The sequence below is a fragment of the Aedes aegypti genome, chromosome 3 (genome assembly GCF_002204515.2).
Source record: "Aedes aegypti strain LVP_AGWG chromosome 3, AaegL5.0 Primary Assembly, whole genome shotgun sequence".
NCBI classification, from domain to species: domain Eukaryota; kingdom Metazoa; phylum Arthropoda; class Insecta; order Diptera; family Culicidae; genus Aedes; species Aedes aegypti.
This window is the reverse complement of record NC_035109.1, coordinates 328,722,624-328,866,802: the sequence shown is the minus strand read 5'-3', so window position 1 is coordinate 328,866,802 and position 144,179 is coordinate 328,722,624. Positions and strand designations below refer to the sequence as shown.

Sequence of the window (144,179 nt, the reverse complement as noted above, 5' to 3'; positions counted from 1 at the left end):
AGAACAATTCGCTCCCAAAACGACAATTCGTTCGCTGGGGTGTGCTGCTGTTGTCATGATTATAGTTGACGAGAGCAATGTGAAACTCATTCATGATTTCAAAACATTCAGAACAAAATTTTATTTCCAGTCAAAAGTTCAGAAAGGTCTTAAACCAAAACCAACTTTTAGAAAATCTTTAAAAATTAAGAATTTTATGGTTGATATAGTCTAAGGATTACATTTAAGATTTAAAGTGATGAGGGGTCGTCCACGTGGTCGTTTACTGGAAAGGGGGGGTGCGGTGTCTGGCCAATGACCACGGCCCTTCTTCTTCTTCTTCGTCTTCTTCTTCTTCTTCTTCTTCTTCTTCTTCTTCTTCTTAGCATTGACGTCCTCACTGAGACAGAGCCTGCTTCTCAGCTTAAGCTAAGTATGCTGTTTCTGCTGAAGAAATAGTCAAGAAATTTTCTACAGTGAGCTCCATTTGAAATGACATTTCTTTTCATCTGCGTACTGCGATCAAAGAAAAATGCTTTTCTTGACCATTTCTTGCATGAAATTTTCCACGCATCGAAATAGGCGATTACTTTTCTGTTGAGGTGCATACTTCGCATTAGGCTGTGAACCGTTTCACCAGTTCGTTTAACTTTTAGTTAAAATTTGACAGCTCGATAGTATTTCCCCTCCGGTTAGAAATAACCCTGCTCTGGAGCATGGTTAAACTTGACAGTTCGAAAGTTATTTTTTGCTCTCGTGAATTTGAGAATAACTAACCATCTGTCAACTTTGTTCTGAAATAACTACTCGACTGTCAAAGCTCAAATGGGTCGACTGCGATGCTCAATTTAATTATGTGAGGGGAAAATAACTATTGAAATGTCAAATTTTAACTAATAGTTAAACGAACTGGTGAAACGGTTCACAGCCTTTTAAGGCCCAAACGCAATGATAGCGGAACGGCAACGGAATGCGGAACCGGTTCGCCAGCAAGAATCACACCATCTCGATTGAGCTGTCAATGGATGAAAGTGAGCCAACACTGAATCGACAAGCAAATTATAGTTCATGCTGGCGAACCGGTTCCGCTTTCCGTTGCCGTTCCGCTATCATTGCGTTTGGGCCTTTAGTGTTCTTATGAGCACTTCCACAGTTATTAACTGAGAGCTTTTTTTGCCAAAGTTGCCATTTTCGCATTCGTATATCGTGTGGCAGGTACGATTATACTCTATGCCCAGGGAAGTCAAGGAAATTTCCATTACAAAAAGATCCTGGACCGACCGGGAATCGAACCCAGACACCTTCAGCATGGCTTTGCTTTGTAGCCGCGGACTCTAACCACTCGGCTAAGGAAGGCCACGGCCCATACAAATTCTAAAATTTGTTTATGGACAAAAGACCACGAGGGGGAAGGGGGGGTCTGGAAATTAAAAAGATAACCACGTGGTTAATGGACAACTCCTTATAGCCTGAATCATTTTAGAAGACAAATTGGAGACGACAGAACTAATAATCGATTAGTTGATTCAATACTTGATTATTTGCATTTTTCAGATTTATTTCACGTTTGTCAAATGAACTGCCTATGTTCACTTGAACATTTCATTGACTACCACCCTTCCTTCGGTATTTTCAGAACATGACATGGTCTGCAAAGTGTAGGTACTGTTGTGATCTGGTTTCGGATTTTTCGCAATAGTTATTCATGCTGAACTTTACTCTTTTTACTACTTTTAAATCTACTATAATTTCCATATCTATATTTTTAAATATCATAATCATGATTTTAATTGATATTGAAATTCAAATTTTCGGAATGCAGTTTTTTCGTCCAAAATCAATAAAATTCACACGAAAATGTGTTCACTGTATTGTATTCTCCAACCGAAACACAGTAAACATATTTTCATCGAATTATTTATAGTTTTGTCAGAGTGGATTTAAATAAGAGTGGCGTCAATGGCAAAATTGGAACTGCTTTTGAAATTTCGATGATGACGATGGCGGATCCTTGAACGTTAGGTCTAAGTAGCCCGTCATTATTTTTGGCAGCCATGTTGAATTGTCGCTCGCAATTTCAAAGTAATAAAAGTCATTCTGTAGTCATTAGATCCGGAAAAGTATCACTATATACGCTGACATGCAGAAAGTATGCTGATACTTTTTCAGAGATAAACAGGCTTTCATGATGAGGTGCAGGTCATGATTGTCACAGAGAGCGATAAGTGAGAGATATTCTCAATTTTCTCGGAGTTCAATCCCTGAACTATAGAGAAAATTATGAGGTATGCAAATGCATCACCAAATGAATTTAGGACTCCGGATCAAATCATGATACTAACAAAGTGCAAGCACTAAATCAATCCACCAATAATCATGTAAGACAGCGTTCTTCCACTCTTCTCATCAGGCATGCACTAGGTAACTTGCAAAGAATCCATCTTTTACCTCGAAGCCCTCGGGACTAGGGGAACCTGTAAAGGATCTTGTCAAAAGTAACTTGGAATATATTCCATCTAGAATAATGTCTGCTAACGATCCATATCCGTCAACGATAATTGACGCATAATCAACCAAGAAACCCATTGGTAATCAGTCAAGGTAATCGCAAGGAACGCTAAACACTGAAATACGCTAAAAAATTGAAAAATAGAACAGTAATAGAAACTATTCAAATACTCAGTTGATAATCTATGTCATTAAGGATCCGGAAAAAAATTGTCAAACATGTTGTTATGTAAGCTTTACAAAAGTTACATGCGATTGAGTACTCGACTTTTAGCAGTTATTGTTAAAATTCAAATAAATGATCCGATGCCTAATTTACCAAGGAACCCACGAGTAAGTCGCTAAGATCCGCCAATGATCTTGCAAATGTTTTGTCTAGCATCGAATAAGAACCAGATAAACGATACTTACCGGATCCTAACACGGAACACGCCTGAAATCCACCAAGGATTTAGTAACAATTTGTAAAGATGTTACTTAAAATCTCAAAAATCTCTGTAGACGCATGCTTCCAAGTTTCTTGAAATGGATCTGAAGAATTATCGAAAATATTTTTCTAAGATTCCATCAGAACACATTACAATTTATCTATGCAAAGTATGTATCAATCTTAAATTCTTGAAAAAAAAAACATCTTTTAAAGGATTTACTGAATAACCCACTTTGAAAAAAAAAAAAAATAACAAAAACTTCGCCACAAATTCACAAATGATCTTGGAAAGAGAGCCATTGGTTTTCTTTAATCTAAAATTGTGACATAATTTAGCAACAATCATCAACGAAGCGTACAAATTTCAATGACGGTATACTCAAAAATATATCTTTCAATCATCAGCAACCATTAAAAAATAAAAACCAGATTTTCGCTTAAATCAAAATAATTGCTCATGAGAACCATGTACTTGTGTTTGTATTTTATTAGTAAAACGCAAACCTGGTGGATTAACCTTTTGTCAGATCAAGGAAAAAGTCACCCCAAGTAACATTGGTAGCCGACTAATAGTTTATTCAGCTGAAATGAGTTGTATAAGGGGCCCAGATAGCCGTAGCGGTAAACGCGCCATGCTGAGGGTCGTGGGTTCGAATCCCGCTGGTTGAGGTTCTTTTCGTAAAGAAAATTTTCTCGATTCCCAGGGCATAGAGTATCTTCCTACCTGCCACACGATATACACATGGAAAAATGGTCAATTGGCAAAGAAAGCTCTCAGTTAATAACTGTGGAAGTGCTCATAAGATTATTAATCTGAGAAGCAGGCTTTGTCCCAGTTGAGACGTAACGCCAGAAAGAAGAAGTAGAAGAGTTGTATAAAAAGCATTTTAATTGAATAGCATTCCAGAAAGTACAGTCAACGGCAAAATAAAGTGCCCACTGGCTTGTAATCACGTAAATTGACAAACATCGTTTAATAATACGGGAAATTATTTCAGCAGAATATTTTTACATCATATTTAACATATGATTCCTGTGATGCACAACAAAACAAAGTTTTTTTATTTGACTAAAAAGTCTCATATGTAATTCAATTTTCCAAAAAAATATGCTTCTCTGAACCAGTAGCTGCCGCCGTGTTCCAGTTGTGGTTCGAATAATGGAAGCAATAAATACTTTAATTAGGTGTATTGAAATAACGACAAAACCTTAGCTTAGGGATGATATTATGAATCATTGAAAAGATCATGGCTACGATGGCTACAATCTCAGGCTACTGGAATATGGGTATCAATGGCTCAAGCTATTTCATGTACCAATAATTAATTTTTGTTATCAAGGTCCAAACGCAATGATAGCGGAACGGCAACAGAAACATGAACCGGTTCGCCAGCATGCACTACAACATGCTTATGGACTTGGTGTTGGTCCACTCTCATTCGTTGATGGGTCAGTCGAGATGGTTTGATTGAATTCTTTCTATATTTTGCTTTTAGGAGATGTTGAGTTCTTTCGATTGAAGAAAATAATTCAGACATTCAGTTATTTAATGATAATTTTTTTCTACTTTCGGTACCGGCCCCCTACATCAGGGATAAGCCAAATTGCAACAAACATATGGATAAAATTGTAATTGTACTGTTTGGAAAATCCGATAAATTAAAAAGGATCTTGTGAACCCTACCGAAAGCTCCTTTCTGGGTTCACGTTGCACAATATGTTCATCCATCGTGAACGCAACCATTCATTTGCAAGCTACACAAACAACAGGGAAAACAACTCGCCACGCACAAAAAGCTTCCTCCCACCGTACGACGGATGAACACGAACGACGAGACCGGTTTGCTTGTGTACGTTGATGTCTGAATGCATGAAAAGCACACAACACGAGACTCGCACTAACACAGCCAAAGCCCGCCCAGTACCCAGTAGGCCAATACGATTCGGTTGCCTTGTTCGAGCTTCTCTTCTGTCCATAGTAGCCAAGGCAAGCAGTTCGGTGTTCGAAGTGTTCCTCCATAAGAAAAAAGTGATCATAAATTAGTGCTATTTGAGCGGTGAAATTCTCCGGGAAATTACTCCGGTAAGTCGTTTTTCACCTTCTAGGCCCTATGGCCACATATTTCAAAGGGTTTTTTTCGCGCTGGTCGCAGAAATCTGGGTCGCCTTTGGCGGTGAAAATGGCCAATTTCCGAGCCGTGACTGGCGTGGGTTTGCGAACAAATTTGTTCTATGGCCGCCATAGTGAAATTGTTCGGTGGCAGGTCTCGGTCGGAAAATGGTTTTTTCACCGGGAATTACGACCCGACTGGGTGGATTCCGGGGTCCAGGGGTTTTTCACACTTCCCAGCTAGGGCCTGGGCCTCCACTTGGGTCCCACTTCCATTTTCGGTCGAAGAAAAAAATTCGCCGAAAAGCAAGATGGCTCAAGCCGTCGAACAAATGGCTTCCACTCTAGTACCAGTCGTCGAACAAAATGTAAGGGGCAAAATTTAAAAAATAAATTTCTTCAACCGATTGGTCCGGATCGGAAATCCGTGTTCCACGATCGTCCTGGTTTTTCCGGCCGCGTCGATTGGTACCACTGTTCCAGGGTCTCCGGAGTAAATTTTCCGAGTTTGACCCATTTCGCGCCAAAACAATTTCCCTTCCATTGGAGAAGAGATGAAGTTCGGCCATAGGAGCCGTAGAAAATTTTGTTCGAAGATGACGACGGTCGACTAGTGGCCCGTCGTCCAAGTAGGCTTTGATGGTGTGCGGTCGGTGGAGGCGCACGATTTTCATTCACCAGCGCAAGTTTTGGCCGGGTGTTAGTGCGTTTCGCTGATAGTGCCGACACCAACAAGAGGCGGCAAACTTTTTTGAATGAATCGTTGAGAGCTTGTGCGCTTTTTTGGCTTTTTGGGTGGAACCGCGCGTAATTCAATCAAAAGGCAAGTTCGATGAACTACTGAACAAACTGGTTCGCCAATGAATGAAATGAACTCCAAACGGTTGTGGGGGTGAACTTTTTTACGTTGCAACGAACAAGGATTTACAACTCGTAGAAAGAAAACATTTTTCGAAACACGAGTGTTTACAATCAAAACAAGTTTGTTTGTAACCATTCTTATACAAGTGTGGGTAATAATCGCTGTTACATTTTCAATTGCTATTACAATGATAATTTTATTTTATCTTAATTATATAATGCATTCTTATAGATAATTGACTTTGATTATTCATTACTTAGGCTAATCATCACGATATCTCATTCACACTTCTGTTTGTCAAACATTATAAAATGTTTTCTAATAATGATATACCTACTCGATTGTTTCTTAGTTCCGATGAAAAATGCTGTCCTTTCAATTTAACAAACTTTGAATCATTACTAAATCAAACCTATAATTATTTTTATCATCCCACTTTCTAAGCTTTTTGGGTTCGAAACGGATTTCTATTTCCCACACAAATATAATTTTAAAGTGTTAAGGCTGGTTTGCTACTGACAAGAAAAGGAATCGCCTATCTCGATGCGTGGAAAATTTCTTCCAAGAAATGGTCAAGAAAATCACATTTTTCTGATCGCAGTACGCAGTTGAGAAGAAATGTCACTTCATAGGGGGCTCTCTGTAGGAAATTTCTTGACCCATTCAGTCAAGGAATTTCTTTACTTTTCTTGAGCGAAACAGCATACTTAGCTTTAGATCTGATTTTACCCTCTCTTCCCCATGGTAGCACAGGTGATCCACCGATTTTTGACGAACGCTATACCGAATTGGTATGATTAGCTCAATTATGATGGGAATAAATTTAATCGCTTATTTGTCTCAAACATTTTTATAGTATTTATTTCTTTCAAACTTAACGTAAGCCTGTCGGTTATACCATTTTTCATTAAGGTCAAGGAAACAGTAATAATTTTGAATAATCTAGCTTATTAGCAACAACTTTTGTTCAAGCACAGTTTCTTGCCGAACAGAGCTGTGGAAGACAAAGGGTTAATGACTGATTTGAATAAAATTTTTACAGCACTTCAGCAAGAAATTGAATCATATACAGGTCGGACTCGATTATCCGGAATTTGATTTTTGATTTTCTTGTTTTTCAATTTTTATGCATAAATCTGAGATAATTTATTATTGCAATATACAATATGAATGGTTTTGCAGTTTAGAACGTATTTAAGAAGAGGGGGGGTAGGGGGGCGGGGGGAAGTGTTTTTTTGTGTATGCTGGTCATTTTTTTTTTCTTGTAAAGACCCCTACTGTTCCTAGGAAAAAATTCTGGCTACGCCTCGGCATCATATAAATAAAATAAAAAAAAAAGGTATTATGGATCCGACAGAAATAAGGACAAACATTTTGTTTTTAAATATATTTTTTCTCAATCTCCAAGCGTCGCGACTAATATTTGAATAGTGCACTGTGTTCACGAACATCGTAGGAATGCAGCGCCACACATGTCATTATGACAGTTATGTCGGGAACGAGTCACACGTCGCGTGTCCCACACGCGCGTTCCGATTTGGTGGGCGCGCGACAATAATATTTAAGCTCCTTTGTCAAAGATTTCATTTTTTTTTTCTTAGTGATTCGATTATCCGAAGTGAAAAAAAAATCGATAATCCGGATAATCGAGTCCGACCTGTATGTATACAGTATTGGACATTCTTAAAATGCAAACTTTAGTAGTAATTTAGGAACCGATTTGAATTAAATTTTCCCAACATGTTATAAATAACTTGAATTTCAACATATTTTGAGTAATTTTTCCAAGTTAAAAAGTTATAACAATTTAACTGAAGTAAAATTTTTGACAAAACTTTGTAAACGAGCTGTCTGATAGTAAGAAAGCCCTGTAAAAATCTGTTTGGCAAGTTTATTCATCTTGTCTATATCTACAAATTTGCGTTTTTAGTCTTCACCCACTTCAAAAAGGTCGGCCCAAGCTTTGTATTTTTGAGGAGCAGCCCGAAAAATGTTTATCAAAATTCGAAGGTTTTCAAAAATTTCCTTAACAAATCCTATGAGTTTTATAATTTTTTTTGAATTAAATATTTGTTTTTTATTATTATATTACAAAAGTGCCAATAATAGGATCCGGCTCCCTATCGATAGTCCCTTCGATATCGAGCTATGAAGAGTTGACTGTAACTTAGATTAAATCCTCTTAAGTTGGCTATTTTGTATGGAAAGTCAAAAAAAGTATTTTGTCCAAAACTGCCCAAGTAACCATGGAGCATTATATAATTGCATATTTCTTTCACCACTGGACTATCGCAGAAGTTTTTACAAGTGCGGAAACGCTAATAAGTGCGCAATTGCATTAAATCGGGTAGGTGTCTTCGGGGGACTTATTCTTTGTAAATCAAAGAATAAGTGCTCTGAAGACACCAACATGATTGAAAGCAATCCCGCACTTTTATTCTCACTTTCGCACTTATGAGACCGCACTTCGCAGTCCAGTAGTGAAAGAAATACACAATGTATAATGCAGCTGCATTGCCGTAAGCCTACCATTAAAGTAGTTTAAAGGTGGAAAAGGGCACTTTTACAGTTAAATTAATGCAAAAAGGACGATAAAGCAATGAAGCAACTTATAAAGTAATATTAATGCAGCAGTACAATTTATAAAGTGATATTAGTGCATTGATACATTTGCAATGTAGGGTTAATGCTTTATTGCTTGACAGCTCTTGAAATTTGTTGAATAAAAGCAATGTTGCATCAATGGTGTTGATATGCAGTAGAATACGTGCAATGTTATGATGCTTGTGGTTACTTGGGAATTCTTCATGGTAGAATATGTTCATGACAAAGGATTTTCGCGTCAAAACCCCCAAAATGTTAAGATTCTGTCAAAATCATACAGAGGGTTATATTGTAATCTTGCCCAGGATTTCATAAAATTACATATTGAATTCATTTATAATTGTGGCTATTCAGAATTCTTCAAAAATCCTGTTTTTGTGAAAAGCCTGTCTTTTTCATAATCCTGCTGAGGATTCTGCGTGAATCTGTGCTTCTGTGAGACTATTGGCTCATGATTCAGTGAAATTTTTTGTGAAAATTTAGCCTTTTGTCAATGAATTTTGTCCAAGCTTCGCTTATTCAACGTTGAAGTAAGTCTTGGTAGTAACATTGTTGAGAAACCCAGTTTTTTGAGGTTAAGAATTTGGTCTATTCATCAAAACAAGTATCTAAGAAGTTAAAAAAAATCGAATTAAATTATTACCGAAAAAGGTACATTGAAAACTTAAAAAGTGTTTGATAAGAATAGTCAACGGTCAATTTGGATATAAGACGAATTTTCGAACCTTTCGCATTGTTTAAGTTTCCTACAACCATAAACTTATGCTTGTATATTGTATTCTTTTCCCCTTGTAAAAGAGTAAACCTGAAACGAATTTGACGAATAAATGTGAGGTTGAATTTTGCGAAATTTATTTAGATAACTCGAGATCGGCGTTTGCCAGTCATCCTGAAGAAAATATAGGAAAATGATTGTGTTGTTAGAATTTTGTGAAATTTTACATCATTTAGCAAGTTAGAACCAGCTTATTCAATTTCCAAATTTTCCGAAAAATCATCCAACTTTTTTCGTCAATAGGTTTTTGTCATAGTTTATAGTTTTTTTTTTCTCCGTGTACAACTCAAGTAAGATTTTTTTAGATAACGAGAAAAATTTGTTTACTTTGAATGTCTTCCTATGTAGTATGGATATGGACTTGATAAAATATTTTCTGAAAGCATTCGAATTTCGACAAGGACTTTCAAAAACCACTTTTCCAAATCTGAATATATCGATTCTGAAATTTCCGAGTAGGGACGTGTATAAAATGTCAAAACCAAATTTGTATTATCGTTTTACACGATATTTTATTTTCTTAATGATCGCTCAATGATGGAGTGATTGTTGAGTACTAGGAAGCCGGATCCTATTCTTGGCACTTTTGATTTGCTTCGTCAGTGTTTTTTAAGGCCCAAGTAAAAATGGATCAAATGTCAAAGCTGAAAAGCAGTTTTTTTTAACCAACAAATCGAAGAAAATAGAAACACTCAGCTCTTTTATTTGACAAATTACTTGGTCCTTAAAGCTATTAAGCTTATATTTGACTATAATATTCGTGTGCTTTTTTGCAATGTTTTTGACATTAACGGTTGCCTATGCCAAATGAAGTGTTTAAGTAATTCTTTACCCTACAAATAAACTTTTAGATGTATTTAAAGCGAAGTAGGTTGTGTTTGTACGCGTCATCGATGGTTGTTGATAAATTACCTCACGATTTGCATGTAAAATGAAAATCAGTTGTTTTTTCCTTGACAAAATTGAAAAAGTATCAGCTCGGCATGTAAGCGCATATTGTGATACTTTCCTGAATCAATATACAGTGACCCCACGCAGTTGAATCACCCACAATTTATGAATCAGCAGACTCCAAAAGACAAAATTATTATCAAACTTGTCACAAAACATCACAGAATTATTTTTACTGATAAGAAACTAAGTGTAAAAGTAATTCTGTGATGTTTTGTGACAAGTTTGACAATAATTTTGTCTTTTGAAATCAGCTGATTCATAAATTGTGGGTGATTCAACTGCGTGGGGTCACTGTATATCGTTCCGAACTGGGTTTTATTACTTTGAAATTGTGAGCTGCGAAGCCGACATGGATGTCAATACGAATGACGTGCTGGCTTAGCCAAAAAGTAAATGTCAAAAAAAAAAAAACTTCAATACAAAGTTTGTGTTTACTCATTTTGTTTTGTTGTGTTTTGTCCGGCTCGGTTGATCAAGATGCGAGATAGCGTTCGTTTTACAACGACACTACCGATTATGTATGTACTAGTGTGTTTACCAAACAGTCCCAACAGCTTTCAAATCAGCTGATTTATAGTCTAATAAAAATAATATAACAATGTAGGATCTGCTGGAAGCAAGCATTGGTGGAACAACTTTTGATTGCGTATTTTCGATGTTTTTCAGAACCTTATTTGGGGGCGCGGGTGAAATCACAAACCAAGCGAAATTTAACTATCAAAAGGCTGAGGAAGTTGTAAATTTCCTTCAAAAAGCACTTCAAAGTGTCTCACGTAGCGGAATCTATTTCCAACTGAATGTTTTTCACAAAAGTGTGACAATTTTGAAACCTTAGATAATTATTTCCAGCATAAGTACCTAGTATTCATGTCAGTGATTTTTTTTGTGTTCTTTATTAAGGTGATTTTTAGCGCATACGGCTAGTTCATCACCAGCATACATACAGTGAATGCTCATAATAATCGTTTCTACAACTTTCAAAAATCGATTTTTTACAATTTAACAATTCAACAAATTTAACTTTATATCCCGAATTGTTTCATTTCGGCTATTATACTCCTCTTAGATAGATGACGTATGATGAGATAGGCTGTAAAAATATGCCAAAATATGAAGTTTTTAACACGTACAACTTGAAAAATTTTCTTCAACAATCACCAAAACCGTTTCGTTTTACCGGTTACGCGCCAAACAAACGCCTCCAGCAGCCAAAATGAACCCGCGTTGGTTCATCATTTTCATTCATAATTTACTCAGCATTTCCTACTACTGGGGATGTTCATCCCTACTAGAAGGCGCAAAGCGCGCAACCGTACCCCGAACGGTATTTTATTTATCTCTTCACCGATACGACGATACCTCATCTCGGGCCATCAGGTAAACCACACAGCAGAAGCGCTCTTCAACGGGCATCCAACCGACCAAACCAACCAAAGCAAGCGCTTCTATGTAGGAAACGAACCAACGAAGACCGAAGTTGGCTGTTTCGAAAGCGTTGAATGGCGCAGCAACTTTTTGAAATGAGTACTCGACTAGCAAGCAAGCATATTGGGAAGGGAAAGCAAGCACCGTATGACGGTTACAACATTACTGGGAGATGCCATTTTGTATGAGGGGAATTGATTTTTCGATAAATTTCGCTATTTCGAGCGTTGATCGATGGGTGGAGGTGTTTGAACAAGGTTTTATAAGACTAATTCTAGCTATTATTGGGGGTTTCAACGCTTCTTAGCGTTTATTATCAGAGAAATTTGCGTTTTTCGGTTCAAACCGGAAAACACGAATATTGCGTCGCAGAAGGGCATTTGAGCCGCGAGACGCCATTGGTAGTTAATTAGCACCGCACGGTATCGATCTGCATCGCAGCCGGCCCAATTCGGTGGAATTTTGATTGATAATTTAGCGAAAAACGATTCGCCCCTTGAATCTGCTCGAAGTTGGCATTCAAGGCAAACGAGCGCGCGCTTGAGAGCATGGAATCGCGCTCAAAAATGGCTACTGACGCCACCGAACGGGCAGGAAACAGCCCGGAAATTCATTCACACCACTGTGGGAAATGACCGCGTTCATTCATCGGCACATGGCTTCGGGTGGTGGTGTGCGTGTGGCACCGGCGAGCTTTCAATACATGCAAACGAAACGACGTTTCTATGTAGTGGTGTTGTGGGTAGGGATGTTGCTTCGCACCGTTCGTTTCGAGCTCAGAGGCCGTTTCTTCGCTGGGCATCGATTCAGTTGTAGCCTCATTCGTCGATCCAGTCGGTTGTGTTTTGAAAGTTGCTCCTGCAATTGTTGGTGTGAATTCCAAAAAGGTGATTGTGGAAAATAAGTACAAGTCCCGATTTTGGACTGGTGTTAGTGCAATTTTTGATCCCTCAAGAAAAGGTGTTAGCTGAAATTGTATGAGTGGTGTTTACGTTTTTATTGCCGGCAAATGTTTTTCCAACTAGTTGAGCCGATTTTGATTAGAATAGTGCAGCGCCTACTATTTGAACAACCAAGCGGTTTACTAGGACGATTGTAACGCACGAACATAGTGGCATTTTTCTGAGCGCGCGGGAAAGCGGCCTCCTTTGTCAAGCGCTTGGGGACGCTTGTGAAAAATCGATATTCCAACAAAACGCCGCCTACTGAGAGGTGAAAGTTCGTTGGGAAAAAGAGCCGTTGCGGCGGTGGCTAGATTGAAGAGATTTGAACAGTTATTTTTTCGGTTTTGCGGAAGGTGACCCCCGCGCGCTTTTGTTGGCTTGATTATCGTTGGTGGAAGAAGAGAAAAACTGCGACCGTTGAAGAGGAGGAGGAAGAGTTGTACTGTTTGCGGGATCATGGGACCGACGCCGAGAGCGCGCTCGTGTAAACGCGCGCTTGCTTCATACAAATTTGGTCGTCCATTTTGTATGGAAGAAGGAAACACGCAAGCAAGTCAGCTATAGCAGTAGTGCCGGCTGTGTTCAGTTCAAATAGCAAGCGAGCGAACCGGCTCTCTAGTAGCATAGTAGTAGGCCGGTGCTGCCTGTTTGTGGAAGAGGCGATGCGGATATCGAAACTGGACTGCTGAGATGAAGCCCCAAGCGGCGGCGGTTGGAGAGCACATTTTCGAAGGAAATTTCAAGAGTGGTTTGATTATGAGGTTTTATTCAATTTGGCTAACAAGCTAATATGACGCCCGGAATCGCGCATTCAAAGCGTGAACTTGCGGCGTGGCTTGCATTGGTTAATGATTGAAATTCAAATGCCACGCTAGAAAATTAGAATTCAAAATTGCAAGTAATGCTTCTGGTCGTCCTTGATGCGACCCGGAAGTTCTCTGCATTTTTGGCGCCAAGCCTACCTTGTTGGGTTCACGGCTTTAGGGGCGATCCATCAATTACGTAAGACAATTTTCGGGGTTTTCAAGAAAATCAAATACCTAGTTTTAAGAATTTCACCGAAAAACAAAATTTCATGGTTACTATGATCAATCAGCTTTCCAAAGCATTTCTGTTGCATGCTTATATTTCCATGAATGATGATCCCCTCAGAAACCGACTCATGGAAGTTTGACTGTACTGTAAGTTTTTCAATAATTCACGAAAAACTATGATTTCATTAAATGCTGACCAAGTACCAAAATCATAAAAGAAACTTCAATTCAACAATATTCATTGTTTTGTCAAATTATACTTATTTTTTTAAGAAATTATTAAGTATTCTTGCCTCAGTGTACGAAGCGCATTTTGCAATTATAGGGTGAAAGATCCTTTAGTGGAAATTGCTCCCAATAGGGTCAGGCGGGTCAAGATGAGCACCCTAAGGATAAGCGCGATTTAAGCCTACTTAAACGTTATTATTTTGGTAAAATTGGTAACCACCCTTATCTTTTACATTATTACTTTGACCTCCAACCATTAAAAGTTTTTAAAAGTGATAAATAGTTTTTCAAATAACACTTTAAAAAATAGCTTTTTTTTATCATCGGTCAAAAAAACTGCGGGGCAAGATGGGCACCCCCATAAAAAAATGCAATTTACTAAAGAAAACTATTATTTTTCAATGCTTGCAATGTCCCAAGATATCTTTAATATCTGATAATATTTATCTTCAACTAGCTTAGTTTTTAAAACTTTTATCAGAAAATAAATAACTTTTCATAAATTGCTAAGATTTTACTTAAAAAACGATTAAATTTGTTGTTTGTTTGTATATTTTTTAGAAAAATTGTTTTGTGCAAAGAAGATACCGTAAGTCAAGCTCACAGCTAAATGTGGTTCTATAACTTCACACTTTTACTTAATTTTGAACATGGTGCTCATCTTGCCCCAAGGGTGTAAATTTATTAATATAATCAAAACAATTGAAATATTTTTTAAATTTGATAAAAAGTTTTGCTCCTGATTATCTACAGAAGATTATTCTATAACTATACGGCCAATGTATTGAAAAAAAATCTGTAGGAACGACACAAACTAGGGGTGCCCATCTTGCCCCGGGTGCTCATCTTGCCCCACATTCCCCTATTGGGATTTTGAATTGCGTTTGGCCTGAAGAGCTGTGCCTCATAAACGCCATTCGCTGTAATAGTTTCAATATTGGAGGTAGTGTGTTTTGGCGTGTTTGACATTGATAAATGATTTTTCTGTTAATTTTCTATTCTGTTCAAAGCGAAAATAATACACATGGGGAAGTGTTCAATGCGAACGTGAAAGTTTTATTTGAACTGTGTTTGAATTAATTTATTCAGTCAACTTTCCTTTAGTCGATATTTCGTATCTCGATATCGAGTTGGAGAACCCTAGTAAATGTTGAGGTTTTCATGGCTACCTTGATGGTCCCTTGTCGTGGCACTGATTTTGTGTTCTGTAACTCAATACCTCCCTAACTCGATGGTCCCTTCAATATCGAGTTCTGTATGTCATTTTCGAAGTAAAAGTTATTTAGAATCACGAATCCATCAATACGGTTTCTTTTGACCGATTTGAATGTTATTTCGTGTATTTGGAACCGGCCTTCTGATACCATCGAAAAGAAAGATATCGAGCTATAAAAAACAAAATCAGTACAATTGTGTTCAAGGGGACCTTCGAGGTAGCCATGATAACTTACTTTTATGTTCTATAACACGACAAAGAGCTACGGAATATCTTGGTCAACAACGAAATAGTAGCTGATTTGACTTCAAAAAAATTAAGCAAATGTATACATTTGACGTCATGATTCGAAAGTTCGCCGAAGAGACTTTCATCTTAAACTTTAAGTTTTATCCGAAGTGAATTGAATTTTAATATTTATAGGTTCATAGTTGTCTGAGAACTAGCCTCCCAAAGTTGATTATTGTTTGCGGAAAGTAGATAAAGCTAGTATTGTCCGACATGTAACTACTATATGTCACAGTTGTGCTTCGTCTCCCTCAATTTCGATAAAAAGAAGATATACCCGACAATTTGTCATAAAATTGTTTTCATTCTCAGCAATAAGTTTTCCATGAATTTTGATTTGATTGATACCTTAGCTTATTAAAATTCATCTGAATAATCAAATGAAAGGAAACGTAATCAGAAAGTCAGTTCTGATAGTGATCAATGAAACTCCCAATATCTCAATTAAAGCTCATAAATTGGAATAGTTCTATAAAGGAATGATATAGAGCCCGCCTCAATTGCACTTTCAAATGTACCCGGCCGGCTTAGTTTAAATTCTGATACTAACCACGTGCTTTTCCCCGATTCACGTTTGTATTGTAAGATATTATTGTCTAAATATATGTTTTCAAAGTTTAAAACATCGTTACTAACACTTCGAGTGTGTGAACAGTAGAAGAACCGCTCATGTTCTTCAGTGCATCGATGTGTGAGTGTGCATTTGAGTTCATACACACTGCACTTTGAGGTTTTCCGCAAGGCAACGCAAGAACGTGGTGCATCCGCATCGGGTTTCTTGCTCCTAATGCGTACCTAGTAGAAATCTCACGGAATTCATAACTTAAATTCTGGTTTTTGGTGCATTTCAAGCCGACCATTCGAGTCTTGGTACCTTATTGCACATTTGATAGTCATGACTTGGAAGAACTTCGTCTCATTTATTCGATTGACATTCGTCGTTTGAAATCTATTCGTGAAGTCTTCATCCAATCTGAAACTGATTGAATGCTAACTATTCTGGTGATAATCAGTGTCAAATTTACATCAGATCAGATCTGTATCAGGTAGATCTCTGTATAATCATACCAGAAAATGACCGATTTTCAATTGAAATGAATCTTCTACATTTCGTAAGATTGTTTTATCCTTATTCAAATGCATTGAATTTCATTATGAGTTTAGAGCTTTCGATGATTCTTCAGTATCGAGCATTCATTTCTGATGATAATCAAAGAAGTCAACTGAATTACCTATTGTTGAAATCAATAGGTAATACGTGACTTTGACAATTGAATATGGTTAATATCATCCTTCCTCGTGGAAAAAGTAATCGGAAAATGTTTTTCCCTGTGGCATTTTTCGAATTACTATCGATTGGCAATATTTGCTGATGCGATATTTCGCATGGGAGGGTGCTATTAGCATTTGAAATTTTCAAACATTTTGACATTTATCAGCACTGGTTGAAATTATTACAACTTGCAGCATAGTTTAAGAGATAATTCTTTTCGTTGTTGCTGACTAATTTCAATCGCCTATCAACGAAAAAAATCAAACGCACCAATTCAAAAAATATCACGTGAAGCGTTTCATAACGAACGCTTCGCCTCTCATTTCCCTCATCGCCTCCCTTCGCTCTTGGCATATGCCATGCTAGGAGCGTTCACTCGCCAGCAACGAATCCAAGTAAGCGCGCGCATTTTTGAAATTTCCAACAGATGCCACATATCGTTAACCATCACCTTTCCGTTGCTTGGCTGACTACTACTGGTGCTACCGGTCGATTCTCTCTCGTGTGCTCCTTTTTCATGCACAAATTCCTCCAAACTGCTGCCGTTGCTGTTTTTTGAAACGTTTCTCTCTGGCGCGTGATCAAATATCATAAACGGCAGTTAATTTTGAGCACCAACGACCATCTTCTCGTCGTCTACTCTGTGTGGTGTGTTGTGACGTAGATCCTTTCTATATATAATAATGGAAGCTCTTTTTTGCCCTATTGAAAAAGCGCGCGTATGCGTGTCGCTTTTTTCAATCGACTCGACGACGTGGAAGGCGGCGATTTTGTCTTCTCCTTATTAAAATTGATTTTTTACTTCGACTTCTCTGGTCGTCCCTTCTTCTGACTTCAGTCGGTTATCTTCGTCGTCTCAGTTGGCTGCGATGAGTGTTCATTTCGCACCCAGATAGGTGAACGATGTACACTGAGCTAAAAGTTAATCTGCAAATTGCATATGAGAGAACGCTTGTGATTTGATTTCTTGGCTGGTTTTCTCTCTTTCATAAGATTCGAAACAACGTTCGATTTTTGCTAGAAATTCTCACTGAACTTTACTAAATGACCTATGCAACAATGAGAGCAATGCTAAAGCTATTGGAAAGGTTTTCACTATAGTTCGCAAGGCAATGGCTCAACAAATTCTAGTCGTTACCATTAGAGATCTTATAATATCGTTTTTTTCTCACTAGTGTTGTAAGCAATCACGGTAGTCGTCGACACGTTTTCCTTGACATTCGACAGACTTTGCCCTCAGCATTCACAACACGAGCAGTTAAACGAACGTACCAAAGAAAAATGTCATTCGACATAACAAGCACAATTAAACTATTCTTGTAGTTTATGATTGAACATATCTGAAAATCGTACAACCATTTATGACTTAGGGAAATGTCATCGTGTCAGATGACATTCGTTCGTTTGAAAGCACTGCTTCACTAATTCTAAGAGCGATTATTCAAATAGTGTTATCAATATTATTAGGACCCCAATATATTTTGGACCCTTTGGGCCATTTTCTAACAAATTTCCCAGTTTAAATCAAAATACCAACTCAGTTGGCATGTCATTTGGATAAAAATGACGGTTTTACACTTGCATCAACCGTTTGGACATGGAAAATGTCTTAATTTTTCTGTATATATTTTTCCATTTCATTTTATATATGTCCTTTGGCTTACAATTTTCACAAAGTATTCCAAAATCGTATGGATGGATCGAAAACTTGTGCTCTTCCCCTACTATTGATAAACAATTTTTTTTTTGATTTTGAGATATTTAGGCAACTGAACGTTGTTTTTCAAGCACTTCTCTTGGAAACCTTATTTTGATATAGAAATTCATAATTTAACTGATCCGTATGTCGTGATTAAGGGAAAACCTACGTATATTTTTCCTCAGTGTATAGTCGTCTCAGTTGGCTGTGATAATAGTGTTCGCTCGTTCCTGATAAACGATTTAGCACAGAGTAGCATCGAGGGAGCGAACGTCCAGGTGGTCAGTCGAGATTGAGTGAACACTTTTAGGGGAAGACAATTAAGCAGTGCAAAGTACAAACAAAGCAGCGCCGCATTTTCGAATAGGGTTCAACATTGCTCTTCATTTTCCATTCGCAAGCAAACAGCTACTAACGGTTTCTTTCTTCTTCTCCCTACTATTCTGCAGATCTCCGTTTCTTTGTTAACTGTAACAACACAAACCAAATTTCAAAATGGCCGAGAAACCAAAGCGTCCTCTATCCGCCTACATGCTGTGGCTCAACTCTGCCCGCGAACAGATCAAGAAGGAGAACCCCGGAATTAAGGTGACGGAGATCGCCAAGCGAGGTGGTGAGCTATGGAGAGCCATGAAGGACAAGAGCGTAAGTGTCGCATTATTGAACCTATTCCCCTATATCTCCTCTTTTCGAGTTATTTGATTTCTAACGATGACCCCCTTAATTTCCCCACCTCCCCCTACTAGGAATGGGAGAACAAGGCCGCCAAGATGAAGGACGAGTACAACAAAGCCGTCCAGGAATTCGAGCGAAATGGCGGTGGCAAGGACGCCGGCAAGGGCAAGAAGAGCAAGGGTGCCAAGAAGGTCGTGAAGAAGAGCAAAAAGAAGGACTCCGAAGATGACGATGATGAGTCCGGAGAGGAAAGCGACTGAACTACTAATTAGAGCAAACACCCCCACAACACAGTAAACAAAAATACAAAAAAAATATTATTTTTAATTTATTGTATAAATGTTCGGGGCCTTACTTCTCATGAGCAGTATAAAAAACACAAAAAAAACCGGTCAGTGACAGGATTTTAGATCAGAACGAAATTCAAAACTTGTAAACCTAGAGAGGCACGCGGAAACGACGAAAAAACATTTGGACCTGAGCTCGCGGAATCAGCTAAATTCAAAACCCAAGTAGGCGAATGAATGGCGGGACGCGCTGTGTGAAGTGACAGTTTGATATCTTTTTTCGTCTGACTACACTCTGTAATGTAAAACTGACAAACCACACATGCAAAATTACAAACCTGACGTATTTTCTCTTACCACACACCGGAACAATTTCATTTTACCTATTTCACACACATACATATGTGCATCCAACTTATTTTTTTTTAAGGAAGGCCATGTAATACTAAATGCAACAGTAACGTAAAAATATAAAACAAAAAAAAAAAACCCGAAAAAAATCTACAAAAGAGCATACCTAATTTTAAGTTAATTAAAATATGTATGGAGAAAACGACAAAAAAAACTGTATTCTTAGGTCAAGAAAAACAAAAACAAGAAAAAGTAAGACATTGTAGTAGGTGTACTCTCTCAGTTCAAAAAAGAAGCGTAAATATTATTACTTAGACAAACTTAAACCCGAGTGTGTGAGGGGCGCGCCCGGAGGAAAGTGTGTGTTATCCCTATTAGAGAGAGAGAGAGTAGCAAAAGTACCCCCAGTAATAAGTGTTTATTTTTGTTCACCTCCTCCGGGGTCCGTCCGCACTCGATCTCTGCTGTGTAATAGGATTTTTTTCTTTCTCCTGTGTAATTTGCGTACCTACCGTGTAAGAACAACAGCAAACAAACAAAACAATGGAAACCGTTTTCTCATTTTTGTTTTCTCTCTCAATCGTGTCGATTGATTGGAATGTGGAAAGATCGTATCTTGAATTTGAATAAAATACAAAAAAAAAATTAAACTTGAGTCTGATTGATTCTACGATATCACAAACCATTCAGTAAAATGCATAGACTTCGAAATGCTTCAGTACAGAAGCAGCAACCTTTCTACAATTAGGACTTGCAAAACTCGACGCGAGGATTTAGAAGGAATCTAATCAAATATCTTCTGAGGGCATCTCACTTGGCTGTTTGCACAAATTGCACAGCACATCAGGAACAAGGATCAACAGTCACTATTTTCCCATTGAGAATAATTGATCATCCCTGAATACTCTTTCAATCGAAAACCTTTTTGCATTCCCTGATTTCAGCAAAATCAAGTGGGCCATGGATTCGAATTTAGTATCATACAGTACATATCTCGCGTTCAGTAGGTATTGCTGTTTGCGTTTGAGGTGCCAATCCTCAAACGCAAACAGCAATACCTACTGAACGTGAGCTTCAAACGCGGTAACACATCATGGTTGCTAAGTATCCTTTGGTTACCTTTAGGTTAATTCTACGAGTGGCGTGAGGTGACAATGGATTACCTGCTTTGCTCTTGTTCACAGTTGATCAGCAGGAGTTTTCTCGTTCAATTTTGTATGGGGAAAGGCATCTAACTTCAAATATCTTGTTAATGGAAGCTTTAATCGAAAAAATATTTGGCAGGCGTGATAGCCATCGTCATTACGCACCATCGGGACCAAATATTTTTTTCGAAAATAGTTCCCAATTTTTAGAAATAACTCGTTAGATGCATTTCGCCATACACATATTTTTCGCTTACCTTTTAGCGATTTTTCGTGCATAGACACTAGCGCATGTGCGTTACGGTGTGGCGAGTAGCGAATCAGGGCATGCATGTAACCCATTGTCGGTGTCGTATACTGCCCATACTTGCATAACAGTCTCATATTCTATGGGATTCCCTATATAAATGGGACTGTTATGCGAGTATGGGCAGTATAGCGAGGTGACAATGGGTGATATGAATAAAAAACTTTGAACTTTACTACATGTAGCATCTACTCAAAAACAAAATCCACAAAGTTTACTACACTTTTGGAATGAATAAAAAACTTTTCGAACATGTAGTACTTACTACTTTCGAACATGAGCAGTAGAGTGATGCAAATTTTGAAATGTTTGCTCCCCTATGCTTAAACGATTTTAATTATGGTAAATAGCATCCTCCCAAAGTTTGAAGTGATTCGGAAGAAATTTGACTGTGCACACGCCATTTGAAGTTTATATGGAGATTTCTATGGAAAACGCCAATCTTTTGTGTTAAGCCTTCTATCTCTTCGTCATAATATTTTATGGAAAAGTGAACAAATTCTTCTAATGTGAAATCCTCCCAGCTACAACTTTGCCGAAGACCACTTTTTAATTGGACCTCAGGATAAATTGTTATTCATCATCATAAAGTTGGTTTGCATGTAGCATGCTTCTCCAACTGTTCGGCAGGCAACAGTGGTGCTCCTGGCGGGAAGAATAGATCAAAGTAATCCAGGCTACTATGTTCTACAGCAAAAAAGCAGTGTTGCTCTGAAAGTAATTGAATGATCATCGCAGCATGATTAAGACTTTGTTATCAATAATAACAAATTATCCTTATGTCCCATCGAAATGTGGTCTTCGGCAAAGTTGTAGCTGGGAAGTTTTCACATGAGATGAGTGTGTTCACTTTTCCATAAATTATTTTGACGAGCAGTTAGGGGACTGAACACAAAAGGTTTGCCTTTTCCATAGTAATTTCCATATAAACTTCAAATAGCGTGTGCACAACCAAATTTCTTCCGAATCACTTCAAATTTTGGGAGGATCATTTTCATCATAATTGACATCGTTTAAGCATAGGGGAGCAAAAACTTCAAAATTTGCATCAGTCTAATGAGCAGTGACTGAAGCTGCACGGTAAGAAATTTCCATTCAGAGTGCAGAGTGATTCTGCACGTAAAGAATAATCTGTTCAGAGTGACGCTTAAAATTAATACAATCATGCATATGAAGAAAATGCATGGAATCTAATCGATTACGCGACAATTTGCACAAATCATGAAGGTGCTGTTATTTGACAAGATTTGTAGTGTAATTTTGCGATTAGTCTGGTATTCTCTCTATGTCTATGATTTTATGATGATGGTACATCAAAGAATTTTCTGGGTGGTTTTCGGCCTTCGCCAACGCCGATGATTTTTTAAATACTAGCTTAACATTTATGAAGAGATCTTGAGATTACGGCTATCAAATTAGGAACCACATATTTTCTAGCACCAGTACTGAGATTCTGGTGAAATTGCGGTAGAATTTTGATGCTCCCCGTGTGTTTTCTTAACAGCATGTTGAATTCCGATGTTCTAAGTGTTTCTGTGATATTCTCGTTATTTTGGTGGGGTTTCTGATAGTATCCTTGGAATGTCTAGAACTTAGAATGTAGAGATTTTTATGAGAATTGTAGTGATTCCATTGGTAGTCGTTAGAATACAATGAGGATCTCCCCTAAAACACCAGGGTTCCCTTTGAAATTATTAAAATTCTTAACGATTCCACAAAAAATCCCATTAAAATCTATAAAATATTTACCGACATTCAAAACGTTTATATTAAAGCTTTACTTTGAAATTCCAACGGAACTGGAGATCAACGGAATCTTAAAGGTTTTTACAATAATTACAAAGATTGAATTTCGGAATTACAAATATTCACACGATAATTCGCAGGAATCCCACCGCAATCTCATAGATTCTTACAGAAATATCGTCTCAAAGATACCCACAGAATTCCAAGAGATTAATATTCGGAATCCCATTCCCACCCCAATTCTAGAGTTTTTACCAGATTCCTAATATTTCCGCAATATTCCTAGAATGGTATTTAAATTTTCAGAATTATCATAAAAAATCCGACATCCCTATCGGAATCTCAAAGTTCCTACAGGAATTCCGGAATTCAAAAGGAAATCTGAGATGTCAGAATTTACACGTAAAATTCAGAATTACTTTATCAATATCTGAATTCCTACCGACATCCTAAAATTCCTAGAAAATAACATAATTATCGTAATGCCAGAATTCACACGGATATTACAAATTGCTACTGCCGGTAATCTTACCGGAATCTCAGAATTGGCGGAGCGAAAGTTTTCGTAACCTCAGAATTCCTTTGCAAAACTTAAAATACCTTCCGATATATCAAAACTCATATCGTTTTCCCATGATTTTTACTCAAAAGTAAATTATTCCATTCAATTCCACAAACTCAAAGCATGTGTAGCAACCTCTGAAGCTAACTACCAGTAGCTTTGTAGTAAATGCTACCTTTATTCATAGCAATGCGTTGTTTGTAGTATGTTCGAAAGGTGTAGAAAGGAAAATGACACAAACATGTTCCACTCGTGTTCCACATATAGCGTTTACTACCGAGAATGTAGTAAACTCAACTTTACTACATTTTATTCATACGGCCCAATGAATTACATGCATGCCCTGCTTCGCTACTCGCCACATACTAACGCACATGCGCTAGTGTCTATGCACGAAAATCGCTAAAAGGTAACGTGAAAAATATTTGTGTGGCGAAATGAATCTAACGAATTATTTCTCAAAGTTTGGAACTATTTTCGAAAAAAATATTTAAAAACTATTTGGTACAGGTTGTACGCAATGCTGATAGCTATCAAGCCTAACAAATATTTTTTTCGTTTAATGCTTATATTTATAAGAAATTTGAAGTTAGATGCCTTTCCCCATACAAAATGAAACGAGAAAACTTATGCTGATCAACTGTGGACAAGAGCAAAGCAGGTAGTCCATTCTCGACTCGAGTGAAGTGACTCGCCATGTAAATCAAATGGATTGTCACCTCACTCACGCCACTCGTAGAATAGGGTCCTAAAATGTTTAATGAAATCTTGTTTTCATTTAATAACACGAAAGAGCATGTTACTGTAACTACTTTAGCATTTTTTTCCCGCTCAAATAACGTATATATCGTATTTAAACTTTAATTAAAAAATTGGATCCATAAATGAACCTTGACACTTGAGATCATGTTTGACGTTCGCTTAGTCGACAAAATTACCACAGGGGTTCAAATTTTTAACACCGGGGTTGTTCCTTTCTGACATTTCGGAAGGGACACGGAAAACAAAATATACCCAAAATTTGAGTTTAAACCAAGGGGTGTGACGAAATTAAAAAAAAAAAATGTTTTTTGGACTTAAACCATCGGAAAATATTAGAAAATTGAGTAAACATATGTTTTTGACCTAAACTCAAGCGTTTGGCACTAAAATTGGGATAGGGCTTTAGGACCCTATTAACCCACATATCACCGCCAACCAAGCAATGAAAACCAATCGTTGACTTTGCCTTCCTTGTTGAAAAATCTTAGCGTTTGGTGTTCCCGCATTGGATATTAGCATTTCAAACGCACGCAGCAATATCATACAGGCCCGGCTATACTGCCCATAAACGCATGTCAGTCTCATGTTTGCTGGATTTCCTATTCACATGGGACAATTATGCGTTTATGGGCAGTATAGTGATCGATTCCTCTTTATTGGTTTTTATTTCCATTAGTGCATGGAATACGATCGATAAACCACATTTAAAAAGCTATAACAGATTTGCTTTGGTTTCCCATAGTAATTCCTACAGACAAACTTGGAAAGGCTTGTCTGCCCATAAAATCATAACCGTCCCATATGGATTAAAACAACATCATCCCAAAGCTCTGATATTTTTTACGCGGTATATATATATGAAATAACGCGGTTTTTCACGTCGTTTTTTTTTAATAACGCAGTTTTTTTCGCGGGACATTGACCGACGTAAAAAAAACGTTAGTGTACTTTACTATTGGCCATTGGGCTTACTCTACGTGCGGCATGAAGTGTTAATTGTCGGTCTCGAATAGCGAGCTGGTAATTCTCGACTCAAATGACCCTATCTGAATTGGTTTCTAATTAAATTCATGGGAAACATGCAAGGGATACGAGCAGTAGGGACCGGAGGTTCGGAAACATTCTTATGAAAACTTTGATTTCTTGATCCCTGCATGGATTAGATTTACTTTCTTGGTCTTTACTTTTTGGTCTTCGATCGGTTATTTTTGGTCTCTTGTTTTAAGATAATAATAATTTAAGCATAAGGTCTCAGAAGCCATTATTTTGAAGGCATTCAGTCGCTACCAGCCCTGTGAATGGTAGAATTTTAAAAGAAATACAATGTAATTTAGGCTTGTGTTGTAGGTCTAAGATCTAAATATTTTATCTTAAAATTCTAAAACCCTAAAATTCAGGAGGCTTTATATGTAAAAACTAAAATAAAATTTGTACACAGAAAAGATGTGCAGGAGCTTTTTTATAACTGTTTTCTATTCAAATTGTGTGCAGTTTTCGTGAATTCATAAATTGAATAAATGTACCATACAATAAATTGAGTTTTGTGTACAAATTCAAACCAAATAAAAAATAATAATAAATTGCAGGCATTACAATCTTATCTGATCACTTAGATCATCTTTGGATGGTAGAGAGATATTATCTTCAATGTCTGGTTTGATCCATTTGTAGTTGTATTGTTAATTAGACATGCAAATTAAATGACAGCAAAACTGTGAACATTGAAATCCTTCTACGTATAATAAGATAGTGGTGGATTCGTAAAAAAAAAACATCGAACCGTGTAAAGTCGTAGATGTCACAACATTTTTTTTTTCAATGTTGTATTGTCCCAATTTTCTAAAGTTTTTAGATTGATAAGATAATAAAACCATGTTACTATTTGTTTCTGTAAAGCAAACCTAAAACCTTGTTCAAACTGAAGATTTTTTTAGACATGACTATAACTCTTCTAGAAGCGCTTATAATATGACTTTAGTTTTTATTTATTTTAATTACGCAACATTTTTTTTGCGTGATATGGGATTCGATCCCAAGTTCTCGGCGTGTGTTCTAATCACTATACCAGGTCTGTCCCCAAATCAATTCTGTTCAGATGTATTTTTCATGTAAAATGTATGTAATGGATTACCTGCTTTGCTCTTGCCCACAGTTGATCAGCATAAGTTTTCTCGTTTCATTTTGTATGACGAAAGGCATCTAACTTCAAATTTCTCGTAAATGAAAGCATTAATCGAAAAAATATTTGGTACAACCGGTACCAAATATTTTTTCGCAAATAGTTCCCAATTTTGAGAAAAAATTCGTTAGATGCATTTCGCCATACAAATATTTTTCGCTTTACCTTTTAGCGATTTTTCGTGCATAGACACTAGCGCAAGTGCGTTACTATGTGGCGAGTAGCGAATCAGGGTATGCATGTAACCCATTGGAAGACGTTGAACGTAAGAAAAATAGATATTATTTGCTTCAAGATTGATGACGAGATAGTGATGAGTAATGCTTTTTTATGTTTTTATTGCAATTTTGAACCAATCTAACTGCAAACAATTTTCTGTATGTAACACTAACATTAGAATTTTATACATGTATAATCACAAAATTCCTTAATCGCGCTTTACTGTTCGTTAGGCGACCTTTTCTTACATCTATGTCAGTCTCCTGTATAAAAACTGATTGAATGAGCTCATGTATTTTTCGGTAAATATGTATTTCTCAGTCGTACATTTATATTTTGAAACCGGTACGATTTCTTTTTCGTTTTTTAGAAGCCCAAAATTGAACAGTACAGTAAAGTGGGGCAAAAGTTTGAGTAAGACAGGAGTTTCTTATTAAGATTTCTAGCTCAATTCAAATCAAAGCATATAAATACCATAGAGATTTTAATGCTATTCAAGTAAGACAAATATCATAAAAATCGTTTAAAAGTTGGAAAAATTATAACTATTTGTTGCTTTCTTATGTGAAAATTTATATTTTTGGTCAACCAAATAAGGATAACATCTTTTCCCATTTCCTTTGTAAGGGCGTTCTAAGGCCTATTAATTATTTCATGAAAGTTTGGAATCAATTTTCAGCCCAAAGGGGGGCAAAAATTCGGATCAGCGTGACAAAAGTTCGACCAATACATAAACTCGCGGAAAAAAATACAAATAGCCAAAATCAATTTTGTGAAAAAAATCTTTGGGTATATTACAATTAACCCTGATTTGGGAAATTTTATGATAGACAACTTTTCTGTAAACATAAGTTCATGCCTGATAGGAGTCATGCACAAATGATGTCATGCTTAAAGGGGGAGGGGGAGGTGTCAAGCCAAGCGTGACAACCCTTACAAAATTTTCGGAGGACTCATACAAAAAGCGTGACAAAGGGGGGGGGGGAGGAGGTCGAAAAAGTTGAAATTAAGCGTGACATAATTTGTGTACTATCCCATATAAAGTATAACTGTCGCAAAAGTGTCGATATTTTGTGTATCGGCCAGCGAACTTTTACCCCATACTAGATTCGAACTCTTCCCGGTGGGGCAAAAATTCGTTTAAGACAATCAATTTTGAAACTGTAATAAGGCTGATACAAATATTAATTTTCTTTTATGTCACCCCCCCCCCCCCTTCAAAAATCCGAAAATTTTGAAGGGGAGAAAAAAAAAGATTCATCATTTTTTTGACATCAGTTAGGTTTTTTAAATTTTTAAAATAAAAAACAGGTAAAATAATGATCCAGATGGCGATTGAAAAAAAGTTTAAAAAGTATCGTTAAAAATAAAAATTCGAAAAAATAACTTTTTTTTCATTTTTATTTTTTTGTTCCTTATTTATTTTTATCCCCCCCTCGTACCTTCCAAGTGGTCTCGGACATAAAAGAAAATTAATATTTGTATCAGCCTAACTAAAAATGGGTAAATATGTTGATACAAGTTTGTTCGGCAAAATTGTAGCAGATATTATGAAGGCTCACTGTGTGATATTTATTTATTTTCAACTGCAATAATTATTATGAAAATATTGATTAAACCTCTAAGGTCGAGCTTTTGTCCTACCTTACTCTAGTTGGATATTATTAAATCCTTGATCAAAATTCCTTCCATCTTGCTTTCTTCATACAAATTTGATTACGACAGCTTTTTTCAGAAAACTTTCAATCCTTTAATATGGTGATAGCCAAGAAGTTTTAGGGTGTGAAGTCTTCAACTCTAACAAAAAAGGTATAATTTAATCCTATGTTCAAATTTTGGTTTCAAGAGGTTTAGAGAAAAGAATCGCTCGCTACAGAGCAACAACAAGCTCTGTATTAAAATTAGCAAGCGTTTTTTTCTTCAAAGGCTTGTTTTTTTTGCCTTTTTGGATTTAAGAGGTTAGATTTTCATATTGATTTTGAAACTCAATTGAACAGATACATTTAAAACTTTATCTTGCTTTAAAACTCTGCTCAAATTCGAGTTCAAATCGAATTGGAAAGGTAAATTTGTTTCGTGATTAGAGTCTGCTTTTGAATCTTTGTATTTCATTCCAAATATATGTGATTGGGTTGAATACGTCATCTTGGCAATATAAAAAAAAAAATAGATTTTTAAATACGTTTACTATTTTTCCATAAAAGTGACATTTGGTATCAAAGAAAGTTGATCAATCGATTTTGGGTGATTTTTAGGTTTAGGCTCTGTATGAAAGTGCGCCACTATCCAGCTTTTTACGAGCGCTAATGGCTGCCGCAAACAGGCTCGCTTTCTAGTATGGATTAAACGATTTGACGTTTAGCTTGGGTCCGTTCAATCCAGCTTTTTACGAGCGCCAATGGCTGCCGCAAATGGCCTCGCTTTCTGGTAGGGATCAAACGATAAGCCATTAGCGGTTTTAAAAACCTGGATAATCGATTCAAACATTGTAAAGTTATCTAAATCTTTCACAATTTTTATCTCTCATGAGAAAGGGCCGTGGCCCCCCTCAAGTCTGATGGCTATTTACGCCCATGGTTGTACGGTGGGTGTCACGGATTGAAATTCAATGCTTTGTAGTGGATGCTACTATGGACATAGTCAAATTTACTGCACTGCTCAATGATTTACACCAGATTATAGTAAACTTAACAGATTTTTGTAGTCGGTTGAACATCGTTGGTGCAGTTCTTAATTCTTCCATGGATTCGGTCGATTATACAAGAAAATTTGTTTGAGTGTATGTGTTTAGTTTTCATTCAAATCACAAAAAAATCACCTAAAACGTCGCTGCGGTAATGCAGGGCTGGTAGTTTTTCGACCTGGTCATTAAAAAGTCACTACTTGCAACAAAAAGTCACTTTTTTTCAGAAAAAAAGGTCATTTAAGACATTATTTTTTTATCGTGATGATTAAAAAAACTAAAGACTGGGTCGACTTTTCAAAGACAAACAGCAAGGAACAGATTTTGGCTAATTTAAGGACAAATATAGTGTGATTTGGAAATCAAATTGTCATGAATGATTCGAACGGAAAATGTTAAATTTTATTTGAGAAATATTTTTGAAAAATATTTAGACTTTTTTTTAATTTCATAAAGATTATTGAATTTCTGGACAGATAGTCGAATAAATTTGAATGAAAACCAAAAACAATATCTGATAGACCTGATGAATGAACTGCTAGTGAACATTCTGCAGTAATCTTCGGCTAAAGAAGGAATCATTAATCTAATTTCTTAAAGAACCTCAACATAACTCATCTTTAAGGTAAGCCAGAATTGCAGAATGCAGAAAAAAAGGTTTAGTTTTAAACAAATCCTGATACTAATTTATCCTGAGAGGCCTGTTTTTTAATTTAGGATTTTGCCAGGAATTCCTTCAGATCCCTTGATTTTTTTAGAATCCGTCATAATGTTAACTGGTACCGAGAATGTTCTCTCGAATTATTTCACAGTTCAGTAATGTTTCAAATGATTCGTTTTGTACCTCTAAGATATTTGAATTAGCTTCAACGAATTTTGGCCAGTATCTGCTTTATGAACAGGAATGCCGATAAAAATTGTATCATAAGTTTGTCACGATAAACATGAAAGTCTACAAGAATTCTATCACGACTTTGTTTGCTTTGACTTTGTTCATGAATTCGTTATACTACGAGATGCCTACCGGCTGAAACCAGAGATTCAAAATAGAAGCCTTTCGCCTCGTAAAAAATGTTTCACTCCTCACATCTTCGATGCGCCATCATTTTGACCATTTATTTCATCTTATCCCAGACAAATAAGTGTTAATCCAAAATTACTGCAGACTGCAGTTTACTGCCCATATTCGCATAACAGGCCCAAGTTGTATGGGATTTCATATAAACATGGGACTGTTATGTGAATATGGGCAGTTTACTACATTCTAATTTTCACCCAATAAATATGTAGATTGATTAATCCCTCTACCGACAGCATGATATTTTTGCCACAAAAAACAACTTTTGGAACATGATATTTTTTTATTGTTCATCGATATTTTTGCTCCATTTATTTCACCAGTTTTCAAAAACCTCTTCTATTTTTGGAATCTGTGTCTATATTTGTCGTTGGTTTTGAAGAAATTCCGAAATTCCTTGGAGGACCGACATTCCCCATAAAAAACTGATTTGGCCGTCAGTTTGTTTTTAGTCAAAACGTAGTCTAATGGCTATTACTTCAGCTTTCCAAGTAGGAGGTCGGGGGTTCAATCCCAGGTCCTTTCTGATATTTGTAGCATTCTTAATAATAGCTGTCTTTCTCTATCTCTCTGCGTCATCCTTGATAATGGCATCAAGATTTAAGATGATTATAGGACGAAACCAAACCTTGCATTTTCAAGAGCGAAAATCTTGAGAACCAAACAGCGCTTCGCGTTGAAAAGCAATTCGATCGATTTTCAACGCGAGTGGTTGTCAGATTCTTCAGACTTGTACACTTGAAAATTCAAAGTTTGGCTTCGTTTTATGATCACCTTAAGTGAACCACACGATTATACGACCGATTAGTTTTTGAAAGCATTTTCGATGATCCGTTATACTGTGCATTGTGCGATGATTTATCGCAACGGCAATCTTTCAAAACTTCTTAAAATGCTTGTAGATCGTCGAAGCTACTTTGAATCGTTTGTGTCGATTATTCCTGATAGTCGCGCAGAAGACACCAAAACGATGTGAAGTAACTGCGACGATCAACAAGCGTATTTCAAGATCGTCGGCGCGAGAATTTTTCGCGCCACGCATGATAAATGTAACTGACATGAAAAAAAAAACTCGAAAGGTCTCCTATCATGCTTAAGCCAATTGTTAAGATAAGTTGTTATCGAATTTTCTTCTTCTTCTTCTTGGCGTTACATCCTCACTGGAACAAAGCTTGCTTATCAGCGAAGTGTTGAATGAGCACTTCCACAGTTATTAACTGAGAGATTTATTTGTCAAAGTTGCCATTTTCGTATTCGTATTGAATGGCCAACAGTGATACTCTATGCCTAGGGAAATTAAGGAAATTTCTATCATGAAAAGATCCTGGACCGACCGGGAAGCATATTATCGTTCATTATTTGACCATAGCAATTATTCTAGACAGATGATACAAATATGTGCATAAAAAGAGTAAAAGGATTTTAGTTTGTAAAACAAAAGTAAATGTAATTTATACTTTTAATTTCCCTATACTCAATACTTTACAATCAGTAAAATCGAATTGTTCGATGTTATTCAATTAAGTTGGTACACCTTTATTAGTTTCTAACAGTTTTTAAAAGTTTAATTATAAATATTTTTAGTTTAGCGATTTATGGGGAGCCCCAAAATGAGTCATTGAAGAAATTTCTAGAAGAATCTCTAGAGGAACATATAATACATTTCCTGGTGGGGTTTTTGAAGAAATTTTCTCTGAAAAACCCTTGTAAATTGGAGAATTTAAATATTTGTATGTACCTAGAAGCATAAAATTTAGGTTGAAGAGGGTCTCAATCTGTTCTGGGATGGTACACACATTATGTAACGCTAAATTTCAATTTTTTCGACCTCCTTCGGCACGTTTTATGAATGATTTCTTCGAAAATTGTTTAGGGCGTGCGTCACATAATTTGTTCTTGACCCCTGAGCTCTGAAACAGATAGGGTAGTTTTTTGGAATCACACAGTAGGCTACACACATAGATTCGCACAATTTTCAAATTAGTTGTACAACTCGGGTCATCAAATTCTATGTGTTTAAAATGGTCGTTCACCAGGAGAAACGAAGGTCTTCGGTTGATGCACATTCTGTTAGAAGCGTAAATTTGACGGTAAATTACTGTTTCCGGACGACAGTCATATAATAATTTACCACAAGGGTCCTTTTCCGCAGAAGGTGCCAAAGTCAAGAAATAGGTCTTCAATAACCTCTCAAGATGAGATTTTCGACGCGAAGTATAAGGCTGCCATCAAGGCATACCAGAACTACATGGAGGGATTTCAGTTGATGTTGGCTGAAAACGGTAAGAAATTTTCGCACCAATTTGAGTTCTATTCATTAACGGTAATGTATCTACTTAAAAAGAGCGCAAAATGAACAAAATCCTTGACGAACGAGCGATTCCACTCTGGTTTCAAGAACTTTCGGACAGTCAAGTTGAAGCCTTGAATCGACTACTGGAGGCCATAAGGGACGATATCGACGAGGATACTGTTCTGCGCTGTCGAGGGCTTATCAGATGCTTGGGCGTATATCCGTTATGCCCGGCAAGGATCTTTCGGGAAGCACTCATCATGTCTCACGGAAATGATCTATCATTCCTCTGGTTCTTACTGGAACTTCACTATTCTAAGAATCGTCGACAGGGGTACTCCAACAATGAGCGCTTGCTAATGTCCGCTATATGCCATTTGGATATGATGACCACGTTGAGGGGTCTAGAAGGCATCCTTCCGCCATGTGCACCGAAGAAACCTAATCGAGCGAGACGAAGTTGCGAGTCACTTGGATGGCCCACTGATTCTCGTCATTATTGTTCACCGTATCTTGAACCTTTTCGAGTTCGGGAACCCCGAAAGAAATGTCTCAGGAAAAAGATCTTTCAAGCTCCATTCTGTTTGGATCGTTACAAGCGGTATTGCGATCCGGACTTTGTGATACCGAACGAAGCGTCCCGATGGTTTGCCAAACAGGTTCGAGGCAATCAAACGGCGCCAAAATCGGAGGACGATCAGAGGGAACATGTGCAGCGGAGGATCCCCCTGACTGCCAGTGCTTGTGGGAGTGCGGAACTGATTGTGCGAGAGTTGCTCAACGATCAGATTGCGTTGATGGTGGGACGGGAGGAGGAACGCCAGGAACTTTGCCGGAAGCATCACGATATGGCCCGGAGGAGGAAGAAGTTGATGGATTTGCTGACGAAGAGATCTGCTGTGAGGTGGGTGCTTTCAAATTTATTTTCTTCTTCTTTTTGTTTCAGCTGCTGTCTTCGGCTCTTATGGTATCATAGACTATGTGCTCTCCCTTCGATGACTAAAATTAAATTTTAAATTTGATCTTCTCAATGTTTATCGTAGATGGAATTTCTTTTCACAGAAGTCCGTTACTTGTTCTAGAATATGTATATTTTGATTTTCAACACATTTTCAAACATTTCAGTAAAGTTTCTCTATCACAGATTCTGTGTTTCTATATTGACTATCGAATTCGTATACACTTTACAGGTGTGTAACCTTCCTTGTGCATTGGGGTCATTTTTGGCCAATCGGCACGGTAAATAAGCTGTATCTTTGTAGAGAAAAGAGATTTAAATCTGAAATTGTCTGACTTTTCCTAACTTTTGAAAATGAACATTTTCGTGCTAAAAAAAGCTTTCAGCGACCTCTAGGAGCGGCGCTACAAAAAAAAGTGACACATTATGCATTAAGGGTCAAAAATGACCCAAAGCTTTAAAACGCTCTCAAAAATCCATTTTTGAACCGATTTTCGTTCTTTTAGCTTTATATGAAAGATATGAAACTCTAGAATGGAACCCTGGAAAATGTTTGTCAGTATGGCCATTCTGGGAACAAGGGCACAAGGGAACCTGGAACCTGTTTCAGAAGGAACTGGCGTATATCATATTCAGCAGTATATACATGTGTATGATTATATAACGACGGTTCAAATTTCATGGTTTTTCATTCAGATTTATAAGAGAACCAAGAGGACCAACATTTAGATTTGGCCGATATTTCGGAGTATTCCGGAACCAGTTCCGCTAGGGTGTGATGTGTGTAGTGAATGAGCTGTATATTTGATTGAATCATATTGAGAGTGCTTGTGAGCTGCGCATAGGATTGTTGAAACAGCGCCAAAATGGAATCAATGATGATGATGATAATGAATGACGATAGTTGTATGTGTGAGTCTGTTCTGCACAACCTACCGATTCTCGTGAACGAGATGAGGTTGCCGGCAGATACATGACAGAGAAACGAACTGGAAGGAGTGCGAAAGAGAAAACGGAATAGATTCGAACGTTGGCATTCGTCTACTCTTGGAGATGTAGTGAATGAGCTGTATATTTGATTGAATCATATTGAGAGTGCTTGTGAGCTGCGCATAGGATTGTTGAAACAGCGCCAAAATGGAATCAATGATGATGATGATAATGAATGACGATAGTTGTATGTGTGAGTCTGTTCTGCACAACCTACCGATTCTCGTGAACGAGATGAGGTTGCCGGCAGATACATGACAGAGAAACGAACTGGAAGGAGTGCGAAAGAGAAAACGGAATAGATTCGAACGTTGGCATTCGTCTACTCTTGCGGTGCGGCCATAGTAAGGGCGATGACATATTGAAAGAGAAGAGAAGTGAAGTGAAGTGTTGGCGAAAAGAGAAGAGAAGAGGTAAAAATGGTATGGGCGATGACATATTGCAGGAGTAGAGAAGGGATAAAAGGAGAGAAGAGAAAAGAGTCAAAGCTCTCTCAATGCAAACTATATGGAAAACGCGCTTACCTGGTATACTGGAGGCGAAGCAAAGAGGTTCAAAGAGATCTGTGGAAATCATTTGCTGCTTCGACGCGCAAGAACGCTAGTGAACGCTAGAGAAATATGATATGACTGCGCTCGTTTTTGGCGTAAATGGAGCACGGATCAGAACGTTTGCTAGTAAATTAAATCCACAAATAGGGAATTTTATAATTAAATGAATTAACTTTTGTAACTTATCATAATTACAACTGATTTATTGATAAACTGTTAGCGTGATATTTTATTTTTTATTTTTTATTTTTTTTTTTAAAGAACAACTGCGATTTTTTGAATGTCCGGAATTTGATGCACCGATGTCCGGATTTTGATTCATGTGTCCGGATTTATGGACACGACATGATGCAGAATTAACTCAATGTTCATTAAATTCATTGTAAATTTGGTGAAAATTATCAAGTTCTAACCTAAAAGCTTTCATCTCAAAGTAACACATAATAAAATAACGATTAACCAATCGTATGCAAGCATTTGAATATGTGTATCATCTTAGGTGTCCGGGTTTTGATGCATCACAGTAATCAGTATTTTTGTTTTCTATATTATTTTATTGCTTTCTCCAGTTGATAACTACTTCGAAACATCTTTTATCATTAAATGTGGTGGAAGAATCCCTACTTGATATTGTTGGCGAAAATGAAAAACTGTTTTTGATCGAAATGACATTTGAATATAAACAAGAACAGGGGTGAATAATATTTTGCTTGTTCAGCACTAATCTCTCTTTTAAATATCTAGATTTTTCAACAATTTTATTACAATCATGAATAATTATAATTCGTCAATCATCTATTCCTTATTTCTATTTGTCTTGTTTCCTGTATACATTTTCCTCATAAATCGAGATAAAAAGATGTCGAAGAATATGATCAGTTGATCATGTAAGCTCAGGCTTTGATTTAAAATTTCATCAGTTTGAACATTCACTCTTGTGTAATTTTCAGAGTACTCTTGGCTTTATGTGACTCCATTTTGCTGATTTGAAGAGCAGATTGTTCGCTGTTAGATGATTTGACAGCAAATCAACAGAAATACAGAATGATAATACTGACATCTAAATTTGAAAAAAAAAATATTCAGATGGACTTTCCATCGAAAATTGAAATTCAAGGTAAAAGCAATATTCTCCGTCCCAACCTCACCTCCCAAATAATCTATCCAGCCCAATGTGAAACAAAACAACGCCATCGTGGGTTCCAGGCAATTCGATCGGATAAGTAACTGTTTGTAAAACGCCTCAAAAAACAGGAAATCTTCGTAGAGTTCTTGATTACGATCCAATATCAAGCACCAGTTCAATAAAATTTTGTGAAATATCTAGATATTTTGTGCAACACTATGGCTTACGTAAAACAAACTTGCTCCTTGTGGATCACTTGTCAATGCGGTATATAAAAAATCGACAAGGCATGTTTGATAAAATCTCAAACTATATTACTTAGTACAGACAGAAAGCGAGGATGTGAAAGAGGAGCGTACGCGTTGAAGGTCTCTCCATGCATGTTGTATGAAAATCGCGCTTACCTGGCATACTGAAGCCAGTGTTGGGAAACTCGTGAGTACTCACTGAAAACTGCAAACTCACTCGCGAGTATGAGTTGTACAGCTTGAACTCTCGCGTGAGTATACTCAGTCGTGAGTTTCAGTTGTACAGCTCATACTCGTGAGTGAGTTTTCGACTAACATTTACTCACTCGTGAGTAATTTTACTCACTTGAAATATTGTAAATATTCTAAAAGCTTGCGAATGGCTCAAATAAATAATAAGTAATAAGTAAGGCTATTCTTGGGGTGTCCTTATTCAAATGATAACATGAAAATTTTATTCTGAAAACTATTTGTTGCACGCAAAACGTTATTATAATATGAATTCTTAACACAAGCTGTAATTTATGTTTGGTGTTTCGCTGCGCACGTTGCATCGTAAATGCTCTTTTCTTCAAACGTTACACCTCTACTGGGAAAGATTCTGCTTTTAGCTTTGTGTACTTATGATATGAGCATTTCCACATTTATCAACTATGAGCTTGATTTATTTGTTAATTGACTATTTTTTTTATTCTCTACTTTACGATATGCAGCACTACTGCAATAATAAAAACCTGAGACAGAGACTCGACAAAACGTATCTGAGTTTTGTGCCAAAACTAATAAGCCTCTGATTGGTATGCCAAACAGCGTTGCCAGCAATATTTTGTGCGACAACTTCAGCACCAGCTTTTCAATTTTCACTTTTTTTCGGTTTTCTGACAACACATAGCATTACGATAGATAAGAGATTCCTGCGATTTTTCAACCATTATTGCATAATAGAGTGAAAGATTGTCTACCTGTCAACTATTACTCCGTTACAAGTTGGTGGCGTGCAATCTTGTATTGATATCTTCAGTAGAAAAAAGTTGCAGAAGATAATTCTCTGTACCACATCTAAGTTGTACTCTCTGACAGTTTTAAACTGAAAATAAAAGTTTTGGGATTAATTCGACCTAGACATAAAAATAACTAAATTAAAACACCATCTACTTTCTAATCACGTGGGGCAAGTAAAAAGTTTCTCATTAGAGATTGATTTTGTGTTTTCTTTTTAGGTAGCTATTAGTAAACAAGGTTCGCAATTATCATAGAAAATCGGAACGTGCTTTAAATTCAAGAAACACAATACTCAAAACGATAAAAGATGCAAGATAAGAGAACGCACGGGAATCTCATGGAATGTAAATGTAAAGCTAGTCCAAAACATAAAAATGGGGTATGGGTCTATCCACACAAAAAATAATCCGAACACTATTGAAGGATTCCGTTCCAAAAAATAATTTCTCTTGAAGAGTTATCTTATGTCATATCCGACTTTCTTTGAAACAAATAACGACCGGTGAAAATTCTACAGAGCCGAAACTGAACAGGAGAAAATTGAATTGACAAGAATAAAATTTTCTTTGTTTACATGTTTCTTACCTAAGGAACAAGACGCCCTAACTAATGTTGAAGTTAATAGAAATCGTGAATATAACTAAATTTCAATTTATTGTTCAAAAACTTGTGAAGCAAGTGAAAAGTAACATTTTGCATGAGCTTTTTCTGTATTTTTTTCATTTTTACATAAAAATCAATTTTAGCATACTGTTTATATTTGGTGGGAGTTAAGTTAAAAAATAAAGACGACCTCATTTATTTCAATTTAAAGTCTTTAGAATTTGAAGAATCTCAACTATACGATTTCCATTACCCACTTGCCCCACGGTACCTTATTCCATTTTTACTAATATTTCAATTCAACTTTGAATATCAATAGCATAAACGCGTTCAGAAAAAGTTACAGTATTTATTTTATGCCACTAAACGAAATAAATTGGCCTGGAAAGTATTTGAACACAACCGGACTTTTGGCCATTATAACTTGTTTATCCATTTTGAAAAACTGGGTCTGAATTCGGTATAGTTTAAACAACCATACTATAAAACTGCATATCACAATACACACTGAAGTCGACAACAGCTGTAAACACATTAAATTATTTACATTTACAGTCTTCCACCTAGTATAGAACATACTTATGTACAATCTTATTTTGCTATGGAAATTGGTTACTCACCATACTCACAAAGAGTAACTTGCTCACTCACCGAGAGTAATGACGTCATACTCACTGCGAGTATTACTCTTTACGTGAGTAATACTCGCAGTGAGTTATGACGTCATACTCTCGCGTGAGTTAGAGTAAGGAATGAGTGACTCACAGCGTGAGTATTACTCGCAAACGAGTACGAGAGTGAGTATTTTTTTACTCGTGAGCACGAGTTTCCCAACACTGCTTTACAGGCCTCTGTTGATGCGAATGGGAAATGGGACATGGGAAAGGAGAAGAAACCGAATAGAGCAGCCATGCGCTCTCTCTCTGGTTGCAGGCAGCATGCTGTTGCTGAAGCACAGAATCAATGAAAACAAGGAGCGCATTGAAACTCTTTCGAAACCTCTCCCAGTATGCCATAGGCCGATGGCATACCGAAAGAGAAGAGAAGTGAAGTGAAGTGTTGGCGAAAAGAGAAGAGAAGAGGTAAAAATGGTATGGCATACTGGGAGAGGTTTCGAAAGAGTTTCAATGCGCTCCGTGTTTTCATTGATTTTGTGCTTCGGCAACAGCATGCTGCCTGCGACCAGAGAGAGAGAGTGCGCACGGCTGCTTTATTCGGTTTCTTCTCCTTTCCCATGTCCCATTCGCATCAACAGAGGCCTGTAAAGGCGACTCTGTAGAATGAAGCAAGTTTGTTAAAATCATTTCTCATCAAGCAGGAAGACTGCTTCTCGATGGCGTGCGAAGAAAACCATTTAAATCACTAAGCATGTTTATTTTTCGTCATCATCCGCACTCAAGTCCGCTAGAAATTACAATAAAGGGCCGATACAACTTGGATGAAATAAGCAGAAATAGCAATCATAGGCTATCATTCAGAGTATATACCATGACCCCACAGTTATGGATCAAATAGTGTGGAGTCCAACCTATAAAATTCAATAAAACTACATAGTAAACGTAATTTAAAGCACGAATTGAATCGTTTCAAATTGGATCTTCATATAGTAAACTGTTTTGAATGTAATATTTACATAGGATTGCATAAAAATTAAAAATTGTATCGGTTTCTGAAAACCATATTATGGATCAATTTTCATATTATGGATCAAATTGTGACACATTACGGATCAGTGCGCAAAATCAAGAGATTTTCAACTCAATGCATCTGTTTTGCTTGATTTGACGAAAGTTAACAATGTGTCACATATTACTGCAAAAAATAGCAGTATTAGTGCTGGAAACAACGGTAAAATGCCCTTTTTTGTGATACTGCATGAACTGTTTTCGCTCCATACCAAGTTTTCTACCCATTTTTGTCTGCTAAAAAACGAAATTGACAAACCTCGATGTTTTATTAGTTTTATCCTTAGTGCTTTTGTCAAGGGTGGAACTGGCGGCTCTTTACTGCTACCCCAACGTGTCGCTGGTTCTAAAAAGTAAACAACCATACAAAATTCCGACCAAACAATGGTGAAGGCGTAATCAATTTTCTAGAAAACATCCATTTTGGGAATTGAGTCGAATTTGCTGATTAAATTGCCAACAGCGCACTGTAGTGGCACGTAGCAAATAACTGCTTGCAAACAATATCTTTCAAGCACATTGATTACCTATAATTTTGCGAATAATATTTTTTACTTTTCCGCGTTAAGCCTTAAAACTGGTTCTGGACTTAGGATGGCGGCTTTTCAATTTTACTCCCATTTGACAGCCGCCCTCCACCCTTGGCTTTTGTCTAAAAATGTCGAATCCAATGCTTAAAATGGCAGAAATCTATACTCTTTGGATGTGATCCATAACCATGGTAAACAATCATTTCCTGGTCCATATTATGGATCACTAGTTAGAAGTGCTAATATTTGGTATTTAGAATCAACAATCAAGAAAAATGTTTTCCAATGATGAATTCATACTGAATCGAAGCGAACAAGCATGCTTTATGCTATAACATTTGAATTTTACCACCTGTGGGAGCTTATGAATGCTGACGGCACTTCTTACAGAAAACGACCATACAATGATAGCTGTGTGGTACCAACTAAACATTTGTCAAATACACCGTTATTTAGCGGTTGAATGTTGTGCTTGACATTAAAAATGGTAGAAGACAAATAGTATAACATGGGAAAAATATGTTTTACGTCAACGTTTATGTTTTAGGCAAGTTATTCGATGTTGAACGCCAAAGTGATCCGTCACTGTGGGTGATCCGTAACTGTGTGGGCATGGTACAACATAAAAATTGGAAAAAAATATAACAGAATAAATAAATTGTTGTTAATCTGATTGAATACACGATTGACTACATTAATTAAATAACCAATGAATAGATTTTCGTGACATAGTTTTTAAATATGAATCACTATCACATATTATCAAAACAACTACTAAAAAGTTAAATTAATTAATTCAAGAGAGCAAAAATAAATCAAAACATATATTATAATGGTTGTGTATAATGATGTTAGCTATCAAGCCGACTGGTATATATATGGAACATAAATTGACTCTAATCTGTTTACATTTCTTTCGAACAAAACTTGATATAAACAATGCTCTTGAAACTTTAACGAATTCCATTGTTGAAGCCAGGAGCATTGCAGTTCCGAAATGTGAAGTAAAATTTGAATACGTGATTATAGACTATGATGATAAACCGTCTTAAAAAAACGTGAGGAGAAGGCAATTTCACCGCACTCACGATACTGCTATGAAAATTATATGGCCGGATTTGCAGGAAGAAATCAAGAAACGTTTTTCTCAATTAAGAAACAAAAACTTTTGAAAATAAAATTTCTCAATTGTACCTTGGCTCTTTTGGAAATTATCTAAAATTTTGAAAAAAAAACCTCAGAAGCCAATACCGGCATTGGAAGAAGAAAACAAATTACTACTAACTAATTGCGAAAAAACTCAAAAACTTGCTATGCAGTTTGAAAGCGCGCACAATTTTAATTAAGGACTTACTAGTCCAATAGAAAATCAAGTTCTTCAAAATAGACTTCGAAAATATTCTCAATCAAGAGAACGTTTTCGAAAATTCCTGGGATACTGATTTGGAAGAAATGAGTACTATTATTTAAAAATTCAAAAATATGAAAGCTCCTGGCGATGATGGAATTTTTTACATCATCATCAAGAAAATTCCCGAAAGTAGCTTATCATTCTTAGTTGATATTTTCAACAAATGTTTTCAATTAGCATATTTTCCTGACAAATGAAAAAATGCTAGGGTTGTACCAATTTAAAAACAAGACACAAATCCTGCAGAAGCTTCCAGCTATCGTCCAATCAGTTTGCTTTCCTTCATCAGTAAACATTTTGAAAAAGTCATTTTGAACAGAATGATGGCACATCAACGAAAATTCATTTTTTGTCAATGAACAGTTTGGATTCCGCCATGGACATTCGACCACTCATCAACTTTTACGTGTAACAAATTTGATTCGTCCCAACAAATCTGAAGGCTATTCTACTGGTCTTGCTAAAAAAACTTTAATTTTCCAACATACATTGTTAGAATAATTCAAAGTTATCTGTCAAACCGTACACTTATGCTTAATTATCAGAACTCCAGGTCTGAAAGACTTCCTGTAAGAGCTGGTGTCCCCAGGGCAGCATTTTGGGACCAATATTATACAATATTTTCACATCTGACTTACCTGAGTTAACTCAGGGATGTCAAAAATCTTTGTTTGCGGATGACACAGGCCTCTCCGCCAAAAGACGAAGCCTGCATGTCATCAGTCGATTGCAAAAAAGTTTGGATATTTTTTCTTCATACTTGCAAAAATGGAAGATTTCTCCTAATGCTTCCAAAACTCAACTAATAATATTCCCACATAAACCAAAAGCTCTTTATTTGAAACCTTCAAGTAGACATGTTGTCACGATGAGAGGGGTTCCAATAAATTGGTCAGATGAAGTTAAGTATCTAGGGCTCATGCTAGATAAGAATTTAACTTTCAAAAATCACATTGAGGTCATTCAAGTCAAATGTAACAAATATGTAAAATGTCTCTATCCCATTATTAATAGAAAATCAAAACTTTGTCTTAAGAACAAGCTTTTGATATGCAAACAAATTTTCAGGCCAACCATGTTGTATGCTGTACCAATATGGACTAGCTGTTGTAATTGTAACCAGGAAGAAAGCTCTTCAGAGAATTCAAAATAAAACACAGAGAATTCAACACAGAACACACAGAAGAAATATATGTAATATTTGAAATGAAAGAAATAAAGAAATTTAAAAAATGATATCTATCAAGCTTACCGAATATTTTTTCAAAAAAGGTTATAATTTTCGAGAATTTTGAAATTGAATGCCTTTTTCCACACAAAATTAAATTATTAAACTTCTGCTGTTATGAACGAATAATTTCTTTAAATTCACTTAACACTTCAGTCGTCACGATGTTGTATTTTGTACAACACTTTTGAAAAAAAAAAACTCGCTTTTCGTCCTCAACAGCAGTGTGGTGGTTTTGACGGTGGTGAACCGCGCGACGACTGGAAGATTAAACAATACAATAGTTATAGATGTAATATCATGTTTGTATCTATGGAATGTAATAGTATGTTAATTGCATACCTTTTCTACGAGTATTGTAAATGTTTTATGGGAATCTTTTCTAAGCTTGAATCATCGATATTATAAACTAGATCACGAATGGTTCCAATTGCAGTTAATTTTTAAGTAAATATTGATTTTCCGAACGAGTAATAATCGATCAAATTTGAGAGCAATTACCCGTTTTATTAAAGTAAAAGCTATGGTTTTAATGATTGATAACAAATCGACTCTCTTATTTATAAGTCGTGGAACATTGTGGTTTTTTTTTCTACGGAATGGCAGAATGATAATTTTGAGTTGCGGAATTTTATTGTATAAGATCAGTTCAGTGGTACAAAGCACACATTTTTTTTTCAAATATAAAAAAGAACTTTTCTTTTGTGTTTGTTAATTTAGTTTACTCCCAACTGTTTTCATCAGTTCGAAATTCACGCGCAATATTAGTGCTGCCAATAATAGTTCAAATTATCTTCAAGCGTTTTCGCGCGTCGAAGCACCATACGAACTGCTTTCACGCTTGATCACACTTTCCATCCCTCTTCGCATCGCTTCAGTCAGTGTTGGGAAACTCGTGCTCACGAGTAAAAAAATACTCACTCTCGTACTCGTTTGCGAGTAATACTCACGCTGTGAGTCACTCATTCCTTACTCTAACTCACGCGAGAGTATGACGTCATAACTCACTGCGAGTATTACTCACGTAAAGAGTAATACTCGCAGTGAGTATGACGTCATTACTCTCGGTGAGTGAGCAAGTTACTCTTTGTGAGTATGGTGAGTAACCAATTTCCATAGCAAAATAAGATTGTACATAAGTATGTTCTATACTAGGTGGAAGACTGTAAATGTAAATAATTTAATGTGTTTACAGCTGTTGTCGACTTCAGTGTGTATTGTGATATGCAGTTTTATAGTATGGTTGTTTAAACTATACCGAATTCAGACCCAGTTTTTCAAAATGGATAAACAAGTTATAATGGCCAAAAGTCCGGTTGTGTTCAAATACTTTCCAGGCCAATTTATTTCGTTTAGTGGCATAAAATAAATACTGTAACTTTTTCTGAACGCGTTTATGCTATTGATATTCAAAGTTGAATTGAAATATTAGTAAAAATGGAATAAGGTACCGTGGGGCAAGTGGGTAATGGAAATCGTATAGTTGAGATTCTTCAAATTCTAAAGACTTTAAATTGAAATAAATGAGGTCGTCTTTATTTTTTAACTTAACTCCCACCAAATATAAACAGTATGCTAAAATTGATTTTTATGTAAAAATGAAAAAAATACAGAAAAAGCTCATGCAAAATGTTACTTTTCACTTGCTTCACAAGTTTTTGAACAATAAATTGAAATTTAGTTATATTCACGATTTCTATTAACTTCAACATTAGTTAGGGCGTCTTGTTCCTTAGGTAAGAAACATGTAAACAAAGAAAATTTTATTCTTGTCAATTCAATTTTCTCCTGTTCAGTTTCGGCTCTGTAGAATTTTCACCGGTCGTTATTTGTTTCAAAGAAAGTCGGATATGACATAAGATAACTCTTCAAGAGAAATTATTTTTTGGAACGGAATCCTTCAATAGTGTTCGGATTATTTTTTGTGTGGATAGACCCATACCCCATTTTTATGTTTTGGACTAGCTTTACATTTACATTCCATGAGATTCCCGTGCGTTCTCTTATCTTGCATCTTTTATCGTTTTGAGTATTGTGTTTCTTGAATTTAAAGCACGTTCCGATTTTCTATGATAATTGCGAACCTTGTTTACTAATAGCTACCTAAAAAGAAAACACAAAATCAATCTCTAATGAGAAACTTTTTACTTGCCCCACGTGATTAGAAAGTTGATGGTGTTTTAATTTAGTTATTTTTATGTCTAGGTCGAATTAATCCCAAAACTTTTATTTTCAGTTTAAAACTGTCAGAGAGTACAACTTAGATGTGGTACAGAGAATTATCTTCTGCAACTTTTTTCTACTGAAGATATCAATACAAGATTGCACGCCACCAACTTGTAACGGAGTAATAGTTGACAGGTAGACAATCTTTCACTCTATTATGCAATAATGGTTGAAAAATCGCAGGAATCTCTTATCTATCGTAATGCTATGTGTTGTCAGAAAACCGAAAAAAAGTGAAAATTGAAAAGCTGGTGCTGAAGTTGTCGCACAAAATATTGCTGGCAACGCTGTTTGGCATACCAATCAGAGGCTTATTAGTTTTGGCACAAAACTCAGATACGTTTTGTCGAGTCTCTGTCTCAGGTTTTTATTATTGCAGTAGTGCTGCATATCGTAAAGTAGAGAATAAAAAAAATAGTCAATTAACAAATAAATCAAGCTCATAGTTGATAAATGTGGAAATGCTCATATCATAAGTACACAAAGCTAAAAGCAGAATCTTTCCCAGTAGAGGTGTAACGTTTGAAGAAAAGAGCATTTACGATGCAACGTGCGCAGCGAAACACCAAACATAAATTACAGCTTGTGTTAAGAATTCATATTATAATAACGTTTTGCGTGCAACAAATAGTTTTCAGAATAAAATTTTCATGTTATCATTTGAATAAGGACACCCCAAGAATAGCCTTACTTATTACTTATTATTTATTTGAGCCATTCGCAAGCTTTTAGAATATTTACAATATTTCAAGTGAGTAAAATTACTCACGAGTGAGTAAATGTTAGTCGAAAACTCACTCACGAGTATGAGCTGTACAACTGAAACTCACGACTGAGTATACTCACGCGAGAGTTCAAGCTGTACAACTCATACTCGCGAGTGAGTTTGCAGTTTTCAGTGAGTACTCACGAGTTTCCCAACACTGCTGTAAAGGCGACTCTGTAGAATGTATCAAGTTTGTTAAAATCATTTCTCATCAAGCAGGAAGACTGCTTCTCGATGGCGTGCGAAGAAATCTACATTCTTTGGATGTGATCCATAACCGTAGTAAACAATCATTTCCTGGTCCATATTATGGATCACTATTTAGAAGTGCTAATATTTGGTATTTAGAATCAACAATCAAGAAAAATGTTTTCCAATGACGAATTCATACTGAATCGAAGCGAACGAGCATGTTTTATGCTATAACATTTGAATTTTACCACCTGTGGGAGCTTATGAATGCTGACGGCACTTCTTACAGAAAACGACCATATAATGATAGCTGTGTGGTACCAAATAAACATTTGTCAAATACACCGTTATTTAGCGGTTGAACATTACAAATGGTAGAAGACAATTAGTATAACATGGGAAAAATATGTTTTACGTAAACGTTTATGTTTTGGGCAAGTTATTCGATGTTGAACGCCAAAGTGATCCGTCACTGTGGGTGATCCGTAAATGCGTGGGCGGAACAACATAAAAATTGGAGAAAAATATAACAGAATAAATAAGAAACGTTTTTCTCAATTCAGAAACAAAAATTTTGAAAATAAAATTTCTCAATTGTATCTTGGCTCTAAGAATTTTTGGAAATTATCTAAAATTAAAAAAAAAACCTCAGAAGCCAATACCGGCATTGGAAGAAGAAAACTGCTATGCAGTTTGAAAGCGCGCACAATTTTAATTAAGGTCTTACTAGTCCAATAGAAAATCAAGTTACTCAGGACTTCGAAAATATTCTCAATCAAGAGAACGTTTTCGAAAATTCCTGGGATACTGATTTGGAAGAAATGAGAACTATTATTAAAAAATTCAAAAATATGAAAGCTCCTGGCGATGATGGAATTTTTTACATCCTCGTCAAGAAACTTCCCGAAAGTAGCTTATTATTCTTAGTTGATATTTTTAACAAATGTTTTCAATTAGCATATTTTCCTGACAAATGAAAAAATGCTAGGGTTGTACCAATTTTGAAACCAGACACAAATCCTGCAGAAGCTTCTAGCTATCGTCCAATCAGTTTGCTTTCCTCCATCAGTAAACTTTTTGAAAAAGTAATTTTGAACAGAATGATGGCCCACATCAACGAACATTCATTTTTTGCCAATAAACAGTTCTGATTCCGCCATGGACATTCGACCACTTATCAACTTTTACGTGCAACAAATTTGATTCGTTCCAACAAATCTGAAGGCTATTCTACTGGTCTTGCTTATCTAGATATAGAAAAAGCATTCGACAGTGTTTGGCACTGAAGGCTTGATCGTAAAATTAAAAAACTTTAATTTTCCAACATACATTGTTAGAATAATTCAAAGTTATCTGTCAAACCGTACATTTAAAGTTAATTATCAGAACTTCAGGTCTGAAAGACTTCCTGTAAGAGCTGGTGTTCCCCAAGGCAGCATTTTGGGACCAATATTATACAATATTTTTACATCTGACCAAGAATTTAACTTTCAAAAATCACATTGAGGTCGTTCAAATCAAATGTAACAAATATGTAAAATGTCTCTATCCCATTATTAATAGAAAATCAAAACTTTGTCTTAAGAACAAGCTTTTGATATGCAAACAAATTTTCAGGCCAACCATGTTGTATGCTGTACCAATATGGACTAGCTGTTGTGATTGTAACCAGGAAAAAAAGCTCTTCAGAGAATTCAAAATAAAATTTTGAAAATGATTCTAAGGCTTCCTCCCTTGTATAGTACTAATGTGTTACATAAAATATCCAATGTTGAAATATTGGAACAAATGTCAAATAAAATAATTGATAATTTCAGGCAAAAACGTTACAATCTTCTATTGTTTTTCTATCGATTAATGCGTTATATTTTTAGGTTAAGTTAAGTTAAGTAAATTGAAAACGTGTTTTTTCTCTTATAAGCAGGTGAAATCAACTCACCTGTAAAAAATCTGAACTGCTACAGCAAATGAAATGTAATATGTTGTTAATAAAATCTTAAATTTGTTTTACCGAATTAGGATGATAGTGTTGTCTAATAACACAGAACACACAGAAGAAATGAATGTAATGTTTGAAATGATACTAATAAAGAAATTAAAAAAATGATATCTATCAAGCCTACCGAATATTTTTTCAAAAAAAGTTATAATTTTCGAGAATTTTGAAATTGAATGCCTTTTTCCAATCAAAATTAAATTATTAAACTTCTACTGTTATGAACGAAAAATTCACTTAACACTTCAGTCGTCGCGCTGTTGTATTTTGTACAATACTTTTGAAAAAAAAAACTCGCTTTTCGTCCACAACAGCAGTGTGGTGGTTTTGACGGTGGTGAACCGCGCGACGACTGGAAGTTTAAACAATACACTAGTTATAGATATAATATCATGTTTGTATCTATGGAATGAAATAGTATGTTAATTGCATACCTTTTCTACGAGTACTTTAAATGGTTTATGGGAATCTTTTCTAAACTTGAATCATCGATATTATAAACAAGATCACGAATGGTTCCAATTGCAGTTAATTTTTAAGTAAATATTGATTTTCCGAACGGGTAATAATCGATCAAATTTGAGAGCAATTTCCCGCTTTATTAAAGTAAAAGCTATGGTTTTAATGATTGATAACAAATCGACTCTCTTATTTATAAGTCAAGGAACATTGTGCACAACCAGAAAACCATGGTTTTCTTTTTTTTTTTCTACGGAATGGCCGAGTGATAATTTTGAGTTGGCTAATTTTATTGTATAAGATCAGTTCAGTGGTACAAAGCACACATTTTTTTTTTTTTTTCAAATATAAAAAAGAACTTTTTTTTTGTGTTTGTTAATTTAGTTTACTCCCAACTGTTTTCATCAGTTCGAAATTCACGCGCAATATTAGTGCTGCCAATAATAGTTCAAATTATCTTCAAGCGTTTTCGCGCGTCGAAGCACCACATGAACTGCTTTCACGCTTGACCACACTTTCCATCCCTCTTCGCATCGCTTCAGTATGCCAGGTAAGCGCGATTTTCATACAACATGCATGGAGAGACCTTCAACGCGTACGCTCCTCTTTCACATCCTCGCTTTCTGTCTGTACTAAGTAGGGAAAGTGTACCAGTTATGGTCATAGTGGTTCCCTATTTGGCCATATGTGACATTTTGATAACTTTCACATTTTAAGTCTTTTTATATGCTTTAACATCAAGATATATCTTAAAACTAACTACTACAATACACAAAAAATTTCAAAATTTGAAGACATTAAAGTAATCACGTATGGCCAAATAGGGAACCACTATGGCCATAACTGGTACACTTACCCTAATATAGTTTGAGATTTTATCAAACATGCCTTGTCGATTTTTTATATACCGCATTGACAAGTGATCCACCAGGAGCAAGTTTGTTTTACGTAAGCCATAGTGTTGCACAAAATATCTAGATACAGTGAAACCTCCATGAGTCGATAATGAAGGGACCATCGACTCATGGAAATATCGAATCATGGAACAGCAATTCTTTGGATGATAGTGTTGCACACAATATTTCACAAAATTTTATTGAACTGGTGCTTGATATTGAATCGTAATCAAGAACTCTAGGAAGATTTCCTGTTTTTAGAGGCGTTTTACAAACAGTTACTTAAGGTTTATCCGATCGAATTGCCCGGAACCCATAATGGCGTTGTTTTGGTTTTGTTTCACATTGGGCTGGATAGATTATTTTAGATAGGTGAGGTTGGGACGGAGAATATTGCTTTTACCTTGAATTTCAATTTTCGATGGAAAATCCATCTGATTTTTTTTTCTAATTTAGATGTCAGTATTATCATTCTGTATTTCTGTTTATTTGCTGTCAAATCATCTAACAGCTCTTCAAATCAGCAAAATGGAGTCACATAAAGCCAAGAGTACTCTGAAAATTATACAAGAGTGAATATTCAAACTGATGAAAGTTTAAATCAAAGCCTGAGCTTACATGATCAACTGATCACATTCTTCGACATCTTTTTATCTCGATTCATGAGGAAAATGTATACAGGAAACAAGACAAATAGAAATAAGGAATGTATGATTGACGAATTATAATTATTCATGATTGTAATAAAAATGTTGAAAAATATAGATAGTTAAAAGAGAGATTAGTGCTGAACAAGCAAAATATTATTCACCCCTGTTCTTATTTATATTCAAATGCCATTTCGATCGAAAACAGTTTTTCATTTTCGCCAACAATACCAAGTAGGGATTCTTCCACCACAATTAATGATAAAAGATGTTCTGAAGTAGTTATCAACTGGAGAAAGCAATAAAATAATATAGAAAACAAAAATACTGATTACTGTGATGCATCAAAACCCGAACACCTAAGATGATACACATATTCAAATGCTTGCATACGATTGGTTAATCGTTATTTTATTATGCATTACTTTGGGATGATAGCTTTTAGGTTAGAACTTGATAATTTTCACTAAATTTACAATGAATTTAATGAAAATTGAGTTAATTCTGCATCATGTCGTGTCCATAAATCCGCACACATGAATCAAAATCCGGACATTCAAAAAATCGCAGTTGTTCTTAAAAAAAAAATAAAAACCATTAAACATACCTTGATGTCACGATACAAAGATTCATGGATTTGTAAAAATAATGTTGTTCCTCTGTTGGATTACACAAAAACATCATAAAACGTAGGTTTTGAAGTCTTCAAAAGATACTTGTGATATGTGCATCGTTCCCCCAATAATTACACATAATTTACAAACATTTTCAGTTAATACTATTTAAAATCACAACGGTACAACATTCAACGAGTTTTCCAGGTTTTCGAACAATTATGATGTTGTATTTCTTTTTGAACTTTGAAAAATTGTATGCTAACACACTGTGTCAGGATTCGAAACCACACATATAAGTATCCGGACAGTCTTTTTCTAGCACAGAATTACATGCATTTCATTAATTTCTTCGAAACTATTGACTTTACCGAGAACAAAATACAAACAAATCACTACAGAACATGAATCACATATGATAAGCACGTAACAAACGCGTGATGAATCGCCGAAACGCGATGGCGCATTGAGTAGAATTTCTTTGGTTATCGTTAATTTTGAAAGCAAACGCTCTTCTGAGCGGAACCGACTTTTGTTTTTGTCTTTGTTAATGATTTACAAGACTAACTTGATGTCGATTCATGTTACAATGGTCAACAATAGTTGACATTAATAGTAGGAATAATATTCTCACACTAGGAAGGATATTTAACATTGAAATGATTGAATTTCACCAGAGTGTCCGGATTTTGATTCATCACGGTAACAGTTTATCAATAAATCAGTTGTAATTATGATAAGTTACAAAAGTTAATTCATTTAATTATAAAATTCCCTATTTGTGGATTTAATTTACTAGCAAACGTTCTGATCCGTGCTCCATTTACGCCAAGAACGAGCGCAGTCATATCATATTCCTCTAGCGTTCACTTGCGTTCTTGCGCGTCGAAGCAGCAAATGATTTCCACAGATCTCTTTGAACCTCTTCACTTCGCCTTCAGTATACCAGGTAAGCGCGTTTTCCATATAGTTTGCATTGAGAGAGCTTTGACTCTTTTCTCTTCTCTCCTTTTATCCCTTCTCTACTCCTGCAATATGTCATCGCCCTAACGCGTCCGCGTCCGCGAACGCGATGCGATCAAAGGATTTCCTGTTGTTGATATTCTGCTTTGCGGGCTCGCACACGCGCACGCATCGCTCGACGCGTTTACTATGGCAGCGCCCTTGGAGATGTAGTGAATGAGCTGTATATTTGATTGAATCATATTGAGAGTGCTTGTGAGCTGCGCATAGGATTGTTGAAACAGCGCCAAAATGGAATCAATGATGATGATGATAATGAATGACGATAGTTGTATGTGTGAGTCTGTTCTGCACAACCTACCGATTCTCGTGAACGAGATGAGGTTGCCGGCAGATACATGACAGAGAAACGAACTGGAAGGAGTGCGAAAGAGAAAACGGAATAGATTCGAACGTTGGCATTCGTTTACTCTTGGAGATGGGGAAGTAGGTTTTTAGTCTAGATTGGAATTTTGCGACTGTTGGACCGTTGTTAATTTAGCGCGAGATGGATTGAGTAGTCCGTAAGCGAAAAGTTTAGATTCTGCATAAAAGTGAAAAATAGCTCCGTTTACTACAATGTGGACATTTTCAGACCATCATATAGTACCATCATGCGACGGCTCAAAATACATGATTTTTCATCCTGATGTAAATGGACACCATGCCATAAACCTGGCGTTACGCACCTAGTGGAACAGAGCCTGCTTCTCAGCTTCACATTTATTACCGGAGAGGTTTGCCATCTGACTATTTTTGCCTATGTATATCGCTTGGCAAGCACGATGATATTGTATGCCTGGGAAGTCGAAAAAATTTCCAACCCGGAAAGATGCTTGTCCGGTGGGATTCGAACCCATGCCCCTTAGTTTGGTCTAGCTGAGATGCTGCGTGTTTACCGCTGGGCTTCCCAAACATAAAAACATAAAAAAATGATTGTACAGTCAACTCTCCATAACTGGATTTTGAACGGACCAGAGAATTAGGGAGGTATACAGTAAAAGCTAGAGTAACCTGACCAGTGGATTACAACAGAGTTGAAACAGATTTTGTTATTCCGTTAGCGCGTTTTTTCTAACAAAGTATGTTATAATTTTGAATGGTTAGTAGTTAAAACAATAAAAATTATAACACAATTTACTCTAAACTAAACTAAACTGAAACAAAATATGTTATAACTTAAACAAAAGTGTAACTCATTATGTTTCGAATCAAACCCAAATATAACTCATTTTGTTAATTTTCATTACTGAATTATAGCAAAATTTGTTATAAGCAATTGCTCTCACAAATTTTATGAAAAATGTATTATAATTATGTTCTAACTAGTAACAAATTAGAAGCAGCTTTTGTTATTATAACTGGTTTTGTTTCAATCATGTTTAAATTTCTTCCATGAATTCAAAGTACTTCTAGCAAAACTGAAACAAAATTTGATATTTGAAATAAATCTTGAAATAATCGTGCTACAATATTGTTGTAACCCACTGGTCGGTAGTAGATAAAATAACAAAAAATACAATACAATTTCCTCTATACTAAACAAAATTGAAACAAAATATAATATAATTTAAACAAAAATGTAACTTATTATGTTTCAAATCAAACAAAAATATAACTCAGTTTGTCATTATCCATAACTTAATTATAACAATTTTTTTTGTGTTTTTTCATGAATAAAAGCGCACATGTATAAGTAACTTCCTTCAGATTTTTTATCACGATTTGTTTAATAATTATGTTATTGAATTAAACAAATTTGAAACAACCTTTGTTATTATAACTGATTTTGTTTTAATTATGTAAGGACATTATTACAGCTCAACGTGTATGAACAAAAATGAAAAAAACTGATATTTGTAACAAATCTTTATATAATTGTGATACAATTTTGTTGTAATCCACTGGTTGCATACTGTGCACGGTAATCTCTACTGTAATCCTTACAGCGATTTTTTCCATGGGCTCCACAAGCGGTTACCCTGAGATTTCTCCAAGAAGCAAATTTTGTTCGCTACCAGACCTTTTCCGATAGAACTCCACAAATACCAGCAATTCCATCAAGAATGTTGACAGAAGTTCCTCCAGGGATTTTTCCAAGGATTACTTACTTACTTATTTGGCTTTACATCAATTATCTTGATAAAGCCTCGCCAACAATTATTCGCCAATTCACTCGGATCATGGCCGCTTCTCTCCATCCTCGACTGTGACCCACGCTCTCCAGGTCCTGGTGCACCTGGTCAATCCACCTAGCTCGCTGCGCCCCACGCCTTCTTGTTCCGACCGGTTTCGTAGCGAACACCATCTTTACAGGGTTGTTGTCTGGCATTCTTGCAACATGCCCTGCCCAGCGTATCCTTCCAGCTTTAGCTACCTTCACGATACTGGGTTCGCCGTAGAGTTGAGCGAGCTCGTGGTTCATCCTTCGCCGCCACACGCCGTTCTCTTGTACGCCGCCGAAGATCGTCCTTAGCACTCGGCGTTCGCAAACCCCAATAGCTTGCAAGTCCTTCTCGAGCATAGTCCACGCCTCATGCCCATAGAGGACTACCGGTCTTATGAGCGTTTTGTACATCGTACATTTGGTGCGGGGGTGAATCTTTCTTGACCGCAGTTTCTTCTGGAGCCCATAGTAGGCACGACTTCCGCTGATGATGCGCCTTCGTATTTCCCGACTAACATTGTTGCCAGCCGTCAACAAGGATCCGAGGTAGACAAACTCGTTTCCAAGGATTATTCCAGGAATTTTTGCAGGGATATTTCTACAGGCATTTCGCCAAGACTTTCTGCGGGAATGTCTTCAGTAAAATTTTAACTAGAATTTCTCCAGGAATCTCTCGAACGATTCCTCAGGGAACTGTTTTCAGATATTACTTCTGGGCCACTCAGGCTTCTCAGACATCCGTCTAGAATCACATAACAAGATTATGACATATTGTAACAAAAGCTGTTATAATAACAGAAGTTCATATAACTTTGTCAATATGGCTTTGTTCTTAACTCGTCACATTTTTTGTATCAGATTAATTACATGACATTTGTTATATTTCTTACATTGCATGTGTAAGTTGGTTGTGAATAACATCTAAAGTTATGAACAATAACAAAATTTGCAATCATGTTGTTTTGTTGTGACAGGTCGGAACACGTTTTGTAATCATATTACAGTCGCCTCTCCACATCTCGATATCGAAGGGACCATCGAGATAGGGAGAGATCGAGACATAGAACAAATTTTTAACGAATATAGATTGAAAATCACTCCGTTGCCAGGAAAATCAAAAACAAACAGATGTCATTTTGTCTTCGCAAATTGTTTTGAATCTCTAAAATCTAGTCTAGTAGCCTTTGATAATGGGCATATCGACATACGGAGAGAAAATTGGGAAAGGAAAACAACATCGAGATAGGGAGATATCGAGATAAGGAGGATATCGAGATATGGAGAGTGAAAATGTATGCAGATTGAAGGTACCGAAAAAATCATCGACATAGGGAGAGATATCGAGATGTAGAACATCGAGATGTGGAGAGTCGACTGTAGTATAATATATTTGGTGTATATTTATTTGGTGTTAAATTTGTTATTCCAACTACTACCGGTATATGTTTTATAACAACTGGTCTTATAATAAAATCATATAAGAGCAAAACTGTTCATATCTTGTTTCTTCTATCTGGTCGGGGACTCTTCTTAGCATTCCTCCAGGAATATTTCTACAAGGATTTATGCAGTGATGTCTTTAAGGCTTCCTCCAAAATACAATACAACGATTTCTTGAAGCATTACTCCAGATATTTCTCCATTTGTTTCTTCAGAATATTCTCTGGTAGTCTTCTCGAGATTCTTCTACAAATTATTCCTGAGATTTCCTTCGGGATCGCTCCCGAAATTCTCCTGGAGGGATTCATCTAGGGATTCTACAATAAATAACTTCTTGAATTTCTATAGGGATTCCTCAAAAGTTTACTTTAGGAATTTCCTCAGGCATGCATCCAGGAAATCGCTACATGAATTCTTCTAAGGATTTTATTAGGTAATCTTCCAGGAATTCCCCTTCAAATTTCTTCAGAGACTCGTTCTGGGCCTCCAAAAACTCCTCCGGGCAATTCTTCGAGAATCCTCTATAAATTCCTACATAGATTTACCCATGAATTCCTCCAGAGATTTCATCAAAATGAATAATAATTCATCCTGAATTTCATCTGCGATTTTTAAAGATTCCTCTAGGAACTTATTTTCTCAAGAAGATGTTTGAAAGAATCCTAGATGAGCTTCTGAAAAGATTCCTAGAGCAATCCCTGGAGAAACCTTAAAAAACACCTTCACGTAAATGCTTCAAGTGGACCTTTTGTCCTTTTAAAGAAGCACCACACCAGACCACGGACCAGCATGCAACGCCCAATTTCATAATCGAAACACGTTCCCGACGAAAAGTTTTCCTAACTGAAGCGGGAATCGAACCCACACTCCTTGGTCGATGCGGATAAATGCGTTGTAATTCTAGAAAAAAATAAAGTAATCCCTTGAAGCCTCCCCGGTTGAATTCCTGGAAAAATGTCTGAAGTAATTCTTGCAAGAGCCAATCGAGGGATTCCTAGAAGAATTCTCTAGAGGAATTTATGAAAATATCCCTGGAACATAAAATATGCTTTTTGGCTCTCTTTTTTTTTTCAACGGCTTTTTTATAATAAAGACTGCGTACACGAAAAGCATATTTCATTAAAATTGCAGTTGATTTTCTACCAGCTCATACTTGGACAATTTCTAGAGGAAATCATTGGGAATTTTTTTTAAAGCAATCCTTTGTGATATTCCTGATGAAAAAGCTGAAGAAATCCCTGCAGGAATCGCTGTAGAGATTTTACTAGAAAAATCCCTGGATGAGCCTCTGGAGATAATCCTGTAGGAATTTCTAAAGGGCTTCTGGAGGATTTTTGGAGAATCCTTGGAGGTGTCCCACGACGAATGCTGGTAGAATTTGTAGAGAAATCCCTGGAAAAACCCCTGTAGCCCCTGTTTTGACTCTTCTGGAAAAATCCCTGGAATAATTCTTCAAGAAATCCCAGAAGAAATCTTTGGAGGTTTCCATGAAGAGATTTACCAAAAAAAAATCAATGTAGAGGATTAACTGGAGGAATATTTGTAGAGATTTTCGTAAAATAATCCCTGAAGTAGTTCTTAGCATAATGTATGACTAAATTCCTGCAGGAATTCATAGGAGAATCATTGAAGGAATTTCAAGAGAACTCTTAGAGGAATCCCCGTTGGAGGTTCAGAACAAGTCCAAGTCAGTCTAGAGAAATTATGAAAATAATTCATGTCGCGATTTTCCTTGTGGTAACTCTGGGAGAATTCCTCCAAGAAATTCTTGAGGAATATGTAAGTTGAGAAACACTTGCAAAAATTCCTGGTAGAATCCCTGGAGTAATCCAGGGAGGAATCCAAGAAGAAATTTTCGGAATAATTCCTGGAAGCATCTTGAGAGGACTTCTTGAGGATATCTTTGTATGTTTCCGTGGAGGAATCATCGGGGAAAATTCTGAAGAAATCACTAAATAAATATCTTGAGTAACCATTGAAACAAAATGTCCTAGTGTAACTCTTAGAGAAATTTCTGGGGGAAACCTTGAAGATATGAATATTACCATACTCTAATAATCCCTTCATAAAATAAAAAAAGTGTTGCCTTGAAAATTCTCTGCAAGAATCCTTGATTTTCTAGAGGAATCTCTGAAAGAATACCAGAAAAAATCGTTTAAAAAATATCTGGAGAAATTCCGCAGCTTTCCTTAAACAGATCTTGGAGGATTTCTGGGAGAATCTTCTGGAAGAATTCCAGTAAAAAATTTACTTTAGTATTCACTAGAGACATTCTTGCAGAAACTCCTTTCGAAATCTCTAAAGGAATCCCCGTAAATGTCTTGGATGTCTTGGTAGTATTATTCGAATAACACGCCAAGCCGTTCCCATAGGGGACGTTAGCCAGAAAGAAGGACGTTTCAAGTAATGCTGTTCCATATGGTATACCTTCTTCAACATCTAATCCAATTTCTCTCGCCGTTCCCTTACGGTACCTATCCATCTAGTATTCATTGCTTTCTTCTCCATGCTCCCTCTTACTTCGAGTAAAATAGACCGATAACCAAATTAAATGCCTGTAAATATTGTTTGCAGGAATCCGAGGATGAATTGCTTATCGAATCCCTGGAGAAACTCCAGGAGGAATTGCTAAGATATTCATGGAGCCCTATCAAAACTGGTCTAAAATGTATCATGGAAAACAATATATTTTCCTGGAGGAATCTTTGGCAAAAGCCCTAGTGAAGAAATTGCTGTAAGAATTACGGTAGGGATTTTTTCTGAAGGAATTTTCGAAATAATTCCTGGAGAATTCTCTGGAAGAACCTCTGGATATATGAAGAGAGTGATTCTTGAAGGAATATCTGAGGTTTTCCTAAAATGATGTCTGGTGCGCTATTTGAGCAGGTCTCAAAATTGCGATTGATGTCAAAAGTTATAATTTGCTAGCAATAAAATGTCGTTTTGCTTATCCAAAACATGAATTATGTCGAATGATTTCGATTCCTTATGGGGTCTATTTTATAAGTCGAGTCGATCAAAATGACTCGACTGGTGTCACTGTCGACCGAAAAATTCGCTCGACTTAGCTCTGTCACTCGAGTTTTTCGACAGTTGTCACTCTATGTGACTGGATTACTATGGGAGTCGACGGGTGACATCTAAAATATGCATGCTTGCTTTGATCGACAATGAATACAGACGAGTCACATGAATCTGCTCGATTTACATAATAGGCCCCTATATTACATTTTTTTTACTTATTTGGTAATAACGGAAATAAAATTCAAGTATGATAACTTCATGTTCAAGAGACCAATATAGCCTCAGCGGTAAACGCGCAGCTTTTCAGTAAGATAAAACGATTCCCACCGGTCGAGGATCCTTTCGGGTTGGAATTTTTTTCGACTTCCCAGGTATACAATATGGCAAACCTCTCCGATAATAAATGCTGAGACGCAGGCTCTGTTCCACTTGGTGCGTAACGCCAGGTATATGGCATGGTGTCCATTTACATCTGGATGAAAAATCATGTATTTTGAGCCGTCGCATGATGGTACTATATGATGGTCTGAAATTGTTCACATCACACCCTAGCGGAACCGGTTCCGGAATACTCCGAAATACCGGCCAAATCTAAATGTTGGTCCTCTTGGTTCTCTTGTAAATCTGAATGAAAAACCATGAAATTTGAACCGTCGTTATAGACATGTGTATGAACTGCTGAATATGATATACGCCAGTTCCTTCTGAAACAGGTTCCAGGTTCCCTTGTGCTCTTGCGTCCAGAATGGTCATACTGACAAACAATTTTCAGGGTTCCATTCTAGAGTTCCATATTTTTCATATAAAGCTAAAAGAACGGAAATCGGTTCAAAAATGGATTTTTGAGAGCGTTTTAAAATCATGGGTCATTTTTGACCCTTAAGGCGAAGTAGGCCGTCATTGAAATTTGTACGCGTCGTTGGTGATTGTTGCTAATTTATCTCACGATTTCGAATCAAAGAAAATCAGTTGGTTTTGCACTGACACAGCTGAAAAAGTATCAGCATACTTCATGCATGTTAGCGCGTACAGTGATACATTTTCATGTCAATATGAACTATCAAGACTGAGTTTTATCACTTTGAAATGCAAGCTGAAAAGTCATCATTGTTGCCAAAACGAATGACGGTCTACTTAGCCTTAATGCATAATGTGTAATGCATTAGGAAGGTTAAAAACGTTAATTTACATATTCAGTTAAATATACCAATTGTTTTCACTTACCCCATTTACCCACTTACCCCGCGGTACCTTAACCAATGATTTAAACGATGGAATAAGGCCGGAACAAATCTTAAAATCTTCTTTTGTCACCTTCCATCAAAATGTGTCGAGGGGGGGGGGGGACAAAAAATAATAAAATGGAAATTCAGGGAAATTCATCATTTTTTATTCTCATATGGCGAAAAAGCATGTTTGCCACATATATTGAGCTTCTCGAGAATTTTTAGCATTTCGATCACTTCCTCTTCACTTCGAGTGTTACGCGCCATGGTCTGGTACTAGTTGGGCACTTTGCGAATCTTTTCTCAAAACCGCAGTTGCGCGCCGATCGATTATGCGCCGACTTGTGGGTCGGTCAAAATCATTTCAATCGCTTGCAACTTAAACACAAGAAGGTACGAACAATTTTATTCCGTATGCTTTGTATCGATAAAACATTTATGATCGCTCTCCAGTTTAGGGCTCGAGCCCTAAAAGTGATTCACTTCCTGGGCGAGATATTTTGACATTTCTTTATTTACTTTTTGGCTGGCGCACAACTCGGCGCATGGGCCACGGGCGCACAACTTGTTGGACAGTCTGCGGATTTAAGTAAAGATTCGCAATATCCGTCAAATCAAAATGTTTGAATAATAAACACGGCACGGTTCATTGTTCGTAACATCGATCGCATAACATTTTCCATAAAACGGCTTTCAAATTGTACTCTATCTATTAACAATTTCAAGAAGACTGCGAAAATGTTGCACTTATATCCAACTTGAAATCATATTTAGATTGTATCAATTTGGTCCAACATGCATGTAACATAAGGGCTATTCAAATTTTAAAAATTTTTGAAAGTACAATCTCTCATATCTTCCTTATAATCTTCACCATAAAAACAGTGTTATGCGAAATTTTCAGCTTTCTATGTGATGATTTAAAGGTGGCCCAAAGACGATGTAGGTTTATATGAAAATTAATATTCAGAAATTCTAAAAAATGTTCCAATTACGTTAGTACTGTAAGTACAAATATATCATCCCATAGAGAAAACTTATTCTTCAAGTCTTAATGAAGGAAGTTGCTGAAAAAACAAATCCGTTTTGAGCAAATTTTGTTTTGGATTTTGTAGATGTGAAGCTAAATAATAGCTAACAAACTCATGAATATCTTTTCTCCTATCGGTCGGATTGAATTGCTCTCTTCAGCAAACTTCTTTGTTATGGTTCGAAGAATGAGTTTTTACTATGGGATGATAAATTTGTACATACATTCCGATACTAAAGTGCTTGGAACATTTTTCAACATTTCTCCATAGTAATTTCCATATAAACCAACATCGTCTTTGGGCCACCTTCAAATCACTACCTAGAAAGCTGAAAATTTCACCGAACTCTATTTTTATGGTAAGGATTGTAAGAAAGATATGGGAGATTGAATTTTCAATTTTTTTTTATTTTGAACAGCCCTAATGTAACACTCCCGGTCGGTCCAGGATCTTTTCGCTATTTTCTTAACTTCCCTGGGCATTAAGTGTCATCGTACCTGCCACATGATATACGAATGCGAAAATGGCAACTTAGGCAAAGAAAGCTCCCAGTTAATAATTGTGAAAGTGTTCATAAGGACACTAAGCTGAGAAGCAGGCTCTGTCCCGGTGGGCACGTAATGCCCAGAAGAGAAGAATTCATGTAAATCATAAAAAAAAATCTATTTCTATAGACCACACTGTTACCAAAAACGAACAGATTGAGGACTTGTAATCCATTAACACCTGTTATCTCATATAATACAGTAAAGACGAATTACAAAGCTAGCTAAAAAACACGGAAAATAATGAAAATCTACACTGAAAATAAGATATTTTATTTGTTTCCCCCTTCTGACTTTTTGGAAATTTTGGAGGGGGGGGAGACAAAAGTAGAATTTCAAATTTGTTCCGGCCTAATAAGTGATAAAATTTAATTCATGGGTAGGTATACGTTTTGATCGGGATTTTACGAATAACAAGCCCCTTTCACACTTTCAGTAGCAGTACTGCCACCACCTAGCGGTCACTAGATCAATTTCCTGTTCATTGATTCGTCGCCTTCACACATACCCGTGCACCCATTCATAACTACACTGAACGAAATCACCCGCCATAGATTGAATGATTTTTGCCTCATCCGAGCCCCATACCTATTTTCAGACACATTCAAGATGATTTTCATCTCCAGTGAAATCATCTGTTTACAAATCGCACTGTATGGAAATCATCCTATCTTGAAAGTATTTTCATCCTTTCAAAAGATGCTTGAGTTTGAATGATTTTCATACGTCAATGTAAACAACCGTCATTACATGCCTGGTAATAACGAAAATTATACAAATCGACTTCAAACAATAACCAAACGATTAAAGTTTTATACACATTATATTTTATTGTAAATTAACAATATCACAAATTCACTATTACAATTATTGATCTCATGGCCGCACGACACCTGCATGAAGCGGCTGCTGATGTGACTCCAGAATTCTAACTAAAGTCCTTGGGATGCACGATTTGTGGTTTTTGTACACTTGAATGCGAGCTTGAAAGTAATAAACATAATTTCTATAGAAATAATTCTGGAAAATCCTTTATAAAATGAAATTACCTGTGAAATCCAAAAGGCAAAACTAGGAACACCACGCTGCTTCAACCATTTTTAGGTAAACATTCCAAGAACAATTTGACGTTTAGGATCGTTAGTTATCCGTATGATGTTTCACACGATAGTTGAATGATTTTTGATTAGGAGCATGGTAGAAAATAACATCCGTCAGTTATTGCATGGTATTCATTTGTGTTGTCTTAATTCAACTGTCTACTTATTGTTATACGGAAATATAATAGAAGTCATTTCAGAATTGGATGATTTTTGTTCAGATGCATGAGGATGCATCATATTCCTTGATAATCATTCAAAATAAGGAATATGAATATTTTCAGCCTTGTGTATTACAAATCATTCAATGTAAGGCTGGAGCTTTCGTTCAGTGTACGTTGGCATACTACCGTTACAACTGATTGCGCATGAATGAGCTGGTGGTGGGTGGTGTTTATTTGTTTTGACGGAACCGCTGTTTTCGGCTCGGCTCGGCCACTCGTCTGTTGTCTATCGTAATTGTTCGCCAAGGTTTGCAAGGATTTAGTATAAAACCATATAGAAATCCTTTCGTCCGTGGTAGTTTGCTTCCGGCCCCCGCGCGCGAGTGCAATGCTAAAATGCCATCGTCACCTCTGTTGGCGTTGCGATTGCTGATAGTCTGCTGGATTTCGGTGACCACGGTGGTTCTCGGGCAGGCCTGTTCGGAGAAACCTTGGGAGACTGTCCATCGGCGGTTGGCAACCAAAACTCCGTACCGGCATATTTTCCGCGACGGGGGATACAATCCGATTGGCCAGATTGATGGATGTCAGGTACGGCGCACGTGGGGACTGTTCCGACACGGGACGCGAAACCCGTCGAAAAAGGTGATCGAGCGGATGATCACGGATCTGGTGGGCATCCGGGACGACATCTTGCAGCATGGAAAGCTGTGCAAGAAGGAACTGGAAATGTTCGAACGGTGGAAACCGATGTTGAGGGTTGAAGAGGAAAAGATGCTGGTGGCCGAAGGGGTAGATGAGATGCAGCAGCTGGGTAAGCGGTTCCGAACGCGATACGGAAGGCACCTGCCGCAAGATTATCAAAAGGAGGATTTCTATTTTAAATTCACAAAGACGGAACGTGCTGAAAACAGCGCGAGAAATTTCAGTCTAGGATTGTTTGGCAGAACGGTAGATGTGGATTACCCAACTGCGCTCTCGCGGGATCCGGTGTTGAGATTTTACAAACTTTGCCAACGATGGAGGAGTGAGATAAAGCACAACCCGGAGGCAATTCGAGAGGTGGAATTATTCTACAATAGCAAACCGATGAAGGAAGCAATCGGTAGAATCTCTAAGAAGGTGGGAACGTTCCTGGACGCTGATAGCATCCACCTGATGTACCAGACGTGTGCTTTCGAGACGGCGTGGAACAAGAAGCACACTTCACCGTGGTGCACTTTGTTCGATAAGCTGTCTGTGAAATTGTTGGAGTTTGGAGAGGATTTGGAGTACTATTGGATCGATGGATATGGGTACGAGTTGACGTACGAGCAGGCTTGCAGTGCTTTTGGGGATTTGCTGAAGCGATTTGATGGGGAATTGGAACCGCACACGTTCTATTTCACCCATTCGGGAACGCTGTTGAAGAGCATGGCTTTCCTTGGTCTCCACCGCGATGAGTATCCGCTAACGCATAAGGATTTCGAGCGGAAACGACAGTGGAGGGTCAGTGAAATCGATGCGTTTGCATCAAATTTGGTGTTCACACAATTTGAGTGAGTATTACAATCAATCAAACATCAGATAATTTGGCCATAAATCTTAACTTTTCAGGTGTACCAACGGAACCCATGTCATGCTTAGCCACCAGGAGCGTGCGGTACACATTCCCGGGTGTCCCCGAGGTCAAACGCTATGCGATTACGAAAGCTTTAGGCGTTTATTTGCGGAACGATTGAACAATTGCGCGTTCGATACGATGTGCTCCATAGATGTGCCTAAAAGGGATGAGTTGTGAGACTACTTGAACGGAAGCGAAATGCTTTCAGCACCTTCAACGAACAACCGGGATGGTCGCTAAATCAAAATATTGGAAACATGAAATGTGACTGCTTATTCTGCTAGGAATAGAAATCGGAAATACACCCAACTGAGTTGCTTATTTTCAGTGGCTTTTAAAATGCACGTTATAATTCAGTACTGAAAGAATGGAAAACAAACTGTGTGATACAAACATCATTTCTATTTAATTTATGTAGAATAGTTTTTTTTTTTTTGTTTGTTTATTAATGACACTTTACACCAGAAGGGTGCATTCGTGTCGGTGAAAGATGTTCAATCTAATTTACATGACGATATTCATTTTCGATGTTCACAATGTCTTGTACAATCCTGTTTCGTGTAGATACTTCAACAGCCTCGTTGTTCTCTCTAGATTGTCATCGAGGGCTTCTTTCAAGCTTAGCGTATCGATGCCGTATCTTCTTCTTTCGTGATCAAACTTCCTGCAGTGCAGAATAAGATGCCGCACATCAATTGTGGTTCCACAACACTCGCAAGTAGGCGGAGATTCCCTTTTCAAAAGAAAAGTGTGTGTGAACCGGGTGTGGCCGATTCTCAACCTCGTTAGCACGCGTTGGTCGGCAGCATTGCCACGTTCTGTCCATCTCTTGGTATCGTGCTTGATTTCTCTCAACTTGTTATCTCTTATTCTAAACCATTGGCAATCCCATCGGCGCCGTATGGCTGCTTTCGTCGCTCTCAGTACATCTTCGCCGGGGATAGGGATGTCGATAGCCGGTTGTTGTCGAGCTTCGTTGGCCAAGCGGTCGGCTTCATTATTTCCGGTTATGCCAGCATGTCCCGGGATCCAACAAAACCGAACGTTTTTGTTTCGCACTATGTTTTCAACCTCCTGAATCCACGTGTGCTTTGAAGATCCGGCCTCTAGGGCCTGCAGGCAACTCGCCGAATCCGTTAGGATCACCACCTCGTTCCGAATGTTTGGAATTGAAACCGCTTTCTTGATCGCATACGCTTCTGCAGAGAAAACGCTGCACTCCTTCGGTAGACTAAAGGTTCCGGAGATGCCGTTGTTATAAAAAGCGGCTCCTACCGTGTCTTCACGCTTTGAACCGTCAGTGTAGACGAAGGTCGAGTTGCGGAAGCGTGTCGACAGAAGTTGTTGGACGACTGGGCGGACTTTCTCCGGAGGGTCACCGGCTCGAATATTTCTCTTCACGTCCCACACAATCGAAGGTTTCCGTTCATTCCAAGCACGATCGCCCTGTCTCTCAAGGTGACCGACAGCAGGGAGTGCTGCGTCGGTTAGTTCCTCCAAACGTTCCGAAGCACGTCGAATCAAGGGAAGAGTGTTGTTACAACTGTTCTTCGTCAGAATACGGATTGCTATCCTCGCTACACACTGAACCGCTAGCAGTTCAAATGGTAGGGTTCCCGCTTCGGCCATGACCGAAATTATCGGGCTGGTGACAAACGCTCCAGAAGCAAACCGAACCATTTTGTTATATGCCGGAGCGAGGGTCTGCAATGTTGCTGGACCTCCTCGGCTCACCAATCCGATACCGTACGTCAGTTTTGCTGTTACCAACGCCGATCCGACTTGTAGTAGACTTGTCCGATTGCCTCGCGGTAGTTTTGCTCCGATCATTTGGAGTATTCTCAGCCGTGACTCACATGCTTTCTTGGCCATTTTGCAATGCGGTTTGAATGTTAAGGTACGGTCCACAGTGACCCCTAAAACCCTCAGCCGGTTGGTTTTCGGGATGGAGACTTGTTCAACCATGATGTTCCGCGCAGGCTCCCGACGCGCATTCGGGCTGCAGTAGAATACATGCGACTTGGCAGCAGACATGGCAAATCCAACACTATTCGCCCACTTATAGACAGCCTTCACGGCGGCCTGTAATTTCGTGTGTAGCCCTTCGTTTTTAGCTCTTTTGACGATGAGGAGGATATCGTCGGCGTATAAGAGTATGTCGACCCCATTCGGCAATACCCGGAAGATAGGCTGCATCGCCACCAAGAACAGCGTTACGGATAACACTGATCCCTGCGGCACACCATTTTCCAGCTTTTGTTCTCTGGACGTGTAACCACCCAACGACACCTGAAACGTTCGCTCCGAGAGGAAACTCTGCAGAAGATTCATCATCCGACCACGTATCCGCCATGATTTCAGGGAGCGAAGTATACCGTGTCGCCAGGTGGTGTCATATGCCTTCGACAAATCCAGAGATGCTATCAAACAGTGCTCGTCGGCGTTCGGTACAGACTTCTCGAGCTCGGCGAAGTAAGTGTCTGTGCCGCGTCCCACACGAAAAGCGTGCTGACGCTTGTCAAGTCGTCCGTTCGACTCCAGCTCCGTGATTAGACGACGGTTTATAATTCGCTCGAGTGTCTTCGCCATGCAACTGGTAAGCGAGATAGGACGGAAGGCAGCAGGACCGGAATCTTGGCAGTTCGATTTTGGAATCGGGACAACGAGAGCGTTCCGCCAGCTGGCAGGAAACTCACCGTTGCGCCAGATCTTGTTCAGCAGCTCCAGCAGTACAAATTTTACGGACACGGGAAGACGTTGAAGCAGCGGGTACCCTATCCCATCGGTACCTGTCGAGGCACCTCGCCCTTTGTCGAGAGCCCACAGAAGTTCGGCTAGGGTGATGTCAACGTTGTACGCGTCGCCGGTATTAGACGAAACATCTATGGACTCTCTCTCAGCTGCCATTTTCGCCATCCGAAACGATGGAGGGTAGCTGGACGTCGCCGATCTTTCGCCGTAGTACGTCGCTAGTTCTTCCGCTACTTCTTCGGGGTTGTCCGTGAAACCGTTAGGCCGTTTGAGGATAACTGAGCGTTTCTGCCGATTTCCACGCAAGGTGTTAACCGTGCGCCACAGTTCGGTCGTTGTACTGTGCGGGGAGATCTTCCCTACGAAGTTTTCCCACGATTTCTCCTTCGCTTCTTTAATCGCCTTTCGCGCCTCCGCTTTCGCTGCTTGAAATTCCGCCAACGCTTCGGGTTGATCTGGATTTACCTGCTGTAAACGTCGAAGTGACCGAAGACATTTTCGTCGTCGACGAATTGCCGCCTTTGCCTCGGGGCACCACCATGGTACCGCTTTCGGACCGATTCGGCCACTAGTCCGCGGGATGGACTTAGACGCTGCTTCAATTAGTTTTTCGGTGAAGCTTCCTACATTCCACTCGACCTCTGGGCGGATGGTTTCTGCTGTAATCCGTTCGTATAGCTCCCAATCAGCCCGATCGTACAGCCATTTTCGTCGCGTTGTTTGCTGATTCGACCACCCAGGTATGGATACTGCAATCGGGAAGTGATCGCTACCGTGCGTGTCTGTTAAGGTTCGCCAGGTGAACCTCCGAGCCAGACTTTCTGTGCAGATGGTCACATCGATCGCCGAAGTGTTACCCGAAGCTGGGTCGATGCGGGTAGCTGAGCCGTCATTCAAGATCACCATTTGCTTCGTCAGGGTTGTTTCGGCTATGAATCGCCCAAGCGCGCTTGATTGGTGCGATCCCCATGCGATGTGATGAGCGTTGAAGTCCCCGAGGAGTAAAATCGGGCCTTCCAGCTGGTCGAATAGTTCATCCAGTGCGGTCTGGCACTGAGCTGAACTAGGCGGAACGTATATCGACACAACAGTTGCCTGGATCGGCGCGTGAAGGCGAGCAGCAACGAGATGCAGAGAGGTATCGATTTGGATGCGTTCGAACGGTATGCCTTCCCGGATGGCAAGGCCGACACCATGTTGCCAGTAGTTGGCGTTCGTCGACTGTAGCAGCAACGTGTAGTTTCTGCCAACGAAGTCTGGCGGAACAACCGTCTGGTTCACCTTAGTCTCCTGCAAAGCTACGACGCACGGTTCGAGGTCGGAGATGAGAAGCTTTAGCTCGCTGATGTTGGCGCGTAGACCACGGATATTCCACTGGAGAGCGAAACAGCCACCGGAGCGACTATCCGTAGCTGATCGTGTGGTCGATGATGAGGTTGATGTTCTTCTGGTCGGCGTGTCTGTTGTGGGAGAAAGAGGGAGTGCGGTAGCCTCTGACGACGAAAGAACCAAACTGTCACTTGCCTGTGGGACGCTTTGTCCCACAGTGCCAGCTGCTGTCGAAACCATTACACTAGTTCTGCCAATACCGACAACAGCCGGCACTGGGGAAGCGCTTTGTGTAATGTTTCTGCGATGAACTCTCGAAGGGCCTTCTCCGGGAGATTGTGGTGATGCGGCGTACCCTGAAAGATAATCAGGCGCAGCAGCAACCGTTTGGGAAGGGAATTTAAAAAGACTGACCTGTGGGACGTCTTGTCCCACAGTGCCAGCCATTGCCGAAACTACTACACGATTGCTTCCAGAAACACCGGCAATAGCCGGCACTGGGGAAAGACTTTGTGTAGTATCGTCGGTGAAATGGTTGTTGTTGGCGAGGCGATTGGTTGATGCTGGTTGATGTCGATCGAGATTCACTGTGGTTGGTGTGGTTTGATGGTTTCCTGAAAATATTGCAGGCGCGGCAGTACCTGATTGAGGTAGGGATAAGCGAAAACTGACCTGTGGGACGTCTTGTCCCACAGTGCCAGCCATTGCCGAAACAACTACACGACTGATTCCTGAACCACCGGCAACAGCCGGCACTGGGGAAAGGCTTTGTGTAGTTACTTCGGTGCGGTTGTTGATAGCGAGACGATTAGTTGATGTTGGTTGCTGTTGATTGGGATTTGCTGCGGTTGGTGTGGTATGGTGGGCATCTGAAAAGATTGCAGGCGCGGCAGTACCTGTTTGTGGTTGAGAATTCATAAGACTGACCTGTGGGACGTCTTGTCCCACAGTGCCAGCCATTGCCGAAACTACTACACGACTGCTTCCAGAAACACCGGCAATAGCTGGCACTGGGGAAAGACTTTGTGTAGTATCGTCGGAGTTCTCGTTGTTGGTTTCGATGCTGTTGCTTGATATTGGTACGGTGTGGATGGTAACTCGGTGGGTTTGCAATGTCGTGGTGTCGTGTGGGATTCCATCGGCTACGGAGGTGAACTCGTCATCAACGGGTTGGGGTAAGACGTCCCGGATGACTCCTTCATCCTGCCGTACTTGCGTCGGAAGAGGTACTACACTTTCCCTACTTCCGAACCGAAAAGTCTCGTTGTCCGTGTTCGTGCGAGGGTCTTCGTTGTATTTCGAACGTTGTTCAAGAGTGGGGTTATCGAAGACGCTGGTTAGGGGGTGTCTCCGATACCTCAGACTCTTCGCCGGAATAATCCATCTGAGTCAGGTCATGGGTGGTGGGTGCGGTCTTCTTTGGGGGCGGGCTGATGTCTGGCGAGGAGGCTGGTTTGGGATAAACGAATTTTGGAGGTCTTCCGCGCTTGGTCTCCTGAACGGCCGGGGAGTTGTTTCTTGAGCGTGTCATCGGGCCAGCCGTCGACTGGGCCACTCGTTGCTCTCGGCTGTGGCGGGGCTTCTCAGCGACGACGGTTTCGCTCACATGATGCACTCTCTCTGGGTTAGACTGCTGCTTAACCTGCTTGATAAAAGCCATCATCTGCTCGATCCTCTCCTCTTTCTTTTTATTGTCTTCATGTAACCTGGCGATTTCCTTATCCTTTTGGAGCATGGCCGCTTCCAGCTCCTTCAGCTTCTTCTCGAACACGCTTTGTTGGGCGGCTACTTGGGCGTAACTACCGGATTGTTGTTCCACTCGTTTTCTCGCTTCGGGGAAACTCAGGTTTTCACTCACTTTCACCTTGATCACTTCAACCTCTTTTTTATACACAGGGCACTGGCGATTGGTCGACCGATGGTCACCCTTGCAGTTACGGCACGACGGGGCTTCACCGCATTCTTCCCCGTGGAAGTTCTGCGCGCAGTTGGCACAACGTTGCGGTCCAGGGCAGCGCACACGAGTGTGCCCGTAACTAAAGCAACCGTAGCAAAGCATCGGGTTCGGAAAATAGGGGCGAGTAGCAACGCGCAGCAAGCCAACTTTGATGTACTCCGGGTAAGTGGTCTTACAGAAAGTAAGAATCAGTGCCGGTGTATTGACCCTTTTTCCGCTTTCATTTCGGGTGATACGCTGTACCCGAATAACCTTCTGGCTGATCATCTCAGTCAGAATGTCCTTTTCCTCCATCTGAATGAGGTCGAAGCACGAGATGACACACCTACTTACATTTAGATTGGGGTGAGGGACAACCTCTACCTCGGTTCCATCAATTAGCTTCGTCAGCTTCAGCAATTTGGCAACTTGGGCTGGGTCCCGAACTCGCAGAGTGTACTTGGTACCCTGCGCTTCGGTCTTCGCACTTTCAATTGGACCGCCGGCACATGCCTCAACCGATTTCCCGGTAATGTACGGGTTGATCGGAAGTGGAGTTCCGTTTTTTCCAGACAACTGGAGGAACGTCAATTCGCCAAATTGGTTCGTTGGATCCATAAATTCTGGCAATCTACGTTTGGCGGACCCCCCTGGGTCGCCGCTACTAGCGGCCGCCATGTTGTTTTAAGTGGAAAACACTTCCACTGGCAACGGTCACCCGTTACCTACCCCAAATTGACGAAAGAAAAGTAAAAGGAAAGATCCTACCTTCTTTTTTCCTCGGTCGAAGAAAGCGATGGCCAGGCGTTCCCAAAATTTTGTGCCGCACTGTAGGCACTACTGGACACTACTGTAGTGAATCCCTGATGTGGATCGCTCACTTTCTCAATTCCACTTACTTCCCAAACTTTCGACACTTTTTTTTTTGTTTCAGCGAAAAACAATTCAAGCACACTGTGCACTACCGAAAAGTGAATGAGAACGGCCGGGGAGCCGGCTGACGGCGATTTGTTTGGCCGTTTCAAAGCACGCGGGTGTCACTTTTTTTCGCCGTTTTCGGCCGGTTTAACACCGATTTCCACCAAACCTTCACTATCCTCTTCTTCTTCACCACCGTAACCACAGATTAACACGCGTTGCGATCGCGAAAACCGCGAAAAACTCGGAAAAACACCTGGTTTATGCCGAACGCGTGCACAGAGCCAACCGGTCAACACAGTGTGTCGGAACGATCTGATGTAGAATAGTGGTTCTGTTAAAAGTTGTATAGTCGCCGATGTGATTCTGTTGATTGCTCTTAAAGTGCAATTCAGCGCATTATGAACAACCTTTGCACCTTTTTTGCAGGAAACGTCAAACTATGAAGGACATCCATTTTCATCCGTTTTTATTCACAGTTAGCAAAGAGAAGTCCAATCCCCATCTTGGTTCAATTTGTTTTCTTAGTAACAATGTCCATTGACGGCTATGAAAATTCCATTTTGGAGAAAGTTTGAAAATTCGTTTGGTAGTTGACCCTGGCCAGTTATTAACACGTGATATAATAAGTTCGTACATTTTCTTCAAGGATTCCTAAGATAGATTCTACCTTAGTTTCTTCTGAAAATGACTCCAGAATTTCGGCAAGCATTCCTAAGACAGTTTATCGAAATATTCCTCTGAGCAATCCGTAAGAAATTTTCCAAGAAAATGTCTCAGGATTCCTGCAGAGATTTCTTCAGGGTTTGATTTTGGGTTTTCTTCCGATTATGTATTCTATAATATCTAAGGAAAAAAAGGCATAAGTTTATGAATTTTATACTAACATTACTGAATTCCTTTAGGTCCCTGTCCTTCGGTTCAGAAAGGGGTGTGGGCGCGTTCTGCCAACTCGGTCAAGGCAGATTTCATGTTTGAACAAGTTACAACAAGGACGCTCTAAAGCGCCAGAATGAAGTGTTGTGCTTGTTGTGAGCACTTGAAGATGGGATGGAAGGTCATTACTTCACGTTCACGCTTTATTTGTATTTCTCTAAAACGTTCAATACAATAATCGACCCGGAGCTTAACTAGTTAAATTAACAGTTGCAAATACAATAATCGTTCTGAACTTACTGACGACGCGTTAATTTTATCATAATGATCTTTTATCTACATGCGTCGAACCATTCTGAATGGCCATTGTGAGAATATCACCAAGAACTTCTCACATGCAAGAAAGCTGGATTGAGCTAAATTGAAACATCAAGGTTTTCGCTCTTTCGGATTCATTGTTTGTTGTGTATCGTCAGTTTCAGGGATTGTTATCGTGGGAATCCAAAGAGCGAATATTGTATGACTTCAATGTAGACCAATACTGCAATAAAGCATGTAACAATCACTAACATTCCTTCCCAACTAAAAATTTAGAGCCACAAATAAGCAAGCATGTTTAATTATTGTTTAATAACCCGAGCAAAGTTGGGTAACAAAAAGATAACAAGTTGTGTTATCCGATAACAAGCATTTGATAACTTATTTGCTTTCATTTTGGTTGAATAAGCAGGCAACATAACAAACGTGATAACAATAGTTTATACTAAAGATATCATATACTAATCTCATTATATTATAATTTGAAACACATTGATAACAAGTTTAGCTATCCAGCCAATTTTCCTCATTGATAACTCATTTTGTTATCAATTAGTTATGTAGATTGAATAATGATAACAAACATTTGACGTCATTCACCCGTCGGTGGCATCCTCGATCTGACAGCTAAACATTTGTTGATGTGTCTTCGTATTGATAACAAAAAATAACAAAATGAAATCATGATGTACATTTTGTTATCACTATGTTATGCTGTTGTTATACAACTTTGCTCGGGAATGGTATTGACAGCTGTATACAAATTTTGCCCTATTAAGAGTTGAGAAAATGCTCTTTAAACACAAGCATAGGTCAATGTTCAGCTCTATGCATTCAAATGAACAATAGTTGAATCACCATTTATTAAACGTTTCCAAAGATTTTCATTTGACTTGTCAACGTCAAGATTGTTTCACTAATGAGCTGAACAAGAAGTGTTTCCTCCAATTAAAAAAACAATATTCCATCAAACAAATCTGCATTATTTTTTCATAAGGGCTTCTCTGCATTCATCGGTTTCTCCTCATCGTTGCTCTCTTTGCGTTATTGCAGAAAACTGATTCTCTTTTTGTAACATATTTTTGTGCTGTAGGATGAATAATCTCTAAAGCTTGCTTTATTAACAAGAAATATTACAGATTTATCTACTTTAGCGAAGTTATTAGCGAAAGAGAGGATCGATTAAGAGGAATCGCTTAAGTTAGTTTGGCCCTATTGAAGTAACAGTGCAGAAATGTATATGTATAAAGGAATATTCAGAAGACGAACTATCGTTTTACTTGTTTCGCACTTCAGCTATTTCCACATGTTCAACATAAACATGATTAAGAACTGAATAAGTTTTCTATAATTTTTTTTCAGCTCTGGTATATTACAAGAGCATTTGATCCAAAAGAGGCCAAAATAACGAATAATAAACACAAGTGTTTATTATTTTACTAAGTTTAGTTCAGCAATAAATAAGCCTTGCAAAAGAGGTCACACTATAGCTAAATTTTCGGAAAATGGACAAAATATCCGAAATGTGTGTTTAGTTCCGAATGCCTTTCAAGGTTCAAATTACTAATATACAAAAGTTATCACATACAAATTATTAATTATGCTTTCTCAAAACTTTTCAAATAGCTGTTGAATGTTTTGAAACACAAAAATAAACATTTAAGCTAAGAATTCCGAGTAGGGGCGAAGTTCTGACAAACAAAACGTGATATTGGGAAATTTACATGTAAAAAACTTTTTTTTTCAGAGTCCTTTGTTTTTTTTGACAAGTTCAAATCTTAAGCTTTTATTCCATTAAAAAAAAGATTGGAGATCGGTTGAGCTGTCCAAAAGTTATGTTTTTTTCAAAAGTAAAAAATTTAATGCGCTGAGACCTACAGTGTGTGCCGATGAAAAATGACAGATTTTTTTTTTCAATTAAATACATCTCAAACACTAAAAACATAGGGAGCCGGATCCTATTCTTGGAACTTTTGATTCACTTCGGCAGTGGGGTTTTTTGAATGCTACACTGCCCATAACTGCATAACAGTCACATTCGACATTTTTGACCATGGAGTGTCATCGAATGATAAATACTTTCGATCAACTTACTGAAATCTGTAGGATTGTTCTAGAAAATTCGAAAAAAATACCAAGTTGTTTTGTCACATTGGTAAATATAACCGCATAACAGTCACATGGAGATTATAAATGAGCCTCGTAATGTAATAGCAATGAAAATTCTATCAAAATAATTTTCTAACTATTTACCTAGTATGCGATATGAGTTGTACAAAATTCAGCCTCAAATAACCACTTTCGAGTTCCTGGTAATTCTTATTAATTTTTGTTTCCTCCCATACTGTCATAAAATGCACACTTGGTATTCCATTTACTCAATGCCTACTTTTGTCGAATGTTACAAATATGCAGTTATGGGCAGTACAGATTTCATATTTGGTCACAATGTGTGTCGTACTAATGTGCTTCTTATTGAAAGTTTCCGCCAATTTGACCGCGAAAAAACCCCCCATGCCAAAGTGAATCATGGAAGTGCCCAAGTAGCTCTGCACCCTACATTGCTAATAATTTGAGAACAGCAATAGCCCCTTTTGTTCCAAGGCCTTCAAAACACGAAAAAACGGAAATTTTGCATGTACAATTTTTTTTTCTGAATTTTTAAATTTTTTTGAAAGTCAAAATTTTTAGCTTATATTTTGTCAAAGCAAATTAAAAATCGGTCAAGCGATTCAAAAGTTATAATTTTTAAAAAAATAAAAATTTTGCAAGATCGCGATTTTTTTGGTCACCTTAATAAAAAAATCCAAAATCACGTGTATCCTTATTTCGGATAAGGAAAAAAAATGGGGCTCTGCACTGTTTTGATTTTGTATGGGATATTGACATTTACTGGCCTTGTTGTTTACAAATTTTATGCAGGAGTAAAAGAGGGAGAAAGACTTTTGTGCAGAGCCCCATAGCAAATTTTCACGGAAATCGGTGACCCACTAGATCGGTTTTTCATGGAATGGCAGTACCCCCGTTGGTTTGACCACGTTTAATCTGAACACTTTTTAATCTGTACCCCGCTAATTTGCACATCGTTTAGATTAAAATGGTTCAAACGCTAAACTGAAATGGAACGCTGTGGAACGGAACGCAGAATCAAAACAAAACAGTGAACGAGGTGACCAGAATCACGTTTCTAGGGTGACTAGATGTTCAAATTAAAAATGAACCCCGATGGTTTGCATGAGGTACCGTTTAAATTAACGGGGGTGTACGGTATAACAGTATTGGACAAAACATTTGCAACTTTTTCGATTTTCTATACAAAATGATCAACTTTGGAAAGCTAGATCTCAGTTATTTATGATTCGATTGAAATGAAATTTTCACAGATCATCAGATATAACTTGAATTTTAACATATATTTTTGAATAATTTTTCCAATCACAAGTTTATAAGTTATAACGGTTTATCTAAAGTGTAATTTTCGACGAAAAATTCAAAACTATTTATCTCAAAATCTGATAGCCCTATACAAAAACTGTCTTCAGCAAACTTGTTCATCTCGTTAAAATCTACAACTTTGCTGAATATACCATGAAGCTATTTCTTCCATATTTTTTGTTATGTCATTTATAAAATATCGTCAAAAAATTCACTTTAGTCAAACCGTTATTCCTTTTGAATTTGTGATTGGAAAAATCATTCAAAAAAATATGTTAAAATTCATGTTATGTCTGATGTTTTGCCAAAATTTCGTTCAAATCGGTCCATAAATAACTGAGATATAGCTGACCAAAGTTGGTCATTTTGTATGGAAAATCGAAAAAGTTGCAAATGTTTTGTTCAATACTGAGCGGTTCCACGCCGTTTCGCAAACTCGATTATTTTTGTATTTTTTGAATCGCCTGAAAATTTGCATACAGATTCTTTATGACCAAAAATGCCATTATGCACTTTCAGACCGCCATTTTTAACCTCGCCTTATTTTTGAGAAGGGCGTATCGGAAAATGCATGGCAAATCTTTAAAAAACTGTAACTTGAAAACGGTTTGTCCGATCGATTTGAGATCTTCTATAAAGTTGTAGGTATTGCTTAGGACCAGAGTTTATGAATGGAGAGTTGCGCGAAGAGTGAAACCAAATCTACCTATCGAACTGTCAAACCGTCTACCTATCGAGCAGACCAGCAAAACAGATAGGGGCTGTTTTCGAAGACGAAGAAGAACAACCATTCAAAGAAGCCTCTTCGCGCAACTCTCCATTCATAGACTCTGCTTAGGACTATATGGAGAAAAATATGCACGGTAAAAATAAGTTACAGATTATTTTTTATTTCAAAAACAAAATTTTAAAATCGATTTTCTCCAGAAACGCTGTTTCGATTTTTTTTATTTTTGGATATGTTTTAGGGGACAACTTATGTGATTTATTGCACAATGTTTCAAAATGGAAGAATTATGGACAAAAAAGTAATGATTTTTTTAAATATTACAGATTTTGAAAAAAATCGATATAGAGGAAAACAATAATTTTTTATGTGATTATTTGAAAGTACAGAAAAATTGCAATCAAAAAGTACTTAAGTGATTTTTAATTAAAGCTATACTCATATTTATATAAAATTTTCTAATAAAAAAAGAAAAATAGGCCCTTTTCAAGCATATTCCGCAACATTGATGTTTTTAATTTTTGAATATATTTTGCGGTTGTTGTAGGTATTGTTTAGGACTATTTGGAGAAAAATATGCACGGTAAAAAATAATGACAGATTTTTTTTAATAAAAAAAATTAAAACCGATGTTCTATGAAAATGCATCTGTGATTTTTATTATTTTTGGACATGTTTTAGGGGACAACTTATGTGATTTATTGCACAATGTTTCATAATGGAAGAATTATGGACAAAAAGTTATAATTTTATAAAATATTACAAATTTTGAAAAAATCGAAATAAAGGAAAACAATATTTTTTATGTGTTTATTTGATAGTACAGAAAATGCATTGGAAGAGTACTTAAGTAAAATTTTTCTAGGTTGCATCAATTTCGAGATATACTCATACTTATATAAAATTTTCAAATAAAAAAAGAAAAATAGGTTCTTTTCAAACATATTTCGTGTTTCTCCATTCCGGAAAATTTTATTTTGATTTCAACAACACAAACCAAGGCAAGTCAAGTACACAACACGGAAGACGGCTTTACAGTTGAGGTTGAAATACGCGTATCTGTCGAAGGATACAATAGTAGAATTAAAAGGAACAGTACTACCCATCTGTTTGTATATTTACAGGCATTCTACTAAACAGGCTCCACAAGGGTTTTCATCACTTTTGCCTGTGTTAGTAGGTATGATGAACAAACACGTTTTTCCCATACCCATACATGGACATGGTAAATTAATAAAAGAAAAACGATGCTTTTTTCAAACGTACTTCATGGATACAAAAATAATGCGCTATGTTGTAAAGTTTTATCACTGTAGCAATCATCATTGAAAAAAATGCGGTACAAAAACTTCGTGGTGTGAAGTACCTATGTAGTATATAAGGTAAGTCTGAAACCATGAGAGCATTAGTGGTGTATCAACAGTGATTGTTCAGTGATTGTAGGTGACTTTTATTTGCCTGTGAAATTGACGTGCTACGAAACAAGATACAGCATTATATTGTGGATTAAGGAGGCGTTTTACAGAGGTATTTATTTTTGTTGTGTGTGAAGCTGTACAAATATCATTTTTTCGCAATAGGTTATATCAATTCAAGATGTATTAAAGTGTTCAAACAAAGTTGTTCTAAACAATGTCGAAATCTTACGGAAGATAATATTCAGAAATTGGTTTTGTTGGGATTTGCTGAACAGAATAAATTAAATAGTAAGCTTAAAATTTGTGATTCACACCAAAACGCACCAAAAATATCGTTTAACATAAGTTCGTTTTATTTATTTTTTTAAAATAATTTATTTTTTATCAAAAATTTTCCGTTTTGAGGCATTGTGCAAGAAATTACAAACAATATGCTGCAAAACATATCCAAAAATTAAAAACATCAATTTCGCGGTTTTTAAGAACAATGAACTTCACACATTCATTTGAAAATTTCGTTTATATTTTTTTTATCGTGCATACTTTTTTAAATACTTTAGTAAATAGGTTTTGATCAAACAATAAACAATTCAGCTACGATTCACTCAACCAAATGAAATATTTCTGGAATGGAGAAACACGAAATATGTTTGAAAAGGGCCTATTTTACTTTTTTTATTTGAAAATTTTATATAAATATGAGTATATCTCGAAATTGATGCAACCTAGATAAAATTTACTTAAGTACTTTTCGATTGCAATTTTTCTGTACATTCAAAAAATCACATAAAAAAATATTGTTTTCCTCTATTTCGATTTTTTTTTCGAAATCTGTATTTTTTTAAAAAATCATGTCTTTTTTGTCCATAATTCTTCCATTATGAAACAATGTGCAATAAATCACATAAGTTGTCCCCTAAAACATATCCAAAAATAAAAAAAAAATCAATACTGCGTTTCTGGAGAAAATCGATTTTAAAATTTTGTTTTTGAAATAAAAAATAATCTGTAACTTTTTTTTACCGTGCATATTTTTCTCCAAATAGTCCTAAGCAATACCTACAACTTTGTAGAAGATCTCAAATCGATCGGACAAACCGTTTTCGAGTTACAGTTTTTTAAAGATTTGCCATGCATTTTCCGATACGCCCTTCTCAAAAAAAGGGCGAGGTTCAAAATGGCGGTCTGAAGGTGCAAAATGGCATTTTTGGTCATAAAGAATCTGTATGCAAATTTTCAGGCTATTCAAAATATACAAAAATTAAATTTAAGAAAAAATTCGTCATGTTCGGTGGAATTGCTCTACTGTATATATGACTGATTCATGTTCTTCCACAAAAATGCTTGATATTTGCAAGAACTGTTATAAGATCTTTTTCATGTGTGACCTAGACTGCCCATAACTGCATATTTTTAACATTCGACAAAAGTAGGCATTGAGTAAATGGGATACCAAGTTTGCATTTTACTGCAGTATGGGTGAAAACTAAAATTTCAAAAAATCATTGAGAATTCAAAAGAGCTTATTTGAGGCTGAATATTTGTACAACTCATATCGAATATTGTGTGAATAGTCAAAAAATAATTCTGATAGAAATTTCGTTGCTACTACATTATGAGGCTCATGTATAATCTCAATGTGACTGTTATGCGGTTACAATTGCCAATTTGACAAAACAACTTGGTATTTTTTTCGAATTTTCTAGAACAATCTTACAGATTTTATTGAGTTGATCGAAAGTATTTATCATTTGATGACTTTCCATGGTATTAACTCCAATTTGTCAAAAATGTCGAATGTGACTGTTATGCAGTTATGGGCAGTAGAGTAACTCCTAGAATAATCCGAAAAGGAATGCTTAGAAAAAAGTACAGGAAAAAAATCCTAAACTTCCTTCCCAACCCTGAAGAATTTAATAAACTTGAAGAAGCCCGATTAGCATTCTTGTAGAAATTGTTAAGATAATGTCTTAATACTTACTTACTTTACTTTTGCTGGCTCTACGTCCTTCAATACATGACCTGCGCCACAATGTTACGCCAACTAACTCGGTCCATGGCTGTTCCTCCAATTTCTCGATCGCCCCACACTTCCAAGATCCTGCTCCACTTGGTCAAACCACCTAGCTCGTTGCGCTCCCCTTCGTCTTGTTCCGGCCGGATTTGAGGTGAACACCATTTTTGCGGGATTGTTGTCCGGCGTTATCACAACGTGTCCCGCCCATCGTACCCTTCCAGCTTTGGCGACTATCTGGATACTGGGTTCACCGTAGAGTTGCGCAAGCTCGTGGTTCATTCTTCTCCTCCTTACGCCGTTCTCACATACTCCGCCGAATATCGTCCTAAGCACACGTCGTTCAAAAACTCCTAGCGCTTGCAGGTCCTCTTCGAGCATTGTCCATGTTTCATGCCCGTAGAGGACTACCGCTCTTTTTAGCGTCTTGTACATGGTACACTTAGTACGGAAGTGAAGTTTACCAGACCGCAAGGTCTTGTGGAGTCCGTAGTAAGCACGACTTCCGGCAATGATACGTCTTCGAATTTCTCTGATGCAGTTTTTATCCGACGTTATCAAGGATCCGAGGTAGACAAATTCGTCCACCACCTCGAACTCATCCCCGTCGATCATCACGCGTCTGCCAATGCGAGCTCTATCGCGCTCGGTTCCTCCAGCCAGCAGATATTTCGTCTTCGACGTATTTACCTTCAATCCAACCCGATCTGCTTCACGTTTCAGCTTGGTATACTGCCGTGAATCGCAAACCAGTCCCATCTGCATTTTCGTCAAAATTGAGTTGAGTTCAGTTTTCACCATATCTTCCAATACTCTTTCAGCTGCACTAATGAAATAATATGATTTGTTCGGAAAAATAGGAAAAAAAACAGCAAGTCAAATTGTCCCATAATGAAAAGTAACCGCATGTCAGTCCCACTACAGATTTCCGCGTTGTGTAATACAAAAATGAACCGTATTTTGATCATCTTTATATTTCTATAAGAAGAATATCGTAGTACAAAGCAAATTGTGAAAGTTTCATTAAGATTTGAACATGTTCCAATCCTTAGGATTTTTTTGCATATTTGTATGGAAAACGAGTTTGGAAACTTCAGAGCCCATTTTCTCAATGCCTACTTTTTACAGATGGGACTGACTTGCGATTCACGGCAGTATACTGTTCAGAAACCAGGTAGATGGTAGATGGTATAACCATCCCTATACGTATGTACCGTCGACCCTTTCCAGCAAACCTCCTGCAGCGCTACGATGTCGAACTTGCGGACCCTCAATAATTCGGAAAGAATGCGATACTACTCAAAGCAAATTGAGGGAAAAATCTTTCAAAAAATTTCTTGGAGAATCCCTGCTTAGAGGAAATCTCAGAGAAATTCCAGGTTTGGTGTAAATTGTGCATTAATCCCAGAAGGAAAATTGAATTTCTGGAAGAGTTTCTAGAAGAATTCTGGGATGATTTCTCAAAGGTATTTCCGTTTTTAAATTATAGCAGGTTGCATTTTATTAAGGATTTCCGAAAAAATAAGAAGCTAGAAAAACTTTATGGAGTAAGTGAAACAAAACAGCCCAAAAAGTTATCAGTATTAATATCTTACAGAATGGATTACTAAACATATGTAAAGAGAAAATTGCACAAAACTGTTCAAATTTCTTTGGTATAATTGTACTTTTTAGTGAGTTTTTCAAACTTGTGAGGCATCTTAGATGTTTTTTTTTGTCTTGTTTCCATCGTATTTCATCAATATTTTTCAACTATGAATGGTTGTGCAATCATATCCCCAAAAAACAAGTTACATATTTTAACTACAATGACCCAATGTCACCCCATCTATGGGGTGAGATTGAATCATTCTTAATTCGCTTCTAGTACCGTGGAGAATAAATATTTTTCATTGATTTTTTGATTAGTTGTTGATGTACCATCAAAAAACATACATGCAAAATTTGAAGCTTATTGGAGTTAAATTGCGATAGTTATTCAATTAATAATTCATGCATATCCATTTTTGACCTATTCTCACCCCTAACGACGGTATACAACAGAAAATCGAACCTAAAATATAAATTGGACCGGTTGGCATTTTGTATGCGGAGCTTGTTTCTCGCTGCAAGTGGATAGTATTTTCAGAGCGCTCAAAAGTGAAAGGCAGTTTTGCACTGAATGCCGCCCCCGAGAGGGACTGTCCATCTACTACAGCGGATCACTAGGAAAAACGTAGATTGAATTTTAATAACAAGGAGTTGGTGGTTAATCACAAGGGGATGTAGCTCAGATGGTAGAGCGCTCGCTTAGCATGTGAGAAGTACGGGGATCGATGCCCCGCATCTCCAGATCATTTTTTGATTGCAGCCATTATTTATGTCCCTGCTTACCAAATGAGTTACTACGAGTTGGACTTGAACCAAAATTAAGGCTTGATTTTGATAATGAAATAAAAAAATACTTACATGAGGCTGAAAAAGAGATGAATAACAATTTGAATTTCAAAATTTTGAATGGATTTGCATTGGACTGCATTTGATTGGATTTTATGTCTTTTATTATCACAAATTTAAAGCGTTGTCGTTTACAGAGAGAAGCTAAACGACGAGGTGACAAAGGTGCGCAATGAACAGAAACAAGCAGACGAGCTAGCACGCGATAATCACTTGATACAGCTACTGCTGCGGAAGCTGATAGACGATTCGGTTGTAACCTGTATGCTTACTCCACGTGGAAACTGTCCCGAATGCTGGGCGTCGTTCGAACGACAACGGAAGCTCCTGGATGGCACCCAGTGTTCATGCGACAAAGAACCGGGCATATTCTGCCTCCGAAGTATGCTGGCCGTAAATGAGAGGAAATCTCTGCTGAAGTATTTCCGCTGTTGTCGAGCATCGGTACCGTTCGAGTTTGACTATCGGAAGATACTGGAAGATGACGTCCAGCGACCGGTTTGTCCGGTGAAAAAGGCCATCCGATTGGCACTGGGAATGGAGGAAAACGGGGATGTAGACGAAAGTGAAGCCGTGGACCGCTGCATGAAGCAGATGTGGCGTTGTGAGTTGAAGCTTTGGCACGAGAGGTTCCTCAAAGGTCGCGAAGAAGTGGCACAGCAGAAAACCGAGGTTGACCTGCTCGATTTTGAGTACATCGATTCGAAGGATCCCGAATTTCTTCAGCATCTCTTAAAGGTAGGTCAATTGAAAATGACAATGGAACTTCAACGAAATGATCGAGTTGTCTGTTTCAGAGGGCTTTATTGAAACTGTGTGAGCATCCAAAATACGTCTTGGCAACATTTCCGGACGCTTATCGTGTACCGTTCCTTAACGCTTGGATACAGAACCGGTACGGGGTGATCCCTTCGCAGCGTGAACGAAACGAGTTGCTCTACGAGAGCAAATTCTTCTGGGAGTGGTTGATTCCAAGGGTGACGGCCATGCGATGGCCCGTGTGTAAGGATCTAGGCATGCAGGGACGTGTTAACTGGAACTTTAAGACACGGCTAGAACGAACGGTTAGTTTTTTAGGGAGTACAATATCTGTATCATTTAAATTAATTACTGAAAATTTCCACAGGCCCAAGTGCAACTCTGCGCGTTCTATCGAAAGTTCAAACGGGTCCAAATGCTGGAGAATCGGCTGTACTGGTCCACGATGGATCCCTATCGGACCAATGTGGATCGCTTTCGGGAGGTGTTCTTCGATTATCTTCCAAATTGTGAACCACTGATTGGGCCGATGGTGCGACCGTGGCAGATGCACGAGTACCGGCCGATGGAGTCACTCAATAGAGCGCTGAAGGCGTGTGATAGCAAATCAAAGTGCGCGTGATATTTTGTTCAATTGTTGAGATATTTATTGAACGTATTCGATTTTGGTACATTATACCAGCTTATACAAAGACCTACTAAAGCTAACTGGAAACGATAGAGAACTTTAGTATTAGTAATAAGTAGACTATTTCGAGTATCTTTCTATTTACAGACATTTCTAAAATACTTATATTTTTATTAGCTTAGCTATTAGTTTCCTTTGTATTTGGTAGCAGTTTTTCCTCATAGATACGCTTCACGATACATGTTTCTTTTGATCATCAAAGATATCTTATATGTCCTTCCAAATATTGAAATGCACAGACACGTTCTTAGTTATTTACATTTACGTTGTCTTATCGCTTAATGTATAACTTGTCAATTAGGAGATAATATCACAAAGAATTTCTAACACTAGACCCATTTCAGAATTCAATGTAGTGTTCGACTTTTTCGTTATATTTGTATGAGCCTTTGAATATATTGCTCTCATAGAAAACATACATTCTCTTGTTTGGATTTGGATTAGTTTGGAAATTTTTTTCAATATCTTGTACAAAAGTTTAAATTAGGGCTCGTTAATGTTCATTATTAGTGTTTTAACACTGTATTATTCATTCGAGAACGCACTACGAATGTAGGATCAGCAGCTTGTTGACCAAGAAATTGAAAAAAAAATCCCGAAATAGAACTGAAAAGAGCTATTTTCCTTGTTAAGAGTGATGAAAAGAAGCACCTTCCAGTTTAGCTTCTTGTGTTAGAAAAAGTAGGCCATTATGTTTCTCATCCTCTGGATCAGGGTTTACCTATTGGGTGGCTCTAAGGATCTGTGAATTCTAAGTATGTATCATTTTTCTTGATTGATGAACAAATGTAAGGAACGCCTTACATCGTTTGTTTTACAATAGAGCATTATTAAATGGGTTCAGATATGTTAAACATAAGGGGCCCAGATAGCCGTAGCGGTTGTAATATAAAAAATGGGCTTATTTTGTTTAATAGTTATGAAATCCGAGAATCGCAGTTCCATATGCATTTCCGTCAAATATAAGCAGTTGATATCTGCTTTTAACACGTCCAATGATCTTTCAGCTACACCTAATACACAACACTTGGATATCCAACTATGTTTTGGATACAAAAACATTTTTCTCGGAAGGGTTCAAAGTGAAAAGTAAATTGTGATTGTTTTATAACGATTAAAATACCATTATTATAGAGTTTTGGTACTTCTCAGTAAAAAATGCTGGAAATTTTCAACACTCCCGATTAGGATTAGGCTCTGTGGATCTCTTTCGTCGGTATTTTTATCCTAAAGAGTCTGCTAGATGAGCTTCTCAGTTATGGTGGTTCAGGAACTGTCTCACTATACTGCAGGTTCCAAGAATCACCGCTTTTTGGATGCTATGTAGGACCTTTTTCAATTCCAGCTCGCCTAGGGACCTTAGAAGAGATTTCGGGACAATTCCAGTCGCTGAGAGGGCTACCGGAACTATACGGACGTCCTCTAGGTGCCACATCTACTTCAACTTTTCTGCCAAGTCGTGGTATTTTGTTAGAGAAGTTGATTGAACATTGCGATTCAGCGGTACAGCGATGTCGAAGAGTGTAACTCGTTATGATCTCGCGATCCCAATGCAGCTTTATGCAACTATTTTCCAGAAACGAGTCAGACAGTTACTTGTAATAGAGCACAAATCGGTCCACCAATTTGCGCTTAAGAGCAAACTGTTTGCACAATCTTGTCAGCTTCGTTGAGTCGATCAAGGTAGTACTGAACAGCCGGCAAAGACATGCTCGATAGTCTCACCCTGAGACGAGACTCGCGAAGACGGTCTTCTTTTTCTGCGATTGCTGAGTTTTTTTCTTATTCCACAATTATGCGCATGCTGTTCAAATCCTCACATGAACCTCTCAGCAAAAAATGATTGAGTTTGCATCACATCGAATCATAAATAGCCGTTTGAGTGAAATTTCATGCCAGCAAACGTAGCAGATATTAGAAATAATTGATCTTCTGCTTAGATTTATCAGCAACTTTGGAAAAAACTGCTTCGCCGACTGAGGTTTTTAATAACAGTTTACTTTGAACACAATACTTTTCACTTTTTCAGCCAAAAAAACGGTGGGCTGCATTTGACGTTTCGTGAGAGGGGAATCTGGGCTGCATATGACGTTGATATTTTTCCTCTTCGCGAGTCTCTCTCAGGTCTCACCTACTGAATGGCACCTTCTACAGCGGTCCTCCACGTCTTCGTGCAACGTGTAGGTACTGCTGATAGTTTTTCGTCGCAATTACCCGGTCCTGGATGGCTACCAGGAAACCTTCCGTTTCTGAGAAGAGGTCACCCCGAACTAGCCAAGTGTTTGACGCCAACTTATCGATGTGTTCGAGCTCCAGTTGATGGGGGTGCGTTCCATGCAACTCCTTCGGCTTCCACGTTGCGATCAGCATCGACGGTTTGGATGTCGTAGTACAGCTGGTAATCCCCCTGCGCCAGATGCAAGGCGCTGGAACCGTGGTCAGCTTCGCATAGTGCGGTAAATTTCGTGGCGGTTCTGGCTTTCTACGAAACATGCCGCAGCTCTTCCTCCTGCTGCACGTGACAGGGTGACTCTCTATGGACGATTTTGGGTGGCGCATTCGATGCTCGGTGAACGGCACTCATACTGCTCGTTCGATCGCTTCCAAGTCAGTCTTGGTCCACTTTACCACCTCGAAACTATACGTCAACAGGGGCACAGCAAACGCGTTGATCGCCTTCACCTTGCTACCGGCAGACAAAAAGCTCTTCAAAATATAGTTGACAACTTTTCCTGCAGCTCCTTCTTGATCATCGTGTGGCGAATACCTCTAAGTTGCAGGAATCCGAGGTATTTATACGTTTTGCCTTCAGCCATATTAACTTGACCCCGACGTAGATGAATTGACCGACATTTGTCAATACCAAACTTCATCCGGATGTCGTAACTAGCTGCAACAGCTGATGCAGCCTCTGCACTGATTCCGCAAATAGCTTCAGGTCGTCCATATAGAAGGTGTGGGTAACTTTTGAACTCCTTTCCCCGATTTTCAGTTGGTAGCTGTAGAGGCATTGGTTGAGTGCATTGCTGAGGGGGTTCATGGCCAAGGCAAAACCACAGAGGAGTAAGGGTAGCGCCCAGATATCATGTATACGCGCTTCATATCAAGAGCTTGAGATCAGTTTGCCATGAGCGCACAAAAATAATCGCGCGCTTGAGCACGTGGTGAGACACATTTTTTTAGATCTCATGTAGCAATGTACTAGCTCAAACGATCACATCTGCACTGGCTCATGCGCCGTCTCATGAGAAAATCTCAATGTGACAGTACATTTGAGCCTCGCAGGCGAAGGTTTCAGAAGCAAGGAAAAGGGATTAAAATATGGATCAAACTGCCCGTAGGCAGTTTCAAAGGACTGATGTGGTTCAACGCGGTTGAGATTCTAGAATTTGAATCGAAAAACTTGGGCTGGCCAACGAAGAAGCATAGGTATAGACCAAAGTCGTATGCTTCCGTGGAGTTATTGTACTAGGCAAACATAAATGCATAAAAGTACTCCTAGTAAGCGCATGTGACGAGCCTCACGAGATGTCTCATGAGACTCGCTCACTAAGATATATTTTGTACGTATCCGCATCTCGTGTCTCACATAATCTGTGAGCTGCGATATGAAATATCGCATGGTACACTAGCTCATTTAGGTATACATGAGAAACACGACACTCTGGTAGCGCCTTGAAAAATCCCCCTCCTGATGCTGAGAGTCCTGGACCGTAATACAGCTGTATAGCCTGATGACGTTCCCGTCTACCTTATACAACTGCAGTACCTTAAAAAGGTACGAGTGCGGTACTGAGTCGTATGCCTTTTTGTAGTCGATGTACGCCATACTCAGGTTCCTTTGCTTTTGGGTAGCTTGTCCTACATTTGTGCTTATTCTGCGTGGCGTGCGAGGTCACTGAGGTGACACGAGTCGAATGAGGTGACAATTGTCGACTTGCTCCCATTTGATTAACATTAGTCGTCTCACGTTACTCGCGGTGAGAGTGAGTCGTCTCGACTCACACGCCGCGCAGAATAAGAACGATTGACTGCATTTACGATGTCCTGATCTTTGCAGCCTTGCGTGTTTCTGCGACACCCTTTCTGTTCCTCGGTCATCACGTTGTTGGCGTCGCAATGGTCTTGCAGCCTCCTCGCTATCACCGACGATAGCACTTTGTACAGACTCGAAACGGCGCGTTATTGGTTTGTACTTGGATGGATCAACTGTGTTCTGGTCCTTTGTCAGAAGAAATGTGAATCCGGTAGCTGAGTGGGGCCTCCTAGTACCGTATTGAAGCATTTCTCCATCGGCCTATGGATTGTTGTGAATATTTCTATTACAAAAATTGTGCAAAAAATCAGGTCCTGGTGCAGCACAATTCCTGGTATACCGGGTTGCTTCACGTATATTCCTAAGCGGTTACCACGACCGCGGCCATGTCTCCAATTTTATTTCTGGATTCAGTAATAAACCTGCCTAGAATTTTGTGTAATCATACGAAAAAAACTTGTGAAATTTTACTCTGCATTTGGTAAGAATCCCGCCCAAGTTTGCCGTTAAGGTGAAGATGTATCGAAACCGAATATCGAGTTTTCAAGAGCACAAATCTAGAGAACCAGACAACAGTTTGCACTAAAAATTTAATTGGATGGTCACCACCAGCGGTTGACCAGTGACTGATTCTCTAGATTTGGACTCATCAAAATTCGAGATTTGGCTTCGATTCATCTTCACCTTGAATTTAGGGGAGAACCATGTATTAAATTTTATAATCTACTAGTGGTCCCGGCAAGCTTCGTCTTGCCATCATGTAGGTTGTTGAAAACCTCTATGAATCCTCATCCCATCCTCGTCCCATACAAAATGACAGTTCCGTTCACTCTCGTTTTTTCCGACTTTCCCGGTGAACATTTTGGAACTTTTATACACACAAACACGTCGAAATCCTTGACGAACAAAATGGAGAATAAATCATCCAAATCCATTGCCCCGTTCGTGAGCCATTTCGTGACATACAAACACCATTCCATTTTTATTTATATAGATTATTCTGACTTTAGATCTGCTTCATGTTTGTTATAATCGTTCTTCCGTATAAAATTCATGCTCAGGAATGAACGATTCAGCGAGATTGTGATTGGCCTTAAATTTGTTGTCCACAACATTGTTCGAACTTGATATAAATTTAGTTTTGTTCATTTATTGGTGAAAACCTATTGACTAAGATTTTTTATATTTATTCCTAAAAAATGTTAGCTACTTTTTGAAAATGAAGTAGTTTTACACATTTAAGAAAGCAAGCACATTTAGAAGGAATTAGAAGGAATGTCTTGACAAAATGGTGAATGAATTCCCAAAAAAAAAACTCTTTAAAAAACAAGAAATTCTGGAATGAGGAAAAATAGAATAGAGCAGAATAGAAGAGTGTTAACGATAATTCCATGAAATTCCTTACAAAAACATTGATCGTGAAACATATTTGTATGTCGTATGATGTCAAAAAATTGTGTTGAAATTTGAAATGGACATAATTATAATCTCTAAATTTCTAAATACACATTTCATCCAATAGAGGCCCAGAAAGTTTCACATTCAACGAAATATATTAGTTATTCTTACACTTATATTTACAAAATTGTACAAGTAAAGTTATAAGTTGACCAACTTCATGATTCCAGCTTTATCTGTGACTCATTTTTTAACATCCTTCAATGGCGTCCCCTCTTCTTCTACCCCCGTATCCCCTTTCATACGACTTATCCTCCTGTTCACCCAGAACCAGTTTCGCTGCTGGAAGTAGTCCTCGATGTCGTGCAGTGTCCAACCTTTCGTTTCCGGTAGCATTAGGTACACCAAGAGGGACGCCCCAAACGAAGCCACCCCGAATATCAAAAACAGTCCTTGAGTTTTGAACACCTTTTTTACGTAGGGAAATGCCTTTGCTACCCCGAACAACAGCAAGTTGAATATGGTGAACAGATAGCCTGCTATCTGGCCGCGGATCTTCGCCGGCAGCAGCTCCCCAATCATGATCCCCGGCATGGTCATGAACCCCGTATTCGCCCCGATGTAGATCAAGATGAACACCGCCATCACGTAGGTGTCCATCGAAGTCTTCAACGCGTCCATTCGAGCGTACATGAAAATGGCAATCGCTAAACAGCTCAAACCGGAACCGATTCCGCTGCCAATGACCATCGTCCGGCGAGGCATTGCCAACAGTAGGAAGCAGTACAAGCAGGTGAACACCAGTCGCACCACGGCTGTCAAAACCGCTGCCTGCATCGTATTGATATCGCTGCCTCCCATATCGGAGATGATGTCGACCGCGTAGAACACCACCAAGTACGTCCCGGATAGGATCTGGAGCACGTGGAAACTGTTGATGATTACCAGCGGTTTGATCAGCGAAATCTCCGCCAACGACTTCCAGATGCCATTGTTGTTGCCTTCCAGTGTCTCGTTGCGGAATCGAATGATCAGCTGGACCAGTTCCCGTTTGGCCTGTATCGGGCATCCCCGGAGCCAGTGCAGGGCTTTTGCGGCTTTCTGGAGCTGGTTGTTTCGCGCCAAATAGACCGGCGTTTCTGGCATCACTGCTATGGCGAGGAAAGATACTGCAGGAAGAACTGTCCCAGCCCAGGCCACCTCTCTCCAGTGAAGGAAACTTCCTAAAAAGTAGACCAGCAGAATGCCCAACGAGTAGGACACGAATGGGACTCCGATGAGCAGTCCGCGTAGATGTGGTTCAGCGATTTCTGCCAGCAGGACCTAAAATGATTCGGAGAGAGCAAACCAAGAGAGAAGAGAAAGGGAAACGAACTTTGATTAATCAAATTGCGAGGCGGGTTATTGTCGGCAGCTGGCCGTCGTGCTGTCAAGATCAATTTAGGTGTCAGTGAACGATGACTATACTTCGTCCGGTGTAGAACTCAGGGGCAAGTGGTATTTTGCTGGAGTTTCTGGGGATAATATCCCACAACGCACTTTGAGGACGTATACAAATGGTAACAGAGATCACAAGATTTTTTAGGTTTTATCATGGTCTTAAAATTGACTTATAAACAGACATCTTTCAATCAATTAAAAATAAACTAGGTTTTAGAGGTATCTCACTGTTTTTCAAAGGTTACGAGTCTTCCGCTCGTTTTATGAACTCTTCACATGCCCCGTGAATTAATGAAACAAATTATAGTACGGTATGATAATCTTTATAGTTATATTCATGCGACGTAACAATTTGATGACACGTTTAATTCTCTTTTCCCCCTACATTAATGCTTTATTCTCAAGTGAACATACCCACTTCAACACAGGAAAGAAGCTGTTTGGGGTGATTTACGAACCTGTCGCCCACTACAGGCAGCATTGATTGAAGATGCGTCAGTTTTCGGGTGAAACGTTCAAGTGGAACAATGGCCTTGGCCTGATTTTGGGCACTCGTTTACCAGCTGATTGGAATTGTCATACCAACACACACTTTGCGATGATTTTAATGCTGTATCCGCAAACCATGGACATAAGAAATACACAGAAATATTCTAGCAAAAATGTCGTTTATACAACAAGTCATTTAAAAATTGTAATATTCGATATGCACCACGATGTTGCATTTTCTCAACTCAATAAGTCAACCTCCGAATTGTCTTAAAAATAACTGGGATAGAAGATCGTGATCTTTCCATTTTTCCATCTGTTCATCTAATCCAAAATCTTTCAATCGTTCATCTTCCCTTCTGTACATCTTTCCATCTTTAAATCTTTCAAACTTTCCATCTTTAAATTTTTCCATTTTTCCATCTTTCCATCTTTCCATCTTTCCACCTTTCCACCTTTCCATCTTTCCATCTTTCCATCTTTCCATCTTTCCATCTTTCCATCTTTCCACCTTTCCATCTTTCCATTTTTCCATCTATCCATCTTTCCATCTTTCCATCTTTCCATCTTTCCATCTTTCCACCTTTCCACCTTTCCATCTTTCCATCTTTCCATCTTTCCATCTTTCCATCTTTCCACCTTTCCATCTTTCCATTTTTCCATCTATCCATCTTTCCATCTTTCCATCTTTCCATCTTTCCATCTTTCCACATTTCCATCTATCCATCTTTTCATCTTTCCATCTTTCCATCTATCCATCTTTCCATCTTTCCATCTTTCCACCTTTCCATCTTTCCATCTTTCCATCTTTCCATCTTTCCATCTTTCCATCTTTCCATCTTTCCACCTTTCCACCTTTCCATCTTTTCATCTTTCCATCTTTCCATCTTTCCATCTTTCCACCTTTCCATCTTTCCATTTTTCCATCTATCCATCTTTCCATCTTTCCATCTTTCCATCTTTCCATCTTTCCATCTTTCCATATTTTCATCTTGAATCTTGAATCTTGAAGCTTGAAGCTTGAAGCTTGAAGATTGGAATCTGGAATCTGGAATGTGTAATGTGGAATCTGAAATCTGCAATCTGCAATCTGCAATCTGGAATCTGGAATTTTGAATTTTGAATTTTGAATTTTGAATTTTGAATTTTGAATTTTGAATTTTGAATTTTGAATTTTGAATTTTGAATTTTGAATTTTGAATTTTGAAGAATTTTGAATTTTGAATTTTGAATTTTGAATTTTGAATTTTGAATTTTGAATTTTGAATTTTGAATTTTGAATTTGAATTTGAATTTTGAATTTTTGAATTTTGAATTTTGAAAATCTTGAGAATCTTGAGAATCTTGAGAATCTTGAGAATCTTGAGAATCTTGAGAATCTTGAGAATCTTGAGAATCTTGAGAATCTTGAGAATCTTGAGAATCTTGAGAATCTTGAGAATCTTGAGAATCTTGAGAATCTTGAGAATCTTGAGAATCTTGAGAATCTTGAGAATCTTGAGAATCTTGAGAATCTTGAGAATCTTGAGAATCTTGAGAATCTTGAGAATCTTGAGAATCTTGAGAATCTTGAGAATCTTGAGAATCTTGAGAATCTTGAGAATCTTGAGAATCTTGAGAATCTTGAGAATCTTGAGAATCTTGAGAATCTTGAGAATCTTGAGAATCTTGAGAATCTTGAGAATCTTGAGAATCTTGAGAATCTTGAGAATCTTGAGAATCTTGAGAATCTTGAGAATCTGAGAATCTTGAGAATCTTGAGAATCTTGAGAATCTTGAGAATCTTGAGAATCTTGAGAATCTTGAGAATCTTGAGAATCTTGAGAATCTTGAGAATCTTGAGAATCTTGAGAATCTTGAGAATCTTGAGAATCTTGAGAATCTTGAGAATCTTGAGAATCTTGAGAATCTTGAGAATCTTGAGAATCTTGAGAATCTTGAGAATCTTGAGAATCTTGAGAATCTTGAGAATCTTGAGAATCTTGAGAATCTTGAGAATCTTGAGAATCTTGAGAATCTTGAGAATCTTGAGAATCTTGAGAATCTTGAGAATCTTGAGAATCTTGAGAATCTTGAGAATCTTGAGAATCTTGAGAATCTTGAGAATCTTGAGAATCTTGAGAATCTTGAGAATCTTGAGAATCTTGAGAATCTTGAGAATCTTGAGAATCTTGAGAATCTTGAGAATCTTGAGAATCTTGAGAATCTTGAGAATCTTGAGAATCTTGAGAATCTTGAGAATCTTGAGAATCTTGAGAATCTTGAGAATCTTGAGAATCTTGAGAATCTTGAGAATCTTGAGAATCTTGAGAATCTTGAGAATCTTGAGAATCTTGAGAATCTTGAGAATCTTGAGAATCTTGAGAATCTTGAGAATCTTGAGAATCTTGAGAATCTTGAGAATCTTGAGAATCTTGAGAATCTTGAGAATCTTGAGAATCTTGAGAATCTTGAGAATCTTGAGAATCTTGAGAATCTTGAGAATCTTGAGAATCTTGAGAATCTTGAGAATCTTGAGAATCTTGAGAATCTTGAGAATCTTGAGAATCTTGAGAATCTTGAGAATCTTGAGAATCTTGAGAATCTTGAGAATCTTGAGAATCTTGAGAATCTTGAGAATCTTGAGAATCTTGAGAATCTTGAGAATCTTGAGAATCTTGAGAATCTTGAGAATCTTGAGAATCTTGAGAATCTTGAGAATCTTGAGAATCTTGAGAATCTTGAGAATCTTGAGAATCTTGAGAATCTCGAGAATCTTGAGAATCTTGAGAATCTTGAGAATCTTGAGAATCCGGACGCTATGGAGAATCTATAGCATCTTGAGAATCTTGAGAATCTTGAGAATATTGATAATTTTGATTATTTTGATAATCTTGATAATCTTGATAATCTTGATAATCTTGAGAATCTTCAGAATATTGAATGTTGATATTTTTGTCTTCTGTCTTTTTTGTTCTGTCTTCTCCTCTTTCTCTGCCGTCCTCGGTATTTTCTCTTCTCTTTATCTTCTGAGTTTTGTCTTTATCTTTCTGTTTTCATTTGCTTTCTGGCTTCAGTCTTCTGTTTGATGGTTTATGCGTTCTTTTTTCTTTCTTTCCACTTTCATCTCATGGGTTTTACATGCTGTCCAATTCACCTAGCTTCCACCATTTAGATATTCCTATCTATCGTTTTTTATTATCTTTCTATGCTTCTTTATCCCTATTTTCCTATTTTGCTATATTTCTATACTCCTGTTGTCCTATCTTTCTATGTTCCTATATTTATCTCTTTTTTTCTTTTATTATCCAAAGGATTTCTGTTCTATGACTTCATATTTCCAAGAATCGATGCTTCCTTCAATATTGACATTTGAAGGTTTTACTTTTTATCTTTCTATCTTTCTATATTTCTATCTTTCCATCTTCCTACATTTTTATCTTCTTATCTTAATTATTTTCTTACCTTTTTTCACTTTTTTTTGTCTTTTTATTCCTATCTTTCTTTCTTCTTATTTTGATATAACCCTTTATCGATCTCTTACTATGTTCTTTTTTCATATTAATACCTTCTTATCCTCCTCTCCTATTCCTATTTTCCAATCTTTATATTATCGTAACAATCCCATATTGATTTTTTATTTTCTCTCGTTTTATTTTTCTACTTTCTATCTTCCTATCTTCCTCACTATCATCCTATTTTTATATGTTGTTCTTAATTTGTCTTTTGTTTGCTATGTTCTGGCTAATTTTCTTTCTTCTTTTATATATTTTGTCTCTCGTTATAAGTTTTCTATATTTTTTCTTCCTTTCTTCAGCATAATGCATAAAAGTTAAACTTCGCTTTTTCTTTTGCGTGGGAACGAATTCACATGTTTGCCATTCTTCAATGAAGAATGAAAGCTTAAGGTCAAAGTTCTAAATACTCAATAAGCTGTCACTCAAAAATTTGTCCAAAATCCGGACACTCAATCATGCCTATTAAAATTGTTTACGGAAGCTTCGCCTGCCGTATAAGAGTTCTCACAACAAGAATGAAACACGAAAGCCAGCAGCAGCTTCTCGCGCGGATAATTCGCGATCAAGTGCAGGGTTCACGGCCGCTCTCGCAAATAAATTCATCATGCCATCACTTTCCCCTGATGTGTTTGCATTATTGGCGCGTCCATTCATATTTAGCACTGCTTAAAGGCAAAACGCGAGTGCGAAAGCAGAAAGCATCTCACTCCTTGTGGCACTCCATGCGCTTTCAGAACAATTTCGAACACAATCCCATAAATTCTCTCACTTGAGCCGGTTACTTCCAGCATCTTGGCGGTGGGTACGCATATAAATCAACCATCCACGCCGGAACGAGTTCCTGGTTGTCCGTAGAACAGGAGTTTTCAAATCTTTTGCTTCGTGGAGCACTTTCCAGAATCAAATTGAGTTGTTTAGCAATGAAAATGTTACGTGTATCGTAGCTTGACCAAAAAGCACAGTTTTCTAAGTATAATACAATTTTATTGCACTTTAATATCCTTATTTTGGCATTATAAATGATCGATGAAGATTTCATTTTGAAGACTCAATGATATTTTAATTTGCATAATATTCAAAAGTGATTTTCATACTAACTTCAAACGTGTGTTAAAAACTGTTCCAAGGCACGGAAAATTATGAAGCTTTGGATTCTAGCTCAATTTTCAACGAAGAATCAGAATATGCAAGAAACTAACTACCCTTAACTAGCCAATTGTTTAGCGGAGCTTGCATGCATTTGATATTCAATATTCCAATATTCACCAAAAGTAGGCTATTTGTTGATAATGATTTTATTCAATACTTTTTCTTACTGAATGAATTATTCGAATTACGAAATAAGGGGCAAAAGTTTTAAGGAACACTACATTTATTACTATTAGTGTTGTGAAAGAGTATATCATCCGGGTGGTAAACACTAGAACTATGGTGACAATCTGTATGTCTACCCTATCTGACTATTAAACGAGATCGAACATCCTAAATGCTACCTCTCATGGAATTTAAGGCTTACATAACAAACTTCCGTTTTTCCAAATAGTTCAAAATTCATACAATGGAGAATTGCGCAAAATACTAACTATTTTGGAATTTTTTATGTGCTTCCAAAAATATACAGACAAAGGCTTCATGGAGTAGCAAGTGCTCCGGGAAGCTTGATTTAAAAACTGCTGCCGTAGAAGAATGGCTGAGTGATGGAGAAACCGTTTAAGAGACGAATCGTTGAGAGTGGGCGGTTTTCTGCATGGATGATTCGCGATGTCTGTCTCCTGCGACACTTTGTTACGTCGATTCAATCTAATTGAGCGATTATCGCACTCTTTAAGACGATGACGGTGCCAATGGCTAGGGTTGTTCAATTTTCACATGAAATAGTACGCCTGTTTCTAAAAATTCACATCGAAAATATTATTATTCAAAACTTCATAGATGATCCTCATATCTATTTTCATGGGGATAGCTATTTTTTTCATCGAGGAGAGCTTTCGAGCATAAAGATAATTTCATACACTTTACGCAAAAAACGACCATTTTAAACACACACACTGTTTGATTGTCTAAATTTTAGTATGAAATACATCATGAAGGACGTTCTTGATTCTGGAGGAGAAGAATACAGCGCGTGTGGTCATTAGTATGGGACAAGGTCTAGATTCTCGCTCCAGTCCACTTTTTGGATTGCATTTAGGTCCCATAACAACAGTGCAAAATTTCAGCTCGATCGGAGAAACTATATTTACGCGCCAGCCGTTCAAAATTTGTATGGGATTTACTATGGGAAAACTTATTTTTGCAAAGAAAAATATCCAGAGGTCGCCCATTGACATCTATAAAAAATCTGAACACAGACCTCGATAGGTATTTTTACAATGAAAAATATTGCCGAAGACCGCAAAACAATCCGACACCTGTGAGAAAAGTTATTCAATTAAATCCTATTGGCAATGCGACGTTAATTAACACGTAAAGGAATAACAATAACAACAAAATCGGGCAAAATTCCCGAATAGTCTATGCTTAATAACTTTTTTCACATGCATCGAATTGCTTTGCGGTCTTCGGCAATGTAGAAATACCTATCGAGATCTGTGTTCAGAATTTTTATAGAAGTCAACGGGTGACCTCTGGCGATTTTTCTTAGTTAGATTGTGAGAACTTTCGAGCAATCACCATTCTTAATACGGCCTACAAAGTACTATCCCAGATCATCTTCCGTCGTCTGTCACCTGTAGTAAACGAGTTCGTTGGAAGTTGATGGCCGATCGACAACGGACCAGATCTTTACTGTACGGAAAATCCTCCAAAAATGTCGTGGTCCTAACACACCACCTTTTCATCGATTTCGGCATACGACAGTATCGACCGCGTAGAGCTATGGAAAATCGTGGACGAGAACAGCTTTTCCGGGAAGCTCACGAGACTGTTAAAAGCGACGAAATTGTGTGAAGGTTTCAGGCGAACATTCTAGTTCGTTTGGATCCCGCCGGGGACTACGACAAGGTGATGGACTTTCGTGCCTGTTGTTCAATATTACGCTAGAAGTTGCTATGCGGAGAGCCGGGCTCAACAGCCGGGGTACGATTTTTACGAGATCCAGTTAATTTGTTTGTTTCGCGGATGATATGAACATTGTCAGCCGAACGTTTGAAAAGTGGCAGACCTGTACACCCGCCTGAAACGCGAGGCAGCAAAGGTTGGACTGGTGGTGAATGCGGACAAGATAAAGTACATGTTAGCTGGTGGGGCCGAGCGCGACATGGCTCGCCTAGGTAGCACTGGCACTGTTACGATAGACGGGGATACGTTTGAGGTGGTCGACGAGTTCGTCTACCATGGATCCTTGCTGACGGCTGACATGTACAGTCAGTCTATGCTATGCTATGCTATGCTATGCATGGATCCTTGCTGACGGCTGACAATAACGTTGACCGTGAAATAAGTCGGGCCTACTATGGCCTCCACAAGAAGCTGCGGTCAAAAAAGATTCACACCCGCACCAAATGTACCATGTACAAAAGGCTCATAAGGCCGGTAGTTCTCTACGGGCATGAAACGAGGACGATGCTCGTGGAGGACTTGCAAGCACTTGGAGTCTTTGAACGTCGGGTGCTAAGGGCGATCTTTGGCGGTGTGCAGGAAAATAGTGTGTGGCGGCGAAGGATGAACCACGAGTTCACCCAACTCTATAGAGTATACGTATACGGCGAACCCAGTTTCCTGAAGGTGGCCAAAGCTGGAAGGATACGATGGACAGGGCATGTTACAAGAATGCCGTACAGCAACCATGCAAAGAGGATTGTCGCGTTGGTTCCGGTTGGTACAAAAGGCGTGGAGCGCAGCGAGCTAGGTGGGCGAATCAAGTGCGCATCATTTTGATCGATTTGAGAATGTTTTTTTGTAACATTAGCATTCCTCTAATGATATTACTAAAGATTTTTTTTCATTTATTGGTGCATCTAGAATTTCAGGAATTTGCCCAGCGATGTCGTTAGATATTTTTCTAGGAATTTCTCCAGGACGAGTCTTCCAAGAGCTGCTAAACGTTTTCGAAAAAGTATTGAAGATACATGAGAGTTCGGTAATAACAGGCATACTTATTTTTAAAAGCGTTAAGATGCACCTGAACTACGTGAGACAAGGTCAACATACTCCAGGGCATTAGCACATCTTAAAAATTTATAATGATGGCATACAGGGCGTTAAAATGCATCTGATTTACATAGTCAACTGCTGGGCGTTGATACAGCTTGGAATTTCCATTTGATGTCCCATAGGGCCAGGGGGGCCAGGTCCCCCACCCCAGAGTCATCCAGGCCCCCTCCAGAATTTTGGATGATTATGTATATAAATATTTAAACAAAAATAAAAATTTACATAATTCTTAAGTGAAGAAAAATTTTCTGAATCAATTGACAAATATTCTTCAGTAGTTACGTTCTTTTATTTTGCTCAAAATAGTGGGAAAACCTCGCTTATCGTACACAGTAACAGTGTGGCAGTTCTGACTTTGGTGAATCGTGCGACCATCGAAAGATTAATCGTCGACATCTCCGTTGGAAAATACTGTGATACCAAAAAGCTACAGTGTTCTGGAAATTCGGTTCCTTAAATTCGTATTTTTTAAATAGTGCAAACAGTACTATTTCAAATGTTTTAGCATGGTGCAGCATTTGACCTGCATTATGATTTCCTATGTTCTTGGAGGGTGCTCTGATCGAGTTGTCTGGTGATGATGATTGCCCTCATAAGATTTCTTCTAATAAATCCATACATTAATTACAACTCGTTTCATATCCGACCAAATTAATTGATAAAGATGCTGTCGGCAAATAAATTAATAGTTAAAATTACTAAAGGATCTTCTTAGACATAAGATAGTTGGAATTATCACATCTCTTCAAGTAATTTCAACCTGACTAAAACTTCTAAGAAAAGTCCAAAAAATCGGCCATAGTTTTTATTTCCAGTAATATGTTCTTTCTTTGTCCTCGCTTCGTTTTTTTTAATAACTTCACATGAATGAATTTATTAATTAAGCTTTAAATTACGTTTCACCAAAACCAAAATTCACAGTCTCAAAAATTTCAGTTAAATCAGTTAAGGTATATCGAAAAGTGGCTTTATACCATTTGCGACAAATTTCTTAGAAATTAGTCAAATAATATTGTGAGATTTGTTCTTCTTCAAGTTCATCACGAAATGTGTTTCCTAATTCAACTAAAAAAACTTAATCTTTCAAAAGTTCAAACGTTGCCTTAGCAATTTTTACAAAAAATCATTGTTTCTGTCAAATTCGTTCATATACACACTAAGCTCTTACGGTGAATTTTACCGTAATCTCAACAGCTGAACAGTTCGGTGAAATAAAACACCGTAACTTCGTCGGAATTTAACGGATTCCGGTGTTTTTTACGGAATACTGTAAAAATTTACCGTACTCCGTTAATTTATTTTACCGAACTGTTCAGCTGTTGAGATTTCACAGGAATCCGTAAAATAATTTAAGTGTGTAGTTTTTCAAAAAAAAAGTCCTTCAGAAATATTTCAAAATGCATCGTAAATTGTGTAACAAATTCTCCTATAATTTTTGTTTCTGTAAAATCTGCTTCATTTCCCCCGGATTATGCAGGAATTATCTATGAGAAGTATTTTGGAATATCCTTTGGCTTCGAATCTTCAGAGGAAATTTGTTGACAAAACCCAAGGCAAACTTTTGCTTCCAAAATTAGCAAAATGACTGTGCAGGGATTTATTCAAAATTCATAAATAAATTTGGCAGAATTCTTAGAGGCTTTTTGGCAGAATTATGGGGAGTCCAGAAGTCAAAGAAGGAATTCAGATAGCATTCATTGATAATTTCTAAAGAAGATGCTGATGGAGCTCCTTGAGGTATTCGTGTATTTTTTTAATTCTTTAGAGAGATTTAAATTATCCTGTAGTTTTTCACCTCAAGAGAAAAGATAATAGATTATCACTTATCTTTAGTTGTTTCGTTATCCATCTGTTGTTTTTATCTGCTTTAACATTTTGTTGTTTCTCTTTCCTTCGCATGACCTCGCAACCTCGTACAGAAAATCGTACTCCAAAAAGTAAAATTTCAAAGAATCTAATGAAAAAAAAAAATAAATTCTTGGAGTTTTGAAAAATTTCAGAATTCTTATACTATGGTTCCTAATTTTTGAAAGTCCATCAGAAATTCTTTAACGTTTTTTCAAAGCAATGCAAAAAATTTCCTCCAAGTTTGTTTTAAATTATCAATTTTACCATAAGACATCTTTCGCAATGTTCGTGAAAAATACCGCCAATATTTTCACGTTAAACTTCTACAGTTCTACCACACTAGTTAAAAATATTCCCTCCAAAATATATATTCCCTCCGTTTTAACATAAATCTTTGTTCATTACAAACGACGATGAAAATAAACAAGATTTTTTGTAGGTATTCTTACAAAAAAACACCAGAGCTTATTCTGCGAGGTACATCGTCAGAAATTTCGTAAAAAGTTCAAAAATTCTACGGTGAACATTTGAATTTCTTGGAAATACTTAAGTATTATTGAATTTGTTTACCGGCATATCGGTCTATTTTGCTCGAAGTAAGAGGGAGCATGGAGAAGAAAGCAATGAATACTAGATGGATAGGTACCGTAAGGGAACGGCGAGAGAAATTGGATTAGATGTTGAAGAGGGCAAACCATATGAAACAGTATTGCTGTTTGCATTTGAGATGCATATCTTGTCTAAACGTCCTCCAAATGCGGTAACACAAAACAATCAAAGGACAACGATTACTTAAATCGCCGCCGCCCTAGCAAGAAAAATCCATCTTTGACATCGCATTACTTGTGGAAAATATTACCGCATTTGGTGTTCCCGCATTTGATATTTGCATTTCAAACGCACACAGCAATATTATTTGAAACGCCCTTCTTTGTGGCTAACGTTCCCTATGGGAACGGCTTGGTGTGTTTTGAGAATGACACTACCAAGAGTAAGTATTTTTTCCAAATTCAATTTGAACTTGAATAATATCAATGAAGTGATTCGTAGAGTAATTTGTTAAGATGTGCCTTGAAAATATTGAGGTGTTTCTGGAGTAGTTTTTGAGTCAAATATGCAGAATTATATAGATTCCTAGATATTCTTTATAGAATAATCCTTTCGGAAAAAAATATTGAGTAGTTTTTAGAACCTGAAAGAATACCAGATGAAATTTCTGGAGAATTATTTTGAGAAGCTCAAAATTGGTTTGTAAAATTCTTTTGTAAATTTGTTGGGAAAAAACCTTTTAAAAAATCTCCAGAAGGATCGATAATGCTGTTTAAAGTAGAAAATCTTCGGAAAATTTTTGGGATGATCAATGGTGATATTTTTGGAATGATGCTAGGACGACATCCCAGAGGAAACAATAATATAATTTTCCAAAGAAATCTCTGAACAATTTTTTTTGGAGATTATTAAATATTTTCACGGAGTTTATGAAAAAATAGCCTAACGTATTGCGCTAAAAACTTTAGAATGACTGAATTAAAAAAATAATAGGTAGGCGTTTTTGAAGAAATTTTAAAATATTGTATTCGAGACAGAATTTCGAAGGACTTCGGGGATCAATATCAAATTGATTTTTAGATAAATCTAAAGAAGCACTTAGAGGATTTTATGTGATAAAATGTAGATAGGTTTGTGAAAAACTTTTCTGAAAAATCACTAAGAATTGAATCTTGTTTAATTATTTATGAAAACCTTGTGGAATATTATGGATGAGTCTCGAAACAATCAACCAATGTTTTTTTTATTTGCGGGAAGTCTTGAATGCTCGCTGTGAATTTTTCAAGCAATCGTTTAAAAATTTCTCAGAGATTTTTTGAAAGATTTGTTGAAATAATCTGAAGAGAAACCTTAGGAAGAATCTCGAAGGCAAATTTGGAAAAACTGTTAGTGCACTCTGAAGAATTTGTGTAAAGCTTCCATTTTTGGTGATCTAGAAGACAATTTTGGTAATATTTATTGTACTATTTCTTGGAGAAATCCTCAGTAATTTAAGTAAATCTTCAACAAATTATCAATGTACAACAGGATGATATTTTCATTTAACAATTAATTTATGTATAACAAGTACGTTCAAACTTCGGAATTCTTCAAGAGATTATTTTGAGGAATTTGATACAGATTCTTCGAAAATTTTTATAGATAGATTAGAAAACCTAGGTAAAATCCAAGCAAAAATCTCTTAAATAATAACTACTAATCCCGTGAATGGTTTTCCGTTGGAGTCCCAGCAGGAACTCAGTGGAAACTGGTAAAGGCGTTATTGGAGAATGTACTGGAAAAGTACGAAAATAATTTATGAAGAGACCCCCGATATCTGAAAAGTTCGTGTAAGAATTACAAAGGGATTTTCCTTGTGAGTTCTTTGAAAGAATTTTTGAAGGATTTTTTACTGGATTAGACAAAGAATGAATATTTTCCGTAATGAAATTTGAAATTTACAAGTATCACTGATATGCAGAGATATGAGACAAAATCACAAACAGATAAAATCAACGCAAATTTGTGCAAACTACGAGATTTGAGAAAATCATGATTATTGCGAGCGACATAACTTCGGTAATTTTTTTAAATACATTGTAGATCTGATGGTGGCTGAAAACCAGTAAGCCGAAACGTTATAATCGTGTTTCAGTGTGTAGTAATCACCGAAAATTATCAACAATCTCCAAATATTACTTCGGTAAGCCAAGAATTTGCTAGGCCCCCCTAGCCCCCCTCCAGAAAAAAATCCTAGCTACGCCAATGATTGACACATGTATTAAAATGTTCGGTTCCAATCCGCATGGTTCTTAATAGGGTCCTAAAGGCCTGTACCAATTTTAGTGCCAAACGCTTAAGTTTAGGCCAAAAACACATGTTTACTCAATTTTTCAATGTTTTTCTTTTGTTTGAGTCCAAAAATTTTTTTTTTAGATTTTGTCACACTCCTTGGCTTAAACTTAAATTTTGGCTGTATTTTGCTTTCCGTGTCCCTTCCGAAATGTCAGATAGGAACAACCCCAGTGTTAAAACTAAAAGCTCTGTGGTGTTTTTGTCGATTGAGCGAACGTCAAACATAATCAAAAGTGTCAAGGTTCATTTATGGCCCCAATTTTTAAAATAAAGTTTAAATATGATATAGCCGTCATTTGAGCGGGAAAAATTGCTAAAATAGTTGCAGTAACATGTTCTTTCGTGTCATTAAATAAAAACAAGATTTCATTCAACATTTTAGGACCCAATTGCAGTCCAGGATTTGTTGTGATCATTATGTACCGTACTCGGAGAACCCTGTGAAAGATTCTCTCAATTTCTTTTTGAATTTTCTGAGGATTCAACCTGTGCACAGTTGTGGTTCAATGAGATTGTGTTTGTAACAAATATCTATTACACAATAAGAGGTCTATTTTGTAAATCGAGCAGATTCATGTGACTCGTCTACACTGAGGCAAAAATCTCGCATGATTTTCATAAGATCACACTAATGAACGCGTTTTTTATTATTTTTTTGTTGGTTCATAAGACACTTGCGTATTTCATTCGACGAGATTGAGATTCATAAGACAAGTGTAATTTTTTCATAACAATCAATTGTCAATGTCATAAGAACGCTTATGAACCCCATTGTTCATCATTGTGAAGAACCACGTGAGGCAAATTTTCTCGGTACAGCCATTTCACTATCAGAAATTCAATATGGCTTCCGAAATGGACGTGTTTGCTGATTTGTCGCTGGCTGACTCCGTTTCTAATGCATCAAAGGGTAAATATTTTCTATTTATCATCAATTTCGCTTTCGATCAGATTAAGGAATTGGATCCAAAGAATAAGATTTTTGACTGAAAATTCAAAACAATTTGTATGACGCGTAAGAAATCACAAACCCCCCTCATCCATTAATCCGCCCCTAACGTAAACCTGCACCAATTCAGGCGTTCTTCACAACTTTTCTCATTAATGTTTCGCTGCTATAATATACTTCTTCGTGTTCAAAATAGGTTAGCCAACTAGAGAAAATCGAATTTTCATCCATTTTGTAGTATCGCAAATCGATTCTAATGCTTACAGTAAAGTGCTTTAATCGAATTGCGACACGACAAAATGGATGATAATTTGATTTTCCCAAGTTGGTTAACCTATTTTTCAACGCGGATTAGTATTATTCATTCATTGAAATTTATAATCTAAAGCTCAAATTACACAAGACAGTCTTATGGAACCAAGAATGGATCAGAACGTAATTCATAAGACTATCTATGGATTTTGTTATCAAGTCAATGCTGGTTCATAAGATCATCTTACGAAATTCCTTCGAGGTGTATTATGGAAACAACATCTGCCGAAATCCATACGATGGTCTTATGAATTTCAAAGATTTTTCTTGTGTCGTAATTCCATAAGCAAATCTTATGACAGTCTTACGTTTGCTTCCCTCAGTGTATAGTCATCGTCGATCAAAATAAGCATGCATATTTCAGATGTCATTCGTCGACTCCCATAGTAATCCAGTCACATAGAGTGAAAACTGTCGATAAACTCGAGTGACAGAGCCGAGTCGAGCAAAGTTTTTGGTCGACAGTGACTCCAGTCGAGTCGTTTTTGATAATAGAAATATTAGAATTAGAACGCTAGAGGCGCTGTTTGCTCCATACAATGGCTGTGATGTAGATGGACCAACCACAGTAGCCTTGATTTTTTATTGGCGCGGTCCACCGGTACTCAAAGTGTCAGACAGTTTGTTGTGTTTTTTTTTTCTAATATTCTGATGTTGAAAAAGAAGTGACGAGTCTAATCTCTGGGACAGCTTAGGAAGAAAAACCCACATAATGAGAGTTGCAGTTATATAAACTCAATTGGTAGTAATCTAGAATATGTATAAGCTTTTATGTGACCACAAGTGCAAGCAATACTTTCGCAACTTAACAGGGCTCGAAACAGGAATTGTGTGTTTTAACAGTAGAAGCATTAACCTAAGAATGCTAATGTCGCTGCTGTTCGTGTTACCAACATCCAGTTTGCCACGAATTGGCAGATTGAGTACCGGGCCTCAAAGTGTCAGATTAATTTTAAAAACCAAAACAACGACTTAGTATTGGACAAACTATGAAAAAACACAATTTAAGGTAATAATGATAAAAATCAGTTTTGTGACAACAACGCCACTAGCGTTCTACTACTAATATTTCTATTGTTTTAACTTAATGAAACAACGATGGTATCATGCAGTTGGACAAATTGCTTATACAAGTTTAATTTTGTGGCGATACTGCATCTTTGGTTTCCCCTCCCGTCATATAGTACTGGAATTTTTGCTTTAACGCTCATGATGCTGCAAGTTGAAGTGTGCCGGGGGAGCATATCTTTACATAGTTTAATTACGATTTGGATACTTCAAATCCATCATCCCTTGAGAGGTCTTCATTGAATGTAATCAGGCAGCAGCTCAGCAATGTGTTTTTGGTTACCTCACTTAAAAAAAAATCACCCAGTGCAAACGACAAATCCAGACGAAAATGTATGAGAAATCACACGAATGACTTTTCCATCAAACACGCTCGGGCGAAGGGTAGAAATGTGAAAGAATCAATATTTTGATTTCGAAAGCAGGTTGCTATGGATAAGTTGAAGAAAATTTGACACTTTGAGTACCACCTCCAAAGAGCGCATACTAGATGTTGGTCACAAGATAAGCAGCGACAATGGACCTATGCACGAGTTCATTATCTGACGTTTAAGCGGTGCCGTGTTATTTATGTGACCATGGAAACCAGTGAATTCGGCACCGCTTAAACGTCAAATTAGTGAATTCGTGCATCGGTCCATAGCGGTCTAATTTCTAATACGTCTATTTTTTGATCGACTTGACTTATAAAATAGGGCCCTAACTTTCGCTCACGCTCACGCTATTTCTTTATTTCTTCTCAGTATGAACCTCGAATTGAATACCACAAACTTTATTTTTAAAGCCGTTAAAACTGGTTTAAGCATAACCAGTTTTAAGGAGTATAAAAATACAAGACAGATCACTTATAGATTTAGCAAGTATCTATACAAACTCAAACAAATCGCACTCGCTCTGCGCGCGTCTGTAGTAAATATGAGATGGATGGATGTGGGTTATGAAAAAGGTCTGTGTGGTCTGTGGGGATTGGAATTCTAAACTTGTAACCAACTGAGTTATTGGGTCACCAAGTGGCTCGGTAGTTTAGTTGATGAAGCGCTCTAGCATACAAGTCTAGCATACAAGAGTCCTGGGTTCGAATCCCAGCCGAGCACATGAATTTTTTTATGATTTCACCGATAATTTATCCATCTTTACCACGCGTAATAAGTTAATTAATTTATACAAACTGAAATGTTAAATTTTGAAATTAATCTATGGGGATCATCCAGAATCTAAATTAAGCGATTGAAGAAATGTTTAAATTTTCCATTATTACGATGCGGAATTTATTTTGAAATTGTGACTAAGGACTGTTCATTTAAGAAAGTGGACACCTAAATATAAGCATTTTGGTGTAAAAATTCCATAAAAACAAATAAAATTTTGTTTCAGTGTGATCTCAAGTGTTTATTTTGACAGCAGACAAAAGTTGACATAAAAAAATTATAAATTCTAAACGATGGGTCGAATTGACATGGCGACTCTCCATTTTTTTCTGCACAAATGGTGTACAGAAAAACTGCCGTTCCGAGATTTAGATTAAATCGCGAAGTGTCCAAATTGAATTTTTTCAACGCTGTGGCCAAAACAGATATTCCTGACGACGTACGATACATCCCAACAGAAAAATTTGGGAAAAATGATTTGGTATGGCAAGCAATTTGCTCCTGCGGTATGAAAGTACTACATATTTCACGACGGGTTCAATCAACGGCGAAAATTACAGAACTGAATGCATTAAAAAATGGCTTCTGCCCATTTACTGAAAGCATACCATGCCTCCATTGTTTTTGCCAGACCTAGCATCGGCTCACTATGCTTCAGCTACTTTGGAGATGCTCAAGAAGGAATAAGTCGAATTTGTAGAAAAATGATCGAATCCATCAAATTGCTCAGAACTACGCCTCATTGAAACATATTGGGCAATAATCAAACGGCATCTTAAGAAGGTTGGAAGAGAAGCAAGCTCCATCGATTTTTTCAAGAAAATGTGGTCAGCAGTTCAAAAAGCAGTTCGAAAAGTCCCGAAAAAAATTGTGCAGAATTTTATGGGAGGTATCAAAAGAAAAGTAAGAGCATTCTCCAGCAATGCTCAATAAATGTTCAAATTTATGTGAATTTGATCGAAATTACGTTGATTTCCATGTATTTTAGGTAAACTCATGAATTTGTTCGAAAATAAACAGTTTATTGTAAAAAACACGTGTCCACTTTCTTAAATGAACAGTCCTTAAAGAGGCGTCCTTATTTTATAAATCTCTTTCAAAATTTACCATATGCGTGACGCATTTTGGCGCCCTCCAAAGTCTGGCGCCCTTGGCGGGTGCCAACCTGGCCTACCGCACGCTACGGTACTGGATACATCTTGACAATTTCTACCGATGTTCTACGAGGCTTAAGATGCACCTGATCCAAAGACAAATTAAAGACCTCCATGTCCCTTGCAGTTGCTCAAAATTTTATGGCTCATAAGGTAATCTAGAATGCCGTGAAAAGTGTACTGCGATCTGTCAAACTTGGGTACCTTTTGCACTACCGGGGGACCAAATGCAGTACTAGAAGTGATACCCAATCTATGCCCGAGTGTGTCGGACCTGCCTGATCTACATACGATAAAGTCAAATTACTTCAGTTTTTGATAGAGCTCGATTTTTCAATGTATGTCCTTCAGGACGCCAAGATACAGCTGATCTACATGAAACAAGGTCAAATTACTCCAGGGAGTTAATACAGCTTGACAATTTCGATTAATATCAAACAGGGCGTTGAAGATGCACCTGATTTACACAGGATGTCAAATTATTTCTGGGCGTTTCGCAAAGTTCCATCACTTTACTTTTGTTTTATTTTATGAATTTGGGTGAACATTGAAAACGAAATATGAGAAAAGCTTTTTAGTCGTCGACCAAGAATCGAAAAAAATCGTCTCTAGCGACAAACAACACAGTAGGGGTATTCACTTAAAGTCGCGTAAATTGATAATCTGCGTAACTGTAGCAATGAAATATTTCAAATGAAATATTCTTCCGCTGGTTGAAATGAGAGGTTGTTTATCTAGTCATCCGTTATTAACGTCAGTTATTCATTGTCATTTGAACTGGAATTTGTTGTTCAATTTGATGTATTTGTCACACAAAGTTACGTATTTGTATTAGTTATGCAGGTAAATTATTCAAACAGATTCAAACTAGTGCAATTGCTTGGTCCATCCAAGTATTTTGAAAACTGAATAATAAAGTAAAGTAATAATTTCCAGCAATTCCATCTAAGTACTTCCGCTTCCTTGCAGGCTTCAGCAGCAGGACTTAATTCTTGAAATCTATGGCAAGAAGATAGCCCAACATTTCAAGGTGGACCAGAAACCAATCTTGGATCCTGGCAGTCAATCTATTATAACCTAGACGTCGATCACTCAATTTATTTGAAATAAAAGTCCACCACATATATTCACCCACTTTGAATCTCAAACAACTATCCGGTTCATTTTCTCTTATCTCGTTTATTTTGTAGGCTTGGTGCACAGAGCAGTTTTTTATCCTTAACGCAAAATTTTCTAGAAACAAATCTTGAGGTTTCATACATAGATAAACATTGCTCCGCTTAAGAATTCACGGTTGATATGTGCATGTTGCAAAATGTCCAGCATGGAGTATTTTCAACTTAATTTGTCTATTGCTGATGGTAGAAGTTGGTTTTGAGAAAACAAAATTGGGATGTGGTTGTTTATTTCATTTTTCCAATTGTCAAATCACCAAAGCATTCTTAGATTGACTGAACGTTCCGAAACGTTTCATTGCCAGTTGAAATATTTAGGATAATCAATGAACCAATGCACAAGTTTACTAAATTGACGTTCAAGCGGTGCCGAATTCATTCGTTACCATGGTCACGTAAATAACACGGCACCACTCAAACGTCAGATAGTGAACACGTGCATTAGACCATTTAGCATAACTTACGCAGCGGGTTACGCTGTTAAGTGAATACCCCTAGTATTTGAACGCTCTAAGAGGGCCGTCGCTCTTGCAGCAACATGATTTGAACACCTCACTACGCGCGCGTTGTGCCGAAATATGAAGCATCTGATGTAGGGTTTGTCGCGGGACGTTGACTAAACGTGACTAAACGGTGCTGCCTTAATGACAAACGTCCATTTAAATAGACGAAACGTCCTTATACTAAAAGGATCTAGACAGCAGCAGTGGTAGACGCACATCGAACGTAAGCGGAGGGTCGTAGGTTCGAATCCAACCGGTCGAGAATATTTTCGAAATTTTCTTGATTTTCTAGGGCATAGATTATCTTCGTGCCTGCTACACAATATACGAATGCAAACATGGTCAATTGTCAAAAAAAGCTCTCAGTTAAGAATTGTGGAAGTGCTCATAAGAACATTAAGCTGAAAAGCAGGGTTGTAATGTCAGAAAAGAAGAAGAAGTCTTTATGTTAACGTTTTTTAGCGAATCGTCCCACGTTCGCAATATATAGAGACATCGCCGATATCGTTTAGTTTCCCTCCTCAAGCCAGAAAAAACGATCAACCCTAGCTCAGGAAGATGCAGCGAATAAATTATGGAAAGTAGCAGCTTTTTGATCTTGAAAATTGGCGAACGTGAGCAGATGCCCGTTCTCATACAGAGAGCTCTGCCTGTGTGGATAGTCGTCTTCCAGTAGATCGGATAACTGTCCGGCAAGGTCGTTCGTTGGCTCTTTTGAACGCCTCTACGCCGCGGCGATGAAGTCAATGGCAAGGCAGAAAGCAAACAGGATTATGTCGCCAAGAGAGTTACCGGTTGTTTGTTATGGAAATCCATCGGAAAGTCCCCTCTTGAACGCGTGGATGTTCGATCGATACCGTTTTTTTTTTTGCATACCTGTGCGGGGGCGGCAATCAATCCAACGGCTATACCGGCAACAACTCGTCCAACCAGTATGAGGAAGTGCGATGACGCAGTCGCCAGGAAGACCCATCCAAAGAAGAGCGGAACGATCGCAAGCATCAGAGCCGGTTTGCGACCCCAGCGGTCCATGATGGGACCGGAAGCGAACGAACCGATTGGCGTGGCTAGGCTGTGCACGCTGGCTGAAAAGAGGAAAAAGAAAAGGAAAAGATTGGATTTCAAAAAGGGACCATTTCTTATCTTCCCGACCAGATGGAAGTATGTAGCAAAATTGTTAGTATTTTGTTAACGTTACTTCTAGTAAAAATGATCATTTCAAACAGTTTTTACGCTTGTATTAAATGTTGCTCTTATGTTGAGGGTGAAATTGATCACTCGTTAAAGCGGTGGTCGTTTGTTTCAAAAACAAACATCAGTTTCGGAGCTAGAATGTTTCAACTTAATTGCAAACCAAAGATGGTCGAGTTCTATGACTGACACATAGACATGGAATTCGTATGTGTCAGTTTTATGTAAATGTATGTTTGAAACTGATAGTTTGGGACTATCTTCCACTAACACAAAAACATAGTTTAGGAAACTTTGCTATTTTACGCATATAAAATCATTTGGAAATGCATGAAATTTTGCGAATCATAAACAAATAACAGTTTAGACAAACTAAAACCTTCCTAAGCCTTGAGCATTGGCGTAGCTAGGATTTTTTTTCTGGAGGGGGCATAACAAATTTTTGTTTAACTAAAGTGTTGGTCGCAATAAACACGATTTCCACAAATTTAGTAGTTTGCATAGATTTGTGTAGATTTTATTTGCTTATGATTTTGTTTCATATCGCTGCACATCTAGTTTTCAATTTTCACTACGGAAAATATACATTCTTAAATTTCAACCAAATTATATCTGAAATGAAAGTTGAAGTCCTATTTTGCATGCTTGCTGGATTGGACCACAAAAAAGTTTGATTGATCAAATTTCATGGAAACATCACTTAAACCAGTGTTTTATACAACTTTGACGACTTGTAGCTAAAAAGTGCAGGGACATTTCTGAGAAAGGCATCAGATACAGCGACCCCAAATCTACAAGAGATACATCATTTGGTTCTTAAGACACGCAAAAATGTCATTTTTGTTACGCTGTGAAATCATTCCTCGGATTAGTAGTTATGACTCAACAGATTTTTCTTGAAGTTTCGCTCTCTGATCTCACCAAATAATTCATAAAATAGCTCTAATAGCTAAGAAAAATATTTTTAAAAATTCCACCAATCAGAAGGATTTATTTGGGAAAATATTCTACGCAATTTTTCAGAGAAGCTCTCTACAGATTTATCTTTATTTTTTCCCAGAAATTTATTTAAGTGTTTTTAGTATACCTAAAAATAAATTTGATGTTACTCCTCGCATTTATTCAAAACTTTCACGAAGATAATAAATTTTTTTTCAAAAATACCTACCTAAGAAAATTGTAAAACATTTAAACATTCCTATTTATTTACTAAATTTACTAAATGATTTTGCAATCAATTCTTTAGCTTTTCAAAAAAAGTCAACCGAAATTCAATTCTTTCAGATCTTATAAATTACTCCATTTTTTCCTGATGTTCATCCCGGGATTCCGCCATAAATAAATAGAAATCTACTTTCCATTGTTGGGCTTTTGACCTTCCAGAAATACCTTATTATTTTTTTAGGGACTTCTTTACAAATTACTTTACGAACCACTCCTTAACCGTATCCTATTACATTCTGATTTCTAGAGTAACACATACAAAAAAGCTTTGGATGAACTTCTTAAGAAATTTGTGGGATAATTTCAGCTTAAACTGAATTTGAAAATATACTTAATTTCTATCTAAAAAACAGGAATGTACCGTAGGATTTCTGAACCTTTTTTACGAAATTCCTGGCAATATACTTCACTGGAAAGCTTAAGTTGTTTTTGTAGGATCTACTATAATTTTTTTTTCTGCTTTTGGGTGTGAGAATATAACAGAAATTCATAATGTTCTGACTGATTGATGGACAGCTTCCGCTATTTCATTCGAAATGAGGTTAACATGAGAATATATTCTCGGGTATTCAGCCCAAAACTGTATAATTGTCCCATGTGAACAGAAAATCTAGCAAACATGGGCCTGGTATGCGATTATGAACTTTTATGTACTTCAAAGAATGCAGATTTAATTTTTGATAACCGTTGTCAACGATACATGAAATTGAATTTATATTTCATCCAATCATAACTAAATATATTATCGTTCAAAATTTTGGTAATTATTCAAACCAAACGAATAAATGTAGGGGAACTGGGGGTAAAATGAACACCTTAAGCAATTTTCGCGTTTTCTTGCTTATGAAGCTGTCAGATTCTTTTCAATTGCTCGGAATTGAAGAAGGATCTTTATGCAACGTAACAAGTTGAAATATTGTGATGGAAATAGAATTTTTTCAAAATAATTATAATTTTGAAAATTTCTTTCCACAGAGTCAATGTTACAAACATGTGGGTAAAATGAACATGTAACGGGGGTAATATGAACACATACTTGGGGGTAAAATGAACATATAATGGGGGTAATATTAACATATACTGGGGGTAAAACGAACACATGTTGGGGGTAAAATGAACATCATTCAAATTGAACGGATTGCGGCATGATTCTCGGTATCTGGTACATGATCAATGCATATCACACATACATACCAGAATCAATGGAACGTTTAGCCTCGACCATTTGGATGGTTGTCCATGTATGTCTTTGTATTTTCTCCGGAAAACTCGCGGAATCTGAAATAGAAACCGGTAGTATTCGCCCTGCCATGGTGTTCATATTACCCCCATCTCGAGTGGTTCATTTTACCCCCAAAGAATCAACATTTTAAATCATTTGTACTAAGAATTTAGAAGATAAAAATACTTTCAATTTCCGTCTGCTTATCATAAATACTTTAAAGATATGATGTGCTACGCAGTTCAATAGATTTTTGGTGATTTAAGTCATAAAAACCTTAAATTCCAGGAGTGAAAAATTACATCATGTGAAAAAACGGAGAGGCGTATTTTGTTTTTGTTTACTTTTCCACCTTTTGACGCGATAGAGTTGTCGAAATAGTTCTTTAGTCTGAGGATTAAGGATGGTGCAATGTTTTGCATAGATTTAAAGCATAATTACCGTAAAACACAAACCTGTTCATTTTACCCCCCCCCCCCCCCTGTTCATTTTACCCACAGTTCCCCTAATAGGAAAAATTCACGAGTTTCATTATAAATCAGTAACAAAATAGATATCCAAATCAGAAAAGAATCCTGTAACAAAGGGAAGACGGATTCCATCCAGAATGAGTCGAAAAAAATAAAAATCGTGCTCGATAGTCTTCGATTTGGATTAAATTTTGCACATGTTTTTGGTATGGTAGAATATGTGTTTTCCATAGAAAAATTGATCATTTTGACTCAAGTGTAACTTTTGAAAATGGCCTATAAATTTTTGCATGCAACTTATTTGAAAAATTCTAACTCCGAAACTGTTTATTTAAGAGAAAAATGTTCTATGAAGAAGTTGTAGTGAACCGTTTGGACTATAAGAAAAAAATACACAGTGAAAAAATATTTTATTTATTTTCATGAAAAATTCAAAAATAAAACTTAAATTTTAAATTACACAAAAACCCCATTTTTAATATTTTGCAAATTTTCACCATAGAATCTTGATAGTAAACAGATGTTTGAGACAAAGTTTCATGATGGAGAAATTTTTAATAAAAAAGTTTTTCTAAGAATCACTTTTGGACGATTTTCAAAATTTTGATTTTTCGTCAAAATAAATACGTTCTGATTCTAAGCCATAATGATTTTATGAATAATTTCTCTAGAAGTAGCCATTTTTGAATTATATCGAGTTTAATGCAAAAAATATTATTCAAATATTGAAATAGGCCATTTCCATTAGTTATTCGTGAATCTCCATCAAGGAAAATAAGTAAGTGGAAAGAAGTATGGTCTTTACTCTCGAAAACGTATTATTATTAATGGAGAAACGCGAATAATTTAACAAAATGGCTTATTTTAATAGTTACACAATTTTTAGGCATTAAACTCGATATAATTCGAAAAAGGCTACTTCTAGAATAATTATCCATGTAATCATTATGGCTTGGAATCATTTCAAGATGCTTACTGTATCATCAGAACGTATTTATTTTGACAAAAAATCAAAATTTGAAAAATCGACCAAAAGTTGTTCTTAGAAAAACTTTTTTATTTAAAATTTCTCCATCATGAAACTTTGTCCTAAACATCTTTTTACTATCAAGATTATATGGTGAAAATTTAAAAAAAAAATATTAAAAATGGGTTTTTTGTGTAATTTAAAATTTATTTATTTTTTTATTTTTATATGAAAATAAATAAAACATTTTTTCAGTGTATATTTTTTTTCTTATAGTCCAAACGGTTCACTACAACTTCTTCATAGAACATTTTTCTCTTAAATCAACAGTTTCGGAATTAGAATTTTTCAAATAAGCTGCATGCAGAAAATTATAGGCCATCTTCAAAAGTTACACTTGAGTCAAAATGATCAATTTTTCTATGGAAAACACTTATTCTACTATACCAAAAACATGTGCAAAATTTAATCCAAATCGAAGATGTTCGAGTTCTGTGACTGACCGATTTGACATGGAATCCGTCAATAACTTATGTATACCATATTCTAGTATCATACCGTAATTAGATATTGTTCAGTTGTCAATATCTATTTTTGGTATTATAATGGTATTGGATAAAATGTTTAAAACAATTAAAAAATCTTCATTTTTGTATTTGATAGCTATTGAGTACTGCTGGATGTATTGAGCTACTATTGGAAAATTTCACTTTTATATGAAAATCCATCATGTATTATTTAAGTATTACAATACCTGATCTAATTATCTTCTTGATATTTGTAGAACATGCAGAAGGTATTATTTGAGGTATTTTACCTCTTATGCAGATCTCATACCTCGTTAATGTTGAATGTATTGGAAATTAATTTGGTATTCAGTAGTTATTTTATTATGCTCGGGTAGATACATATTTTATTTTAGAAAACAATTATAATAACTCACAATTATCAGTGCCGTTAGACGCTTACTTAACTGGTTTTAAACTTGATAGATTCAATAGATTAGAGCGAAAATTCTTATCTGATAGTTTACTTTTACTTTCTTTTGCATTATTTAAGATAAAAGAACGATCGCATCTCTCTAGGGTTACCAACTATCAGTTATGCGCCAACAGCGGTCATACTATGAATGGATATAATTTCATATGATTTTCTTATGAAGAATCGTAAAGATCAATAGTGGAATTCTTTGAGATCATTATGTATTTAGAGAATCACGCATTGAATTCGATTTGAGTTTGCCGAGTGCTCGACACTGAAGAAGTCTGTTAGTCGTCGACGAAATACGCCTATCTGTCAAGATAAGCAACATTTTAGAGTTTAAAACTACATGTTCGCCTTACTAATGATTTCTAATGTTTTTTTTTTTTATTTTGCTAAAGTGTTCAAAAGTAAGTGCAGTTAGAGTTTTTCTTAAACGTACTCTAATAATCCCTCCATAAATATTAGAAAGGGTTGATTATAATCAGGAAAGTAAAAACTTAAGTTCATGCTAATTTGTTATTGAATTTTTACTTCACTCTTTAAAATTCATGATAATTTATTATGGATGTAGAATTCATTATGCTTCATAATTTAATAGCCAAAATGTTATTTGATACAAGTTGTATGAATTAAATGCCATTTTCCGGAAATCAGCTTTAGTTTAGCTCCATATGATCAGTTATTCCGCATTCTTGTTTCAAAACAATATCTCAACTTTTAAATTCGGCTGCTGCTTCAGCCAACTCTGATATACAGGCAAACGTCCAAATAAATTCTTGTTAAGCGCCTCAAGGAACAATCATTTAATTTCCAACAATTTTGGAGAACAAATATAGACAGACGGCATATGACAGTCACTCAGCAGGAACGGAGGAGATCCAGCTTGTTCCTCAAGCTATACATATGCTGTACAATCGGAGTCATGGAGGAAACGTTCTTGACCGCGCGTGTAGTGCGTTTATTTAGGTGCGCCCCCAAGCCTCCAGGCCGCTGCACGCTACCATATTCTGGTTTTATCAGAGCCAGTTGTGTTTGACCCACTTTTTCCTTTGAATGTATCCACATTAAAATTAATGCATTCCATTTCCAACTCATTAGAGAGCACCCTCGGAGTCGTCTGAAGGGGTAGGACCTTACTCAAGCTGCGGCACGCTGAGCCAAGTCAATGTTATCGTCATTGTTGACTTACAATTGCACTTGGCAGTGGAGTGTAAGTAACGTAGTACCGTAATCCGGAGTAGCATTGATCAAGTTTTTTAATATTACAATCAAGCCTTCATGCCAAACACTGTCGAATGCTTTTTATATGTCTAGAAGAGCAAGACCAGTAGAATAGCCTTCAGATTAGTTGGAACGGATCAAATTTGTTACACGTAAAAGTTGATGAGTGGTCAAATGTCCATGGCGGAATCCGAACTGTTCATGGGCAAAAATTGAATTTTCGTTGATGTGGGCCATCATTCTGTTCAAAATAACCTTTTCAAAAAGTTTACTGATGGAGGAAAGCAAACTGATTGGACGATAGCTAGAAGCTTCTGCAGGATTTTTGTCTGGTTTTAAAATTGGAACAACCTTAGCATTTTTCCATTTGTCAGGAAAATATGCTAATTGAAATCATTTGTTAAATATATCAACTAAGAATGATAAGCTACTTTCTGGAAGTTTCTTGATGAGGATGTAGAAAATTCCATCATCGCCAGGAGCTTTCATATTTTTGATTTTTTTACTAATAGTTCTCACTTCTTCCAAATCAGTCTCCCATGAATTTTCGAAAACGTTCTCTTGATTGAGAATGTTTTTGAAGTCCTGAGTAACACGATTTTCTATCGGACTAGTGAGTCCTGAACAAAAATTGTGCGCACTTTCAAACTGCATAGCAAGTTTTTTAGCGTATTTTGCAATTAGTTAGTAATAATTTGTTTTCCTCTTTCAAGCCAGAGTCCAATGGAGAAATTTTATTTTCAAAATTTTTGTTTCTTAATTGTGAAAAACGTTTCTTGATTTCTTTCTGCAAATCCTGCCATATAATTTTCATAGCAGGATCGCGAGTGCGTTGAAATTGCCTTCTCCTCAAGTTTTTAAGACGTCTATAATCACGGATTCAAATTTTACTTCACATTTTGGAATTGCAATGCTCCTGGCCCCAACAATGGAATTTGTTAAAGTTTCAAGAGCATTGTCAATATCAAGTTTTGTTTGTAAGAAAAGTAAACATCAAGCATGTAAATAATTGGCTACAAAGATGACTAGAGTCGGTTACGATCAAATCAATCGTAGAAGGGTTTCTAGAAGAGAAAAAAATTGGGGTGGGTAATGTCTATTACATTACCGCGGGGTTGACGTAGAACTACGATGATTAATAATTTGATTTGTCATGTGTATGAATTTGTAAGTGTACTAGTTTTTGTTGTTATTGATCGGATGAAGTTTTCAGAAGTTAACTCTTTTTGGACTCATTTTGGTAGTCCTGGTTCTTATTTGTCGTTCTGTGGTTTCGAGAACCAGTGTATGGTGTTCCAGGAATAATGCCAGATGATGGAATTTGTTTGTTTGGTCGTTGCTTCCTTGTGTTGCTTGGTTGGGTGATCGGTTTCTGGCTCCAGTTGTAGTTCGCCAAACTCCTCCAGTAGATTAGATGTTTGATAGCTCGGGGGCTTCGATCGTGAAAATCGATTGAATCGGTCCAGTGCTTTGGTCTGTAGCAATATCCATTGCATGAGCATTTAGGCTCTGTACATTGATACTCATCAATATGCAGGATTGGCCGCTATAATCCAGTATTTCACGTCTCAAAGCGTCACTAATCGATGATTGCCTAAGCGCTGCAGCTCATTCCTCAAGTCAACCCTTGGAATTGCTGCCTTGTGCGTGATGGAACTGGGAAGAATTGGTAGAGTTTGTCAAAAATAGTCCTTGCAGTGAAGTAACCCGCGACAAACCAACATATACCAATTGCTGATCCTGGCTTTTGTCATAGTCGTACACGACCTCGGGGAAAGTTCCACCTTGCGACTTATGAACAGTTAAAGCACAAGCACTAACCATCGGGAACAAAATGCGTTTGCATTTGATTATGCCGCACAGTTTGAAAGTAAAATAAAAATTCTCTATACAGGAGTGAAATTGGAATTTCAAAACCAAGAGCCTTACGTTGGCATGAAATATTTTGAACTCTTATAACTGTTTGCTGGTTTAACGAAATTCCTTGAATGGCACATCGATTGAAAGACAAGGCATTAAAGGGTCATGTCGTTTACTTACTGAATCCCACATAACTGTTCAAATAGTTTAATAACTGTTTTAAAAGAGAACGTTGATTTCAAGCAAATCTATAAATAGGGGTGCTAGAGAAAATTTGACGTCATTTGCTTTCAATTCTCCGCTTCGATCGCATCTCAGCAGGCAACAGATCGTCTTGCTCTGACCGGGCGTGCTTCTCAGGCACAGACATCGATAGCGAAGGACGCCCCGTTTGTCTTGTCAAATCAAACTGTCGAGCGAGCGAGAGAAGATGCCGTCCGAAGCTAAAGCCATCAACGCTGCCGCCGCCTAGAAGAAGAAGAGGCAGCAGTCCACAGGAGAAATTGCGGTCGAACTGTGAACACGGTCGGGCGAGTCATTCTCGCTTTGTGGTTCACCGCTTGTTTGCGTTCACCCAGCCATCGTCATCGCCGCCATCATCAGATTTTGACTTAAGCCCGGTGATCCACTACCTGTTAATGTTGTGCGCCATCCACGTCACGAAACTTTCGGTTCGTCGTATAAGCAAATAACTTGCTCAAATTTATACATTTGAGTTGAGGATTCCCCGTTTGACCATGGCAATCAACTGATAACATCCCGCAGTGTTATTTATCTGTAAGAGCATCAAAGCTAACAAAGCCATCGGCCCTTTTCAGGGTCATCAAATTAGTAGAAAAGAGTTAAAAGAGAAATATTTCCGACTTTATATATGACTTCTTATATTCCTAAATCAATTTCACAGCTTCATACAAAATTTCATTTGTCATGAATAATTTATGACTCAACATTTTGAGACTGTAATCGCAGACGCTGCTGCAGTGCCATCGGGGTGAGTGCTCAACATTCCACAACAATTGTAAAATAGAGTGGCATTTCTAACAGCGTCTTTGATGTTCCATATTTTGTGGGAACACTTTGATTAGCAAAATTATCACATGTAACAAAATTGCGACACATTAAGAATGCTTTTGAAAAGACATTCTCATTGAACAATTGTAATAATTTTGGCACCCATGGATCAGAAATTTACCGTCATAATAAAGAAAACTATTGATTATCAATATCTCGTATTGAATATTTAGTTAATGTCAACCCTTCCAGCAATTCATGTTCGACCAATTTCTCACGCATTAGCATTCTCCGCAATTTTCAAGTAATTCTAAGCCCAACACATTATTGGCACAAACCCATTTCCCAGATTGGTCGATCAGAAAGCGAAGAGCACAAAAGGGAGGAGCATCGTCTGCTATTCTGAGGTTAAAAAACATGCTTCCTTCGTCGGATTCAGTTTCATTCTAATTCCGCTTTCGAGCTGGTAAGAGCTCCTCCGAACTTGTTCAGCGAGAAGAACCTCGCTGCTAGAAATCTGCTGAGCTGTCATTCTTCAAGCTGCCAATCCAGCATCTGGTCTGTGAAATCGCTCAAGATTTCTAGGTTGACCGATCCGTGCTTCTAGATTTAGCCTCGTGGTAAACTCGTGGTCACAGCATCCAAGCTCAATCGGCCCTTTTCAGGGCCAACATACGTTCATAAAAGGGTTTATTGGATGATATTTACTGATTTATCTATAATGATCTAAATATCGCGGTATACTACAATTTGGTTCACATAATTTACCCTACATAATTACATGAATTTGAGAATTTACCACTGCAGCGCCGTCGGACCGTAATATATGATGTTATTACGGTCCGACGGCGCTGCAGTGGTAAATTCTCAAATTCATGTACTCAGAATTGTATGGTATTTCAAACAGCATCGTTGATTTATCATATAATGGGGGAACACTTCCTAAATTCTCGAGTATTAAATTGGAAAATGTATTAAAATTGCGACAGATTTTAAATACTGTTCAATATACTGTTTCCTGACCAATTGTAATAAGTAACTATTGATCTGAAATTTTTCTACATGTTAGTCTATCGCGTTAATCTGAGAAATAGGCTATATGAAATTGATGTCTTGGCAAGGGATGTACAAGATGAGCATTATGTATTAATTTTCCAATTTCCGTACTCGAGAATTTTGGAAGCGGGGGCCGTGATGCTCGGGATGGATTGTCCTCCATGACTGGTCCTGGCTGGAAATATTCGTGGGAGAAACTCGACCCTTTGCTGCAGGAATTTCATTAACAACTCTTTGGTAAAGCAGAAATTTCTGATAAAAGTGAACTTTTTCAAAACAACTCTTATTGATTGGAATATTTATCAACAACTCTTTGTTAAGTAAAATCATTCTTAATAACTCTTTGCTCCATCGCCAAACCAAACCATTTCATTGAATTCATCAAGTACAAGAATATGAATGGTAAGGAGAGGCAGATGGTGTATATTTTGCTAACGTTACTTTCCAACAGGTCGCCGGTTGGCGCTGACTACTAATCCGTAAACTGAATGATTTTCAGTTGTTGCTTTCGCTTTCTGGTTCCGTTCGCTACTCGCACACTGCTGTGGCTTTCACGCGCTCTTCTTTGCTGCTCCGCTGCTTGATCCGTTCGTTATGCCGTTCGATTTGTGAATGAGCGAGGAACAGAACAACCAGTGGTTTTATTTGCTCGAGCTCCGTTCACCGATGGCGAGTGGTGGGGCTCTCGCTTGGTTGTTTCGTCACTTCGTTCGCTACTCGCACGCGATTGGTTATTGCTTTCGCGCTATTTTCGTTGATGGTGTGATTCTTCGCTGAGAAATAAAAACTGCAACTCTTTTGATTTTTCATGCAAAATGACCAAATTTGATAAACTATATCTCAGTTATTTATGGACTGATTTGAATGAAATTTTAACAGAATATCAGACATAACTTAAATTTAAACATATGTTTTTGAGTGATTTTTCCAATCACACGTTGAAAAGCATTAACGGTTTGACTAAAGAGAATTTTTTGACGATTTTTTATGATTGACATAACTAAACATATTGAAGGAATAGCTTCATGGAATCTTCAGAAAAGTTGTAGATTTTGACGAGATTAATAAGTTTGTTGAAGACAGTTTTTGTGTAAGGCTATCAGATTTTAAGATAAAAAGTTTTGAATTTTTCGTCGAAAATTACAGTTTAGTCAAACCGTTATTACTTATAAACTTGTGATTGGAAAAATTTTCAAAAATATATGTTAAAATTCAAGTTACATCTGATGTTCTGTGAATGTTTCATTCGTAAATATTTCCATAAATAACTGAGATCTAACTTACCAAAGTTGGTCATTTTGTATGGAAAATCGAAAAAGTTGCAAATGCATGCGAATAAGCTGGGGCCTTCCTTAGCCGAGTGGTTAGAGTCCGCGGCTACAAAGCAAAGCCATGCTGAAGGTGTCTGGGTTCGATTCCGGGTCGGTCCAGGATCTTTTCGTAATGGAAATTTTCTTGACTTCCCTGGGCATAGAGTATAATCGTACCTGCCACACGATATACGAATGCAAAAATGGAAACTTTGGCAAAGAAAGCTCTCAGTTAATAACTGTGGAAGTGTCATAAGAACACTAAGCTGAGAAGCAGGCTCTGTCCCAGTGAGGACGTTAATGCCAAGAAGAAGAAAAAGAAGAAGATGTGAATAAGTTCTCTGTTTATTCGACAAACAAGCTTAATATTTCATGGGTACACAACAGCAACAGAGTAGCGTACAAAGGGATTTAGTTGAAATCTGGAAACGTAGCTCAATCTTGAAATCTTGAGCAATTTCACAAACCAGATTCTGGATTAACAGCTCAGCAGGCTTCTAGCAGCGAGGTACTTCTTGCTAAGCAAGTTCGGAGGAGCTCTTACCAGCTCGAAAGCGGAAATGGAATGCAACTGTATCCAACGAAGGCAGCATGTTTTATAACCTTGGAATAGCAGATGATGCTCCTCCCTTTTGTGCTCTTCGCTTTCTGATCGACCAGTCTGGGAAATGGGTATGTGTCAATAATGTGTTGGGCTTGGAATTACTTGAAAATTGTGGAGAATACTAATACGTGAGAAATTGTTCGAACACCCGAGTAGCACACATGTTATAATTGAGCATTATCTGCTAATATATAACTAAATCTGGTCATATATAGTTTAAAAATACTCTATTATAACATCTGTGTTGCTTGGGCATGAATTGTTGGAATGATTGGCATTCCCTAAATATTCAATACGAGCTATTGATAATTAATAGTTTTCTTAATTATGACGGTAAATTTCTGATCCATGGGTGCCAAAATTATTACAATTGTTCAATGAAAATGTATTTTCAAAAGCATTCTTAATATGTCGCAATTTTGTCACATGTGATAATTTTCCTAATCAAAGTGTTCCCATACAATATGGAACATAAAAGGCGCTGTTGGAAAAGCCACTCTATTTTGCAATCGTTGTGGAATGTTGAGCACTCACCCCGACGGCACTGCAGCAGCGTCCGCGAGTACAATCTCAAATGGTTGAGTCATAAATTATTCACGACAAATGAAATTTTGTATGAGGCCGTGAAATTGATTTAGGAATACTAGAAGTTATAAATAAAGTCGGAAATATTTCTCTTTTAACTCTTTTCCACAAATTTGATGGCTCTGAAAAGAACCGATGGCTTTGTTAGCTTCGATGTTGTTACGGATAAATAACACTGCTCGGACCAGCAAACCTCAGGGGGCTTCTGGTATTTGCTCCTAACGGGATTGCTTCTTGACCACCAAAGATGATTTCATCACGAGTCGAAATTTTGAAGCGCGGGTCAACAGCTCCTCGGCCGATGAAATTTGCGGCAGCGATGACAATGGCTGGGTGAACGCAAACAAGCGGTGAACCACAAAGCGAGAATGACTCGCCCGACCGTGTTCACAGTTCGACCGCAATTTCTCCTGTGGACTGCTTCCTCTTCTTCTTCTAGGCGGCGGCAGCGGTGATGGCTTTAACTTCGGACGGCATCTTCTCTCGCTCGCTCGACAGTTTGATTTGAGCGAAGCAAGACAAACGGGGGTGTCCTTCGCTATTGATGTCTGTGCCTGAGAAGCACGCCCGGTCAGAACAAGCCGATCTGTCGCCTGCTGAGATGCGAGCCAATCGGAGAGTGAAAAGCAAATGACGTCAAATTTTCTCTAGCCACCCCTATTTATAGATTTGCTTGAAATCAACGTTCTCTTTTAAAACAGTTATTAAACTATTTGGACAGGTATGTGGGATTCAGTAAGTAAACGACATGAAGCTTTGATGTTTTGGCTTTCGATTGAGATGCTAATCAAGAAATTTCGTTAAGCCAGCGAAAAGTTATAAACGTTTAAAATATTTCATGCCAACGTAACGCTCTTGGTTTTGAAATTCCAATTTCACTCCTGTATAGAGAAGAGAGACGTACTTCTACGTCAAAAAGAAACCTACTACCAGCCCTGTCTTTAACATCATTCATTGGATCAACTTCCACCCTCCATAAGAATAAGTACGACGTTCACCGAGTTGTTTCGTATATTGAACAGATGGTAAATTATTCAATTTATTTTGCAATGTTTCTGCTGATCTTGATTATTTTTTGTTAAACCATTGTAGGACAATCCTTTGACTGTCCTACCCAGGTGTTTTTGTGCGTAGTACATGTCCTACCTGTCCTACCCACTTCCCGCGCCGCTGCTGGAAGTAGATGCATTTTCTGATGATTTTTCGTTGGGATTTTCCGTTGACACTTGACATTTGGAATTTTTCCATTTGATTTGAAACAATTGTAACGGTTACTCGTGGGAAGAGAAGGGGAGGACCTTAAATTACCTGCTACAATATTGTCCTATGATTTCCCGTTCGAAATTAAAAGATTCCAATGGCTACCCGACGGGAGAAAATTGGTTTGTAAATGAGCATGATTTTAATTTACCTGTATGATTCTTGAACAAGCGATCGTTAACTAAAAAAAATGAGAATTGTTGGAGATTCTGCCAGGCAAATTCCGGATACAAAAAATGTTGCCGTTGATCTGCTTGGTACGAGCCTCAACGATTCATTTGCCAGAATGGCAATCCCAAAAGTTAGACGTATGGATGACCCCACAATTTGTGCAGACAACATCTGTGGTATGATACTTCACAGCACAGCCGTCCATAGTGTGAGAAGAACCTCCGCAAATCATGCATTCAGCATACATGTGGTTTTTTTACCATGATCCCACTTATGGAACCAACGGCTCTGAGTGGGATTCTGAAAATTTCCTCCAGGTCTCTGGAAATGTTCCCATGTCACATGGTCATCGAACATAAGTCTTGCTTTTTCTAAAGCTTCTATATTATTTAGATTATTGTGGGCTTCCTGGCCGTGCGGTTAGTGTTACCAAGCTTTCAGCCGCATCGTTTTAAAGAGTGTGGGTTCGATTCCCGCTTCAGCCCGGAAAACTTTTCGTCAGGAACAGTGTTAATAGACTCACTCTCAAAATCTCAATCAATACGCTCTCCCGTGAGAGCAAACTCATTAGTGATCTGCTTCGCAAATCTCACGCTTGAGATTTTGATGCAAAATCAACTCAATCAACTCAAACCGTAAAAAATGATTCAGTCGCAACACCCGGCAAAAACGTGTGAAACCCGAATGTTGTTGTTTACGTTAGAAAGGATTACTATAATTTTACCACACTAACAAGAAATTATTGCCATGTGTGAGTAAACTGTGGAAATACGAGACGATGAGTCAAAAAGGTGAGCCAACTCAAACATGATTTTTTGACTGCTGAGTTGCATGATTGACAACTCACGCATGATAAATCTCAAGCGTGAGTTTTGAGAAATTGAGTTTTTCACAACACTGGTCAGGAAAGTATTTCGACTGTGCCACTGGGCGTTGCATGCTAGTCCGTTGTCTAGTGTGGTACTTGCTTCAAAGGGCAAACCCGTCCACTGAAAGCATTAACGTGTCGGTGTTTTTTAGATAACTTTTGTTGAATCGAACTAAATAATATTCTTGAGAGACTCCTTTTCAACGAATGTCAGAATGAGTTCTCTTTTTCACAATGATTACTTGAACATTTTTGATCTCTTCAGGTGACTTAAAGTCACTTGAGAGGCCTTTCAAGACAACCTTGACCAAACGTTTAGTTTGGTCGTCATAAGTAAACAAAATATGCTTCTTCTCTTCAAAATATTTGGGAAGAAGTTCGCGATCTTTCAGAGTTTCCGGCAAAACGCGTTAGTCTTCTTTCTTTGAGGTTTGGAAGGAAACCTTGGTTCCCCTAATGGAGTTCAAGATCTACTACCAAATCCTCCAAATTCTGTACAACTTACCACGATTGGCGGCACTTTTTGTCTCCTCACTTGAATCAAACAGCCTAGAGGCTGCTCCGATTTGGTGTTTGGAAAATTTGACCAAAGCATCGAACTAATTGCTCATTTCAATGCAATTATCAACATTAACCATTTGATCCTTGGGAGAAAGTGCGCATTTCGGAGAAACGCCCTTTCTTCCAATTTTGCAACGTTTAAACTCACTTTTTTTGGAAGAAAATCCTCATTTCTCTTGTTCGTAGTTGTAACCATGTTTGGTGAATAAACGAAAACACGACGTGACCTTCTGAGAGTTTTTTTTTTCTCAAGACGATGCTCAATAAGAATTACTACCGGCAGCTTTCGCTAGCGATGATCTATCTATAAACTGAAACATTCAGCATTCTCATAAGGAAAAGCTATTTGGCCGACCTGATGAAATGCGCCCTACAAATGAGGAAATGATCAATATGACTCCGGTTCACGGTACGTTCATTCACGTTGTAAATATAGGGAAGGGAGACTGTTACTCACCGATCCACGAGCCCATCTCGATGTCGATGAAGAGCGGCTCGCTGACGTTGTAGAGCTGGGGAAGGAGCACGGCCGAGTATCCAATCGGCATCCCGCATGCTGCCGCCAATACCAGAACTGCACATGTCACCAGACACTGAAATTGAATGAAACGATAGAGTAAGACGGGGCACTAATTTCTCAAGCGCAATTTAAAACAATTGTGTTAAAAAACATTCGACTTTTTACGAAAGGGTATGGCTAGTTCTATCTCGTAAGAATACTTCAAGGTGTAGGGGAAAAGCACTAATTTTCGACCTACAAGAATTCTGTGTCAATTTTCGGATTTTCATACAAAGTAGGCCAAAATTGTATGGATGGGTCGAAAATTAGTGCTGGGTCGAAAATTGGTGCTTTTCCCCTATTAGTTTTTGTGAGAACATTTAAAAACCATTTTTCATTCATTCATATTATTGATTATGATTCATGGGACAAATGTTCGAATCAGTAGGTCGAAAGTTTGAGCCATATATTATCTTACGGGATGACTTGTAAATTGCTTAATATCTACTTATATTCTCTAATATTAGCAAAATCTAATTTGTCACGTGAGCATTGTAAAAAAAATCACGTTTTAGCTAAATTTGAAATCATCAGTCCTAATTTGGGCAAAAATCTTATCAAAATGTAATTTGTATTTTTATGTATTCCTTTTATAATGGATCGATATATTTTTATTTCAAAAAGCGAACTTTTGCCCCACACTAGTTTCGAACTAAGCACAAGTTTGTTCCGCAGACAATAGGTTGAAAAGCGTGATTTTGTTTTTTTAATTTGATAAAAATACTGATAATAACAATAACCCGGTCAACCAGTCAGTGATTTTCGATAGCGATCGACATAGATTCGTTTTGAACCGTTAGCGATCGCCATCGTTGGTCAAAGATCTATAAAGAATTATGAAGACTGGTTGGTCGGGAAGGTCTAACCTTCGCCCCACCTTCCTCTATATGCAAAAGAAACGGTTGGTCCGGTTGATCAGTGATGAAATGCAATTGATGGTGCTGTTTTGTTTTGTTGTTGAGTTTCGATCACATCGATTAGAGGTTTTTAAATGGTTCGGGTAGGTGGGGTTAAATCGAGTGCGTCCCGTGGAATTGAATCAAGCGATATGGCGGTTGGCACATTGATAAATTGATTGGTTTTAATTCGTTGCAGCACATGGTTGCTGTCTTCTTGTTAAATTTATACTTCGCTGACTGAGAATTGAAATCATATATCAACTTTGGACGGAGCGTTGAGAACGTGGGAAGTTGTCACGTGTATGGATTTCTAGCACTACGAAGGCTGTTTGGTTAGAGATGCTAATGATCCTCAAGCACTACGCATGCATCGCAAAGATGATTTCGCAATATTTGCTTATTTGATCAATGTCTGCTGGGTTTGAAACAGCATCGAAGAACAGCAGCAAAGGCCGTAATTTATCACTGCAAATACTTAGCTGCACACATGCTTATTATTCTCGAACATTTTATCATCATCATTTTTTTTCATCCTACTGAGGGAGATAATAATAAATAAACAATATATTTGAAGAAAATCTTTTTGAATTTGTTAATAAATTGATTTGATCAAAGTTAGATTCACACGAGTTCATACTTTTAAACCTCATACAACAGTGTAGTTTTCTACTAGCTTTAATTTGTTTGAAATAAGAGTTTTAATATCTGAATATAAATGCCAACATAAAATTAGTTCCGGAAGAATATGATAATGTTAAAATTTTGTTACTTGACTGGCAAACCAATTACTCTCAATTAGTTTATCCATTCAGTCATCTGCTCAGGAAGTAGTAATCCAGAAACTACTTTGGAAGTTTCTCCATTGGTTCTATTACTTAATGGAAATTTAATTCTCATTTATTCAGTTAGCATCTAAACAGACAACACTGAATCGAAATGTTTACAAAGATTTGACTCTAGAAAGGTCATACGAGATAAAAAGATTCGTTTTGTATTGACAGACGCATGTAAACGATACTGGTTATCTAGTAGACTCCCTTCATACATGCCCTAATTACGATAAACGAACACAACAAATGACAAAACTAGGCTAATGGGTGGAAAAACTCTTTGGACCGTTCAGAAGATCAAAAGGCATCTGGTTTGTGGTATCAAGTGTCAACCTTGGAAGGGCTGGTAATGAGCTAAAAATACTCTTAGTTATCAAGGTTTATTTTACACCGTTATGTTTTGGGAAACTAATAGATTTAATTCTTATATGGATAAATAAGGGTCAACATACCTGATTGAAAACTCCCTTGACCGTAGAATGAAATTTCTCGTCGTCAGCTTCCTCCTTCTGTTGCAAATATTGCTCATCTAGCTCTTCTAGCTTCCCATCAAGATAGAATGATGCCAATATTGTCGGTGGGTTCTTCGGATCTTGTGTTTTCTCCAACGGTTCTAGGTTTTGTAACTCACTTTGTTCCTTTTCAACACTTATTTTACGGCTATCTTCTAAGCTTATGCAACTAACAACTACAGTCGGAATAACGGTTGAGCTTCTGGTGTATTCGGGTTCTTCATGCGGTGTTTCGATGACCGTATCACCCACTAAGGGTGATTGTGCGTTGCTGTAGATGGGAAGGGTAGATAAATTCGATAATTCTTTCGATTTCGTGATATTTTTTGTTATGCGTTTGTGCTTCGATTAAGATCAACACTAGCATGGTTTTCCTGGCTTGTTATAATCCCTCAAAACGAGGGAGCTGGGGACAAGCAAGAAATCGCGAATGTCAAGTGAGTGAAGCACTGTTTTAATCTATTTGTTCAAATGGTTGCTTCATACGGTATTTAAATAGAAACCAAAAGTAGATTATCCGTAAATAATTCAATTTGATGAATTAAATTCAAATGACGCTAGATTACTCTTCAATACTTAAACCTCCATTTACGTAATTGGTAGGGGGTATGTAAATAGAATTAACGTAAATGGAATTTGTGTTACGTAAATTGAATTCTCACTCTAGAAATTCAGTTTGTATAAAATTATGTACATTAAGTTTAAACAACTAGTGATTTTTTGAAGGATCAACGTTGATATTGATACGATCTCACTTAGTTATTATCTACCAAGATTTAAATACAACGACTGATCAAGGCTATTCAAGCAAGTTTTTGAATTTGGGTACTTTTACCATAATTTTCTTCAAATTCAATTTATGAAAAGTTATTTTTAGAACACAAAATTTGTGTGAAATTAAAACTAGTGTGAGCAAAAAAAAAAAGAATTTCTTGTTTGGCCACACTTTTCAGATATTGTACATACTTTCATAGATAATATTGCTGTCTGCTGTGAATGACACATATAGTCAAATAATCGTTTTGACTAAATTATTGTACAAAAAAAAAGCCATTTTTCTCCGTCTTCAGCTATAGGCTGCACAGACTGAACACAACTAACATTAGACAACGGACACACAGAACGACCAGTGGACCAGTGAAGAATTTTTCGTTTAACGAAAAGTTTTCTCCGCCTGGGGCAGGAATCGAACCCATACTCCGTAGCGCAATACGCCTAAACGACTGACGCCGTTAACCGCACGGCTACGAAGCCCACAAAAACTGATAAATAAGAATTTTTAACGAAAAATGTTATATTTTTTGCCAGGTAAACGTTGATACTAAAGCTGAAACTGTTTTTTCTAAATAGTTAGACCACAGACAAACATTCGTAACACTGAGGAAATTTCCATCGACCATTTAACGATCATTTCAAATACGCTATGTTACAAATCTTATAACCAGAGGCGCGCGTATCTTTTTTCTGTACATTTGGCGTTTCACACCGTTGCCGCCATCTGCAGGTTTTGTTGCACGAAAGAGTATTTCATTCAACATAGTCACCAGATGATAATCGAACATATTTTTGAATTAAAAAATGCACTGTTTTGCACGTAGTTACAACTAAATTCATTATAAACTAAACTTAACTTTATTCATTTAAGTCAGATAGGTAACTGATTAGGCTTTTAGATTCCAAGGCCTTTAGGCTTGAGTATGAATCTCATTCGTAAACCTCCAATAGATCACTAATTACGATGTAGATTTGAAGGTTTGTGCTCCAAGAAGTATATTAAAATAAGCCTTGGCAATCATTTGACTCAAAACATAGAATATGTTAATCACCAATGCATGCATGTAGATATGTTGCCCTTTATTTAAAGTGAAACAGCTTGGAAACATAATTCAATAATGTACCAACACTTTGGAAGCACACATCTCGCGAAAGAGGCATCAAACTACAGTGCAATTTCTATTTTAGCTTTGTGCACTAGCAGAAAGCTTGAAATAAGAAGATTGACTTTGTACGTTCATTATTTCAACAGATTAGTGCCTTTGAAATCGTGAGTAGAGGCACAAGCCGGCCATTGTACCTGCCATGTTTGGATTCCGAGATGTGTCACCTTAAAGGAGTTCAGTGCTAATCTGAAAGCGTAGGTGAAATCAAAACTTAGTTCAATTCCAAAATATGTTTTTGTGTCGACATGAGTGTAAAACTTATTGATGATTTACTCTTAAGAGATCACTGGTTACGTTTTTTTTTATTAATGCAGGTCATTGAACTCGAAACATGATAGAACATTTTTTTCCTTTTCAATATATTGTCAAGATATATCTTTAAACATTATTCCTGGTATTTTAATGGGACTCTGCCATCCATGCTCTAGAATTCTATCAATGATTTTTACATCGATCTCATTGAAGGAACTTCTTCAGAGATTCTTAATTAAACACATCTAAAGTTTCTCCAAAAGTTCTTTCAGGGATGTCTTATAAGAATAAAAAAAAATCAGGAAAAGTTTCTGGCATACTTCCTAAGATTTTTTTACAATAAACAACAAAAACTACTACAAAATTTCAAAACTGCTCATAAATCATCAGCATTTCTACCAAGGCTCATAAAAGAGCTTCTCTACGTATTTCTCCGAAATGTTCAACGGATATTTTCAGGATTTTTCTATCCATTCCAGAATAATTTAAATGATTCCCCCTGAATTTCATCTAGAAATTTCTATATAAATTTTTACTAGAGATCCTAAAAAATCTACACAGAAGATTCATCTAAAATTACTTCAGAAATTGTTCAACCCATTAACGCCTAGTGATCTATATTGAGATCATTTAGTTTTATTACTACAGATAAATTTTAAGACAAAATGGAAGGATGGTATCTTCGGCAAAGTTGTGGAAGAGCTAAGGACAGGTTTTTTAATTCATATTTCTACCACTAGGTTGCGCTGAAAGCATACAATATTCGTTTTTTATGTTTTTATGAGCTCTAATCGGCAACACCACGCTCGTCTTCTGTTATAATAAGCGTATTTCAATGGTATTTCAATGTGGATCTTTTTATTCCAGTATGGATTGCTGTGTAGATCGTAGAGTTTCAGAGTGAATCCTGGAACTGTGATTCGGATCGTAGCGTGACAATGTGACAATTCCAGTATGGAAGCTTAGATTCCAGTACGCATATAAGATTCCAGAATGGGTTTTCCAGTGTGAAACTTAGGATCCCCGTGTAGATCGTGGGATTCGAGTCTGGATCTTGAGATCCTTGACATTACTCTTTTGAGATTCTGCTCAGAGGATTCGAATACATTAAAAAGAACGATCCTAGGTTTACAGTGTGGATCCTTAGATTCCCAGTGTAAAACTTGGTATTCCATCAAGCGTTCTGGGATTTCAATATGAACCCTGGGATTCCAGTGTGAATGCGGAGAGTCCAGTGTACATAGACCCTTAGATTCCAATATGAATACTGATATTCAAGTGTGAATCTTAGGATTTTAATATGGCTCCTGGGCATCCAGCGTGAATTCTTCGATTTCAGTGTGAATGTTGCGATCCCAGTGTAAATGATGGGATTCCAGTGAGGATCCTGGGGTTACAGTATGGAACCTGGCATTCTTGTGTGGACCCTAAAATTGTAGCGTTGATCGTGGAATTCCAGTGTCGATCCTCGGATTGCAGTGCGAGTTCTAGGATTTCTTTATGGATCGCGGTATTCTAGTGTGGATCCTGGGATTTCGGTATTGATTAAGTGTGGATTCAGAGATTACCGTGTTGATACCAGTGTGAATTTTGGGACTGCAGTGTGAATCCTAGAATTTCAGTAGGGATCCGAAGAAGCCTGTGTGGATTTTGGTATTCCATTGTGGATTCTGGGTTTCCAGTGAGGATTCTGGAGTTTGAGTGTTGATCTCATTGTTACAGTATGGAGCCTGGTGTTCAGCGTGGATTTTAATATTGTAGCGTGGATCGTGGGATTGTTGCGTAGGTCCAGGGATACCAGTGAGGATCCTTAAATTCCAGTATGGCTCCTGGGTTTCTAGTGTTGGTACGGGGATTAAAGCATGGATCGTAGAAATTCATTGTGCATCGTGGAATTCGAATATGGAACTTGTAATTACAGTATGGATCCTGCGATCGGAATACAGGTCACGCTTGTCTGAACCAGACGATTATAAAAATCGAATGTACATCGGATTTTTTCTCGCTAGAGATCAGTATTTGATTTACATTTTCATAATCGAAAGGATTTAAAATATTCTATCGGTGAAATTTTGATTTTTTACACTTTTCAGCTATTTTTCATACTAAAACCCATGAAAACCTCGTTTTTTTGCGAATTTCAGCCCATACAAAATGTATGGAAAAAAACGGATTTTTTTCTCACTAGAGATCAGTATTTATCTCTAGCGAGAAAAAATCCGATGTACATTCGATTTTTATAATCGTCTGATTCAGACATAGCGTGCAGGGGCTAGGTTTCCAAGGTGAATCGTGGGATTCCAGTGTGAATCCTAGGATTTCAGTGTGGATATTGGGATACCACAGGGGATTTTGAGTTTCCACTCTTGGTTCAGGAATTCCAGAATGGATCCTGGGTTTCTAGTGTGGGTACTAGGATTGTACTGCGGTTAATGGGATTCCAGTTTGAATCCTGGAATTCCAGTATGGATTTTGGGACTCCAATGTAAATCCTGGGACGCCAGTGTGGATCCTGGGATTCAAGTGTGGATGCTGGGATGCAGCCTGAGATTTCAGTGTCAATTCTGGGATTCAAGTGTCAATTTTAGTATTTTAGTGTGGCTCTTGGGTTCCAGTGTGGATCAAGAAATTTCAGTGTTGATCCTGGAATTATAGTGTGGATTCTGGGTTTGCAGTGTGAGCCTGAAATTCAGTGTGGATTCTGTGATTCTAGTGTAGATCCTTTGACTCCAGTGTGGAATCTGGGATTTCAGTGCAGATTCTTGGTTCCAGTGTGGATCTTTGGATTCCATTATTCTGGGATTTCAATCCCGTGTGGGATGAAGATCCTGGTTAAATTCAGATGGTAATTAGGTGGATATTCTTTGAGTATCCTCGGGAATACTGTAGGAATCCTGTAAGATTCCTATTGAAATTCTATGAAAAATTTTCAAAATTCTTGTGGGAATAAAATGAAATTACCTTGTGAATACGGCTGAACCCTCAATGGTTTATATTTCGACATGGAGGTTTTACAAGTATGTACCTTGTAATCATTAAAGATTCTGGAGGATTCAACCCCATTACCCCGAATGACATTTCCCCGAATGAAAATATCACGGGGCAATGTTATTCATGGTATTTTTACATTCGGGGAAATATAATTCGGGGTAATGGTACATTCGGGGTAGTGGCATTCAGGGTAATGGGGTAGAATCTATTACACTATGCTTGTCACAATATCTTGTAACTTTTAATTGCGCCAAACCACCTTCAAACATTTGCGAAAACAATCAATTCTTTATAACTTTTAGTTATTTTGAGTGCTTATGACCGATGTGTATTGTCAAAAAATGTGACTGTAGATTTTCATTTAAATGACGATTTTCGTCTTCTCATATCATATTGCGATACTTCAGAAAGAATCACGTCATTACTTCAAATGTGAACTAATTAGAGTGTTAATGGGTTAAGGAAATCCCACCGGGATTATCCAGGATTTTTTCTAAGAATTTCCTTTGCAAAACTTTTTAGAATCCGAATTTACTTTGTATCCTGTAAATTAATTTGTGGTAGTGTTTTGGAGATATTAATAGACAAATTATAATTGTAGAAAAATAAACCCCGAAGGATGCATTTTTTTCTATCTCCATTAACGAGAGATTTATCTCGGGGCAAGTTCATATCGGAACCAACGGCTCTTCTTCCCTTCCGAAGGAAGTCGTCGCTTTTTGAAATTATGTAATTTATGAAACTTTTTTTTGGAAATTATGAAAATCTTCACATGGATTTTTGATGAATGTTTTAAAGAAAACCTTAAAAACTCCTGGCATAATTTCTAGATAAAATTCTTGGAAAATGATAGAATACCAGAGAAATGCCTGGAGAAATTTGTGAAGGAATAGATATAAGATATGTTTATGTGATACTGTAATAATTCCTTGAATAATCCGAGAATATCTTCAATTTGCTCACAACAACGTAGTGGTCAAATCGCCGAATAATGCAATACTTGGGGATATTCTAAGTTAAATTCTTGGTTTGGTGTAAATGTATTAGTTCCAGAAGAGACATAGAGTTTCTAGAATAATTTCAAAAGTATATTAGAGAAGTTTTCATAAGTTTCTCATAGCAAAATTTTTTATTAGTCGCTGGTTTACAGTTCGTCTAAGATTTTTAGAGGAAATAAGAAAATCCTAAAGTGCTACTTGAAGGAATCCTAACATCTGCATGTACTTTGCTAGAATTTCTGAAACAATTTATCACATGAGTTCTTATGATAATATTAAATATTCTTCTTCCTTTGCTTGGCTTTACATCTTCACTGGAATAGAGCTTGTTTCTCAGCTTAATGTTCTCAGTGCACTTCCACAGTAATTATCTGTGCCAAATTTGACATTTCCGTATTCGTATATCTGGTTGTAAGCTCGATGATACTCTACGCCCATAAATGTAATGGAAATTTTTATTACGAAAAGTTTCTGCACCTCCTGGAAATCGAACCCAGACACCTTCAACACGGTTTTGCTTGGTAGTCGCGGAATTTACCACCAAGCTATGTAAGCTTGAATAGGCGTTGAACTCAAAACATATTGGGTCACAATTGTTTGACACTGCTTGAGTATGGATTGGAAATATTGAACACCGAACGATCACTAGTTTACTTCATGTATTCGAATACCAAACAGAACGTGTGTCAAGAAGTCATAGGGTAAATTGGTAAAATGTGCCCCAACCGGGCAATACGCCCCATTTCATTTTCAAGGGATTGAGGCTTCTTCTAGACGTAAATATGATTACATATCTTAAATATCCGCGAAAAAAATATGTTGCGCATATAACATCTTTGGGAAGTATAAACAATCAATAAAAAAAAAAACAAAAATATCGAAAATCAGCTTTTTGGCGTAGATTTTTGGGTCCGACAGGAAAGCCTCGTTGTAAATGAAGCCCATCCTTTACTATTGTACTTATTATAAAAACTTTTACCGGAAGACGACTGCTGATGAACCCTTTCAAGCTTGGAATTCTGGTGGTGGAATTCTTCTTGGCAACATTTCTACAACGCTGCGGAACTTTTTCTACGAGAGGGGCATATTGCCCGGTTTGTTTTGAAACTTCAAGATTTAGACCGTTTACAGAAAACGTCTTGTAGAGTAAGGTGGGGCAAAAGTTCGACCTTAGTCGTATAATCAAAGTTTCCAGGAAAATAATAGCAGTTAAAACAAAACAAATACCATACAGTGAACCGTTAACATATTGGCTATAATTTTGCTGAACAAACTGTTGTCAAAATATTTACCCATTTTTAGTTATAACAGTTTCAAAATTAATTGTCTTATTCGAACTTTTGCCCCACCGGTGGGGCAAGAGTTCGAATCTAGTGTGGGGCAAAAGTTCGCTGGCTAAAACACAAAATATCGATCCTTTTATGATAGGCATACCTTACACCAGCCGTAAACTTAAGTTTGACGAAAAATACACACTAAATTTTCATGAAAAAATTGCCCAAAACCGGGTCAATTGTAATATACTCAAAAATAGCAGTTTTTCACAAAAATATGTGGAAATGTAAAATTTTGGTGACAATTTTCACACGATCAGACAAATTTAACTGAATTTGAAGATAATATGTGGATTTTAGGCAATTTGCAAATTTTTCCGTGATTTTATACATGGGTCGAACTTTTGCCCCGCTGATTCGAACTTTTGCCCCGCTATGGACCAAACATTGTTTTCAAGCATCTATGCAACTAATACACCTCAAAGCAATCTTATGATAGGCTTAGAAACGCCCTTACATAAAATATTGAAAAAGATTTTATTTTCAATTGGTTCCATGCAACGAAAGTTTGACCAAAAATTACAATATTCACGTCGAAAAACAACAAATAGCCATAACTTTTCCAAATCTCAATCGATTTTTATGATATTTGGATTGAAAGTCTCTTACTTAAATAGCATTCGAACCACCATGACATTTATAAAATTTGTTTTGAATTGAGCTGGAAATCTTAAAAGAAACTCTTACCCCACTCGAACTTTTGCCTTACTTTACTCTACTCTTTTTAGAAGCTACCTGGCAAGAGAAAGTTGCATGCAGAGCATGACCAACTAAGTAAATAACACTTTGACACCAAAAAACTATAGAAGTAATGCATTTGCCACTGCGATAGAGCAGTTTTTTCTTAGGGGGGACGTATTATACCTGTTTACCCTCCCTCTGATCCCCACGAAGGATATAGTTACCCTTAAGATGATTATTTGGCATGGCACAAGCTTCTAGGTTACGAATTCACAACACATTCATATGTGCTAAACAAAACCTCGAATGGTAACAAATTTCATTCACGTAAATTTACATACATGTACCGTGTACGCACCTAACTTTGCGCAGTTCCAAACTTTGCGCATTTTAAAGAAGCACGAAAAAAATTATAATTAATCATTGATTTTTTTAACAATTTAGTTTCAGCAACATGTTCGTTTATGTGAAATGAGTATATTTGACATACATTTGTTTACTAAGAAACTCTCGTTAATGTTAGTAAATAAACAAAAAACCTTATCGTCATACACATAAACGTGTACTTTTACACCGTCTTAGAACAAGCGCTAAGGCGTGGCTCTGCAAAAAATCAACATTTTTATGAACAAAACTGTGTTGTGAAAAGTATATTTGCGGTGTATTTGCATGAAAGGTAATATTCTAGTAATTCCATTTGTTTTCCATACAATATGTTGAATTTTTATTTGAAAAAAGCGATGCGCAATGTAGGACCCATTTTTTACACGAGGGTCTTAATTTTTGCGCACTTCTAGCAATTCGGAATGCCATGTACGTCCTTGCAAATGACAAAATCTGTCGATCTTACCAAGAATGGTCACTCAATCCATAAGACAGCGGCTACATGTAATATTCTTGAAAGTACCTTTTGTATGAAGCTCAAGGCAAGGTGTGCATTGAAAAATCTCGGAAAATCCACTGTATTAACACAGGAGACTATTACTGTAAACTTAGATAATTGATAGCGCAAAGGTTGGCTTCCCAGTTGAAGGACAATGATTCAAGCTCCAGTTGTCTAGCAAAAAGCGTTCAATTATGGAATATCCGTACTGGCGGCAAATAGATAAAAAAATAATTAATCGCGAGAGATCAACGATACATCTCTCAGTTTAAGAATAAAAAATAACAAGAGAATAAGTTATATAAAGCAACGTACGATAACAAATAGGCATAAGCTGTGGCTGTAAACTATATTGCTCAGATTTTAATCTTGTGAATATATGTATTATAAAAAAATAAGAACAGAGTAAATTACTATTCGTGGGCACTCTATGTTTAAGGTGATTGAATAAATTAAATTGAAATTCACGGAAAAAACTGTTGATGAAACTCATATTAGTTGTAACCTTTTTATTTAATACAAAACCAGTAAAAAAGTAAAATTATTTAGAGTAAACGAGCAATTTAAGGCATGCGCAAAGTTAGGCACATCATGCGCAAAGTTAGGAACAATTCCGATTTTGTGCGCAATGTTAGGCACATGATGTTGCATCACCTTTTGCTTTTTTTTAATTTTTTGTGAATCATTTTTATTTTTTTAAATCACGCGTTCTACTGAAGGGTTAAAAGCCTATCGTTGGCAGAAGTTTGAATAAAATGATACGTATTTTAGCCTTATTTGAAGCAAAAATACGATGCTAATTTCTTAACTGCGCAAAGTTTGGTGCGTACACGGTAATTACATACGAATATAGAAATTACGTGAATGGAGGTTTCAGTATAATAATATATCAGATGTTTCCTGCAAAGGACGATCAATTTTAGAAATTAATCGGAACACTATAACTGCATTTCTATCAATCTCTACAACATTCTAAGACTTTGAATCACAACATTTCAATCTGATTCCAGATGTTTATCATCCGCGGTTTACTCAATATCACTTGGATTCAAATGTGGGCATCGCACTGATTCTGTGGTCCCATTTTCCAAAATTATGTCATTGCCACCGTTTATCTGGCACATATGATTCTCTCGTCTCGGTCCTAGCACACGCACGTAGATACTTTGTCACGAGCGTTGCCAGTTATGTCTGAACTTCTTCGAAACGTTTTCTTCCAACCAATGTTGTTTCTTTTTTCATCCTTCCAAGAAGGACCAGTTCGCGTGGCAGCTTTTTCCCGTTCGATGACCTTTGTCCTATCTCACAAACCAGTTCGAACACATTTTCAGGCGCTTTCAGTTTACCGGACAAGTTTTCCGACACAACAAAAAGCACCCATCGACGAATTACCTTTTATCGAACTTCATTTCGCTTTCTTCTTCCTTAACTTCCTAAGCACTATTTATCATTTCCTTTAAGGTTTCCAACACTCGACACACTCCTCAGCAAACCCTTATCGATTGACGTTTGGCAAGTCACTCGAACCGTATTTGCACAAATCTTCTTCTCCCCGCTGTCGTAAAATCAATCAAAATCAAACACCTTCACGAGAGAAAACTGGCCAAGATCACGCGCGCATTCACCTATCTCGCGGAACTCACGGTCTTATCATTTCAACGGTCGAGCGACGAATGTCCACCAAGTGCTAGAATCAATTTCGTATATATGCGAAGCGCGGATTTTATCCAACAATGCGACTTGCAGTTCGACCAGACTCCGTCCTAGCTCGCGCGAGTCAAAGTCTCGTGTCATTAGGAGGCACTATCTACCTACATAGCTATAAGCCATCCTCAAGCCGGACGATGCCTGTTCAATTTCGAGAGGAAACCATAAACTATGACGTCGCCACGTGAGTGACTGCGATGCGATGCGGCGTTGAACCGCGAGAGAAGCGCGCTCTCTGTTTTGATTTTGCACCGCCTGAAAGCGAAAGTGGACCTGTTATCTGTGGCGAGCGAAAAGAGCGTCCATCAGCTGATTTCCTAGATGTGGTGGAGTATTGGTGCTAACGCTGGTAGTAACCCTTTTAAGACTTGATACAATGTTTTATCTATGTAGCTTGTTCTTAAGAAAAAGTTTGGATTTCCTGACAATGAGTGGATACAAACATTTTTGAGAATCGCAGTAGGCGTTGCCGCGAACGGTCGTGTTTTGTTTTCCTTGCCACACTTTTTTCGTGCTCTAGTTTTTCGCGATTTTGCCGATGATTTGGCTGGTGCTACGCCATCCGGATGTTAATATTGAAAAACCTCGATTTCTAATAGTGAAAAACAAATCCAGCGCGTTTCGTGCGAACAAAGACTTCTTTAATGTGATGTTTTATGACCGGTTCTAATTGGCTTTGCTAATGAATTTCCACGTGATTTTGTTATTGTTGCTGTGTTTGTATTTTGACTGACAAACCACCGGATGATTTCAACAATGAATAAAAACATTATTGTAATAATTGTGAAAAATACGTGAAAGAAGAAGTAAAAAATGTAGTCTAGAAATGACAAGTGGTATGTGCGTCACAAGGAGAAGAAAATGCATACCAAATTAGTTGCTGATTTGATTTGATGACAACGCTGCCTTGGATGAATTTTGGTGAGATTGTTCTGATTATATAATTATCTGTACTTGGACAGTAAATACGCGCCAGTTCCAAAGTGACCATCTTTGAAACAGGAAGTGTGTATGCATAATCATTATCCATTTGATAACGGTAATGTATACATGCGGGGCTTGTTGTTAGTGAAAGTGACTTCTGAATGGACGTGTCTCTCCAGCCATTCTGAAATGGGTCACCGGATCTGCAATAGAGCTATCACCTTCTAACTCCCGGACTGAAGCTTTTTGCAAAAATGCAGTACCAAAGCAGTTTTGCTGAAAACTTTTTTCCATAATACCACTGCCGGACAGTGGGGGTTAGATGGATCATACACACACACACACACACACAATAAGTGGATACAAACATTTTGTATATTTGATACATTTTTCTTGCCTCCAATATGATTTTTGAAAGTTAAATTTGAGCCCTATAGATACTTAATTTCATCTGTTCAATTTATTGGAACCACTCTCATTGGCGTAGGAACAGGGGGGCCTCCAGAATCATCCAGGCCCCCTCCAGAAAGTTTTGATGATAATAAAAATGAAAATTTTAACAAAAACTATTTAACATGAAGCGAAATCTTCTGATTCAATGTACATGACTCTTGTTATTGACAAAAATCTCTTCTATAGTATCGTTATTTTATGTTGAACATCTATAGTGATGAAACCTCGCTTGTCTTATACAACATCAGCGTGGCGGTTCTGACTTCGGTGAATCGCGCGACAACCGAAATCTTAACCGTCCGGCTGTCGATTGAATGATTATTTGTTAGAAATAGCTTCTTGTTGTTTGTTGCAAAAAATATCGTGGTACAAAAAAAGGCAATATCCGGGAAATTGGATTCCCAAAATTCGTTTTTTTTTCTGAATAATCCAAATAAATGCTGTTTCAGCATTAAGCAGCATATTCACTGCATTATAATTTCTCATGTTTTTGGGGGATACCCTGCTCAAGGTGATGTCCGAAAAAAAATTGAAAAAATATACAAAATTACTAAAGGAATTTCTCAGACAGTACATAGCGGAATTTTTGTCGAAAAATTAGGCTTGACTTTCAAAAAATTTCGGCATGGCCAAGTTTACTAAAATTTTCCAAAAAACTTTTCGATATTCTTTATGAAATTTTAATATGATGAAATTTTTGAGGACATATTGGCTTCAGAAATTTTGGTTATCTCTTGAAAATTAGTCGAGTAATATTGTGGGACTTGTTCATACCTTCAAAGCAATTTCCTCCTGATCGACATTCGTTCTATGCCTTCTATATAATAGAAAACTGATTCCGGAATATAATCCCGGATTTACAAAAAAAAATGTTACCTAATCTTTTAAAAGTTCGGAATTCCTCTAAAAATAATTGATTCTGTCAAATCTTATACTGAAATATTTCGCTGAAAGTTGTATAAGAAATTCTTCTGTTCCTTCAAATAGTTTTCCCAAAAAAATGATTACTAATTCTTTCACGAAGTTTATCAAAAGCCCTTGAGAAATATTTCTAAAATACATAAAAAAAATTTGTCAAAAATTCTCTTATGTTTTCCTTTTCTAGAAATTTTGCTTTAAGTCGCCGAATTATTCAAGATTTGAAAAGAAAATTGTTTTTGGAATGTCTCTTGCCTGCGAATCTTCGGAGGAAATTAGTTGAAAAACTCCAGGAAATTTTTGCTTCCAAAATATGCATAGCGGTAAAGAAATCTGTAAAGAACCATGTAGCGAAATAACAGGGAAGGGAGTGAGGATTTTTTAAGATATTCATAAAGACATTTGTATTGATCTTCCTTTAAAAAACTTCTTCAGAAATAATTTTACTATTTTTTGGCAGAATCCATATTTTTGGTTTGCATTTTTCAGCAATACGAGGGCGGAATTTTAGGAGGCTTTTTGGCAGAATTCCTGAAAACCAGAAGTCATAGATAGATTCCAAAGACAATTTCCAAAGAAGATTCTGATGGAACTTCTTGAGAAATTTTGTTTTATTTGTAAATTTATTAGAGAGGTTGCAACTATCCTGTAATTTTCCAGGTTATAAATAATAAGGACTGTTCATTTTATAAAGAGGACACTTTGTTTATGCTATATCTTTTTGATTTATTGATAAAATCGAAATCGGTTTTCTGTGCATCGTTCAACTATTATTCTATTATGCTATGAAAATATAAAATCTTAGAAATTGCTTTTGGTTGATGAGCTAAATAGTTTTTCCAAAAACTCATAAGAAAATCTCTTCTTCAAAGTTTAACATTATTATTCGCAAAACAAAAATCCTAATTTCTATGAACAAATTGTATGTTTGTATTCTTTACTATCCCACTGAAGGTAAAGCTTTAAAGAAATCAATTATATTCCACCATTCTCTGACATTAGGTAACTTTAGTGATATACCCATTTATGGCCAAATTTGCTGATACACCATCCTTTCACTCCCAGCATAAGAGAAAAGTAAAAACGTGTTCAAATCTAGTTTGGTTTACTAAAGAAACTATGTTTGTACAAACGAGAGCTAAATCGTGCGTTAAACCATAGTCTTAAGTACAAGTTTTACTGTTTATGGTAGTTTTAGTAAAAAGTCTCATACTTTTAAAATCGTGTACGCATATCGATTTACAGCAAATTGTAAATGGTTTTCTACAAATATTTCAATTGGTAATCTCAGAATAACATACTATGAAAATAATATGTGGAAAATTAAATCGATTTTTTTACAGCAGTGTTTCTAATGTTCTTTAAATGTGACCTGGGGACTAGACAAGTAACTTTATGAAGGCGTAAGTTGTTTTTCATATTAATACTATATTAGGACTTCCGTCAGGACATACCTTTAACCAACAAATTCTACTCATATCAGTTCCGTTCAAATTCTAAATTATTTTCTCTGAAAAATATAGGGGAAAAATGATTTAATTGTATCTGTAAAATTGTTGTTCCAAAAATAGCTTGATTTTTTTCCATCAGGCTTCTGATTGATAATGCTTTCGAAGAAAAAGCCTTTTTTGAAAATAAAAAAATATAAATTGTCGAATTTTCCAAACAATCCAAACAATTGATAATCTCCAAAAATCGACCGTTCTAATCGTTGTGCCATATTCGTGTGAAACTTAATTATTTTGGAGAATTTTTATTATCACAACAATACTAGTCGAACGATGTGCAGAAAACCGCTTGAAATTTCATTGATAAATTAAAAAGATACAGCATGCACAAGATTTCCACTTTATAAAATGAACAGTCCTTAACTTAATTTTCATTGTACCATTGCCCATCTATTGTTCTACCTACTTCGACAATTTGTTGTATCTCCTTCCTTTCCATGACGCTTTAAGGAACTTCGTACAAAAATCTTTCCATACTACAAAAACCAACATTTCAAAGAATCTATAAAAAGGTAAATT

At 37.3% G+C, this 144,179-nt stretch overlaps 4 protein-coding genes and 1 long non-coding RNA gene across 6 annotated transcripts; 3 read left to right on the top strand and 2 right to left on the bottom strand.

The window, feature by feature from the left end:
- The first annotated feature begins 4,852 nt into the window (after positions 1-4,852).
- On the top strand, positions 4,853-20,287 carry LOC5574783 (high mobility group protein D). Of its 2 annotated transcripts, none has more exons than XM_001655293.2 (3): positions 4,853-5,000; positions 18,779-18,974; positions 19,076-20,287. In XM_001655293.2, the coding sequence occupies exons 2-3, from the start codon at positions 18,825-18,827 to the stop codon at positions 19,262-19,264; spliced, it is 339 nt and encodes a 112-aa protein (XP_001655343.1). In that variant the 5' UTR covers positions 4,853-5,000; positions 18,779-18,824; the 3' UTR covers positions 19,265-20,287. The 2 variants fall into 2 exon arrangements, with proteins under 2 accessions (XP_001655343.1, XP_001655340.1); XM_001655290.2 differs by lacking the exon at positions 4,853-5,000 and adding an exon at positions 12,369-12,534.
- An 11,969-nt stretch (positions 20,288-32,256) lies between these two features.
- Positions 32,257-84,701, top strand: LOC110677839. Its single transcript, XM_021849476.1, has 6 exons — positions 32,257-32,413; positions 32,476-32,605; positions 32,668-33,520; positions 82,342-82,942; positions 83,002-83,268; positions 83,331-84,701. Exons 1-6 carry the CDS (start codon positions 32,345-32,347, stop codon positions 83,583-83,585), a joined length of 2,175 nt encoding a protein of 724 aa, XP_021705168.1. The 5' UTR covers positions 32,257-32,344; the 3' UTR covers positions 83,586-84,701.
- Positions 61,984-62,315, bottom strand: LOC110677840. Its single transcript, XR_002501230.1, has 2 exons — positions 62,229-62,315; positions 61,984-62,162 (listed from the first exon to the last, which is right to left on the bottom strand). It is a non-coding gene; the product is annotated as an uncharacterized LOC110677840 (long non-coding RNA).
- LOC5574784 (multiple inositol polyphosphate phosphatase 1) lies at positions 62,653-64,386 on the top strand. The gene is made up of 2 exons (XM_001655294.2): positions 62,653-63,981; positions 64,040-64,386. Exons 1-2 carry the CDS (start codon positions 62,840-62,842, stop codon positions 64,221-64,223), a joined length of 1,326 nt encoding a protein of 441 aa, XP_001655344.2. The 5' UTR covers positions 62,653-62,839; the 3' UTR covers positions 64,224-64,386.
- Positions 84,702-88,709: 4,008 nt separating the features above from the next.
- On the bottom strand, positions 88,710-139,945 carry LOC5574786 (facilitated trehalose transporter Tret1). Its single transcript, XM_001655295.2, has 5 exons — positions 139,543-139,945; positions 129,012-129,342; positions 126,729-126,864; positions 110,583-110,791; positions 88,710-90,408 (listed from the first exon to the last, which is right to left on the bottom strand). The coding sequence occupies exons 1-5, from the start codon at positions 139,557-139,559 to the stop codon at positions 89,329-89,331; spliced, it is 1,773 nt and encodes a 590-aa protein (XP_001655345.2). The 5' UTR covers positions 139,560-139,945; the 3' UTR covers positions 88,710-89,328.
- Positions 139,946-144,179: the final 4,234 nt, after the last annotated feature.

Excerpts from the sequence above, each read along its gene's own strand:
- LOC110677839 (XM_021849476.1), top strand. The coding sequence starts at position 32,345 with ATGGTCGTTCACCAGGAGAAACGAAGGTCTTCGGTTGATGCACATTCT. Across the intron at positions 32,606-32,667 it reads GTTGATGTTGGCTGAAAACG|AGCGCAAAATGAACAAAATC; the intron begins GTAAGAAATTTT and ends CTACTTAAAAAG. Across the intron at positions 83,269-83,330 it reads AGACACGGCTAGAACGAACG|GCCCAAGTGCAACTCTGCGC; the intron begins GTTAGTTTTTTA and ends AAATTTCCACAG.
- LOC5574786 (XM_001655295.2), bottom strand. Across the intron at positions 126,865-129,011 it reads TCAAGGGAGTTTTCAATCAG|TGTCTGGTGACATGTGCAGT; the intron begins GTATGTTGACCC and ends ATTCAATTTCAG. Across the intron at positions 90,409-110,582 it reads TGATTGCCGCCCCCGCACAG|GTCCTGCTGGCAGAAATCGC; the intron begins GTATGCAAAAAA and ends GAATCATTTTAG.
- LOC5574783 (XM_001655293.2), top strand. The coding sequence starts at position 18,825 with ATGGCCGAGAAACCAAAGCGTCCTCTATCCGCCTACATGCTGTGGCTC. Across the intron at positions 18,975-19,075 it reads GAGCCATGAAGGACAAGAGC|GAATGGGAGAACAAGGCCGC; the intron begins GTAAGTGTCGCA and ends TCCCCCTACTAG.
- LOC5574784 (XM_001655294.2), top strand. The coding sequence starts at position 62,840 with ATGCCATCGTCACCTCTGTTGGCGTTGCGATTGCTGATAGTCTGCTGG. Across the intron at positions 63,982-64,039 it reads TTGGTGTTCACACAATTTGA|GTGTACCAACGGAACCCATG; the intron begins GTGAGTATTACA and ends TTAACTTTTCAG.